Below are 128,685 nucleotides of genomic sequence, written 5' to 3'. Positions count from 1 at the left end.
GCGCGCAAAGTCAGCTCAATGAGAGTGTACTCAACCCCTTGTGTCTGCTGTGATGCCCTCAAGCGCCCATCCAACTCCGGGTAGGCCACCGCCAGGATCCTGAACATCAGGGGGGTCATGGTGCGACGGGCACCCCTCCCACGTTGGGAGGCCATCCCCAGCTGAGCCTCCGCCGTCTTCTTCCTCCAGCGGCAAATGACCTCCCATCTTTTCTGGCAGTGGGTGCTCCGTCTGTGGTAGACCCCCAGGGTCTGGACGTCCTTGGCGATGGCAAGCCAAATATTTTTCTTCTGGTGGTTGCTGACCTACATGAAATGTACAGGGGAAGAAGAGAAGTCATTACCAACTGCACCGTCAAAGTGATTGGCCCCCATCCCTACCCCTGCCATGTGGCACATGCACCCACCGTCTTTCATGCACGCAGAACTCTGCCCCCTTCCTTCTTACATCCAGCCCTCTCCACACAGGCATTGCCCATACAACATGCTCCCTGTGTACTTACCTGTTTGTCTGGAGGACCGTAGAGTAGCGTGTACTGGGGGAGGACCCCATCAACGAGCTTCTCCAACTCCTCCGATGTGAAGGCAGGGGCCCTTTCCCCAGACGCACGAGCCATTGTCTCTTCCAGACTGAGGTCACAGCAGCACTTGTAGTGTAGGTCCCCTCCTGTCGAAGATCAGGTATCGAGTGATTCAACAGATAGAAAATGGCGGTCACGTCCACGGCGGTGCGTACCATCACCGCCGGCGTACATCGTCATTGGCTCCTGGGACCCATAGGGTCCAATGTTAACCAATGCAGCATTGCTCCGCGGTCCAATGTTAACCAATGCAGCATTGCGCCGCGGTCTCCGACCGCCTCCCGCGCAGGTGTACAACGTCAGCGCAGTTACCTCACATCCCATTGTCCCACTTTAGAGGTCAGGCAGCCGCCATTTCATGTGCCCACATGGCCTAATTTCCAACTGCGTCACACATACCTAGGCCTAGTCTCAACACACATACAGGCCACCTTTTGTGTATGATTGGTGTTCTGTGTAAACTGTGGGTACGTACCTCTGAGTTGTTTGACTCTGTGGTCGCTGTTGTCCTTCATAGGCACCGTCCGCTGGGACATGTGAGGAGATGGCGGCATCCTCCGGTGTACCGACCGCTGGTGGACCTGTCGACAAAGGAGGAAAGACATTTGATAATCACCTACAGGTTTGACCGTGCCACAATCCAGGAACTGTGTACCCAGTTGGAGCCAGACCTGATGTCAGCAATCCGCCAACCCACAGGAATCCCCCCTCAAGTGCAGGTGCTATCAGTGCTCCATTTCCTTGCAAGTGGGTCATTTCAAATAACTGTGGCCATGGCATCAGGGATGTCCCAGCCTATGTTTTCCAACGTATTGTCCAGAGTGGTGTCTGCCCTGCTGAAACACATGCGGAGCTACATCGTTTTCCCTCAGGTGGAGGATTTGCCTACAGTGAAAGGTGACTTCTATGCCCTTGGACATATCCCCAACATCATAGGTGCCATTGATGGGACCCATGTTGCTTTGGTCCCCCCCCCACAGGAGTGAACAGGTGTACAGAAACCGGAAGAGTTATCATTCGATGAATGTACAGATGGTATGTTTGGCCGACCAATACATCTCCCATGTGAATTCCATGTTCCCTGGCTCAGTGCATGACGCCTACATCCTGTGGAATAGCAGCATCCCTTATGTGATGGGTCAACTCCAGAGGCACCGTATGTGGCTATTAGGTGAGCCCCTGGAAGCAAGACAGTGGGAATGGTTGTCTGGGGTTATCCCTACAGGTTAGTGTGTGTTTTATCAGTTGTCCCTCACCATTTGCAGGTGACTCTGGGTACCCCAACCTTTCATGGCTACTGACCCCAGTGAGGAATCCCAGGACCAGGGCAGAGGCACACTACAATGAGGCCCATGGGAGAACTAGGAGGGTGATCGAGCGGACCTTCGGCCTCCTGAAGGCCAGGTTCAGGTGCTTCCACATGACAGGTGGATCCCTATTCTACTCACCAAAGAAGGTGTGCCAGATCATCGTGGCCTGCTGTATGCTTCACAACTTGGCTTTGCGACGACAGGTGCCTTTTCTGCAGGAAGATGGTCCAGATGCCGGTGTTGTGGCAGCTGTGGAGCCTGTGGACAGTGATGAGGATGAAGCAGAAGAAGAAGACATGCAGAACAGGGACTCGGTGATCCAGCAATATTTCCAGTGAAACACAGGTGAGAATACATTCCTGCCTACTACATGTACTTTTATACTACTACCTCTCTACTGTCTGTCGTTTTCACCCAGTGTACCAGTGTATGGTCACTGAGTTGTCACTTTCCCTTACGGTTTCACAGATGTGGGTCCCAACGTGTGTCATCTGCTTAGATTCCTCATGGACTAGAGCTGTGTGACATAGGTATGTTGACATTACTATTTCAAGAAAATTTGGTCACTGTAATTGCAAATACACTATTTCGAAATCACAGACAGACTCCAGATCATTTTGTGCTTTGGGTGTGTTTATTTAAATGCAAAATATTGGAGGGGGAAGTTAAATGGTGAGGGGTGATGGCAGAGGAGTGTCCATGGCAGAGTCCAGTCTATTAGTCTCATAGGTGCATTGCCCATATCGGCATAGGAAGTGGAGCTGGGGCAGTTTAATTATGGACAGGGTGACAAAGTGGGACAGTGGGATGACAATCAGGGTGGTCTAATTTCTTGGCGGGGGTCTTGGCATCGTGCTCTGTCTTGTTCCTGGATCTCAGGGACCGTTTGCGGGGTGGTTCTCCCTCTGCAGGGGGTGGGGTGCTGGTGTGGTGGTCCTGTGGCGGGGCGTCCTGTCCACTAGCGCCGGCGGAGGTGGTGGGCAGTTCATCGTCCATGCTAGTGTCAGGGGCCCCTTGGAGTGCCACAGTGTCCCTCCTGGTATTAAGTAGTTCCTTCAGCACCCCTACGATGGTGCCCAGGGTGGAGCTGATGGTTCTGAGTTCCTCCCTGAAGCCGATATACTGTTCCTCCTGCATGCGCTGGGTCTCCGGAAACTTGGCCAGTACTGTTGCCATCGTCTCCTGGGAGTGGTTGTATGCTCCCATGATGGAGGAGAGGGCCTCGTGGAGAGTGGGTTCCCTTGGCCTGTCCGCCCCCTGTCTTACGGCAGCCCTCCCAGTTCCCCTGTGTTCCTGGGCCTCCGTTCCCTGGACCATGTGCCCACTGCCACTGCCCCCAGGTCCCTGTTGTTGCTGGGGTGGTGGGTTATCCTGGGTTCCCTGTAGTGGTGGACACACAGCTGATTGGCGTGTCCTGGGGACGGAGGTATGGGCCTGCTGGGTGGGTGCTGTGCTGGTGTTTCCAGAGGGGGGAAAGTCTGTGGTGGCCTGTGCCTGTGTGAGGGGAACCGACTGTCCCGAGGCCCCCGATGGTCCGTGCTGGTCATCTAGATCCAGTTGGACAGAGGTGCTGTCATCACTGTGGGCCTATTCTGTGGGTGGAGTGGACATGTCTGGACCCTCCTGTCTGGCGACGTTGGGTAGGGGTCCTGCAGGGGTGGAAAGGCATGATTATTGCATCTGTGTGTGGCATGGTGTGCAATGGGTGGGTGACCGTGTACCCCAGTGCTGGCATTCCTGTGTGGGAGCTTGTGTGATGATGGTTTAGGGGGGTGTATGGCTATGTGCAGTGTGCATGCTTTGGTGATGGGTGTCCATGCTTTGTTGTTGCATGCAGGGCTTGGTGTTGGGATGTGTGGTTTGTGATATTGGTACATTTGTGAGGAGTTGGAGTGATAGGGGTGGGGGCGAGGGTGGGGGTATGTGATAGCATGCAGGTAGGGTAGGGGATGTAATAGTTAAGATTTGACTTACCAGAGTCCATTCCTCCACCTATTCCTGCGAGGCCCTCAGGATGCAGAATCGCCAAGACCTGCTCCTCCCATGTTGTTAGTTGTGGGTGAGGAGGTGGGGGTCCGCCGCCAGTCCACTGAACCGCCAGGTGGTGTCTTGAGACCACGGAACGCACCTTCCCCCGTAGGTCGTTCCACCTTTTCCTGATGTCCTCCCAATTTCTTGGGTGTTGTCCCACTGCGTTGACCCTGTCCACTATTCTTCGCCATAGCTCCATCTTCCTTGCAATTGAGGTGTGCTGCACCTGTGCTCCAAATAGCTGTGGCTCTACCCGGACGAGTTCCTCCACCATGACCCTGAGCTCCTCCTCCGAGAACCTGGGGTATCTTTGCCGTGCCATGGGGTGGTGTAGGTGATGTGTAGGGTGGTGTGTGTGGTGATAAGTGTGGTGATATGTAGTGGTGTGTTCTGTGAGGTGCGTGGAAGTTGTGTGGGTGATGGTGTTATGTGCCTGTGGATGCTGTTGTACTTGTTGGTGGTGTCTCTCTTTGTGCTTCGTTCTCAATTTTTGTCGTAGGGGTTTGTGGGTGATGTGGGTGTGTGTTTTATATTGTATTGGGTGTGTGGGAGTGGTGTGTGTATGTGTATCAGGTGTGTGTATTTTGAATTGTCCAATGTGGCTGTGTTTTGTAAGAGTGTGTGTATTTTGAGCGCGGCGGTGTGTACTGCCAATCGAATACCGCGGTTGAAAGACCGCCGCTTGGATTCGTGTGTCGTGATAGTGTGGGCGTATATCTGTTGGTGTGACGGTGGAGGTTTTGTTTTCACCAGTTTATCACTGACCTTTGGTGTGGCAGACTTGTGTGGGTGTCTGAATTTTGGCGGGTTCCGAGATGTGGGTCATAATAGCTGTGGCGGAATTCCGCAGTCGCCGCGGTGTGTTGGCGGTCTTCTGCACGGCGGTAAGCAGCTTTTACCGCCAATGTTGTAATGACCGCCTAAGTGTCTATGTTTTGATCTGTAACTTTTTTTCTAACCGTGGCAGATTTTCGAAAGCAATATACTGTTACATCCACTGGACCCTTCTAGTTGCAGGGATATGTAGGGCTTGTAGGTGCACCAAGAACCTGAGATATCCAGAGCCAATAACTGAGCTGCAACTTGCAATGTTTTTTCATGGTGTACCAGGTATAGAGTAAAATATAAATAGTGTAAAGTATGTATCAATGAAACCCATGTATTTCCCAAATGGGCACAAGATATAGAGTTTAGAAGCAGGAGTTATTTGCACATCTCTGAATTTGTGGGTACCCATACTAGCATGTGAACTTGAGGGTATTTCTCAAAATGACTTCTTTCTTACACATTGTCTTACATTTGGAAGCTGCAAATGCAGAGAAATACAATTGATCATAACACTTGTTCTACTATTCTGTGTTCTCTTAAGTCTCCCAATAAAATGGTAGGTCACTTGTGTGGGTAGGCCAGGTTCCCACGACAGGAAACAGCCCAAAATGCAACATGGATACATCACATATTTCCACACAAAATGGTACAGTTTTTTGCAAAGTGGAAAGCTGTGGTTATTGGGTCTAACCTTAGCTGCCAGCAAGAGGAACCTAGCAAATCTATACATTTTTTACAACTAGATACCTAGGGTAATCCAGGGTGAGGTGACTTGTGTGGCTCTCACCAGGCTGTTTTACCTAGAATCCCTTGCAAACCTGAGACTTTGACTAAGAAAAACACATTTTCGTCACAATTCTGGGACAAAAAGTTCTGGAATTTGCACAGAGCCACAAACTTCTTTCCACTGAGCATTTTCCTATGTCTTCTGATGAAAATAGTATCTCACTTATGTGGGTAGGCCTAGTGCCCGTGACAGGAAATGGACCAAAACGCAACTTGGATACATCAATTTTTTTCTACACAAAGCTGACCTGTATACTGCAAGGTGGGTAGCTGTGGTGTTTGGGCCTTACATCAGCTGGCACCTAGGGAAACTTAGCAAACCTGTAAATTTTTTTAAACTAGACACGTAGGGAAATTTAGGGAGGGGTGACTTGTGGAGTTCCCTTCACATTTATTACCTAGAATCTCTTGCAAACCTCAAAATGTGTCTTGAAAACACATTTCCTCACATTTCTGTGATAGAACGTTCTGGAATCTGAGGGGAACCACACATTTCCTACCACTCAGCGTTTCCCTCGGTCTCCTGATTAAAATGATACCTCACTAGTGTGGGTGGGCCAGGGGCCTGTGACGAGGAAGGGCCAAAAACATGTATAGTTTGAGGGGGAACCAAATCGGGTTCAAAAGGATAGCTTTTTTAATACAGTTTTAGGGGAAGGCTGAGTGATAGGAAATCTGTAGTTTATTTCTGTTTCCAGAAGAATATGGCACAGTAATGTAAGGAAAATGTGGAATTTTGTCACATTTTGATTGAGGTTTGCAGGGCATTGTGGATAAGAAACTGGTGTGGGATTGATGCGAAGCACACCACCGTGGACTCCCCTAGATGTCTGCTTTTCAGAATTGTCTGAATCTGGTAGGTTTTTCCAGGTGGCAGTCTACCCAAGCCCAAAAAGTGGAGCTGTTCACCTTTGCAAGTGGGATGACACTAGGAGTTAGCCAAACTCTCCTGGCCTATTATGTAAAAACAACACCCAACAAAATCAGATATCCTCTTGCTCGCCATTGGGGTGAAATGCTTTAGTCCGCAGAGGAGCAGAAAGACTGTTTCCCCATTTTTGAGGGGCTAGGGCACGGCCATACCCATGTTGGGCAGGCCCCATCCCTACAAAAAAAGTAGTCCCTGGCGTCTAATGGGCTTTTTGCCCTACTGGGGCGGGGGGCAGATAGGGTAATTGCCCCCATCTGCCCCTCCCCGGGGGGCAGAAAGACTGTTTCACTTTTTTGGGTGGGGGACATGGACATGCCCATGTTAGGTAGCCCATCCGATAAAATGAAAATAAAATCCCTTGCATCCAGTGGCCTTTCTACCCCCCTCCCCCTGTTGTAGACGGGGGTTATTGCCTCCATCTGAGCCTCGGGGTGCAGGAAGACTGTTCCCATTTGTTTCTGGGTGGGGGGTGGGTGCATTGGCATGCCCATTGTAAGCAGCCCCTGTAGGAGGCTGGCCTGGTTTGTAGTGGGTACCAAAGGTACTTACATCTTATACCAGGTCCAGTTATCCCTTATTAGTGAACTGTAGTCAGTGTCTAGAAGCCAGGCTGTCTAGAGGTAACTGTAGGCAGAGCAGCCAAGGCTGAACTAGGAGATATGCAAAGCTCTTGCAATACCACTGTAGTCACATAGGCCCGTATTTATACTTTTTTAGCGCCGCATTTGCGCCGCTTTTTGACGCAAAAGCGGCGCAAACTTACAAAATACAATTGGATTACGTAAATTTGCGCCGCTTTTGCGTCAAAAAGCGGCACAAATGCGGCGCTAAAAAAGTATAAATACGGGCCATAGTACTTACACACATGAAAGAAAATACTTAGTGTTACAAAAATAAAGGTACTTTATTTTAGTCACACAATGCTAAAAATACTTTGGAGACTATACTCTCTTAGGAGGTAAGTTAATCACACAATATATACACTAGTAACCAGAAACAGTTAAGTACACAGTAGGAAAACCGAGCAAATAGTGAAAATAACAATAGGTTGCAATGGGCCTAGGGGGAACACAAACCATATACTAAAATAGTGGAGTGGAACGTCGGTTTCACACCTAGACACGTGTAGTGTGTAGAGGGGCGCAGGGAGTGTAAGAAAACACCAAAGGTAAGTAATGTACCCACCACGAAGCCCAGGAAAGCAGGAGTAAAACACACCAAGTTTCCTAAAACACACTAGAAGTCATGATAGAAGATAATGCAAGAACCAGAAGAGACGTCAAGACACCAACAATGGATTCCTGGACTTGAAGACCCGTGGAAGAAGGGGACCAAGTCCAAGAAGAACTGAAGAATCCAGGGAGAAAAGGAGCCCCGGCTAACTCGGATGAAGGTGCAAAAGAAGAACCATTGGTGAGAAGACAAAGTCAGTATTGCACCAAAGAAGACAGGTGTGGGTTCCTGGTTGGTGCAGAAGATGTCCAACACCGGACGTATGAATGCAGTCTGGTTTGCGTCGCTGGATTCCGCCAACAAGCCTTGGCTCACGCAAAACATGCAGTTGGTGGAAAATGGCGCTGCCCAGGACCAGGAGGGAACTGGTGGCCTCTACCCAGGAGGGGTAGACAGAGGGGGCTGTCAGCAAATCAGAGAGCCCTCAAGAGACCAAGCAGTATGCACAGGAGTTCCACAGCGTGGGGACAAAAGAGGTGCAAATGGAGGCCCATGCAGCACGACACAAAGGATTCGAACGACGCCGGAGAAACACTCAGGAAGCTGTGCATCGCAGGTTAGAGTGCTGAGGGACTAAGCTATGCTGTGCACAAAGAACTTCTTGGAAGGGTGCACACAAGCCTTGGCAACTGCAAGTCACGCGGGGCACTGGGGTACTGTCATGAGTCCACCAAATTTGGACAGCTGGACGTTGGGACTGTCCAAGTCAATTTAGTCCATGACCCGTGTCACTGGATCCACGCCTGTCGTCTGGAGAGGAGACCCAAGGCACTGGTCGTCACTGCAGAGAGGCGCCTATTGAATCAGGGAAGTGACTCTGTCACTCCACAGGAGATTCCTTCGGTTTCTTCTGGTGCAGGCTGATGGCAGGCAGTCCTCGGAGGATGCACGACCTGGAAACTGTTGCAGTTGCTGGCAGGAGCTGAAGATACAATGTTGCAGAGCTTGTCTTAGCTTCTTTGTTGCAGTTTTGTAGAGTTCTTGGAGCAGTCTGCGGTCCCTGGAGCAGTCAGCAGTTGATCCGTCGGTAGAAGATTAAGTAAAGGATGCAGACGATTCCTGCTAGAGTATTGCAATACGAATCTGAAGAAACATCCAGAGGAGAGACCCTAAATAGCCCTGAGAGGGGGATTGGTCATCCAACCAGGTAAGTACCTATCAGGAGGGGTCTCTGACGTCACCTGCTGGCACTGGCCACTCGGATGCTCCCAGAGTGCCCCACCACCTTGGATTCCAAGATGGCAAAGCCCAGGGACACTCTGGAGGAGCTCTGGGCACCACCTCTGGGGTGCTGATGGAAAGTGGAGTGGTCACTCCCTTTCCTTTGTTCAGTTTCAACCACAGCAGGACTGGGGGACCCTGAACTGGTGTAGACTGGATTATGCAAGGAGGGCACCATCTGTGCCCTTCAAAGCATTTCCAGAGGCTCTCGGAGGATACCCCTCCCATGCCTGTAACACCTGCTTCCAAAGGGAGAGGGTGTAGCACCCCTCTCCTAAAGGAAAATCATTGTTCTGCCTTACTGGGATTGAGCTGCTCAAGCCCCAGGAGGGTAGGAACCTGTCTGTGAGGTGGCAGCAGCTCCAGCTGCAGTGAAAACCCCAGAAGGCTGGGATGGCAGTACTGGGGGTTCACTGTGGAGCCCCCACAGTGCATGGAATTGTGAAACCAATACTGGAATCAGTATTGGGGTACAATTCCCAGTTGTTAGACACCTTACATGGCCATATTCGGAGTTACCATTGTGAAGCTGTGCATAGGTATTGCCTTATGTACAGTGCACACTTAAAATGGCATCCCCGTACTCACAAAGTCTGGGAAAATGGGCCTGGACAACGTGGGGGCATCTCTGCTAGTGCAGAGGTACTTTGCACCCAGTCTTCAGGGTCTGAATGCCTGACATATAGGTGACTTATAAGTGACCTGGTGCAGTGAAAATGGCTGTGGAAAACTGCATTCACTATTTCACATAGCCTGCAATGGCAGTCCTGTAGAAGCCTTTGTATGGGCTCCTTATGGGTGGCAAAAGAAATGCTGTAGCCCATAAGGATCCCCCTAACCCCAATGCCCTGGCTACCTATGTACCATATACTAGGGACTTATAAGGGGGGTCCAGTATGCCAATTTGGAGTGAAATACTGGGTTACCAGTACAAGTACAAATTTGGAACCAGAGAGAGCATGAGCACTGGAGTTTTGGTTAGCAGTACTCCAGTGACACAGTTAAGCATACTGACAAAAACAATGAAACAGACTGACAAGTCGGCCACAAACCATGAGCACTGGGGTCCTGACTAGCAGGATCCCAGTGACACAGTCAAAACTCACTGACAAACAGGCCAAGAATGGGGGTAAATATGCTATAAAGAGGCTACTTTCTCACAGAAAATAAAAAGAAATTACTCCCTGGGTTCTACCAGGCTCTCTGTCCCCTGCCTGAGCCCAGATCTGGCCTAATATCCCCCATCTGTCCCGCGGGGTGGGGGGGGGGGGGGGCAGAAAAGCTGTTCTTATTTGTGTCCTAGGGTGATGGGAGCTTTGGTATGCCCATAGTGGGCAGCCCCCACCCACATTTCCAAAAAAGAAATAAAAAAAATCCTTGTTTCTGTTTGGTTTTCTACCCCCCCCAACCGTCCCCCCCACTGGGGCAGATCATGGATAATAACCCCATCTGCCTCCCGGGAGGGGGGGGGGGGCAGAGACTGTTGTTAGTGTTTGGTGGGGGCATTGGCATGCCCATTTTGGGCAGCCCCCACCCTATGTAATATTAAAAAAATCACTGGTGTCTAGTGGGCGTTCTGGCCCCAGGGAGTGCAGAAATACAGAGTATGCGTTAAAAGGACGGTTAAAGCAAAAGCCTTTACCCAAGGGTCCGCTAACACGTTCCTTGTGTCTAGTGGATAGATTCCTGCTTGGGGAGTTTCTCCCCTTTCCAATGGTACCTTTCCTGTCTGCCTAGGCACTCGGGGGACTGAGATAGCCATCTGAGCACCGAGGCAGAGAAAGTGAAATGAGCCGATCGGCTCATTTCACTTTAGTTTTCAGTGAAATTACATCAGCGTGCCATGCGCGCTGCTCGTCATGTCACTGAAAACTAAAAACAGCCTCGGGAGATGGGAAAGCTTGCCGGCTGTTTTTACAAAAAAACTAATTCCTCTGCTGTAAGCTGATCTTTTTATGACACCTAACGATAACGTTACTTTAACATTTGTATTATTTAGTGAATTTCTAGGTTTAAAAAAAAAAAAAAAAAAAAAGATATCTTTTTAAGGCCTTGCTTCTAACCCCTCCTCCCGCAAGGCAGCTAATCCCACACTGCACATGGCTTTCGGCTGTGCAGAGCAGAGGGCCCGGGGGACATGGGCCACATGGCCAAGTTTTACATGGTGAATAGCTTCTGTATATGGAGCACCCGAAAACATTCTGAATCTGCTCACCACAAATGCCTTCTTTTCTAGCACAGTTTTAAAGCATAGGAGTAGAAGCACAGTGCCATCTATGCCGCTTTGAAAAATAACAAAAGCCTTTTGCCATTCCAGGCACCGTATTACAGCTCTTGATTGGTAAAATGCCATGACAGCCAACCTAAAATTAATAAATGCAGCCCCTGACACTTTTGCGCTTATTGGAGTGCATCAAAGAGGCGTAGCTTTATCCAGATTCCCTGATTCCTTTTTTCATAATTTATGTGGCACTCTAAGCCTGAAAGGATATTGTCATTACTTATACTAGGTGATCCCTGGTGTGTAGAGCTTAAATAATCCCTCATAGTGGCTTAAAATACCCTAAACAATTGGACTGAGCTGTTCCAATTGTGAGGAAGTTGTATTTTCCAGTGGATTGCACCTTTGCCACCTCCAGGTGGACCACATAGAATTTTAATGTGCTTGATACTTGTTGAGAAGTTGTATCTTCCAGTGTGTTGCACCTTCACCGCTTCTAGAGAGGCTTCACAGATTTTTAACATACCTGCTGGTTTTGAGAAGTTGTATCTTCCAATGGATTGTGGCTTCACAGTTTTCAAGTGGATGCACAGTTTATCTCATCTAGTGGTTCAGAGCTGTCCTTCCATCCTGGCTGTTCCCTGGTAAGACCTACAACTAATGGACTATGGATTTTGCAGTTGCAGGCATTACAGCACCAGTCCATACCAATGCTCACCTGCTTTTGTGGCGTAGCACATTTTGCCACATCTCTCGACACCTAAACAAACTTTAGTAGTTACCCAATGCACAGTAAAGTCCCTTTAAAACACCTTGCCTCTGCCCTCAGGTATGTGTGATCTCCAGCAAATGTTTAACCAACATCACTCTTTTGCGTGTTCTGCATTCTACATCAGCCAACCTGTTGACAATCTCTCATCCAAGGTCAGAGACTAAGGGTATAGCTTTTAGCTAACTCACAGCTAGGGCTTGGAAAGCTTTACGATCTCAGTTCCATCCCTATATGCCTCATTACAAATTTAAAACATTACTTTGAAAATGCATCTTTTTACATTGTAAGTACTCTCCTATTTTCTACAGTTCATGTAGCTCCTTTTATTTTATGGTGTTGTCTCAGAGCTGGACACTCATGAGGGCAACCTTTGTGCTGTATAAATATTTTTCATTAATTCAGTGAAGCCTTTCACCAGATGTAAGCTTATTCCAACCTTCTCACGTCCTTTACTACCTCCCAGAAAGATTTTATACTTCCTGTCCCCTTCTCACATGTCTAATTATCACCTCTCTTTTCCCCTTCCCACCTGCTATCATGCCTCATGCCCATTTTACCATTCCTCTTGACTTCTCCATGCAGAGTTCCTGTCCCCTCTTACCCTCCTTTCTGTTTGCCTTACCTTGGCCATACATGAACCTCTCCCATTAATCCTTCCACCATCTGCTGTTCCTATTGCCTAGCCCACACCCTACTGCCTGGCTTCCTCTTTACCCACTCTTCTCTGGTAAACTTCTACCAGCCATCCTCCTCCCTATGGATTTTTATTTTCTTCTATTCTCCATATTCACTGCAATCTCGTGGTTTCTCATCCAATGATCACATCAACCATGCTTTTCCCATATCCGCAGCTCCTGCCTAAAGACTCTGCCCCGCACCTTGAGGTGACTTATACCCTTATTCTTTCTAGCCATCTTCTTTACACTTTCCTAGCCTCACCAGCAAACTGCTCATGTATCAAATCTATCACTGCTTTTTGGCCCATCAGAAGATTTCTGCCTCTTAACACACCTCAAAATACACCTCATCTAATCTGGAAGGGAAGGTATTTGTGGTGCTCTCTGCTGCTTCCACTGGACACACATAGTCCTTCCACCTGCCCTGTAAACCTTATAAAATGTATACTTTACATACTTTGCAGTTCATATTGTATATCTACCATCATATTCTAACTCCTTCCAATTGCCTCTACCGTATTCACTAACTTGTTGTGATCTGTTTAAAAAATATATATTTTTATTGTTTTTTCCCAAAACACAGGGTTCACACTGTTATGCACACAAAAGCAAGGAGGATACATACATAAGAATCCACCACGTTTTGCATAATATCAATGAGTATGTCATCAAAACCTTCATGTCGCTTTTACGGCCACCACACCACTGAGTGAAAAACTTCTCTCCCGCCATAAGTTCCCATCCCCCAAGCTCTCCTGTGGGTCCCCCTCAACTCCTCCACCTCAACCTGTTTCCCAGTCTCCCCATATCTTCTTCCATTTCCTGGGGCCCCTGCCTTTGTATATAGCCTTCTCAGCTCTTACACCAATCCAGGTTGCGCTGCCAATCTAATATTCAATGGATGGCTGTGCCCCCCCATGCTCATGCAATATTGCGTTTGGCTACCCCAGATGCCATTCTTAGCCAGATTTCTTTGTATCTGGGCCAGGTGTGTCCTCTGATATTCCCAGGATAAGCCACTTAGGGTCCAAAGGAATGTCTAGTGCAGTGGTCCCGGACATCTTGCTAACTAAACTGGCCCAGTAGTCCCGTATCAGGGGGCATCCCCGAGTATGAGTATGTGCCTTCTTCATTGTAGCCCCTCAGACAGAGTGGGTTCCCGCCCTACCAATTTTATATAGCAAAGGACAAGAATAACACTGCTCTGCACTGGATTTTTTGCTGGACCAGTTGGACCCTGGGCCTAATGGCTATGTCCCTGGGGCTGCCGAGGGCCTGCCCCCACTCATCCTCTTCTAGGTGTCCCAGGTCGGCCTCCCATGTCTCCCTCAATTTACTCAGTAAGTGTGGGGAATTGTTGATTAATTTTCTGTAGGTCACTGAGATTCATTTCTTGGGAAACTTGTTGTGATCTTGTATCCTAGCACATTGAACATTTATTCCCCCCTCAACTTCTGCTTTCCAATATTCCTCATACCTTACCAGTCATCACACACTCTCTTACAACTTACTCCACCTTATCCTCCCAACAACTATGTTTTATTATCCCATGGTTAAGTTGCCTGTTTATCATGCAGAATGAATGATCTTGAACTGACTACAACCTAATTTCAGACTTAAACCTACAGTTCATCACCAACACCTGCTTAGGAGCATCCCTTATCCTGTAGGCAGAAATCCCCCTTGGAGATAAAATCCGTATTCAGAACCACAGGAGAAAGACCAGAGAACTATCAGTCATTTTCAAGGACTCCTTACAGACCACAAGTTTCCAGGACCTTGTTAGCACTGAGGGCCTGATTTAGAGATTGGCAGACAGGTACTCCATCTCAAGCGTGACAGATATGCCATCTACCTTGTTACAAGTGCATTAGGATATAACCAAGAGAGGTGGCTAGAAAGAGGAGTAAGGGTATTAGGCATGCCGAGGTGAGGGATCGAGTGATTAGGATATAATCCACTTGTAAAAAGGATGGGGTATCCGTCACATTTGAGATGGGGTATCTTGCAAACTCTAAATCAAGCCCTGAATATGAATCACATCTAGTCCACTACTCACTCTCTCCAACCTTTTCTTGTTCACGCTTGCTGATGTATCACCCACCACCATCACTAACAGAGCTTTTGAAGAAGCCTTTCTACATCCCATTACTCACCTCCCTGTAAACCACAACCTGGGACATCTTGTTCAACTAACCACAGTAACGGGAAATGTTCCCATCAACTTATCACCAACTTATTTCCTTTGCTGTCATCCTTCCTACAAGAACTTCCATCAAAACAAGTAACCAACAAGATCACCTATAGACAGTACAGCAAACTCAGTATCACAGTACTTGACTCTCCTCTTTCCACCATCTTTAAACCTATCCAAATAATAGAAGTGGAGCAACTCCAGAAACTGCATTCCAAAGCCTTCATCACGTTTGTTCCTCTCCAGACCCAATGTGCTGTATCTACTGATTAACTGTATGGTTCATCAAAGAGATAAAGATGGTGAAGACAGGAGTCACTGCACCACAATGCCAATGGATGAATTCAATAAGATGGTCCAGAAGCTCAAAAGAGTCAAAAATTCTTCCATCAAATGAATCAACAGATGTGTGATGAGAAGGAACTTTGTAGGCTCATTACAAAACCAGGAAAGCACCAATTCAAAGATACAACTCTCCAGAGCTTTCTGTGTTTGTCTGTTAACCTGCTCAAGATGTTAACAGACAAGCACGCTAGTATTTAAATTTTTAATGTCAGAAGAAAAAGTAAACTTCTCAAAACAAAAGCTATCATGGCAGTGGAGTCCCCATGCTTCAAAAGCAAAGAACTTGTCGGATCTTTGACCATGTTTTTTTTGTGTGTAATAAATGCTCCTTCTCCCAGTCAAAATTGATCAAGGCAAATTACCCAGCCAGCTCACTGTCATACCCCCTGCCATGTTCAAACCTTCAAGGACATCCTGCTTTCAATGACTACAAACACATCTTCGAGACTTTTTACCAACAATTGCAGCTTCCACTCAGTCTTCAAGCTTTCTTGCATCAGACTGCTCACTGACAAGAAAACTAATTTTTCAGGTTCAAGATAACGGGCCTCATTACGAGTCAGGATAGCTTTTGGACCACTGTATTATGAGTCATGTTGGCTTATGGAGCAAAGACCGCTGCAGTTTCAACTGCACCACCAGGCAGCACAGACCGCCGCAGTCACGAGGCAGCACAAATAGGCCTGCAGAGCCTGTGTTGCAGTTGGACACATTATGAGGTTGAACACCGCCAATGTGACAGTGGCGGTCCACCCACCATGTGTCAGAAGGTGAAAACGGACAGTATAAAGGGAGACACTCACCTGCAGACAGCCTTACACATCCTATGCCGCCATGTAACCCATCACGCAGATCGTAGCGCTGTTGTCCACATCATATGGGGGTCACCCCACGGGCACAAAGTACACGTCTCATCATGTACACAGTCCAAATCATTCATGAATACAGACACATTCACAGTCAGAAAATGGCCCCTTTGGGCAGCTCACTCACACTGCACAGCAACACTACTCAAAAACACAAGTCCGCACATCTCAGGCACAGGGATAGTGAAGGCTACACAGCATTGTTCCACGCATCACCAACAACCCACAAATATCACATCTACCAATACAACTCACACACTCACATTCCACACAGTCCAGGGACTGTCGGCACATACAACACACATGTGTATTGATATGGCATGGAACACAAACAACACTTCCAGTAAACAGCGCTGAAATGAACACACATCACAGCACAATGGAAGGACAGTGGCATGCACAATAGACAGACAGACACATAGACCAAGAGCACTATGCTAATAATACTTGCACAATAGGGATGGGGCCATCAGGAGCAATCAGGGAAGGAGGCTGCACTGGGACACATATCACTTTGCACAGGCCACTAAAACAACATGTGCACAGGAAATGGCCCTACATGCGTCTCAGGGACAAGCAGTACTGGACCCAAATGTCATGCCCATCTGCACGATGTGCAAGTGCAAGTCAACAAAGCACATACAACTCCAACTGCATGGGACATACCTCTACAGGAACTAGCTACAAGGTACACACAGCTAAATGAGCTAAATGGACACTTGCACAGTCAAATGTAAACAAAGCTAGCCCAACTGAACACACTCCATTTCTGCACAAACAAAACTCATGCTGACACTCATCAGATGAATACATAAGCCATATCACGGGGCAAGTCTAACACCATATATGCCCACATTAGACAACATAAGATTAAATACTTACCATAACAAACTGTGCACAATGCCATGACACCATCATTGCATTTATACCCTCATATCCATACACAGAACATATAGCCCACTCTTGGGGGGCACCAGCACTGTCCACAAAGTCAGATATTGCAAACAACGGTAAATGGAGCAGCAAGCAGGCTCAACCACACACAACTGTAGCCACACAACACAAGTCACTCAGGAACACCATGAAGGTAGAAACAGAATTGCAGGACAAATATATACCCAAAAAAACACAGCTTGGGTTTAGTAAACAATAAATATTTGAAGTCCAAAGGCTGGATGCTTCCTCACTCAGCTTTGCCCCGTCTCCTTCGCTTGCTGGTGCTGATGCTGCAAATACAAAGAGAAATAGGGTCATCGCATGTCCATGATCACACTTGAACAAAAGGCCTGATTAGTAAACATTACTGTGATGTCAAGTTGGCCCCAGCACAAAACTCCACCTAAGTGGCCCATATATGTGCCATACCATATGTGTGCATGCCATCTGAACTGTCAACAGTTGCCACAGGAAAGGCTGAGGTTGTGCAATCACAATGACCATTCAACCATCTGGAGACATCATCACCCTCAAACCTTGGCCCATCGAGCAGACCACAGTCACCTGTTGGCATACAAGAGTAGACCATTACAAAGTGCATTTCCACAGATCCCACACAAGGTCATGCAGACACCTCTTTGTCCAATATATGATGACTCAACAATGAGGACTGGTGATACAAAATCATGCCATGTTGATGAGAACAGTACAATATCCTGGAGAAGGTGGCAAGGAAATACCCATGTCACACTAAAAACATATCAACAATGTACACTTCCCCAAGTGATATTTGTCCCAGAAGAGTCAAGGAGGCAGTATTAAGGTTGCTCAGTTAGGCCACACATGCGGCATGGGAATGAATAATATATGTATCATGTGCAAGATGTTAGGGAAAGATGTCCCCAAAATACCCAACACAATGAATCAGCAAGCCCCATTAATGTCTGGCACCCCTTACAATGACATACTCTGAGTGCTTCAGTAGAAGCCATTAGTCCTTTGCATGCTGGAGAGACACAGAGATTTGCAAAGACTTGTAGAGGGCCCTTAACTTGTTTCCAATGGAAAGCTACATCACTGTCCCCATTTTGCTCATTCAAATCCAGATGTCTGTCTGTGGACGAATGCCTGGACCCAAACACATGTGATTTAAACATAACTGCAAGCCAATCCATGATGCATAAAAACAGACAGGTTACAAACCTTAAGCAATGCACATGTGTTGTGCACTTTTCCACAGGTGAGAGTATGTGTCAGCCAATAAACAATGTATGTGGCACAACATGAAATGTACCCCCATTGTAAATGTACTTTTCCACAAACAGTTTGCCATGCACATATCTGTGCGGGACTACAGACATCATCCCATCAACATAGGTGGACTATGCATGAAAGTGCAGCTTACAAGTGTTTTCTAAAGAGAAAGGGACACATGCTGACATGCAGGCACAAAGAATGTTGGCAACAGTGATGGCACATAAATCATGTCAGTGGACATTCCCCACTTAAAAAAGGGAAAGTAGTGACCTGCAACTGCATCCGAAGAAAAATGTAAGCCCTGCCACATGTATGTTGGACACCTTCACATTACAGACTGCAGAGAGGCACTAGCACCCATCATACGCTGAAGAAAACTAGCTTCTGGGAGGCAGATACCAACGTACACATTTACCCAGACACATGTCAGAGGACAGCGATCCATCACTTACTTACCTTTGGCCTGGAACACAGAGGAATAGTGGCCTGTTGCATAGAAATTACACCCACTACAACAACAAACAGTACATTATTGATCAATGTACACAGCCATATGTGGTCTCTGCAGAGCAAATGGTTTTTAGATTCCACCCAGTTGTGTCCTAGGTCCCTGGTGCAATAGGCAAGGCACATCAGTATACAACACATGACATCTCAACACAAACAATCTCTCATCTACTGTGTGACAAATGGCTCCTCCCTAATTGTTAGGGGGAGCTGTCAGAACCTCAGTCAATCACTTGGCAATGGGACAGGCAGGAATATGCCCTGTACTCACCCCCTTATGGCTGCTGTGCTGCCCTCAAATGCCCATCAAGCTCCAAATAGGCCACCCCCAGGATGCGGGCCATTGGGGGGAGGGCTCATGGTCCGATGGGCACCCTACCCATGTTGGGAAGACAGCCCCAGCTGGACCTCCGCGATCTTCCAGGCCCAGTATCTCTGGTCCTAACATGTTTTTCTGCAGTGGGCGTTCCGCCGGCTGTGGACCTCCAAGGTGCGCACCTTTTTGGTGATGGCTCTCCATATCCCCTTCTTTTGATGGCCATTGATGAATGCAAAAGACAAATCAAGAGATTACGATCACAAGTTTCATCACAAATGGTTGAGTCACATACATGTCAGTAACATCAAGCTAGAACTTTCCTATTTGTCAATACTCCCCAAGTGTGACACATACAAGTTAGGAGATAGTGGGCCATGACTATAGACATGCATTTCCAATCTGCAGACCAATCCACCACCTTGATCAGGCCCTACAATAACTAGGCAAGCTTACTGACATCATGTGTGACATGCTCTAGCAACCTGGCTGAGATGTGAGCCACTATGAGACACATCATACCTCTGTGGCTTCTGAAGGGTAAACTCCTTAGGCATGAATGGAACAACACGTTCACACTCTGTGAGAATGACTCTCTGCATACAGTCCCAACATGCTCCTGCCAGAGTACAAACTCAAACATCACACATAGGTAACAATGAAGGGACTGGCATGGTGGGTACAGAAAGTGACATCCCTGTCCATGTGTGGACTAACAAATGCATACTCATGCCACTTCAGGGGGTGGGGTTCTGTGGTATGTACTGTACCACAGAACACTCCTTTGGACATAAGGTTCCATCCTATACAGATGGCATCCAATAAACAAAGGTATGTTTGTACAGTTTCAGCTATGTGTCCAGACTACTGAGTCACATATTATGGCCTCCCAGGAATCAACACACTGCCTGTACTGTGGGACTGTCATTTATGGAATAAGCCTGTACAGGACAAATATGACCTGTGGGAAGGTGACAACAGGGCTGTGGAAGTAGGGGATATGTCATGAGTCAACAACACAAATTGACAATTATGCTAAGTGCACATATGGGCTATCTTAATGATTTACCTCTGTACCCATTCCTAATCTAATCAAAGGAATGAGGCATTCTGGGCAGGATTTTACACCAGCGCCTCATATTGCCCACATGACAGGACCTGCTGGGGTACAGGGAGTGGTCACCGTGCTACGGTTGCATAGCCACAGTGACTCCGCCCCAGCCTCGACTAGGACCCATACTGGGAGATACATTTGTCAGGCCCTGGTCTCTGCAGGCTGAGCAGACTGAACCTACATGACACTCCATTCCCATCACTTCCATGCATGCATGACAGTAATCATGTAGCCAACAGCAATTTGGCATGTGGTGTGTGTGGCAACCTGAAGGGCAAAGTGAGTCATGATATGCCTTCCAGACAACAGTTTAGCAAGGGCAGATGTGTTTAGGAATCTCTCTGGCACCATACACATTGCTCACATTACTCTCAACTGACTCATACAACATGCATACTCAGTTCATGCTGTCATGCACATACATGTTAACTCACATATACAACAATCATGAGGAAAGAAATGCCATTGGATGGCTGTAATGTCACCTCGTGTAGTTATGTGCATCCAACACAAGGTGGATCTAGGAACACAAAACCACACACCACAATGTGAATGAACTCAACATATGGCACTGGCCACCAATACCTGCATATTGAACATCCAAATGATGCCACTCAGACTGCACCTACAGGCACATGAGTAGTCAATCTGGCACACATGGGTACAATCTAGCCTGTGAGGAGGAAAAGGACGGTGAAGTACAGAGACAAATGTGCACATGAGGCACTTACCTGCTCCTCTGGTGCACCATAGAGCTGTCCATACAGGGCTAGGACCTCAGTCACTAGCATCTCCAGTTCCTCTGGAGAGAAACAGGGGCTCTATCACCTGCTGGACATGGCATGATTGCTCCCAGAGGCGGTACACAGCAGCTCTGTAGTGGAGGGCTTGCTGAAAGCAGTGTCTGGAGTCAAGTGAGGAAATCTGCGGTCACGTCTGCCGCATGCGTCGTAATCACCGCTGGCGGACACAGCCATTGGCCCGTGACTGCCACTGGCAACAACGTTAGCCTATGGCTGTGTCCAGCACAGTTGCAACCGCCTACTACATGACAAGTTTCGCCGGCTGTTGCGGGCGATTCCTAATGTCCAATGGAGTAGGTCAGTCAGCTGCCATTTTAGAGGCCTGAAATTCGGTATTGGGCTTCACAAACTGCATCACACCTCAGAAAATGTTGTTTTGACCTCACAAACATGCTAATCCTGTCTTGTCATGTATGTTCTACTAATCAAACACCATTGTAGTATGTTGCAGGGCACAGATGGCATTTTACCGTGGGGCACAATCCACCCTGTCAAAGGTCATTTTGGCGGTTGGACTAACCAGTCATATTTCGAGGGGCATTTGTGATGCACATCTTTGAGTTAGGTCCAGATACATGCTGTGTACATGTGTGGCAAACCATAGGTGTCACATGAGATCATTGTGTCCTTAGCAGCTGTGATGTGTACTGCTTGCCATGTCCATCCCTTCTCAAATGTCTTGTCAAATGTTATTGACATGGATCATGTATGTAGCTGGGGACACATATGACTAATGTCAAAACTAATTTCTTGTCATATATAGGTACCCAGGGAGAGGGAGGATGTGTCAATTACCTGTCTACCATCCACTGCCAGACCTACAGCCCATGGAAGAATGCAACATCATACTCCTATATCATCTTAATCGTCAAACAATAGTGGATTTATGCCGTCAGTTAGAGCCAGATCTGATGCCAGCTATTAGTTATCCAACCAGCATACCACCCATTGTACAAGTCATGTCAGTATTGCAGTTCTTAGACAGGGTCCTTCCAATGTACAGTGGCCCTTTCTGCTGGTATGTCTCAACCTATGTTCAGTCTGGCATTGAAGGATGTCCTCTCAGCAATGTTGAAACACATTGACAGCTACATCCAGTTTTCACGACGTGAGGATTTAGCCAACGTGAAGGCTGACTTTTATGGTTTTACATGCCTTCTACATGTGGATGGGAGGGGTCTTGATGGCACACATGTTGGCTTGGTCCCACCGCAATCCCAAAGAACAAGTATACCACAAAAGAAAGAACCTCTATTCCATCAACGTCTAAGTTGTATGCTTGGTAGACCTACACATTTCACAGGTCTGTTCCCATTATCCGGATTCAGTCCATAATTCCTTAATAATGCAGAACAGCACTATCCCCCAGCTAATGTCACGCCTGTACCCAGAGAGAGCCTCGCTAGTTGGTAAGTCACATCTGTCTTGTTTGTGTGTGTGCAATGTCTGGTGCCATAATTCTGATAAGAGGGACTCATTGTTGCACTTATGTCCCATTCCTTAACAGGAGACTCTGCATATCCAAACCGACCTTGGTTGTTGACGCCACTAAGGAATCCAACTACGCCAGGGGAAATCCACTTCAATGAGACCTATGGAAGAACAAGGCGAGTAGTGGAGCAGGCTTTTGGGCTCCTGAAGGCCAGATTTAGATGTCTGGACCGCACCGGTAGACCCTTCTTCTACTACCCAGAAAAGTGTGTCAGATCACTGTAGCCTGCTGCATGCTCCACAACATTGCCACACAGAGGAATATCCCATACATCCCAGAGGAGGGGGATCCTGCAGTGCCACCGGGTGAGCATCTTGAAATGCCAAGTGAGGATGACAGAGGTGAAGAGGAAGGAGCTGATTGATCTCATCAATAGCTACTTTTCATGAGTGTAAGTATGTCATGTGATGTAATGACTGTGACTGTATGAAGAACTGTATTTGTCAGAATGTGTTGAGAGGAGTGTTTTGGCAAAAACTGGGGAACAAATGCTGTGCAGTATTCAGCCAAAGGGCATTTGAAGGATTAGCCTTTGACATATTCCCACCTTGAGGTAGCTACAATGTCTGTGTCAGTCTCATTGCAATGTGCTTTCCTTTCCATATGCTTGTCATATGAATTGTGTAATAGGACTTTTTGCAAGCCTATACTGTCTTTATCCAGGTACCTTCTCCATGACATCATCATGTGGGCGTTTAAGGGTTGTGATATTAGCAGGTGTGTGATGCTGTTCTGATATAGGAAGTGGACATGGATTGTTCCAGGTAATGTAGGTCACAGATTTGGGGTGTATGATATCTGTGCCAATGCAGCTTGAACAGTGTTTGTGTGGAAGGTCTGAAGTGCACATTGTACTTTTTTATTGTGCTGTGTTGCGCTGGTTGCATCATGTGTGTGATCATGTGACCATGAACTATGGTGTCATCAAATGCAAGCAAGGCATTCACCCTTCACATTGACAAAACACTATTCTTGTATGACCTGTATGTAGCTGTAGATGTGTGTCATCATTGCAGGCCACAGTGCATGTGCCACAACACTGACATAGGTGTGTGTGTCATACCACCAGATGCAGATGCAGGGTCATTGTCTTTTGATGGGCCTGTGATCAGGGACTGTTGTACGGCCCTCTGTCTGTGCCTTGGTTTGTGTGAAGTTGGATTACATTGGTTTGGTATGTGATAGGACTTAAGCTGGTGGCACCATTCACTTTTCTATTAGCCTATTCTACAAGACAGTGTCTGACAAGGCCCTTCCTTCTGTGGTGTGAGGGGAGCTGTACCTTGGTATATCTGCCTTGACAAAATATGAGTCAGCCATTCTGGGCTCAGACAGTCCAGTCATATGGACAGTCAATATGCTGTACAGTGAAATAAAATGTTTGGTGTGACCAGACATTTGTAGCAACGTGTTTGTGTGTATTGGTAGTAATCCTTAGGAGGACACTGTACCTGTCACATATCCCTCCTTGCATTAGTATCTTGTGTCTTCCTCATTTACTTCACATGGTCTTACATCTTTACGTAGAAACATGTGGAACAAAAGCAAGCAGATAATGAGTTTGTAATAGATGGATTTACTGAAAATGTGTGCTTTAAAGTTGAATTGGTGCATGATTGAAAAGAACAGGGAAGGGTTCAGTCATGGTGGATGAAATCACTGGAGTATATGGCACACAATTGTCAGTCCAAAGTCCAGTTAATTCCTTCCGTAGGAAATGGAAGGTGGTTGAAGAACAGTTAACAGAGTGAATATGTGGCACACAAAGGAGTTCTTTTAGGAAGAGGTCACTAGCTGGCAGAAGTGGGTGTCTTGCCATATGTACCTCCTGGAGTCTTTGTTGGACATCCCTGCTAGCATGGGCGGTGATCTGCTGGTACAAAGGCAGGGATGTCTGTGACAGCTTCTTCCCCTGACAGGACCTCCCTTCCAGATACTGGCACCATTGAAGGGCCAGGTGTTGCTGCACCAAAGGAAGGGCAGATTGTTGTTGACAATCTCTGACAGGGTACTCTTAATGTCCCTCAACACCCCTGTGAGGGAGGCCATGTTAGTATTGTGGGCCTCCCATTGCTGAAGCATATCCCTATGGAGGTCCCTCTGCAGCTGCGTGATCTCCCAGAATTCTGCAAGTTCCAGGCCCTTCACACCTTGGGACTCCTGATAGACTCCCAAGATGTGGCTAAATGTCCTGGCCAGGAGCATCCCCAGTGGCCTCACCCCGCTAGCCCACAACATCCCTCCCACATACCCTACTGCAACGGGCCTGTGCCCTTGCCACAGGGGGCCCCCTACCACTGGTTCCAGGACCATCATTGTCCAAGGTGTTGTGCTGTGACTTAGGATCCTGGACTTGGGGGCACAAGATGATTTCCACTGTCCTAGGGACACAGGTTGGGGCGAATGGCTGCTTGTGATGTTGAGGCAACCGGGCTGGGAGGTGTTGATGTGGCCACAGTGAGACTTACAGTTGGGGTCTGAACATGTTGTCCAGATGGGCGTGAACCGTCCTCGACTTCCAGATGTCCAGGAGTGTCTTCTTCACAGAGGGCTTCCGCCACAGGGGTAGTGGCAGTCTCTTCTGTGGGCTCTGTGTGCCCAGTGGCACCTCGACCTGTTGATGTGAAAAATACAATGTTACTGGTAGTATTGTGACATCTACCTTCAAACGTTTACAGTGACATGTTGCAAAGCCCGTGTACATAGTTGATTTTCAGGTTATCCAATTGTGACAGGTACCCATGCTATTGTTTTTTTTAGTTGTATGTTTGTTGTATTGACCTGACATTTGTGAAGCATGGCAATTCCGTTTAAGTCAAGTAGCTGCTGAATTTTGCAGGTCATTAGCACTTGGGAGGATGGACAGAGATTTACATTTTGCCACCAGTACAGGCAAAACAGTGGTTGGGCTGGATGTGGATTTGACCATTTTGAGGCCTAGCTTATTGTTCTACAGGCAAACCCAGGACTTTGTTGTATATGTGACTGGAGTCATCATGTGGTTAGTGATTGCGAATGTGTCTGCTGCCAACATAATTCTGGTGATGCATCTTGAGTCCTTTGGGAACATTTTTGTTGTATTCTGGGTGAGTTGTCCTTCCTGCCCTCAATAGTTTCATCTTGGCTTAGCAGTTCAAGATGGAGCTAGGTGGCCAGACACATCTCTGAGTTTAGCATGATTTGTATATTGGTCCTCAATTGAGAGTTAGCAGGAAAAGGGTTTTGGACAAGTGACCACTGTTCTGCTATTTGGAGTCACTTGAGCAGGGCCTATTGTGCTTTTCAGTCAGGCCACTCCCCCTACTTCCAACACTTGGCAATTGGTAACCTCCCAGGTGACTAAACGTAATTTGAAAGTTCACTAACACAGATGTATTGGGGCAAGTGGACACAGGACTGGTGATTGGAGTTAGCAGAACAGGGCTTATTGGGCTTTGCAGTCAGGTCACTCCCTCTACTTCCCAACAGTTGACAAATGGTATCCTCCCAGGTGAGTAAACTTCAGTTGAGAGTTCACTAACATATGCATCAGGGCAAGTAGACACTGGGCTGGTGATTGGAGTTACAGTGACAGGTCCTCCTGGGAATTGCAGTCATGTTACTCCATGTACTACATCCAGTATACAAATGTTATCCTCCCACGTGAGTACACTTTAATTGAGAGTTAAGACACTAGAGTATTTGGAGGAGAGAACACCGGTCAGGTGTTTGGAGTTAGAGGAACAGTGACTTCTGGGAGTTGCAGTCCTGCCACTCTCACTACTCCCCAATACTTGACAAATGTTATTCCCCCCAGGTGAGTAAAATTCATTTTGGAATTGACAAACAGTGGTCTATGGAGAAGAGAACACTGTGCTGGTGTGAGCCTGGTGCGAACTGCAGTTCCCCCTAGTGAGTACACTTCAATTGAGTGTTCACCAACAGATATTTTTGGGCACGTGAACCCTGTGCTGGTTTTTGTATTTACAGAAACAGGTGCTGCTGTGAGTTGCAGTCATTGTCATTCACTCTAGTACACACACTATACAAATGGTATCCTCCCAGGTGAGTACGCTTCAATTGGGAGTTAATAAACAAGGGTATTCAGAGAAGAAAACATTGTGCTGGTGGTTTGATGAACAGTAACATTGCCTGGTAGGAGTTGTAGTCATGTCAGTCCCTGTACTACACACACCTTACAAATAGTATCCTCCCAGGTGGGTACACTTCAATTGGGAGTTCACAAACAAGGGTATTTGGAGAAGAGGACACTGGGCTGACTGGGTGGAGTAACAGTAACGATGCCTCTTGGCCTTAGCAGTCATGTCAGTCCCTGTACTACACACAGTATGCATATATTGTCCTCCCAGGTGAGTACACTACAATTGGGAGTTAACATACAAGGGTATTTGGAGAAGGAAACACTTTTCTGGTGGTGTGGGTAACAGTAACCTTGCCTGCTTGGAGTTGTAGTCATATCAGTCCCTTTATACACACACAATACACAGATGTTGTTCCCCCAGGTGAGTCTGTTTCAATTGTGAGATGCCAGACAGGGGTCTTTGGACAGGTGGACACTGCGCTGGTAGGTGAAGTGACAGTGAAGGTGGGAAAACATGAGCAGTGAGAAAGCATGACATGGCATTTTTGTGACATATTTTTGTATTGTGATCTACCAGGCTCCACTCCCCCAGGTATTCCTTTCAAGCCCTCCGGAAACAGGATGGCCAAGAGCTTTTCCAGTGATAGAGTTGTAAACGAGGCGTGGGAGTGCCACTGTCAGTGTTCTTGGCCTGCAGCTGGTGCCTCGAGACCAGGGAACTGATCTACCCCCGAGGTCATTCTACCTCTTCCTAGTGTCCTCCCTTGTGTGCAGAGTGGTGACTACAGCAATGACTCTGTCGACTATCCTGTCCCACATTCCATTTTCCTACTGAGAGGAGTGTGCTGGACTTGAGCTCCAATTGCGGCTTTACTTTTATGATTTCATCCACCATGACTGTTAACTCTTAATCTGTGAGAAACAAATGTGTGACAGTGACTTACTAAAGGGGGGTAGTGAAAAATGGTGGGCTAGACAGACGTGTGTGCTGGGTGTAAAAACAGGTAGTGAGAGAAAAGTGGTGTATAGTATCTGTGCTGTATGGTAATGAATTTGCTCTGGCTTCAGTGTTTGGTGTTGTAAATGCAGAGGATTGTGGTGTGTGATGGGGTGTGTTTATTGTGTCCTTTGCAGGTGTGTCCCCTGTGGCAATGTGTATCAGCTGTGTTGTTTGCAAATCTATCCAGTGTGCAGTTGTGTATTACTTTGGTGACCGCAGACCTCCATGGTTTGGACCTCCATGGGTGCCTGCCACTGCAACGTTGGGCGTGTAAAGCGGTCAGTGATTCGCCACTGTGCTGTTGGTGCTGCAGGTTGGCCCACCTATTTCCGGGTCTCTGCGCCACAGCTGGTCTGCCTTTTTTTGTTTGGCAGTCAGCAGTCTGGCATGTATAACTCATATTACGGCGGTCAGTAAGCCTGCCAACATGGTGGTCTTTTTGGGACTGCCAACATGGCAGTCTGGTGGTCCGACCACCAAACCCGTAATGAGGCCCATTGTCTGTACGTAATACCAGTTCATATCTAATAGCACTTAGTCTTGCACAGGAAGAGCAGGATATGGTAGGTCAGGGAATGTCCAATGCTAGTGACATTAATGTGCCAATGTGATAGACTCGCTTTGGAACAATTGAAGAAGGAGTTAGGCTTTTTAGGGATCTAGAGATATACCAATCCAGTAACTAAAGACAACATTTTGTTCTGCATTGCATGATTATTTTTCAAGGATGGATTATTTTTAATCAACAAGAATCTGCTAGGTAAAATACTTTAAGCTCAAATATTAAACGTATATCCTTCACTTTTTATGAGCAGACTGAGTTGGTTAAATACAACCATCAAACCCCAGAATCAAATAACAATCGATAATTGTTCCTTTCATTCTGAAAGATGAGACATTGGTTCAAGAGAGAAAAAAATAAATAAATCACATCTTAAAAATGGAAATGTGAACATGTAAAAGCTATCCTAATGTTGTTGGATGCGTTAAAGTAGTTGTGAGAGGAAAGCTGGTAGGCCTTTCTGCTTTCAAATAGGAAGGTCAACAACCTGAGAAAGTCAAGATATACTGCATTCAGAAAAAACTGACGAGAGCACGATACAAGCTGCATCTGTATCACAATGAGAAAGTGCTAAATATTCCCCTCACAATCAGAGTTTTAGATTGAGGATAAAAATAACACATTAAGCTGCAGCCGTACCACATGTGGCAGTAGGAAAATTAGAAGGTTATATGTGAAAAATGCATATGGTACATTGGTGGCAAACATAGGAAGAATACTTTATTGTACTGCTAAGTTCTATAAATCAGTGTGCAGTGGTGTACCTTTTGGATGGTTCATTAGAGGTTTACCATTTCCAAAATTGTGTGGAAAAGGATGAAAGCATGATGGATAGTGCAATACAGACTGAAGAGGCAATTGTTTCCATACATTTCAAAGCTCTTGAAACGCCATCATAATACAATGGTTTCTCCAACAGGTTTCATAAACCTTTTGTCAGATATATTTAAAGATATTATACAACTGAAGAAATGGTTAATTTTCAGACAACTTTCAAGACAATACAATGATTTTAATTCTGAAAGAATGATGAGATTTATAGGACTATTGTTCCAAGAAGACAAGTTCTCTGATAAACATGGATTACAGAATTGTAAGGATAGTTATATTCAAAGAAGCAAAATAAACTATTTCACATACAGCAATCACGATTCAGTGTAAAGAGATTCAGCAGAAAATATTTAAGGCAAATATCAAGATCACCAGAAAAGGTATCAAATCTTGCACACTGTCTGTTACTGTTAGGGACAAAGTGGTGCTTTCAATGACAGTTTCTACAAATGATCTATATCAAAGTGGATACAAATTGCAAAAGGTGCAAAACAAGGCCGTCTGTCTTCTTGTCTACCATTTCCATTTGCATCACAACTTTTATAGACTGCCAGTAGGCTGAAGGTGGAGATTTCTTGAATTAAAGTCATTGATCAGGAAATGATGTTCATGATGTATGTTGATAACATGATTCTGATACCGGGCGGTGTATTTAACTTCTGTTAGAAATGAAATTCAACACAAAGGTAACAAGAATTTGAATATACAATGATACGCATACTAAAAAAAGGAACTTGCAGATAGTAATACACTGTAACAAGAGTGTAAAAATAAGATGTATATGGCATAAGAATGTAACTCTGATCAGAAATGTGGAATTGTTTAAAAAACAGAATAGAAAATACCATTAAAGTTACTTAAAACAAAAACATGATTCTGATGCTAATTGACCCAGAAATGGCTTTAACACAATTGACATGACAGACAATTTAGAGTCAGCTCAATTTAGAGAAATTGACATTTCTAATTAAGCTAAATGGTGGCAAATTGAGGATGTCACTCCTTATCGGCAATATATTCATAAATCACTGCACATATTTAATTCCCTTTTGCAAATCATAATTTGTGAAATGTTTAGGAATTAAAATGCTGATGGAATTACAGAAGACCAATACTTTGAACTTGGGCTCTGTATTGAACAAGACTGACAAACACTTTAAAAAATGGGTTACATTGAACTTTTATTATTTGGGGTAAAGCACAAGTATCCTCCCTAAATATGATCATGTCTTTCAAAACATACCACTGTCGTGTCCTGCTCTAGATTTTAACAGACAAGCACATCATTATTTAGATTTTTAATGTCAGAAAAAAAGTAAACTCAAAACAAAAGCTATATTTAGAACTAAAATAAACTGTTGTGTCTTTTCACTGAGTCTGTCTAGGTGCTTTCATGCAGTAACATATCACAAGTCAAATACGCTTACTGGAAACAGAGAAAAACAACTGGGTCTGTTAGTCAAGATGTGTGTGGCAAAACTGTGTATACAATATTTCTGTTAACGTTTTAACAATTTGTGTTTCGCTTTTCTCTTTTTTGCTTTCAAATCTTCAAGTCAGTTTAACTGAAAGCTTCTAAAGAGTAGACATTTAGGGCCATATTTATACTTTTTGACGCAAAACTGCGCTAACGCAGTTTTGCGTCAAAAAAATTAGCGCCGGCTAACGCCATTCTGAAGCGCCATGCGGGCGCCGTATTTATTCAATGACGTTAGCCGGCGTTAGCCGCTGGCGCTGCCTGGTGTGCGTGAAAAAAAACGACGTACACCAGGCAGCGCCGGCGTAGGGGGATATGGAGCTTGGGCGCAAAAAAATGGGGCAAGTCAGGCTGAGGCAAATTTTTCGCCTCAACCCGATTTGCGCCATTTTTTCCGACTCCCAACCCCCATTGAAATGACTCCTGTCTTAGCAAAGACAGGAGTCATGCCCCCTTGCCCAATGGCCATGCCCAGGGGACTTCTGTCCCCTGGGCATGGTCACTGGGCATATTGGCATGTAGGGGGGCACAAATCAGGCCCCCCTATGCCACAAAAAAATAAAAAATAAAAACTTACCTGCACTTACCTTAATGTCCCTGGGATGGGTCCCTCCAGCCTTGGGTGTCCTCCTGGGGTGGGCAAGGGTGACAGGGGAGGTCCCTGGGGGCATGGGAGGGCACCTCTGGGCTCCTTCCGAGCCCACAGGTCCCTTAACGCTTGCCCTGACCAGGCGCTAAAAAACGACGCAAAAGCCGCTGGACGTCATTTTTTTTGACCCGCCCACTCCCGGGCGTGAATTTTGCCCGGGAGTGTAAATACGGCGCACATGCCTCGGAGTCATTTTTTTAGACGGGAACGCCTACCTTGCATATCATTAATGCAAAGTAGGTGTCCACGCTAAAAAATGACGCAAACTCCATGGACTTTGGCGCTAGACGCGTCTAACGCCAAAGTATAAATATGGAGTTAGTTTTGCGTCGGAATTGCGTAAAAAAAAACGACGCAATTCCAGCGCAAACAGAGTATAAATATGCCCCTTAGTGCTAGACTTGCCAGCAATTTTATCATTGTGTCGTAATCAACCTTCTTTGTGTGTCTTGAGGTGTGCTGCTATTAATAAGAATTGGTTGATTGTTAAAATACCTACGTATTAACTTCCTAATTTACATTTAATAGTATTTTGATTAAATTGAATCAATATTCTTTGGTTCTAGAACTAGTACTTAACACCCTTGCTTTTTTATTTTCTCTTTCTTTTCATTCATTACATAAAATGTGAAATGTTTTTTTTACCTTTAGGTAGTTACGTTTACCATGTTGGATCTTTGACTATATTTTTCTATATGTGTGTGGTACAGCACTCAATAATGTGTGTTTGAAAAAAAATTGGGTAATTTAATTTTATTATTATGGTTGGTCTATTTGATCCTTTTTATATTTTAAACAAATACCTTATTCATTATTATGGTTTTAATAAAGCTTTTTTTAACACAATTAAAGAACATTGTGTAAAACATTTAAGGGGAAAAGCTGATACAAAATTGGAATCCTCCTAAAAAAACAAACATGGAATGGTGGTTAAAATAGTTTGTTTTGAAGGTATCAGACCAGATTACTATATTTGTCCCTTAAAGTTAAGTATATAGAAACAACTAAAAGGGTGTTTGACTACATGTGAGTGCAACAGGAGCCCTAATAGGGGCTGGGAGTCTCTCTCTAAAAGTCTGCTTTTTAAGGAAATAAAATAGTGTATTGTGTAGTGCTTAAGATACTTCCAAAAATGTTTCTTACCATGATGGAAAAGATAGAATTAACTATATTGAAATACTTTACAGAGGATGCACTCTTTTCAAAGTTATCCTGGTTAAGATCAGTTTAGATATAACAAATTGTGGTCCAGATTTTAAGCATAGATTAGTTTAGCAGCTGATTATATTGAACATGTATTGATAACCCCACAATATGATCAAATAACAGTCAGTGGTTAACGACTACTGGAAATGTGAGGAACTGGAATGTAATTTGTTATATGCTGTTACAGCATTTGTTACATGCTATGCGGTTGGCTAGTAGTGCAAATACGTTTTTCATAAGATCAGTATGTTATTGAGAATTACCTTGAAAACAATGAAGACCGACATTCTATTCTGTTAGTTACCCATAAATGAATTAAATCTATATGTAAGAGAGGTAATTGTTAGTTGGGGGGTGTTGATGGTAGTCCAACACAAGTAATAAACTCCCAAAACTGTTAAGTGCAAGCAAAGGTTAAACGAATTTAATCTTGAGCTGAACCTCAGGTAGCTATGGCACAGAGCACACAGGCTTAATTTTGTGAAAATATGTAAACCATTTAGAAGTATCGAAAGAGTTAAAAAGGTGAAAACACAACACTATAGAAATCATACTCCAATTTATAAAAACAGGGCAAAATGTAATAAACAAAATAACACCAAAATAACAACTATTCCAATAAGAGAACCCAGAGATATTAATTTTTAAAGATATGAGGTATACAGCACCAAGAAAAAGTAAAGCCCCATTTAGTAGTCACTGTTAGTGGATGGCAGGGATCTAGGTATGGTTTCATCTTTACCGTGATACAGAACAAGTCACATAAGGCAAGCAGGTTCTCCACAGTAAAAAATGTAACATAGGACTTGGGGCCAGATGTACAACCCAGAGTTTTGAGACTCGCAATTTGCGACTCATTTGCGAGTTGCAAATTGAGAGTCGCAAAACCATATGTACAACAGCGTACTTTACACTGTTTGCGATTCCCAATGGGGTCTCAAATTACCTACCTCATTAATATTCATGAGGTAGGTCGCAATTTGCAACTCCATTGGGATTGGCTGCACTCACAGGGATGGTGGCCTGCTGGGGACAGCAGACCACCATGTCTGTGACTGCTTTTAAATAAAGCAGTTAAAAAAAAAAATACAGCCTGTTTTCCTTAAAGGAAAACGGGATGCATTTCAAAAACAAAAATTACAAGTTTTCTTTTAATTTTTTCGGAGCAGGCAGTGGTCCGTGGAACCACTGCCTGCTCGAAAAAAATATTTCCGCTACCATTCACAAAGGGGAAGGAGTCCCATGTGGACCCCTTCCCGTTTGCGAATGCGATAGCACCAATTTGAAATTGGTGCTAACTCCGATTGTTTTGTGACCCCATTTACGGCCACAAAACAATCCTACATCACACTGCGACTTGCAATTAAGAAGGGAACGCACCTTCCTAATTGCAACTCATAAACCTATTTTGCAATTCGGTAAATAGATTACCGAATCGCAAAATAGGGTCTTTACATACCAAAATGCTGTTTTCTTGACGCAAAAGACTCTGTGAATCGGGCCATTTGCAACAAGAAAAAAAGCTATGTAAATGTGGCCCTTAGTCTTTGAATCTGAAGTCGAAATCTGCACATGGGACAAAGTTGCAGTCTATGCCTGAGGAAGTCCTTTTGAAGCCAGATAGTCATCGGACGAGGTTTCCCTGATGTTGGCTATGGTGGGAAAAGCTTAGAGCAGGAATAGTTAAAATTTTACCCCCAAGGAAGTCCTTTCATCTGCCAGATTCTTTTTGCAACTTGGTGAGGTCAAAATTTCTACATTCAAACTTAGGGCCTGATTTAGATCTTGGCAGTCGCACCACCAAGCCACGTTGATGGTGGACCTGAAAAGACCATGAAGCCAACTGTGTTCCACCCACCGTATTTAGATGTTACAGCTCTGCAAATGGATTGACTGGTGACCTACTGCTAATGGAGGGAGACGGCGTTGGGACTCTATGGACTTCATACAATGGCAGGGGTTATGGAAGAGAGACAAGTGACACACACACACACACATTGTACCTTAGCCATATGTGTGCCCTTCCACCACACACACACAATAACACATTGCCATTCCAACACAAAACAACCCATACATGCCGAAAACACATAGGCCCTCATTCGGACCTCCGCCCGCCAAAGTCCCGCTGTCAAAATACCATACCGCGGTCGCGGTCCCCTGGGCCGAAAGGCCGCCCGCCAGCCCAGGGGAAAACGACCTTCCCACCATGAAGCCGGCTCGTAATCGAGCCGGCGGAGTGGGAAGGTGCGACGGGTGCTACTGCACCCGTCGTGTATTTCACTGTCTGCCATGCAGACAGTGAAATACTAGCGGGGCCCTCTTACGGGGGCCCCTGCAGTGCCCATGCCATTGGCATGGGCACTGCAGGGGCCCCCAGGGGCCCCGCGACACCCCCTACCGCCATCCTGTTCCTGGCGGGCGAACCGCCAGGAACAGGATGGCGGTAGGGGGTGTCAGAATCCCCCATGGCGGCGCAGCGAGCTGCGCCGCCATGGGGGATTCAAATGGGCAACGGAAAACCGGCGGGAGACCGCCGGTTTTCCATTTCTGACCGCGGCCAAAGCACTGCGGTCAGAATGCCCAAGGGAGCACCGCCGGCCTGTCGGCGGTGCTCCCGCCCCCGTTGGCCCTGGCGGTGCAACACCGCCAGGGTCATAATGAGGGCCATATTGACATACATCCATGACACAGCATACACACACTATAGACGCTGCACCCACAAATGACACAACCAATAAAACTACAAAATCAGCTACACAAACACACACTCACAAGCACATGTATACACAACATGACAACATCCACCACACAACAACACTCACCTGAATGTGTCACACAGCAACATAACCTATACAACAACACCCACCCCATATGCAGGTGACACACATACAGGCACAACCACACCAGCCACTCCAGCTCCCTCAACCAGCCAGTCCAGCTCCCTCCACCTCAACCAGCCACTCTACACACACATACACGTACTGACTCACATACACAACAGATAACACAAACCTGCCAGTACAGGTTTCTCTGCAATGCGTACACATGGGCAGCATTGTCCAGTGTGAGTGTACCGTCATTGTGGTGCCAGAATTTATTTGGCAATGAATAATGGTACCACAATGCCAGTTGTGTATGTGTGCGATATGTGTGTTGTGGCCGTGTGTCCCATGTGTAATACAATTTCCACTCTGACATATGCATGTCTCAATAATTTAAAAAAATGACTGTGACCTGTACATGCCTGCAGTAGTCCAGACCTCCTGTGCAGTGCCCACCCAACTTATCCTGGCAATGTGGCGTCCCTACCTTTGAGTCTGGCAAGAGGGGGTTGTGTTTTCTCTGTGGGTTGGTGGCAGCAAGGACGGCAAGTGTTGACAAGTCATGTCCAGTTGAAGACGGGGTCGAATTGGAGAAAAAGGTGAGCTTTCACCCTCTTCCCCCCCCCCCAATCTGCCAACTCAAACATGGAGGTTGAACTGCCACTGTTTTCATGGCGGTAAGGCACATACAAATCTGCATGGTGAGAAAGGTGTCTGGGGTCCCGCTGTCATTACTTTTACCTATGGAGCCAATGATGCAGGCAGTGTTTCTTGCCAGAAACCGCAGTTCAAATGTGGGCTTTCGTCTATGGGACCGACAACATTTAAATATGTCTGGCCAACCGTCGTGGGGGGGGACGGGTTTACAGTCAAAAAGTCTGTGGCTGGACCGTTACCACCAAGATCTAAATCAGGCCCTTAGTCTCTTTATTTTGGAGCTCAGAATCTACTAGGAAAGAAGGCTGCTTACTATATCCAACAATGAGTTCCACAAGGCTGAATCCTTCTCGCAGAGTGTCTTCTTAAACAGATATGTTGCTGGGGACAAGCTCCAAGTGAGAAGCCCCTTATTCCCAGGGAAGTTCTGCCTTAGGTGAGTTGGCATGGGTGGTCAGATACCATCCTCCAACAGCTGGAAGTCAGAGTTTTTCTACTTTGCAACTTTTCAGAGATAGTAAAAGAACCCTAGTTAGACACAGTTAAGCGTCCCAGGACCTCAGGGCCAGCATGTAGGTGTCAGGGCTCATCCAGCACAACCCACCAGCAGGGTCCAGTCTAGGCCCAGCTGCAACTGGTCAGGTGGGCACTTCTGGAAAAGGCCTCTTGCAGCTTCATCTGTCCCTTTAACCACACAGGAAGCCAGCCAACTGCCCCTTGGAGTCCACTACTTTGTCCTGGGTACACGTAAGAGCAGGACTAGTCCTTCAGGTCTCCTCACAGATCTTGAAGGCAATGTAGTCCTCCTTCTGTTCTTTGTTGGGTCCAGAAAGTATTCTGAGGATGGTATTTTGGGGTATCACATTTCTGGTTAGCACTAGACAGTGGGTGGACATGAATCATGGCCCTTCCCTAACCAATAGTATAAATGTTTCTTGGGGTAACCTTACCTACTTTTGCAGCAGTTCCTGTTTGCCTTACTGTAAACAATCCCATAGTGCACCTTACTCCCAAAATCCAGTATAAGGAACCCTTTTCTCCTTTTGGCAGAGCCTGAGTTTTCATCTCAAAACGTGGCCAGGGAAATAAGCACCCCTCTCCTCTATGGTCATACTAAACCCTGTCTGTGGGTAGCTCCCCTCCCACTGAGTTTCCAGCCAGCCTGGCTAGGGGAACAAAGGCTTGCCTTCAATAGCCCCCTACTTCTCATATGTATTGGTGAAAGGATAGGTTATTTTACTAGTTAGTGCAGATCCTGGATCCACCTCAACTGGTCTTCATGCTAGGAGAAGAAAATACCTCCCCACACCCAGGCCATTTTCTATGCTCTGGTAGTAGATTTCAGACCTCATTAAGGTCATGCACCGGCAGGGCAGCTGCTGGCGAGTTAATGCAAACTAACCTCCTGGAGCTTCAGGCAGGGAAAAGATAACATCCTCAACATCCCTCGCCGCGACCACATCACAGCTCACCTCTGAGACCTACACTGGCTTCCCATCAACAAGAGGATCACTTTCAAGCTCACGGTCCACACTCACAAAGCTCTCCACAACGCAGGCCCTGCCTACCTCAACGAGTGACTTACCTTCCACGCTCTGACCCGCCAGCTTCAATATGCCAACCTCAGCCTCACCACCGTCCCTCACATCCGTTGGACCACAGCCGGCTGCAGATCCTTTTTCAACCTCGCCGCCAAGATGTGGAACTCCCTCCCGGTTCACCTACGACAGACCCAGGACCTCCTGATCGTCAGGAAACGCCTCAAGACCTGGCTCAGACGCGGCGTCTCTTTCTGTCCTCGCAGATGGAACGCGCTACCGATACTCGGAGCGCCGTTCCCGTGTTTTTTGACTACACATTCTGGGAAGCATATATTTCGCTCCCGGTCGCGCTACACTTACCTGTAGCCTTTTTTTTTCTTTTTTTTGTTGCTGGTGGGTTTGTCTGGTCTTGTTACCTGCCTCTGTCCAGGTTGTGTCCATCTTGTGTTCTTCGTGTTTTTGTCCCAGCATGCTCTGTTTTTCTTTTATACTACTTTCTTTTTCCTATACTGGTCTATGGGCTCTTCCCAATTCAAGATGGTGTTCTTTCCTTTTCCTGTGATGTCACTTCCCTTTTCTCAGTATATAAGTCAGTCAGGTTTGTTCCACCTTGCGTTGCAAACACTTCCTTCTGGTTGTGCTGTTCGCTCCTGTTCTTTGTTCCTGCTTTTTGCCTTGGGAGATTTTTGCCTGTTCTTTGTTCCTGCTTTTTGCCTTGGGAGATTTTTGCCTGTTCTTTGTTCCAGCTTTTTGCCTTGGGAGATTTTTGCCTATTTTTGTTTCCTGTTGTTTAGTCCTGTTTTTTCTTATTTTTCTTCAGGAGTTCCTGTTTGAGGTTTTTTTCCCCAGTGTTGGGGTTTTTTCCCTCTGGGACTCCTTCTGGAGGGTACGGTCTGCTTTGGCGTAGCCTGTCAAGCGGCACTGTGGGTACTAGAAGGGGTCGCCCTTATCTGGGAGTATCCAGAACCTATAGAAGACTTGGTGTATTCGACAACCCGGTATCCAGAGGTGAGAAGTCCAGCGCCGTACGTAACAGATTGCAACACCAAAAGACTCCGCGTTGCGAGATCGCCATGGAAGATCCACAGGGAGAGGCATCAGAAAATGCTCATGTCATGTTGCAGACTGTCCAACAACAAGACCAAGAGTTACAACAGTTACGGGCAGAGAACACTGCGTTACGACAGGTCTTGTATTCCCGATCAATGGACATACCACCCGTATCTGCCACTACTCCTCGATATTCTGGAGATCCTCTAAAGATGAAGGAATTTTTGGACGCCCTGACGGTTTTCTTTGCCTTTGGTCCAATCCAGTTTCTTCGGATAAAGCTAAGGTGGGCTATCTGATCAGCGCCTTGTCTGGCCGGCGCTTGCTTGGGCGACTCCTCTGGTTTCTGCAGAAGACCCAGTCCTGGCTAACTATTCCGCTTTCCTGACTCTTTTCAAACAAATGTTTGAGAGACCTGGGGTAGAAGCAGCAGCTGAAAAGGCTTTATGTGACATTCAGCAGGGTAATCAGTATGTTCTGCAGTGTATAGCCTGCTTCAAACAGCTGGCAGCTGAAACCTCCTGGGTGGAACGCACCTTCATAACCCTTTTCCGCCAAGGCCTGCGTGAAGAAATTAAAGATGAGCTTGTACATTCTTCTCCAGCTGGTTCTTTGAAGGAATTAATGGATCAATCTATGAACATCAAATATAGACTTCGAGAGCGCAAGGTGGAGAGACGTAGAATGTGAGCTCCATACCAGTCTGGTACCTTTCGTGCTAGCAGTCGGTGAACAGAAGATATTCCATCCAAAGCCCCTCCAACTCCCCCTGAAAAACCCATGCAGATAGATCTGGTTCGTGGGCCATTGACAGAGTTAGAAAGGGAGGAACGACGACAAAAGGGACTTTGTCTGTACTGTGGTAAGGCTGGCCACCTGATCCGAAGTTGTCCGGTACGTCTCTCAAGACCTGCGGGAAACGCCAGCTCCCGTCCCCTGTAAGGAGGAAGGAGACGGGAGGAACTGAAGTACCATCAATATGTTCCTCCAAAGAAAGCATGTCCACCCTGTTTATCCTCTCGGTCAAGTTACAAAGTTCACAAGATCAAGAAGAACACCTTCTGGCTCTCCTTGATTGTGGAGCCAGTGGACTCTATCTGGATGAGACCTGGGCTACGAGTAGAGGAATTCCCCGCATTCTTAAAGAGACTCCTGAGCAGGTTCACACGGTGGATGGCTCTCCGTTAACCTCAGGACCTGTGGTGGCCTCAACTCCTACTCTTTGTTTGACATTTGGGGGGCATCAAGAACATGTTGCCTTTGACCTCATAGCCTCACCAAATCACATCATGATTTTGGGAATACCCTGGTTAGCCCGACACAACCCCTATATCAATTGGGAAACAAGAACTATATCCCTAACTTCTTCATTTTGTTAACAGAATTGTTACTCCACTACTTCTGTTTGGACTCCCAAAAGGTCCTGTCAGTCAACTAAGGATAACACTAACTCTATCAATATGATCCAGGGAGTTCCAGATTGTTATCAGGAGTATATCAGGATTTTTCAGAAACCTAGTAATCCTATTTTGCCGCCTCATCGCAGTTATGACTGTGCTATTCCTTCAATTCCTGATGGAGTCGTCCCCTTTGGTCGAATGTATTCTCTGACAGACCAAGAAAAGACGCTGCTAGAGGAATATTTAGACGATAACTTACACAACGGTTTGATTGCTCCTTCCACGTCCCCGGCTGGGGCTCTTCTCTTCTTCGTCTCAAAGAGGACCAAGGATCTGCGTCCTTGTGTTGACTTTCGTGAACTCAACAGAATAACGATTAAGGATCGATATCCGCTGCCTTTAATCAGAGATATATTGGATGCCATTCAAGGAGGCAAGATATTTACCAAATTAGACTTACGGGGTGCCTATCATCTCCTTCGGATCAAGGAAGGAGATGAATGGAAGACAGCTTTCCGTACCCCTTTTGGGCACTATGAGTACCGTGTTATGCCTTTTGGACTGACCAACGCCCCTTCTGTTTTTCAATGATTTATGGATTCGGTGTTCTCTGATGTACTCAACCAATATGTAGTCATTTATTTGGATGATATCTTGATATATTCCTGTGATCCTGAGCAACATATAAATCATGTCCTGCAAGTCCTGGAAAGACTCAAGAAAAACCAATTGTTTTGTAAACCCGAGAAGTATGAATTCCATAAATCTGAAGTAAAGTATTTGGGGTTCTGTATTAATCAACACGGAATATCCATGGATCCTGACAAGGTCAGTGCCATATTAGATTGGCCTTCTCCAACGTCCATTAAGGAAACTCAATGTTTCCTTGGGTTATCAAACTTTTATCGTCAGTTTATTCAGAACTTTGCCCACCTACAAAGTTTCATAACACAAACAATTAAGAAAGAGGACCTGAAGAAGGGTTTCGTTTGGACCAACGATGCTGAACGTGCATTTCAAGAATTGAAAACAGCCTTTACCCAAGCACCCGTGTTGCGTCATCCTGACAATACCAAGAAATTTATTGTTGTGACTGATGCCTCAGACAGAGCTATTGGGGCAGTTCTGTTACAAAAACAAGACAACGATGGACTGGAACATCCTATCTTTTATCTGTCTCATATCCTATCAGAGGCTGAACGCAATTATTCTGTACTGGAACGAGAACTACTCGTGCTCAAAGTAGCTTGTAAAGAATGGAGGCATTTCTTGATGGGTTCCAGAGATCCTTTTGAAGCCAGGACTGATCATCGTAATCTCCAATGTCTTCGGAGTTTTCAGTGTCGCAATAGTCATCAGGCTCAATGGGCTTTCTTCTTTAGTCAGTACAATTTTGTGATCACGTACATACCTAGTTCCCAGAATTTAGTGGCAGATGCCTTACCCTGCAGATATCCTGACATAGCCCAGAACTCCTCTCCACCTCTTAATGAGTCTAGCAGAATCATCGGAGCTACTCAATCTTTTCAAGAACGCGCTAAATCCGAGTACCAGTTTCTGTCTGCTTCAGAATGGGATAGAGTGACTCCTTTTTTGCAGAAGAAGGACAACTACTTCTATCATCAACATGCTCTTTTTCTACCTACCAAGAAAATGCAGACAGAAACTCTACAAATGTGCCATGATTCTCCTATAGCCGGTCATCGAGGTATCAAGAAGACCCAGGAGCTGCTTCAGCGATCTTTTTGGTGGCCTTCGCTTAAGACAGACACTGAAACCTATGTGTCAGCATGCCCAGTCTGTGCTCAGACTAAGACACCACAAACTAAGGTGGCAGGTTTATTAAGACTTTTACCGGTTCCTTCCGTTCCTTGGTGTACTCTATGCACGGATTTCATATGCTCTCTACCTACCTCCTCTGGTAACCAAGTAATCATGGTGACCGTAGATTCATTCACCAAGATGGCCCATTTCTCAGCCTTGAAGAAATTACCGATGTCCCCAGAAATGAGTCGCATTTTTCTGCGGGATATTTTTTGCCTCCATGGTCTTCCGCAAGAGGACATTTCAGACAGAGGGCCTCAATATGTATCACGTTTCTGGAGGGCCTTTTGTGCCTTATTTAACATTGAGATTTCTTTATCCTCTGGTTTCCATCGACAAACTAATGGGCAAACTGAAAGAGTGAATCAAGAACTTCAGCAGTATCTGAGATGTTACTGCAATGCCACACAAAGCAACTGGTCGGAGTATCTTGCTCTTGCCGAGTTCTCCTATAACAACACAATACATAGTGCAACCAAGACCACACCCTTTTATTGTATCTATGGATTTCATCCGAGGACTTTCACTACTGTTTTCCGAACATCCTCTTCTGTACCTGCTGTCACTTCTTTTTCACGACAGATCCGTAGAATCCAGGGCCTACTTCACACAACTCTCCTAGCTTCGAAACAAGCAATGAAACGAAAGGCGGATCGTTATCGACAAGCCGCACCTTTGTATCAAGTGGGCCACAAGGTGTGGCTTTCTTCCAGATTCCTACCTTCCCGGTTTTCCACCAATAAGTTCAAGCCACATTTTTATGGACCTTTTCGGATTTCGCAAGTCCTGAATCCTGTAGTTGTGTGTCTCTGCTTCCCTCATACCTGGAGGGTTCATCCTGTTTTCCATGTGTCCCAGTTAAAACTCTTTGTTCCTGATCCATACCATCGCCAGTTCCAGCATCCGCCTCATCTTTCTGTTAACGGACAGCCGGAGTATGAAGTCCAGGAAATCTGTGACTCCAGAACTTTTCGACGCAAACTACAGTTTTTGGTCCATTGGAAAGGATACCCTCTCAGTGACTGTTCTTGGGAGGATGCTTCCTCCGTCCATGCTCCCCGTTTGGTCCGCCTGTTTTTTGACTGTCATCCTGACAAACCTGGTGCCTCGGGGAGGGGACCTACTGTAACGCCGTGCTCAGACGCGGCGTCTCTTTCAGTCCTCGCGGATGAAACGCGCTACCGATACTCGGAGCGCCGTTCCCCGCGTTTTTTGACTACACATTCTGGGAAGCATATGTTTCGCTCCCCGTCACGCTACACTTACCTGTAGCCTTTTTTTTACTTCTTTTTGTTGTTGGTGGGTTTGTCTGGTCTTGTTACCTGTCTCTGTCCATGTTGTGTTCATCTTGTGTTCTTCGTGTTTTTGTCCCAGCATGCTCTGTTTTTCTTTTATACTACTTTCTTTTTCCTATACTGGTCTATGGGCTCTTCCCAATTCAAGATGGTGTTCTTTCCTTTTCCTGTGATGTCACTTCCCTTTCTCAGTATATAAGTCAGTCAGTCTTGTTCCACCTTGCGTTTCAAACACTTCCTTCTGGTTGTGCTGTTTGCTCCTGTTCTTTGTTCCTGCTTTTTGCCTTGGGAGATTTTTGCCTGTTCTTTGTTCCTACCTTTTGCCTTGGGAGATTTTTGCCTGTTCTTTGTTCCTGCTTTTTGCCTTGGGAGATTTTTGCCTATTTTTGTTTCCTGTTGTTTAGTTCTGTTTTTTCTTGTTTTTCTTCAGGAGTTCCTGTTTGAGTTTTTTTCCCCAGTGTTGGTTTTTTTTTCCCTCTGGGACTCCTTCTGGAGGGTACGGTCTGCTTTGGCGTAGCCTGTCAAGCGGCACCGTGGCTACTAGAAGGGGTCGCCCTTATCTGGGAGTATCCAGAACCTGTAGAAGACTTGGTGTATTCGACAACCCGGTATCCAGAGGTGAGAAGTCCAGCGCAGTACGTAACAACACCTATAGTTAGACCATCAGAAGGATTTCTGAGCTAACAGCGACATCACATTCCCCATATTCACTTTCAAGGACAGATTGTAGATTGGGGTGTGCAGAAATTAAGCTTCTGCACTTCTACTGTTGTATCTGCTTCAGTTCTCCCACCAGGCTCTCCTATGAGGGCTATTTTCCTGTGGTGCGCTGGCAAGGTGTTTTACTAGGAGTTATGTTTGATTGTTAGGATCAAGCACAAGCACAGACACTGGCAGCGATAGGTCTACAGAGAAGACAGCAAACCTGTTTTGGAACTCCAAGGGTGAGTGAACTTGCTGTGGCAAATTGGAGCATTATTTGGGAGGGTGACTACCCACCCTCAAAGGAATAATCACTAATCACAACCCTTATCATGGTGAACCTTCAAAGTCACAAAATTAACCTGAGCTCAAGACGCTAGTAGTTATGGCACAGAGCAGACAGGCTTAACTTATGGCAATGTGTAAAGTATTTATGCAGTAACCAAAACAGTAATAAACTTGAAATGCAACACAATAAAAATTCCAAACTGAATAAACAAAATAACACCAAATGACAAAAATCCAATAAGGGGAAACAGAGATGGGAGCCGTGCTAGCTGCCAAGCTGAACAGTCTCACCTAATGGAGCGCTCCTCTTGGCCATGGGCAATCCTGCAAATTCTGGGGGTTACGCAATCCATCCGAGTAAGGAAGAAACCACCTGTTCACCCTGACATCTCCCCTGGAGATTCCCAGGTGTTGAGGCGCATGGCTTAAAGACAGAAGGCCTAAGACCTTTTCGCAAGCTGGCCTGGGAGTGCGCAGCGGGAGCAGCAGTAAAGATACCGGGCCTGGGCGATGACTCAATGTCTGGGGGCTTGCTTGTGCATCCCAGACCTGGGGCTGCCACAAGGCTTGATGAGTAGTGCAACGCTCCATGGACAGAAATGGACTGCTGAATGCGGCCTGATCACCCCGGGCCTTACTGGTCGGGCTTTGGCAGACAGGGCCAGCTTACTGACTCCCTGACGCTGCAGGGGCAGGAGGGAGGAGCAGTTCAGCAGCCTGAACTTGGATTGCTGTTTCCTAATGGAAGGTCACTTACAGCCACCCTAAGGGACCCCAGGGCACCCTATTAATGAGAATCAGATAAGCTGCAAGGCATGGAACACTAAACATCTCTCCCATGCCCTGATATAACAGAGCAATCCTCTTACGGAGAACACCTGGGCCACTGTGAGTATATGTACATTATTTATCAGCCCTACACAAGCGAGTACCATAACTCACCCCACCTTCTACATTACCGTACCAGGGATCAACGCCACGGACATGACACGCTTAGGGGCATCTGGGCACAGGCAGTGGGGAACTCTCATCCCATCGTTATAGAGGGGAGGATTGAGCAACCACCAATGCCTCTTGCCACTAACATTGGTTTCAGCATGGGGAGATTCTAATGCAAAAAAGATGACACGCTGGCTGGTACTCCCCCCCTCGGAGGGTATTACCTTCTCTGTAGGCAGATGAGCTAGATACCATATTGGCTGCTATAACCTCCAGTAGGGATGCCCAGTAAATCAAAATAATCTGGAAATAGACATGGGCCTTCTGCGAGACAATCACTGCAAGGTGGCTGACCGCCTCCAGGTGGTGGAGGCAGACATGGGGGCCCTGGGTACTGTGTCCTGAGCCCACACAGCTGAATTGGAGTGCCTAATGAGCAAAGGTCAAAATCTGGAGACACCCATTGAAGACCAGGAGGGTCGAGGCCGGTGAAACAATAAACTACTGATAGGTAAGCCAGAATATGTTAAGGGGTTTTCTATGCTTACTTACCTGGAAGATTGGTTGCAGGAGGTGGTTGCGCCTGAAGGCTTTTTCAAACTCTACACCCTATAGGGGGGCATATGATGCCCTCAAAGCCTTCTTCACCTGGAGCCCCACCTCGGCCTCTAATAGCTTTCAAGACCGGGATTATATACTTTGGCACACACCATATAAGGTCTGGATTTTCAGTGACAGTGCAGCACCAGCGGGCCTCCTTCCTGGCGGCAAAAAATAGATTGCAAAAGCTTGGGATCAGCTATGCCTTGCTGTTCTCTGCCAAGCTTTGAATTCATCTGGATGAGGGCTTCTAGATTCTTCACCCCACTGGAGGTGGTCGGCAATGGCTGGCTCCATATGACTCATGGAGTCATGCACTCCCTGTCCCCTCAGCAGAGGGACAGTGTACACGCTGGGAGTCCAGCTGAATGAAACAAGGCGGGGTGCAGCCCACTCAGCAGCAGACACAGTAGGGAAGGTGAAGATCCATGGCAGCAGTGACAACATTGACTCATGCAGAGGATGGCTGTGTAGGGCATCCCAGCTCAGATGATGATGTTCAGTCCAGTGTAGGCAGTACTTCGGTATCCAATGACAGTGTCCTGATGTCCATGGTCATACCGCACACAGCAGACAAACTTATTTGACTGCACAGATCGTGAGTACCATATGCCTGGTCTGTGCTCCCATTCTGGCATGTGATTTCTGGCTCTGTCATGATAATGTTACTCCAGGCCATAAAGTGGTTTTGCTATGTTCCTGTTTAGCCCAGGGCTGGGACTTTAATACAGTTTGTAGGTACATCTATTCCCCCCAATGGTGCCTCAGGAGAGCGGTGGGGAGCCGAATTCTGCAGGAACACCAAGTTATATCACAAATAAGAGTTTGGGCAAGGTGCTACAGCGCTATCATCTTGGATGGGCACAGTTGGGGTTTGTTTGCATATGGTTTGTTTTCTTTTCTCATCATCTTTAGCACCTGCTATAAAGTTAGATGTAACGGGTTGCTGGATCTGAGACAGACAATTGGGTCCTGGGATGAGACACGAGGGGGATGTAATACAGGATAATGGCTACTCCACACTCTACCTTTTAAATTCTCACATGAAATGCGTGCAGTCTGAGCTCCCCTAGCAAAAGGTATAAAATCTAGTCCTACATCCAAAGACATAAGGTTTAGGTCTCCCGGCTAAAGGAAACACACCTTGCTCGGGCAGAGGGTGTAGCCTTGCAAAAACGGTGTCATGGTAGTGTACTTTACAAACTACTCTGTCTTTGTCCGAGGGGTGCTCATTTGTGTTCTACATGGAGTACCCTTTTTACCACAATTAGAGGTGATTGACACGAAGTGGCGAATCATAAAGATAGTGGGCAAATTAAAGGTGAAAAATGTGGCAATAGTGAACCTTTATGTTCCCAATACTGACCAACAGTTTTTTCTGAAATCATTGTACCCTCACTTCCCAGCGCTCCTGCTTTACCCATTGATAGTTTTCATTGATAACTGTATAACTGATACAGACCTAGATGTGTCTCATCCTCCACTGCTATCCTTGCCAGTACATGCAACGTCTAGGACATTTGAGTTATGGCAGTGGGAGTGGGGGTCTCACAGATGTGTGGAGAACACACCACCTCCAGAGTAGGGAATATTCATATTATTCAGGGATGCATGATCCTTTTCATTCAAATAGATGCACTACTTTGCTGTAACACACTTAGGGGCATATTTAAGAGCCTTATAGCCATTCTAACACCACATTAGTGTCATTTTTTACACTAATTTGGCATAAGAAGGCTAAAAACACCATGCTATATTTACAAAGTGGCCAAATGCATGCATTGCGCCACTTTGTAACCCTTTGCGCTACTTCATGCCTGCGCCAGGCATAATGTATGCAAAGGGGGCGTTCTCGCTTTAGAAAAAATGGGGCAACGGAATCTAACAGATTTCTTTGGGTAATTTTTTATGGCACTTTAAACACCTGCACAGAGCAGGCGTTAAAAGGAGGCTTTCATTGGTTACAATGTGCCTCTGGATGCTTTGCAGGAATCACGTCAACATTTTTTACACTAATCCTGCAAAGCACTGAAACTCTGATGTTAGTCCCCTAACTACCGCCATGGTGAACGTATTTTAAATGCAACACACACATGGTGGCATTAGGGGGTGCGCTAAGGGGCCCCTTAAATATGCCCCTTAGTCTCAAGGTGATCAGCACAGATTACCTGGCTAACACACACTCAAACCACAACCCATTCCTACTGATGCTTAGCTAAAAATTCCCTCGACCTCCAATTCAGACTTGGAAATTAAACAAGGACACCTTGGAGGGCCCAGTGTTCTGGTACTCCTTGGCAACATTAGTATATAATTAATTCTCAGACAATGAGGGGAATACAGCTTCAGAACAGATCGAAGGGGAGGCATACAAAGTAGTGGTTAGGGGGCACTGTATTTCTACACAAGAGTTACTTGATGCTTTGGACAAAGAGAATCCCCACGACCCCATGTGCAACTCCCAGGGGCCAAGAAGAACCTATCGGAGATGTTGGAAAGGCTAAGATGTTATGACTGTCTATACTGCAACAAATTACGCAAGGCAAAACTGATCACTTACTAGCTTGGCTTGCCAACCCCTCCTGGGACCACACGCAAATACTATCCATTGCCACTACTTCTAGAGATGGTGTACACCCAAACTGACATTTTCTCTGCACTTTCTTGGCACTTTCGAGATTACTACGGTAGACTCTACAGTGCCTCTCCCAATACTGACCCGCAGGCTATGCACAGGTATGTGTTCAACATTTGGACCTCTAGGGTGTGCAGCGAAGTGGAGGTGGTGCTGAGAGGGGATATCAAAGTCCAAGAGGTGGATCATTATGATAGATGAGACTGCAATACACTCCATTTTTTTCTTGTTAGTTTTGAGTCACATACATTCAACCTTCTTCACTAAACTTTCACACTATACTTATTGATTATTGGCCACATTTACAATGTTTCCTCAAATTACCTGATGTGAATGGCTAATAGCCCTCTAAAATATAATGGTTATTCATACTATCACGGTGAAAATTACAACATAGCGGTCTTATTTGTCATCTACAATATCTTAAGGTGGTCATCTCACCTACTGACTATTTTTCATATTAGATTAAATTTCAGGTAGATCATTTTATAAATGAAAACATGTGATTTATTCTGATTAAAGGAGGATGAATAAATACAGCCTATAATCTTATTCAAGATACATTCTATGAACTAATGCTATTATATCACTTTGGGCATTTTATATGGGACAAATTCAATCTCTCTTTCAGGCAACAACTTTTTGACAAAATTTGATGTCCTCTTTTTATTTTTATGACTTTATCAACATTGATCTACTAAAAAAAAAAAAATCACCAATATCATTAACGGACTGAGGTTTTAGTTTTATTATCTTTCTAATATGAAATCTCACACATTTAATTTGTGTCAATGATCAGGCAACTACAAACAAGGTTTACTTGCTTCCTCTCCGACTGCTGTTTACATGTTCAAATTTCGACAAATAAGACAACTATCATATAGCAAGGCTTTAATGTCAAATCCTACTAATAATACTCCTTTGAACCCAATAGCAAGTTCTCCAGGTATCTTCACACCACCAATAGATATCTTACTCAAAGAGTTACTAAACATTAAAAACTAAGAGGAGAAGTAAACCAATTCCAATCTTGTATGCAAAGATGGAAGGTCGGTTAACGGAAATTGAATCTCCAATTGACAAAATACCTGATACTGGTCAAGACATTTGGTATTTACAACAAAAACTGATCAATTTAGAAGATCGTAGTAGATGAAATAACATTAGAATTATAGGGATTTCCGAACAACTAGAAAAAGACAATATCTTACCACTTTTGACCAACATAATTCCTACAGTAATGAACATCAACTTCACACCTCAACTCAAATTCCAGCGTGCCCATCAGGTACATTCACAAATATCAAACTGTACTACACAACCTTGCTATATCTTAGCCGGTTGTTTAAGACATCAACATGCCCCCCAAATAATTAATGAAGCTAGGAACCATGGACATTATAATACATATGAATACATCACAAATTATAATTATATTACTGAAGATTTTTCAGCACCCACAAACCTCAAACTGAAGCAATTCCTAGCACTCCACCCTAGACTGAAAAAGAGAGAAAATATGGTATTTTTGAACCATCGATTATGATTGTAACTTTTCAAGGAAAAAACAAAGAACATTTAGACCCTCATGACTTAAAATCATTTCTGAACGATTAAATGAAAACGATTCAGAAATGGAACATAAATCTTCTCCCCTCCACCTGCACAGGCCCTGGCAACTACTACTACCACAGACTCAGATGATCGAGGAAGATGGGAAACTGTTCACCAAAACTGGTCTCATGGTGGAAAATTAAAGGCATGTAAGAATTACCAACCTAGAGATAAATCTGTTTTTTATAAAATAATGGATTTTATTGGTTGGTATGGTTGATTGTGAAATGTCGAATGTACCTTCTTTATTCAACTTTTTATAATGCCCATTTTATTTATATATATCTATAAATGTATTGTTTTTCTTTCTAAATAAGTTTTTGGTGTGGCTTGGAATACCTATTAATTCTTCTATTTATTGGAACCATTACCCTCACTTCTCCCCCAATCTGTGATGTCTGACACTCACTCCCTCAGTTTAAAGTTGTTTTTAAAGTGTACATTGTTGTCTTATCAATTTGTGTTGGTCAAGTTCTTTTATTAGCTTTAAAACATTTATTAATCATACCTCTGATTGGCTACTTTTCTTCTGTTTTTTTTTCTCTTCTATTCCTCTTTTCCTGTAATCAGATTACAGCATATCACTAGAATTTGTTTTCTACATACATTTCCTTCATAATCCTATATGGACTACATCTTAATATTTGTCATACTTACGATTTTATGTCTCTACTATTAATGTTCGTTCTTCCTTTCTCTTTCTTCCTTTACTCTCTTCTATTTTTATGGTTGTATTATTAACTTAATCTCAGTTCTCTGTTTTTTATTTGCATTATGTCATCTTCTCATACAAAGCCACTAAACATTGTATATTTGAATGTTCATTGTCTTTCACATTTCAATAAGAGGAAAACTATTCTTACTTATCTTGGTAAAAATAAGCCTGATATTGTGTTTTTACAAGAAACTCATTTTACTGCAATAGAAAGCGACAAGTTGAAGAGAGATTAAGTTTTACATGTTATACATGCATACATTGCTCCCAATTAGTCACCTACTGATACCACCCCCACACAAAAGTGTGGTGTTGCTGTTTTTTAGTAAAAATCTAGCATATAAGATCATACAAACCTGGAAAGATTCAGAAGGGAGAAACACTCTTGCAAAAATTTGTATATGTAACACTTTTCTGATTGTTGGATCAATTTCGGCCCCTACTGATTCTAAAATGGCTTATATTTCTCAATTTAGTAGATTATTATCTTCTTTTGGACCTACTGGTATTTTATTAGGAGGGTGGGATGTAACTATTGACCCATTTGTAGCTAGATCAGGGGAACCTGACACCCACCACACCAATGACGTATGTTCTACACAATTTCATTAAAGACTATGTACTTCAAGGACCATGTTGAACTTTTTTTTTAAAGTTAATGAAAATGTGGTTAATAGTGCAGGTACACTATGGGGTGCAGGCAAAGCTGTTATAAAAGGTTTGATTATGAACAATTTGGCACTGCTTAAAAAACAGTTAAATGATACTAGGTTAATTCTTAAGAAACAAATTTCTACTCTCACAGATAATTATTCTCAAACGGAATCTCTGGATGTATTGAGGAAGTTACTTTCTGTAAAATTCAAACTCAATAATTTATACACAACATGCTGAAAAAAAACATTCTATTCGCCAATGTCATTATGAAAGAGAGGAAAAGGTGGGAGGCTCTTAGCTTATCAACTACATCAACAAGAATCATCCAGAGTAATTCCTGCTATCAAAATCTCTAATGGAGACCTTCTTACTTACCCTTCTAAAATATTACCACACTTTCAAAATTAATATGAATCACTTAATACCTCTTTAAATTGTTTAGATACTAGAGAAGAAAACGCTTCCAAAATGGACACAAAAGCAGAGAGAAAGCCTAGAGGGTGAAATTAAAACAGATGAAATAATTAAGGCTATTGATTATTCTGCAACTGGTAAGGCTCCTGGTTTTCCCACTGAATTTTACAAAATTACTAAAACACATATGGTCCCAATTTTAAGATCTGTTGTTAATGAAGCATCACAACTGGGACATTTACTATCTGACTTTCTACGAGTTCGGATCTCAGTAATTCCCAAACCTGGTAAAGATCCCTTAGAATGCTCTAGTTATAGACCCATTTCATTGATAAATTCTGATGTTAAAATACTAGCAAATGTTTTAGCTATTCGGCTCAATTTGGTTATTCCCTCTCTCATCCACCCTTCTCAGGTTGGATTCATTCCAGTTTGTTCTTCCACTAATGATCTTCATACAATTTTACACTTATTACAATATAGGAGAGAAGGTTCTATTATCATTGGATGTGGAAAAAGCCTTTGATAGAGTGGAATGGGTATATTTGTCTCGAACCATGGAAAGAATGGGCTTTGGAAAAGACTTTCTCACTTTAACGAAAGGCATGTATCGTTCACCTAATGCCTCTATGACGTGTAATAGTTTTGCTTCTCCATACTTTAATATTTATCGTGGCACAAGGCAGGGAAGCCCATTGTCTCCATTATTATTTCTTATTACTTTGGAACCATTAGCCATTCCTATAAGATAGAATACAAACATAGAAGGAATTACATCCTCTCCTGGTGAAATTAAAGCCTTTTCCTGTGCAGATGATATCCTTTTGACTCTTTCCCATCCAAATCTTCAGCTAATTCTTTGATTTCTCTCCTGAATAATTTCCCATCCTTCTCGAGTTATAAAATTAATTGGTCTAAATGTGAAGCTCTATCAATGATTAACACGACTACTGTTGCCTCTATCAGTTATCTTCCTTTTAAATGATCTTGCTTTTAACTAAATTATCTTGGGATATTTCTTAATCCTGGTCTAAAAAAACATGATTATGGACAATTTAAATCCTATCATTGATCAAGTAAAAAGAGACTTTTAGTGCTGGTCCCTCTTAAACTTGTCACTCTGGGGAAGAATACAAATGATAAAAATGAACACAATACCTACATTTAATTACATCTTCAGCATGATTTATTTGCCTGCAACCAGAACATTTTTAAGACAATGCCCTCTACAATATCTTGTTTTATTTGGGGGTGATAATAGACCTCGTCTAAGTGGTTCAAAGTTACACTCCTCTTCATTGAAAGGTGGTCTGCGTCTCCCACATCTAGAGCTTTATTGGATAGCACAACAGTTTACTCTGTCTAAATGCTGTCAACATATCGGAATATTCCACTCTGGATTAAACTTGAGCAATTCTTACTTAAAACCAATATCCCACTTGCTGTTTACTATACTAAAAGTCCTCATTTTATGAAGTTCTCTAGTCCCATTATTTATTCTTCTTAGCCTGGGGGAAAGCACATAATAGTGCGAAATCTCACCTTCGATTACACTCTTGGGCTCCTATGTGAAATAATGCTGATTAAGTTTCTGGAGAAATAATTTATTTATCATACTTGGATTAAACATAAAATAAATACAATTTCAGATGTTTACACAACAAAATTATTTTAAATCCTTTGAAAATTTGCAAGATGAGTTTAATCTCCCAAAGTCACAAGTCACTAATTTTACTCAATTAACTTTTGCTCTTAACTCTATTCTGACTGAATCCGGTATATACTCTACATACATTTTTACTGACACATCCAATAATTTGAGGTCCTGGAGGTCCTCCCAAATGACTATGCATTTTTCAAACAAAGAATGGGTCATACTATTGGAACTTTTTAATAAAGGTCTTAGAGATTCATGTCTCAAATTCAATTACTTTTAAATATTACATTGATTGCACTGGTCTCCTGCATAACTTCACACAGCTAAACTTAGTCCAGACTCTAAGGCCCTCATTATGACTTCGGCGGTCTTTTCCTAAGACTGCTGAAGCCACTGGCGCCAGAAGACCACCATATAACGAGTACTGAAGGATTTCCGCCACAATTTGGGTGCTAATCCTAAGTAGTCGTGCTGGCGGTCGGAGGCACAGAGGTGGTTCCATCGCCGTCACCACTACGCCAAAAGGACTCCACCCGCCGTATTACAAGCCGTAATACGGCATGGCTGTGTCCTGATGGCGGGCCGCTGCCGGTGGTGGAAGCGCCTGTTCCCTGGCGGACGACCTCCTTGCCGGACAAGGTACGTACATCGTCAGACAGGAGAGGTGGATGGGAGACTGGTGGCTGTTGTATGTGCCTGTGTGAGTGGGTGTTGTCTGCTTGTGTGAATGTAAGTGTGTATGCATGTGTGTATGCTTGTGTGTATGGGTGTTTGAATGCGTGTATGGTTGGTGAAGTGAGTGCGTGTTGGAATGTTTGTGTGAATGCGTGTATGTATGCGTGTGAGTGAATGAGTGTATGTATGAGTGTGTGTGAATGAGTGTATGCATGCGCGTGACTGAATGAGTGTAAGTATTCATGTGAATGAACAAGTGTATGTATTCGTGTTTAAATGAGTGTATGTAAGCGTGTGAGTGAATGAGTGTATTATGCGTGTGAGTGAATGAGTATATGTATGAGTGTGTGTGAATGAGTGTATGTATGCGTATGAGCAAATTAGTGTATGTATGCGTGTGAGTGAATGCGTGTATGTAAGTGTTGGTGAATGAGTGTATGCAGGGTGCGTGTATGTGTGCGCGTATGCGGGGAGGGTCGGGAGGGAGGTGCTGTTTTGGAATGGGGGTTGGAGGGTGCTGTTAGGGAAGGAGGGGTGTGGGGATATTGTAATTGCAGAAGGAGTTGGGGGAGTCGTCTGCAGGCGATAGGAAAGGAATTGCAGCGTAAACCATGGCAGAAAGGCATTTTTAGAAATGTAAGGCATGTTTACCCTTTATAGTGTTTTGTTGTCGATATTTTTCTTTTTGGAAATATTTGTTTGAATTATCATTACAAATTATTGTAATATGTTATTATATTCTTGATTTGGTTAATTATTGTATGCATGTGGAAATTATCTCCTAGGTAATTGTTATTTCCTTTCTCTTCTTTCTTCTATATCCATTTTATGATTATTTACTATATTCTTTTTGTACACTTAGGCCCATATTTATACTTTTTTAACGCCGCATTTGCAACATTTTTTGACGCAAAATCGGTGCAAACTTACAAAATACAATTGTATTTTGTAAGTTTGCGCCGATTTTGCGTAAAAAAAAAGACGCAAATGCAGCGCTAAAAAGTATAAATATGGGCTTTAAAGTTTTGTATTGCATACATATCGTTATAATAATTATGGCTGTTATATTTTTTTATACTTGAAAAATTTAATTAAGAATTAGCATGAAAAAGGGAACCACATACTTTCCGTTACCTAGGAGTGAGGATCTATCGATCTACCCTACAAGTGATTGAGGTTAACATACGGCGGACTATAGCCTCACTGCTTCCCACAATAGCATTTTGGCCTACATTTCCTCTGTCAGTTATAGGTAAGACAGCGCTGGTGAAAATGGTAATATTGCTGCATCTGCTGTACTTCTTCTCCACACTCCCTATACGAATACACTGCGCCATATTCTGGGAAATATACAATCTGGTTTTGACATTACTATGGGATACAAAGCGCAGTAGGATATCCCTGGCAAAACTCTGCCTGCCACCGACTGCGGGAGGTCTGGCGGGTCCCAGATTTTAAGCTATATTATTTGGCCACCAAACCGACCTCGGCTATCAACGGGCATTACATGAGGGTGTCCCCACCCAAGTGGAGTGGTGTCCCTTAATGCTTCAACCTTTCACAAAGACAGGCTCTACTACTGCCCACATACTAGAGGACACCCATGAATATATCTGGTCCAGAGCACTACAGAGCACATGGCTGGGGCGGCATTATACTTGTGGCCGCTCTTTGTCGGCCTAGACTATCCTTCACCCAGGGGGTGACTGGAAAGTGATGAGAGACTGGGGAGAGGCTGGACTTGAAATGATAGGTGACTTGTTTGAGAATGGCACTTTAATGTCTCTCCAACACCTTATTGATAACTTTGAGATTCACCTCCATCATTTCCTCCCGAATGAGCCACAGTTCAAGCACATTGGTGCCAGGGGGATAGAATCATTGACTCACGATGCACTTCAGATCATTTGTACCAGGACAGGCAGGGTCAAAGCCATCACCCAACTTTATAATGCATACTCACGGCAGTCCACTGTGGATTTGGGCACCTTGTGATATGGCAGGGCTGACAGGGGACTCCGAATCTCTGAGAAGGATTAGAGTATTTTAGGACGTGCCCCACGCACCTCAAGAAATGCTAGATTTAAACTTATACAATACAATTGCTTACACAGATCATGTATCATGCCAAACTCATAAACCTAATGTTCCCTACTGCGCAAACAGCATACCCTAGCTGCACGGAGGTCGGGTTGACTTTTATCACATGGTCTGCGCTAGCTCCTCCTTATCCTACTATTGGGAAACAATTCTCAGATACATTGCGATGTCCAGAGACTGACACATCCTGAAAACACCTCCATATTGTCTACTGCAACTCTTCCCTGGGCCTAGAACGAGAGCTATCCCAACTTGGTTCATTGATCTAGGCTGGCCTGCCGCCAAAAAGAGATTTCATGGAAAGACCCCCAGGGCCCTGATGTCAAGCACTGGCACCCCAAATTATTAAAATCTTCGGACTGTGAGGAAGTGGCCCTAGTGCAGGCGGGGCATCATGGCCTTCGAGTGCTGGAATATGTGCAGGACTGGCGCGCCATGCTGCAGGGTCACCCTCAGATGGATGATTTGGGTAGGATTCTCTCCCCCCAGTAGAGCGAGGATAATAGCGAGGATTGAGTGAACCACCCTTCGCATGACATGGTCTCCCGCTACTGCCTCCCCTTATGCTAACTAAAGCTTAATACCACACCAGCATCCCCATGCCCTCATGATAATTTCAGTAACTAAGCATGGCGTGTCAGGCTGGCTTCAACAGGAGGTATGTTCCTTAACAGTTTTGATACACATTGGCCTTGGCTGTCACTGCTCGATCTGATTGGTGTTGGTTGGCCCCGTTATTAGCTTCCAGGATTTTTTTTCCTTCTGCTGTTCATAACTGATATTGAATTAGCATTATTCATGTTGTCTGGGATTTTATTCCCAACCCAGATGATTGTAACTTTCTTTTTTGTATTGCATTCCCACAGCCATTGTAAATGTGAAATATGGACAATTGTACTGATGCTGGGTTGAACAGTATTGTAAACTTGAAAATCAATAAAGTGCATTTACAACTACACGGGAACTCCAGACCCTCAGAGGAGGCACTTAGTGACTCACAGGGTGTCAGTCACAGAGAAAACAACAGAGTCAAGTCCAGATTCCTTTGCCACTGGTCAAGTTGGCAGTTGCAGGAAAAGGTCTCTTGTAGCTTATGACCCTTGGAATCCACTTCTTTGTCCTGGCGATAAGAAAGAGTAGGCCCAGTCCCTCAGGGCTCTTCTCAGGTGCAGACAGCAGATGTAGTCCTCTTCTTATCTTCCACAGGTCCAGGAGTGTTCCAGAAGGGGTGCCTGGAGATGTTTCATTTATGTCTGGCATGAGCTAGTGGGTGAGAATGACTCATGGGCACGCTCTAATCAATGGGTTTAAGATCTTAGTGCCAACCCTACCCATGTTGGGCATTTCAATATGGTCACACTAAACTTGGGCTCTGAGGGTTGGGGGTGTTTGTGGGTGATTATACTATGTTAACCCTAGTGTCCACCCACATCTTACAATAAAGTACAGTTTTGGGAAGTCACCGTACCCCAAATAAACCCAGGGGCCCTTATTACGAGTGTAGCGGTCTCAAGACCGCCACATTTGCGATGGCGGTCGGACCGCCGCAGACAGGGCGGTCCGACTGCCTTATTATGACTGTGGCAGATGTGCCACGGTTTGACCGCCGGCATCGCCAGTTTGCCACTTGTCTACAGCCTGGCTGTCTTGGCGCTCAAAATCCGCCAGCCTTTGCATGGCGGTCTCACTGCCATGCAAAGGCTGGCGGAAAAGGGGCATTGGGGGCCCCATGAGGGCCCCGGTATTGCCCATGCACTTGGCATGGGCATTGCAGGGGCCACATGGACAGCCCCGTCGCACATTTCACTGCCCGAATTATGGGCAGTGAAATGCACGACGGGTGCTCTTGCACCCGACGCACCACAACATTGCCACCGGCTCGATTACGAACATGCGTCAATGTTGTGGTGAGTTTCCCGCTGGGCCAGCGGGCGGAAACGCTGTTTTCACCTGCAGGCCTAGCAGAAAACTCCTAATAGGGTGGGCAAAGGACCTCCATTACTGGCGGTCTTTTGCCTGCAGCGGCTTCGGCGGTCCTGTGAAAGGACCGCCAAAGTCGTAATGAGACCCAGGGTCAGAAGCCTGGTAGAACAAAGGAGGGATTTCCAGCAACCAGGCAGTGGACGCACAAGAATTGTGTTGGCATCCTGTTTTCCTATATTTAAACTCCCATAAGATCTGTCAAGCAGGATTTGACACTCCAGCAGGATTTCTGACTGTAACGTCAAAATGAGGCCCACTCTGATTGGAGCCTAGCTGGCTAGGGAGGTAAGGGAATGGCCCTTCCCAGGTGTCAGCTTACAGTTGCCTGTAAGAGAGTAGACCTCTTTAAATTGCACCCCAAGTGTTATATGTAACACAACTAGTGAAGCATAATGTAGATTTTCCTAGTAATTTATGACGGAAAGTCTTAATTTTATTAAAGACACGGAGGCGAGTATTATGCTTCTCGATCTTGCTTTATTTTAAATAGCAGTAGTCAAGAAAACTACATTTCCCATGAGGCTGAAGGAAGAGGCAGCCAATGGGAAAGAAAAACGTATCGGCATTGGTACCAATAGGAACACTTGAACACGGTATAAACATTACACTTGACTGCAACCAGCCCTCTTTCTTGATGCGAGAAGGCTAGTCTGTGTGAGAAAATAACGGAATAATAGAAACAATTATGGCAACCGCCAAAATGAGAGAGCAAAGTTCTTGACAAACGTTCATCCAAGATTTGAGGAGCGGGAAAAACCAGGAAGATGAGTGGAGCTTGTGATGATCCTGAGGCAGAAGGTTGATCCAACCTGGTGATGTTTGAGGCTTGTTCCGGTGATCAGGAAGGGTTCTGAGGTTGATTTGTTGTTGCTGTGGGAGGGAAGAATCGACAGAATTAGAGAATCTAAGGTGGGATAATACTCGCCTCCGTGTCTTTAATAAAACTTTCCGTCATAAATTACTAGGAAAATCTACATTTTATGGCAAGACCGGAGGCTCTTATTATGCTTTTTAAAGCATGTTAATTATTATAGAAGTTGCTGTATGAATTGGTTTACAATAAAAAGTTCTGAAAACATAATCATTAGACCAGTCAGCCGATCTCAGAATGTCCTCGAGTCTGGAACCTACCCAAAATGCTTTGGAGGCCATGGCACCCCTGGAGGAGTGAGCGCCGAATACAGATGTGTCTATGCCTGCTAGGGTCATGACCCAACGTACCCATCTGGCTAGAGTAGCGGATGATACGGGTTTATGGGGTTTGCGGAAAGAAATGAGGAGTTGGGATGAGGATGTTCTGAGGTTGGCTGTGCGGTCTTCGTATACTTTGAGACACTGTCCTACACATAATTTAGGTTGGTTGGGGAAATAAGGGTAAAACACTGAGCGTATATTTGTTTTGGTACGTTTGTTAATAGTAAATAAAACACTTGTGGGGGAAAAATGTCGGGATGAGATATCTAATGCTTTGACATCTGATAGATGTTTAATGGAGACTAAACAAAGTAACATTGTTAGTTTGGCTGAAAGCATTTTCAGAGAAAGATCTGCATTGTCCTGCCAGGAAATAAATAAGTTTAAGACAACATTGACATCCCATAGTTTGGAGTATTTGGGTAACGGAGGAAAAGAAAATGTTACTCCCTTATGAAGGCGGCATATCAAGGGATGTTCTCCAATCGGTTTTCCGTAAATGTGAGAGTGTTGAAGGGAAATAGCTGATCTATAAAGGTTAATTATCCTGTAAGACCTACCTGTGCCAGCTTGCGCAGCAAGGAAATTTATAATATAATTTAGATCGGTTGAAAAGGGATCGATATTCCTTCCCAGACACCAGCTTGACCAAAGAGACCAAGCGGAGTTGTATGCCTTTCTAGTACCGGGAGCCCATGCGTTGTTAATGAAGTCTGAAGCTTCTGTCGAAATTGGGATGGGAGGTTGGGGATACCTGAAACCTTCCAGGCCAATAGGGAGAGAGTATTGTTGAGGTTGAGAGGATGAGGAAAGCCGGTTGGATTCCGAAGGAGGGAAGGGGAAAACTGGAAGGAGAACTGGAAAATCGATAGTTAGTTCGAGGAGAGGGGGAAACCACACTTGTGATTGCCAAAATGGAGCTATTAGGATTAGAGAGGCTTTTTGGCACCTGACCTGGGCGAGCACTCTGGTAATCATTAGGAATGGGGGAAAGGCGTAATTGAGCGTGGATGACCAGTCCTGGAGGAAAGCGTCGGATGCAAGTGCCGAAGGATCCGGACGCCAACTGAAAAACAGAGGGAATTGTGTATTTAGGCGGGACACAAATAGGTCTATTTTGAAGGGACCCCATTTGTAAAGGAGAGATTGGAAGACTGAGGGGTGAAGTTTCCAGTCGCTGGAATCTCTGAGGTAACGAGAGTGCCAGTCTGCGACATCGTTGAGGGAACCGGGGAGATATTCTGCTAACAGGGAAATTTTGTTGTGGAGACAATATTCCCAGAGACTTTTTGCCAGATCTGCTAGGGGTTTTGATCTGGTGCCCCCTAAGTGGTTTATGTAGCGGACAGCTGACACATTGTACATACGGAGGAGGATGGTACACTGGACTTGTTTTTTGCGAGGCTTTTGATTGCAAAGGAGCCCGCAAGCATCTCTAAATAGTTGATATGCAATTTGGACTCCTCTGAAGACCAGAAACCTCCAGTCGAGATTGCGCCACATTGTGCGCCCCAGCCCGTCAGACTTGCATCTGATTCTAACACAAGATCTGGGGCTGACAGAAATATAGTCTTGCCGTTCCAGGCATCTAAATGGTCTATCCACCATTGAAGCTCTAGACGGGACTCGTGGTCGAGATTGATGGACTCTGAATAGGAGAGACCTCTTCTGAGATGTCGGATATTTAGCCTTTGGAGAGCCCGATAATGAAGGGGGCCGGGAAAGATGGCTTGTATTGAGGAGGCGAGGAGGCCTACAACTCTGGCTAGGGATCTGAGAGAGATCTGAGAACTCCGGAGTAGTTTCAGGATCTCTGATTTCGTGGATTTTACCTTTTGTTGTGGGAGTTGGAGGACAGCTTTGGAGGAATCGATTATGAAACCCAGAAACTCTATCCTTTTTGAAGGGATAGATATAGATTGTTCTTTGTTGACGAGAAAGCCCAATTGGGATAAGAGGGAGCAAGTTATTTGTAAGTGACGTTGCAGGGAGAGACGGTCCTGGTGCATTAGCAGTATGTCGTCTAGGTAAATAAGCAATCTGACTCCCAGGGACCTGAGGTGGGTCGTGATTGGTTTCATTATTTTTGTGAAGCACCAAGGTGCAGAAGAGAGGCCGAACAGAAGGGAGGAGAAATGGTAAGTTAGTCCCTGCCATTGGAATTGGAGGAATTTTCTGTGAGACACATGTATAGGAACGGATAAGTATGCGTCTTGAAGATCTAGACGGACCATGTAGTCTTGAGGGAGAAGGATATCTCTTAAATGAATAATGGTTTCCATTTTTAAATGTCTGTATACGACAAATCGATTGAAATTTCTTAAGTTGATGACTGGTCTCGGTTTTTTGTTTTACTTTTGGACTAGGAAGAGGGTACTGAGGAAACCGGAAGGATCCGGGCGGGAAATCTGAATGGCTTGTTTGAGAAGAAGTGACTGGATTTCTGATGAGATTAGGGACGACATTTCTGAGGAGAAGAAGAGGGGGGAGGAAGGGATCGTTGATGTGGGACTGAGTAGAGTTCTATGGTGTAACCTTGAACTGTGTTGAGTATCCATGGATCCGAAGTGATACTTTTCAATTTTTCTATAAAATGACGCAGGCGGCCGCCTACAGGAGGTAGACCATAATTGGGGCTTACCTTGTTGGTAATTGAATCTGGCGCCGCGATGTCCACGACCACGGTAGCCTCTGCCGCGTTGGGGATAGAATTGAGGTTTGTAGGATTGTGAATCGTAATTGGAGTTGTAGGTATTGTAGGCATTGAAGGAGCCTCTAGATCCTTGTGATCGGGCGGAACGGCCGGTAAAGCGGCTCCTGCCTGTACCGGCCTTGCCAAAAACCCGTTGGTGAAACACTTTTTTGATTGATTGTTGTGCCTTGTCTGTAGAGGCAAAAGTGGAAACAAACTTTCCTAAGTCTTTTATGAATGAATCCCCGAAGAGGAGGCCATCTGCTTTGATACCAGGGTCAATGAAAGCTAGATTGGCCAATTTAGGATCTAATTTGAGTACAAGACCTTTCCGTCTTTCATGGATAATGGCCGCATTGGCATTGCCTAAGAGGCAAAAGGCTCTTTGGATCCACAAAGATAACTCCGCAGGATCAATGTCCATATTTTCTGATTTGGCTGATTCCGCCATGTCGAAGATTCTGGCCAAAGGACCGACCAGGTCCAAGAATTTGTCCTGGCAGTTGCACCAGGCTTTATCGACGCCTTTACGGGGGTCTTTGCCAAATTTAGAAAAGAAGGTAAGGAGGTATTGATCAATAGACGGGGTAGAGGTAATATTAGAAGAAAGGGAAGGTCTAGGGCATTCTGATCTTAGTTTGGACCTAGTGGGTTTGTCTAGGGGAAGTCTCAGTCTGGAGGAGATATAATCAGACACATGAGAGGAGGGTAACCATTCGGTAGAGTTGGGATGGTGAAGGAAAGAAGGATTGAACATGGGGTTACCGTCTGGGTCCAGAATTTGTTTGGCTGTAAAGGGGTTTGTGGTCGAATCAAATTTTGTTTTCTTGGGGGGGGGGAGGATTGAGACTGGGAGCCCCAGATATCTGGGTCGTCATCTGGGTCGTCTAAGTCACCCATGTCGTCATCTGTGTCTGAGATATGGGAAATAATAATTTTTTGTGGCGTAGCAGATATATGTTTAGTCTTTTCAGAGCATTTTAATTTGGGTTTCCCCTCCTTGGAAGGAGGCCTTGGAGGAGACTTGTCCTCAATCTGGGGTGAAGAAGCTTCACCAGTCAAGCTAGCGCCATCTGGGGTGACTGTGTTAGGGGTTGTTTGTGAAGACAAATCCTTAATTTTTCTTTTTCTGCATTCCCCCGCAGAATGGGCCAGTAAGGATTTGGAAACCATATCCTGTAAAGAGGATTGAAGGTTTTTTGTGATTTTTCCCATTGAATTATTAATGGCTTTTGCCACAGAATCACTGATAAAATTATTGAGGTCTTGGTTAAAAGATTCATCTTCATTATTAGAATTATCAGTCATATTGTCTAAAACTGGGAGGGAAAGGGTTAAGGAGAAGATGTGGAGGGCAAGGCCTGGGAGAACACGCCCACGGGGGCGTTACTGGTGTAAGGAGATCAGTCGGATGCTTGGAGTCGGGCAGAGGAGCTGGTTTCAAGGCGTCCGGAAAAAGCGAGGTATTTTTGCCTACGCGCGGTCGTCTGGAGAGAGGCAAAGGCTCTTGTGAGGGGAAAAAATGGCCGTTGGAACGTTCGCGTTCCTTGAAAGGCCGGCGCGAGGGGGGGGGGGGGGTGGGGGGAACAGATAAGTCAGAGAGGAGCGAGTCTTCGCAATGAAAACTCAGCCGCGCGGCAGCGGAGCAACGTTAAAGTAATAGTTTGTGCAAATAAAACCATTTAAGTAAACGCGTGCAGATAAGTAAAAGTGAAGAAATTTTGGAACACTTATCTTGACTGCGAGCAGCAAGAAAGAGGGCTGGTCGCAGTCAAGTGTAATGTTTATACCGTGTTCAAGTGTTCCTATTGGTACCAATGCCGATACGTTTTTCTTTCCCATTGGCTGCCTCTTCCTTCAGCCTCATGGGAAATGTAGTTTTCTTGACTGCTGCTATTTAAAATAAAGCAAGATCGAGAAGCATAATAAGAGCCTCCGGTCTTGCCAAAAAAATTGACACTGTAATGTCAAAAAAAGATACTTAGAGCCCCACTCTGCAAAGTCTGTCAAGTTCTGAGAGGTCACCTCTGCCCATTTATGCCAGCCTATTGTATGCTCCAGGGAAGCATTTCACAACTATTCACACATATGCAAACGATAATTACTGGCTGGCAGAAGTGGAAGAGCAAATCTAAATGGACTGCCAGAGACATTAGGGAAAAAAGGTAACTTTCTAAAAGTGCCTCTTCCAGAATATTTATCAAAAACCTGGCTTCACCATTTAATTGGATTTTTAATAACTATTGAAACAAAAGATAGTTAATTGCCTCCTCAGTGGCAGCACATCTCTTTTCCTGTTATTTCCGCCATGCGGATTATTCCTGTAGTGAGGTCAGGTCGGAATGGTGCCCTCGCTGGTGGCCATCTTAGGATCAGGCACTAGATGCAGGCAATAGATGCAGGCAGAAATTTCTAATACTTCCATGAATTTATTTGAAGATGACATATGCAAGAGATGTATTATGATCCTTTTAATGAAGTAAGTCAAATGTTACATAATCTTACTCTTAGCCCAAAATGGCTAAACATTTTACTTCTAGAGTGATGTCACATCCTGTTATCTGCTATATAAGGGCTACATTTTCAAGTCCAGTTGCGTCAGAATTGTTTCTGTACTACGGCTCATCACTGGACCTCATGGAGCCTGTGTTCTCTCCAGTTCCTCTGTTCTATATTCCTTATCACTTCTCTGTTTGGCCTGGACAGACTAAAGAGTTTTTCTGGATTCCAGTGTCTACCTTCTTACTGATTTATTTCTGGAGCATTGCTAGACTTCCTGTTGCACCCTGGCATCTGGCACTTTATCTGATGATAAGAGGCCTTGTCTTCAAACCAAGAAGACACTACAAGTGTTGCCCAAAAGACCCAGGCTTGACAGGGTGATTTAAAAATAGTTAAAAAGAAGGTTTTGACCTGTGAAAAAGGGTTATTTTGACAGATCAACTTTGTAGTTTAAAACTGCACCAGCCAGGCTACAAATGGTACACCGGCAGTCATGTTTGCACTGTCGCTATAGTGGGTGGCACAATCGATGCTGCAGTCCATTAGTGACATCTAATATGCAGGTCCTGGCTACACTTAGTACCATACACTAGGGACTTACAAGTAAGTTAAATATACCAATTAGAAATATGCCAATACGACCATGTCTAAAGGAAAAGCACAGGTACTTTATCACTGGTTAGCAGGGGTAAAACGCACACAGTTCTACAGACAGCACAAATATGGGGCCCAGCAAAAAGGCAAACATGTGTGGTGACCCCGAAAAAAGCAAACATTTCAGACATCCACCTACTATCAGAGCTGGGTATGTATCTAAGTGCAGAGTGCAAAGGACACACCAAAGAATCAGGGGGCGACAGACTTCTTTGGAGAAGGTCAGGTTGTGGTGAAGGTGGTGGGGAGCGGGGTACCTGAAAAAACATGTTGGTTCTAGTAGCAAAAAGTGAGAACAGGTTTCAAGGGTTATTTCTACTCACTGTGACAACTGGCCCACAAAAAGAAGCCAGGGCATGCAAACTTCCCTAGTGAATAAAGTAGCAAGGTGCCCTAGGGAAGCAGGGAGACTAAAAACCACATGAATGTAGCAATGGTTAAGGAGTTCCAAGAAGCTAGGAACTCTATCAAAGGGACGATGCTGTTTCTTGCAGGGACACTTGAAATATCACATCACACAACAGGATAAGAATGCATTGTAGGGAACAATGAGCTACATTTACTGAACTGTGATCACAATTCACAACCACTAAAATGTTTTGTGACCCAACCTATGTACTAATGTGTCGGTTCCAAAAATAACAATTTGGAGGAGGTCTTAGAAAGACCTGCTAAATGACTATTCATTAGGCATATTAGGACTTCCTCCAATTGGCTGCAAAGACAGGGCTAGAAGCCTGCAAGGTGTCTATATTTATGGGAAGAAAAATTATATAACTCTCCCCCTGAGCAAATAAAAACACTAAAGGCGCCATGAAATATAGGGAGGCAATGATACCATAAAGTGCTCCGGAGGTACCTTTTATGCATTGCCTTCAACTCCGTACAACCGTCAACAGGCATCTCACAAGATGCCAGTTACACAATGGACAATAACTACCTCACAGTGCAGTGGAGACAATGGAGAAAGAGCTTCAACAGTTAAGGTGGATGCCCATTTCTGTGACTCCACTCAGCACCTCTCACAAGCAGTACTCATAGGAGACATTTGAGCAAAGTATTTTGGACAGGTCCATTGCCCCTAGACGTGGGTGCACTCAAAGGTCTAGGTGGAAATGTAAGAGAAGGTAGCAAAACCATTCCCCTCAAACGTGTAGCATGGTATGTAATTTGGGCAGAAGTTAGATTCCAAATTGGGATGCAGGGGATATGGTGGAAGAGAGGCATGTTGCAGAAGAAGTGGAGGCAATAAGGGGCAAATGAGCGAGAGAAAGGGGCAAGTGGCAAGGCTCAATGGAGTGGGAGTAAAGTAAGACGTGAAGCAAAGGGCAGAGAAAGGGAATGGACATAACGGGAACGAGGTGAGCTGCTGGTGGAGAAAGGAGAGGTGGCGGTATAGGGAAAGGATGAGACAAACAAAAAACGAAAATTGCTTATAACGAGCACGGGAAGGGAAATAAATTACGGGCAGTCCACGTAAATTAAAGCCTAGTAGTTCAAGTACGAAGAAATTGAGGGGGGGGTGAGCAAGCCCAGAAGAGCGGCTCCTGCTTCGCCGGAGGGGAGGAGCTCTTCATGTCTCACTGATTGAGCGTGAGGGTGACGCTTCCGATGGACGGAGGCACTTCCTGTTTGCTATCAGTGCGCGTGCTCATTGTGAAAGTCTGTGGCCACCTCCGACAAATTGAAGATTAACAGGGGTGATTCTGAGCCGCCCGAACAGACTGAAGAGCCGTCGGTGCTCTGCGAAGTTGGGAGGCACTGTATGGCTGGTCCCTGCCCCTGGGGGTGGGCATCGCTACACTGAGGGACCGGCAACACGAGCCGCGCACTGAGAGTCTGTCAACAATATTCTTAAAGGGGGCGTTGCACTAGGGGTCTGCGCAGGTGACGGGGCTGCACCGAGGTCCCTACACACTGGGAGAAGTAGTGCTCTGCACCTAGGGTCTCTGGGGGTAGGGTGGGGGCGTTTAGTACCTTGGAGGCAGCGCTCTGCGGTTTCTGTTCTCTGCACAGTCTCGGCTGCGCGACCCACCGCCTAGACTGGTATGTGAGTTTCTTTCTTTCTCTCTTTCGTTCTGTTTTTGTGCTACGTAATACAGAAGCGATATCCGAACAATTATGCTTTCAAAAAATAGCGGATTTGACTTTTTTTGCACGTTTGACCATGCCCGCTAAGCAGTGCTGTGTACAAACCTGTTAATTTGCAATTTTATAATGCATTTATGTTTTACTTTGCCATAGCAATATGTACAAGTAATGGCGAAATAAGTTATTTTAATAACATTTCTTTGAGTTTCTTTACGTACTTATAGTAAGAGAAGGCACTGATGTACTGTTGTGCAGCGCAGATACCTTGTGAAGACCTTCAAGTCTGGGCACGGTGTGTCGTTGCAGAGAATCACACACCTAACACCTGACAGAGGATGCTTGCAGGGATGCACGGACCACTACTGACTGACCAAATATTTTCTATACTCAAGCATAGCCTGTTATTGACAGGCAGACATATCTTGCTTCTGAGAAATGGGCATAGACTACTCTTGATAGACATACACAAGTTGCTGCTGACAGGCTGGCACAGGGTCGGTGATGAAAGACATAGACTACTGTCAGGGTCGGACTGACACAGAAAATAGACCCTGGCACTAAACTTATTAGCGAATTGGAAAGCTAAAAACCCGTGGCATGTTCGCAAATTGGGGCAGGTTTGCACTTGCAGAGACACGCTGTATATGTGTTTTGCAAGGCGTGGGAGACTGTGGATTTGAGTTTGTTGCAGGCGATGTTTGTTTTAATATCAGAGAAACCCACAGCAGACGATAAAACAGGCCCACAGACAACCAAAAAACTGTCCCATAGACTACGTATCAGAACAGTCCTTAATGCACTGCCTGATTGCCCTTTGGGCCAGTCCAACCCGTACTGCTGTCGACTGAATTACACGAAAGCTGCTGACTGCAGGCACCCTTGAAATGAGAGAACTCCGCTGCTTACAGCCAGATACAGACTGCTGTTGCTGGCAGACAAGCATAGATTGCTACTGACAGTTTTTGGGAAGTTGCTGCTGACACGATTATTGTTTGCAGCTTTCATGCAGACATAGAATGCTGCTGTCAGTAGGCATTGCTGCTTGCTGATGGGTAAGTATAGACAGAGCTGTTACTAATTATATACCACCGTAAGTAGGCATTGTTAAAAAGCAGGCATATGCTGCTGACCGACATAGACTGCTACTGATACTAACACACACTGCTTTTGAGTGACATGCGTAGGCTGGTGCCGGCAGTTTCATCATGATACTGACTGCAGTTGGCAGACTGGTGAGAAGACACGAGCATAATGTTGCTAGCCAGGATAGATTGTTGCTGACAGAGAGACTAATGCATCTGGGAGATATATATCGACTGCTGCTGATTGGCAAATATCTACCTCTTGTGATAGACTAGATAATGAATGTGGCAGGAATGGATTACTCTGACACCCATAGACTTCCGCTAGACTGACACTAAGACAGGCAGCTGCTGACAGACGTGATACTCTCACAGACTTGTGCTGCCATAACAATATCAACAGCTTCCGATAGACTGATGTGGACATACAGGTCTGGCCTCCCACTGACATACAGATACTGACATAAGCTGACAGAGTGATACACACAGCTGCTGACAGACAAGCCTAGATAGCCGCTGATGGACTGAGGCTGACCGAGCTTCCTACGTAGCTGTTGCACTTTAAGTACGTTTTTGCTATGTGCCTGTGTTTGAATTGTCCAAGTCTCCTATTTCATGGTTTCACACTTTATCACAAGCACACAGAACACCATGCAGTGCTTAGGTAACCAGGCGACTTTTCCCGTTTTCCATCAGGTACCTGTAAATGTGCGTGTGTGTTGTTGTTTTTTCATGGAAATTATAAAACTACAAGTAGGAGAATCCAGTGGAAAAAAAATACTACTTGCTCACACAAGGCGTAGGACAATTTCAAGTGTCTGAAGTTGCCCATTGTCAAACACTCACCCCCAGTCATAGATCTGGGTTTAATCCATCGTTCTTTTGCTCACCATGCCACCCCAGTTTGGACACAGCCATATGCAAATCAGTCTTGACCCTGTTCCTCATGGGAACAGTCCAGACCGAACTGCCAAGCCAGGTCCTCACTGGACCGGAAACAAGCATCCTGGGACCGGTTTCGGGGTTTCACCCCTCATCAGCCAGGCTAGCTTGAATCCAGTGGCATGGGAAGCACGGGACCCACGTCTGGGCATACCCTTCCCACTTAACAATGCTGAACATTGTCAAACACTCACCCCCAGTCATAGATCTGGGTTTAATCCATCGTTCTTTTGCTCACCATGCCACCCCAGTTTGGACCCAGCCATATGCAAATCAGTCTTGACCCTGTTCCTCATGGGAACAGTCCAGACCGAACTGCCAAGCCAGGTCCTCACTGGACCGGAAACAAGCATCCTGGGACCGGTTTCGGGGTTTCACCCCTCATCAGCCAGGCTAGCTTGAATCCAGTGGCATGGGAAGCACGGGACCCACGTCTGGGCATACCCTTCCCACTTAGGGCGACAAAGCGGAATGCTGAACATTGTCAAACACTCACCCCCAGTCATAGATCTGGGTTTAATCCATTGTTCTTTTGCTCACCATGCCACCCCAGTTTGGACCCAGCCATATGCAAATCAGTCTTGACCCTGTTCCTCATGGGAACAGTCCAGACCGAACTGCCAAGCCAGGTCCTCACTGGACCGGAAACAAGCATCCTGGGACCGGTTTCGGGGTTTCACCCCTCATCAGCCAGGCTAGCTTGAATCCAGTGGCATGGGAAGCACGGGACCCACGTCTGGGCATACCCTTCCCACTTAGGGCGACAAAGCAAAAACAACAAGTGATGGACGGAATGCTGAACATTGTCAAACACTCACCCCCAGTCATAGATCTGGGTTTAATCCATCGTTCTTTTGCTCACCATGCCACCCCAGTTTGGACCCAGCCATATGCAAATCAGTCTTGACCCTGTTCCTCATGGGAACAGTCCAGACCGAACTGCCAAGCCAGGTCCTCACTGGACCGGAAACAAGCATCCTGGGACCGGTTTCGGGGTTTCACCCCTCATCAGCCAGGCTAGCTTGAATCCAGTGGCATGGGGAAGCACGGGACCCACGTCTGGGCATACCCTTCCCACTTAGGGCGACAAAGCAAAAACAACAAGTGATGGACGGAATGCTGAACATTGTCAAACACTCACCCCCAGTCATAGATCTGGGTTTAATCCATCGTTCTTTTGCTCACCATGCCACCCCAGTTTGGACCCAGCCATATGCAAATCAGTCTTGACCCTGTTCCTCATGGGAACAGTCCAGACCGAACTGCCAAGCCAGGTCCTCACTGGACCGGAAACAAGCATCCTGGGACCGGTTTCGGGGTTTCACCCCTCATCAGCCAGGCTAGCTTGAATCCAGTGGCATGGGAAGCACGGGACCCACGTCTGGGCATACCCTTCCCACTTAGGGCAACAAAGCAAAAACAACAAGTGATGGACGGAATGCTGAACATTGTCAAACACTCACCCCCAGTCATAGATCTGGGTTTAATCCATCGTTCTTTTGCTTACCATGCCACCCCAGTTTGGACCCAGCCATATGCAAATCAGTCTTGACCCTGTTCCTCATGGGAACAGTCCAGACCGAACTGCCAAGCCAGGTCCTCACTGGACCGGAAAAACAACAAGTGATGGACGGAATGCTGAACATTGTCAAACACTCACCCCCAGTCATAGATCTGGGTTTAATCCATCGTTCTTTTGCTCACCATGCCACCCCAGTTTGGACCCAGCCATATGCAAATCAGTCTTGACCCTGTTCCTCATGGGAACAGTCCAGACCGAACTGCCAAGCCAGGTCCTCACTGGACCGGAAACAAGCATCCTGGGACCGGTTTCGGGGTTTCACCCCTCATCAGCCAGGCTAGCTTGAATCCAGTGGCATGGGAAGCACGGGACCCACGTCTGGGCATACCCTTCCCACTTAGGGCGACAAAGCAAAAACAACAAGTGATGGACGGAATGCTGAACATTGTCAAACACTCACCCCCAGTCATAGATCTGGGTTTAATCCATCGTTCTTTTGCTCACCATGCCACACCAGTTTGGACCCAGCCATATGCAAATCAGTCTTGACCCTGTTCCTCATGGGAACAGTCCAGACCGAACTGCCATGTCACCAGCCCTCCATCTTCTTGTGGCTTAGACACTTGTGTGTCTTTGGAATAGTGCACCCTAGTTGTTTGAAGTACAGAAGCATTCTGGTATTTTACAACTCATGTATCATCTTGCGAGTAGCTCACCAAGCCACTCTTTTCTTACACTGTGGTGATAGGAGTTTTGCTGTTCACTGGTTAGCAATGGAGAAATGCTAGAGTCAGAACATAAAGTGTAAGACACGGTGATTCAATACCCGAAATTAGACAAATCTGCAAACGTTTATAAACTTTGCATCTGACAATCCTGAGAAAATCATAGTGCTCATTACAGGTGCTGTTTCAAATACATACAATCTCAATATATTCCATTGAGCCTTTAACATTTTAGTTATTTATGTTGTCCAAAAAACCTTGTTATTTAAAATATATTTAATATGTACTTTATTTTCATTTCCCAAGTATTTAAGTGTTTATAGGCTGAAAATGTCAGACATGCACGCTACAGTCTTCTGCGTTATAAAATATGCAAACACACAAAAAGTAATAAGAGGAATGCTTACAAGTAGCCTAACCACTGGCAATAGTAGCATTCCAACCCATCATACTCACCCACCATACTACTCTAGAATCTCCACTCCTCACAGGAACAGTCCATTCTGAACTGCAAGGTGGGGCCCCTCCAGAAGGGATAACAACTAACCCCATACCAGCTTTGGCATTAGGCCTCATCAATTATTTTGGCATTTTTTGTCACTCCTTTGGTGTAGTCTTCCATTACAATTGTGGCCATTGCTTTTGATACTTCCTTAATGGCAGATGTGTCACAGCTTTTGTCCCTGCCAAGGTGGCAGCGGCAGACCCTTCTGTGGATAAGGTAGGTGATTGCTGCTGTTGTCTGGGCTCTTATGACCCTTATATAGCTGCAACAAGGTTTCCATGTAGTACAGGCATGTCAGACTGTTTCTGGCTATCTCAGCACAGATTCCTGACACCGCAACAGATGTCTGTACGCACACCATGTGACTTGCCCCCCCTTCTCCTTTCTGACTTAAGTGGTGTCCTCCACTGGACCACAAATAGGTAAAGCATCAATAGACAGAGGACAAACCAGACCACATTGAGACACATTTATTTTAGGAGACATGAGCTAAGCTCGCCACACACCTTTTCTGGGGACGCATTCAAGCTCCAGGTAGCAACAGCACTTTAAAGCTCTATTCCATTTACTTGGGAAAAAAATGTATTTTTTTTCAGTTTCTTTTTCTTCTTTATTTCCTCTCTAGAGGCAAACTTGCAAGAAGCTAATAAATATACTATACAATATCTCTCTCTCTCTATATATGCTGAACATTGTCAAACACTCACCCCCAGTCATAGATCTGGGTTTAATCCATCGTTCCTTTGCTCACCATGCCACCCCAGTTTGGACCCAGCCATATGCAAATCAGTCATGACCCTGTTCCTCATGGGAACAGTCCAGCCCAAACTGCCAAGCCATCCATCATCCTTTTGTGTTGCTAACTACTGTTTTATTCCACTTTGTTTTTTTTATCTATTCCTGTGATGGACTACTTTTGACATTTCTTTGTTGCTGCCTTTTCACTGCGGGTGTTTTAGGCTGGTAGCTGCCTGCGTTTTATTGCAGCATTCCATTTCTTCCACCTCCTCTCTTGTGGCTGATATTTGTTTTTGCTTTATTCCAGTGCTGTCCTTGTTTACCTCTGGCTCCTAAAATACGCTTATTTTACAAAAGAAACACTCACTGCTCACGAAAGCCACAATATGCCCTTTCTGGTAGAATGTAGTTAAACCTAGAAGCAATGATGTGAAACTTGCAGAGCCTAGCATCTATATAATTTCTCTCTCCAGGGTCCCTCTCTGCCAGCCCTCATGACTAATGCACACAGGGCATTGCTTATCTCCTTTATCTGGGCAATAAATCTTCTCCGGCTGCTCCGCTATTGTTAACTTTGAAATGCGAGGCAAGAAAGCATGCAAGACTTTTTATTCTGTTAACATAAAAAGAAAATACTTTTCCAGCCTTATTTTCCAATTCTGTTCAGACGTTTACACAGCTCGAGGCAGTGTAGTCATCCTCTCGTCTGTTCTCAAGGTCTTGTGATTTCTGATGTCAGTAGCCGCCACTGACTACCTAAACATGACAGAAAAAGACAAAATTTTGAGGCATGGTTGACCAATTCATGTGGCAAGAAAAGTCTAGCTCTGAATTTACAATGCCAATAGCTCTAACTAAACGCAAGACCTATTGCATTGCAAATGCTTGTTTCACATTTCAGGACCGATATCACATAGTTCCCTGCTCTAAGGATGGCAGGATATGCACACTCAGTTAAATAAACTTAGATGACTTCCTTTGATAAATATTTGGGCACTAGTCACTGACTATCTTTAGACACTTATCTACAAAGTTCTGTGCCCCCTAAATGTGGTTGTAAGAGGAAGACTTTTGCATGAATCACATAATCACATTTACTGTGCAGATAACTATCTTATGACTGCTCAGTGACAGAGTTGCCTCAGTAATTTACCATCAGTGACCTAACGACCCCCTTCTGTAATACTGAGAGAAATCTGTAAGATCCACCCACTGACACATATCTGTTCCAGTCTTTCTTTCAACATCTCCGTCAGACTGCCTTATAGACCCACATGTATGAGATAGCACATGCAGTGTGACACATCTACTGTGCTACCCCTTTGTCGCCAATGTGATAAGGATGAGTTCTATGTACTAGTTTATGTAATTTTGAAAGTCCAACATAAACTGAGCTACATTTCTTTACTTTCAAAATACCAACAGCCTTGAGTAAGCTATAAGCTTTCAGGACAGTGCAGGGCGAAACACATTTTGCCTGGAACCTTAAAACAAATGTAAAGAAAGAAATCCGAAAAACATGTTAAACCCCAAGAGCACTAAAATACGAGTTTTACCACTATGTGAATAAATTACAGGGCTGCAGAAGCACTGCAAGCAGAATAAAAGATTTTTAAAAAAAAACTGTTAAACTATTGTTTCTCTTCCCTAGAAATCTATGGACACGCAATATACATAGAATACTTATCTAGACACCGGACTGTTTACACTCATTCTTTCCATTTAATCACATGATAAGCGTGGCAAGCCTAGAATACTGCCCACTGAATGGCCCATGGACAGACTAACTAGGAGCAGTTTATCAGAGTATGGCAGACTGGTATTGGTACAAACTGTGACTTAACAGCTTCCAGGGACATAGATACAGCCGCTACACAATTAGACGGGAGAGGACTGTTTATGGTAGATTTCCAGGCCTGACAGATTAGTAGTCAAACTGAAGCATACAAAAAACAGTGGAGGGAATGCTTTAATTAATCAATGCCACCTCAGTTTGGACCCAGTCCTGTGCGCACTATCACTGGAACCAAGCTGTACCCAAATGATGAGCCCACAAGAAGTGGAAAACCGGTCCTGGGTTGCTTGTGTTCCGGTTCAGGGAGGATCTGGCTTGGTAGTTCAGGCTGGGCTGTTCCCATTGGAGCAGGGTCAAGGCTGATCTGCATATAGCTAGGTTCAAACTGAGGTGGCATGATGTGCAAAATAACAATGGATTGGAATTCAGTCTGAGTCATTACCAGAGGCTGAGAGTAACCCCATAGCTGCTGCCCCCCCCAAGCACTGAGCCCTTTTTTGGCCATTAGGGGTAGTTTGCGCTTAAGGCTCCATGACTTTTTTCCACATAAGGTATCCACAGCAAATTTGGGTGCTTTTGTCCAACATCATGGGGATTATAAAGGTACCCAGGGTTTGTGGATTCCCTTGGAAGGGTCCAAGCAAATATGCAAAATATAGCAAAAATGAGAGTTTTTTTGAGAAAAATAGGGGAACATTGTTCCAGATAAGTGTCTGTTTTTTGTTTTACCTAAAAAGAGCACCCACAAATAATTTGTTGTACTAAAGTCACCATCTTCCGAGCTTTCAAGAACATGAGAAGCTGAATCCAAAAACCTAATTCTGTACCACTGTTTTGGCATTTTTCTAAGAGGTAGCCTTTTCCCTATTTTTGGGTGCTCTCAACCTACTTTCACGTTTTATTGGAAAGCAGTGTAAAACACTTTGGTGATCCAGAAATGCTAGTGATTTCTGAAAAGTAAACACAATTCCGAATTCAGCAAGGGGTCAAATGTGTAGGTCCCTTAAGGTTTTCCCCAAGAAAAATAACTGTTGAAATAAAGAAATATTGAAAAACAGTAAGAAAAAACAGGCATTTGTGACAATATTTTCATCTGTAACCTTTTGTCACGATGGCTGATTGACAAAAGCAATATACCATTACCTCCGCTAGATCGTTCTGGTTGCAGGGATATTTAGGGGTTGTAGGTTCTCCGAGAACCCAAGGTAACCCAGAGCTAACAACTGAAAAATGGGTATCTAGGAAACTTATGTGTTTCTAAAAGGGGCACAAGATATAGAGTTTAGGAGCAGTGTTTATTTCTACATCTCTGAATTTGTGGGTACCCGTACTAGCATATAATGTGGAATGTATTTTTCAAAATGTCATCTTTCTTATACATTGGCTTACATTTGAAAGGCACAAATGCAGGATAATCCAATTCGTAATTACAAATGTTCTATTATTCTATGCTCCTACAAGTCTCCTGATAAAAATGGTATCTCACTTGTGTCCATGACAGGAAACAGCCCAAAACTCAACTTGTACACATCACATTTTTCCACAGAAAACTGACAATTTTTTCCAATGTGGGTTGCTCTAGGTTTTGGACCCTAGCACAGCCGGCACCAGGAAAACCTAGCCAACCTGTGCATTTTTCAAAACTAGACACCTCGGGGTACCCATGGTGGGCTGACTTGCGTGGCTCTCATCACATTGTTTTACCCAGAGTCCATTGCAAACCTCAAACTTTGACCAAAAAAAACACATTTTTACTAATTTTTTTCGATGGAAAGGTCTGGAATCTGAGCGGTGCCGCAAACTTCCTCTCAGCATGCATTTCCCAAGATCTCCCAATATAAATAGTACTTCTATTGTGTGGGTGGACCAATTGCTCGTGACAGGAAACCTCCCAAGATGCAACATCGACGCAGCACATTTTTCCACCAAAAAATGACCCCTTTTTTCCAATGTGGGTAGATCGAGATGTTGGACCCAGGCTCAGCTGACACTTAGAGAAACCTAGCCTACCTGTACATTTTAGAAAGCTAGACACCTAGGGAAGCCTGGTGGGTTGGCTTGCATTACTTTCACTAGTGTTTGACCCAGAATACCTTGCAAACCTTAAATATAGCTTAAAAATCTATTTATTTTCACATTTCTGTGATGGAAAGTTCTGGAATATGTGGGGAGCCATGAACTTCCTTCTACCTTGAATTCCCCCATATCTCCCGATAAATATGGTACCTCTCTTGTGTGGTTAGACCAAGTGCCCATGACAGGAAGGGGCCCTAAACTCAACATGGATGCATAATTTTTGCACCGAAAAATGACCCTTTTTTCCAATGCGAGTAGCTCGGGATTTTGGACCCTATCTCAGCACTTGGGGAAACCCAGCCAACCTGTACATTTTTTTAAACTAGACTTCTAGGGGTGTCCATGGTGGACTGACTTGTGTGGGGCCCACCACATTTTTTTACCCAGAATCCCCTGCAAACCTCAAACTTTGACTAAAAAAACATATTTTCTTCACATTTCTGTGATTGAAAGTTATGGTATCTGTGGAGAGCCACAAACTTCCTTCCACCCGGCATTCCCAGAGGTCTCCTTATGAAAATGGCACCTCACTTGTCTGGATAGACCTAGTGCTTGCAACAGGAAACGGCCCTTGTTGTCTAGTTTTCAGAAATGTGCAGGTTTGCCTAGCTACCAGCTGTGCTAAGGCCCAAAATCCAGTTACCCATAATGACAAAAAGAAAAGCAAAAATATAAGTAAGGGCCATCTAAATGTGGTACTAGTTTGTTAAAGTTATTTCATCACTTACACTGGTTGGTTTTAGCACCTCCAGAAATGATGGCTTCAAGCTCAAATAATCGAAGTATCTAAATATTGAAACCAGAGCCATAAAGCCACGTCAGCCGCTTTATGGTCCACACTCAAGACTTTCACCCTGCTTGCCATGGGCCCAATCCAACAGATAACTGCACTCACATCAAATTGCTGCCATCATCCAAGGGCTCATGACATTCATACACCACAGGATGGAATAAGTTTGACTATATTTTACCACCAGTCAAGTAACCACCTCCTTCTTTCTGAACATTACTGAACTTATGCCTACTGAACCTTTACTAAAGGCTCCCATGACAGCCACATGAGCCTCAGGAAGTAATAACTTTTATGCGCCTTTAGCACACTCACTGTGCTAAATCCAACTCCTTCCAGTTTGTGAATGCAAGTTGGTGGTGACCGAGTATGCCCCCCAGGCGTCATTCCTTGAACTGAATGAGCATATGTACCTTTGAAACAAAGGCAAACATGCTGGGAATTGTTTTGAAGTTCCCTAAAGAGAACGTCATGAACTATGAAAAACAGAAGGCCATAAGAACATAGCATATGTCCCATCTACCATCATGTGCAGTGCTTTGGCTGTAATATACTTATCATACAGCAAACTAAACACCAACTAAGTGACGGAGGATGAACATGGCAAGCAGGTCTAGTCCATATCTGACATAGTAATACAGTATCAGGAATCCGCAGGTGAAGATGATTTTCCTGGAGACTGATCGCAGCTCTCCTAGGTAACTACCACACATGTATTTTAAAAAAAAAGTGATATATGTATATATATATATATATATCTATCCATTCGCACTACTGATCCCCTATTGAAGACAACGGCTGTGTGGTAGCCGAAACATGTTGTGTGCCAGTAAAATAATGGAAAGCAGGAAATTGGTGTGAAGGCTGTATTATTCTTCAATCTGGGGATTAATAGTGCGACTGGATGTGAAGCGCTTGCGAAGGCGCGCTGTGCACCCACGACCTCAGGCGGGAGCAGCTTGTTTTGCAATGAGGGTGGCGGTGGCCATTAGGTTGTTATAGTTAAGACCATGTTTCCATAGAAAAATCGTTTTTTTTACTTGCCTATTTTTTTGGCACCGTTTGACGAATCTTCACAAAACGGTCCCAAAAAAGTGTGCTGGTGATTCTTGTTCCACACAGAAAGTTTCAGGGTGATCCGTCAAGCGAGGACTGAGGTAAAGGGGGGGTCAAAAAGTTGTGTTTCCCATGTTAATTCTCATATGCATTTGAACATGACTACCGCCCGAACCACAGAATGCAATTAAACCACATTTGGTAGAAAGCTAGCTTTTGGTACGCAGATAGTGCTTTAGCTTATATGGTGTAAATCCATTCAGTAGTTTTTTTAGGGAAACTAAAGGCAGAATAAATTTGTATATCTAGGGCCGCGTATCCTTCGCAATGTATTCGCGAACAGTGACAAGCTTGTGCAGTGAAATGCACAGATCTGATAGGCTGTCAACACTTCAACCAGGAAGTGTTGGCAGCCATCTTGGGACTCGGCATCAGCTGAGTACCAACTAAAAACACAAAAAAAAGGAAAAATGGTTAGGGTAAGTACACCCTGATCCCTTAGCTCTGGTGTCGGGGTCCCAGAGGGACCCCGCCAGGGCAAAAAACACTTTTTTTGTTAAAGTTTTTACAGCGAATTCGTGAAGTCATCGCAATTTCACGCTAAAGTAAAAAAAAAAAAAAAAAAAACAAGTGTGATCTCCCGCACTATTTATTAAAGCCCACAGGCTCGGGACCACCACCACCCTGGGACTTCTGTAAAACAATGATGGGGGTCAGTTTCGGACTCCCAAAGCCCGGGGACCACCACCTCCCCAGGGCAGTGCTCATTGGAGGGGGGATGAGGCCCCCCAGAGGGAGCCATTGATGGCCCTTGGGACCGCCACCCTCCAGGGTCGGCTCCTGCTAAGTCCTGGAGTGCCCACCCCGGGACATAGCTGTTTGCTCTCTGACATCAAGAGGTATAAAACAGCTCTGCTGTCAGAAAGCAGAGTTTTCGTCTGTTTTCCGTGCATACAAATATGCGTGCAGGGAAACAGATGAAACCATTGCGCCCACAAGCAAAGAGCTGCTATTTAAAGCAGCTCCCTGCATTTGGGAGCAATGCCAGCTCCCGAAGGATGCGGGTAGCTGGCTAGGACCATAGGGGCCTTGAGACTCCTCCCACGGTCCTATCACACTGTCTCTCACTTCCACTCCATAATGGGATGGAAGAGAGAGCGAGAGAGATTGTCATAACAATGGTCTCTCCATTCAACTACTTCAAAGAATAAGACTAGCAAGATGTTTGGGCGAATGTTATAGTTGCGTTTGAATACAGAGCAAAACAGAGCTACTTTCTAGTCTAATGATCAAGGTCTTGTGCTATCACTCAGTAGGCTGAACCTTCAAATCCTAGCATGGCTTGGCAATGTGTTTGTTTATTTACAAGCGTTTTCACTGTTAAATCTTCATAGTGATGGAACATTCACATTTCTTTCCAATCGCATGTGTGGGTTGACTGTCATAGGTATGTCTGGAAGCATCACAGTAAGCAGTCACCTATGGCCTAAAGGTTAAGGTCACAGACCCTTACAGTGAAAGTTGAGGGTTCTACTCCAGGTGTGCCCATGGTCATATTCCTTCTTTATTTTCTTTTAAACTTCAAAAGTATAAGGTTCACACTGAAAGGTGATCTCACTCTTTTTAATTGACAAATACATTTTCTTTTCAATTTGTCCAGAAGTATCTCATTCTAAGTATATAATTCATGAAAGCCTAAAAACTCTCTTTCTCCCACTCACACGCCCACTCAGACCCTTACGCACCCACTTACAGCCCCACACAGACACTGACGCACCAAATCACTGACCCAATATGACACTGATGCACCCACTCACAGCCCCAGTAAGTCACTGATGCACCCACTCTCACACCCAGACAGATACTCTTACAGGCACACTCACACCCAGATGCACCCTGTCACACGTATTCTGACACCCAGAGAGACAGGCCACGGCCAACTCCAGCCACGCACAGCCAAGGCTGTGCGCAATGTGGGGTCCGGTGGTAGGCGGGTTGGCCACATCATCTGGCTGCAGGCCAGGCCCTGCAGCCAATCCCCACTGCGCACTGCCAAAGGCTATGTGCGGCGTAGGTTTGGGTAGTTATAGGGGATGGCTGCAGGGCCTGGCCTGTGGCCAGGCCATGCGGCCAGCCCCTGCTGTGCACAGCCAGAGGCCATGCGCACCATGAGATTGGGCTGTTATAGGGATTGTCAGCAGGGCCTGGCCATAGGCCAGGCCCTGCTGCCAACCTCTGCCACGCACAGCGCACAACGATGGTTGGGTTAAATTACAGTAATGAAAATGACTTACGTAAAAAAACAATAGAAATTCGCTGAAAAGACCAAAGGTTGCAGGGACGTTATAGTTAGGAAATAGAATTAAAAAAAATAGCAATTCACTGACATAAGCTAAGGTTGCAGGGACATTCTAGTTAGGAAATAGAATTTAAAAAATAGCAATTCACTGACATAAGCTAAGGTTGCAGGGACATTCTAGTTAGGAAATAGAATTTAAAAAACCATAGAAATTCACTGACAAAGCAGGTTACAGGGACGTTCTAGTTGGGACATTATAGTTAGGCTCACATTTGAAACGTACAAAACCATATAAATTCACGTTATAGTTGGAGTTATCTCAAGTACCTATAACTTGTGCCCTTGCCATGCACTAATTACCCCACAAATTACAGCACTCATGACACCTTTGATAACATAATTGATTATATCCATGTAATATGTGCAGTAAAAGTTTTGATGAAAAAACTGTGCATGGCGAGGGTTCGAGTTATAGTTACCTTAGGACACGAGGTATAGTTACTTGCGAAAACTCTAACAGGTGAATTTCTATGGTTTTCTATGTTTAAAATGTGAGCCTAACTGTAATGTCCATGTAACCTTTGGTTTTTAATTTCTATGGTTTTTTATTATATTTCCTAACTATAACGTTCCTGTAACCTTTGTTTTTATTCCATTGTGTGTGTGTGTATATATATATATATATATATATCACTTTTTTTTAATAGATGTATAGTTTCCCTGGATGGCTGATTGCGGCCCCCAGGGAAAGCATGCATCAATAATAAAAGAAATGAACCCCCACTGGCCCCTGTGTATCGGAGGGCTGTTCCCCGTGGCCTGGAGGGGGGTGAGAGAGACGCGGAAGCAACTCCAAGTCTCCCCCAGGGGGAAAAAACAGAATCCTCTGGGGCTTTACTCCTGAGGATTCTTTGAACCCCTTTCTGGTGACGACCAATGGCTGTCAGATGCACCAGGGAGGGAGTGCATGCGATGGCCTTTGGCCATCAGACACACCCAAAGGGTTAATTCAAGCATTCCATCCATCACTTTTTTTATACTGTAGATTGGTCATCAAAGGCACTCATAGCCTACTGCTCATGGCAAAGATTACGTCAACATTGAATAGACATTTCAAGGATATCTGAGGGCTCGTTTGGCATTTACTCTGCTTCCCTTTTTCATACTTCTTTTCCAGTAGAACACAACGTGGTTTGCAACTGAGCATGAATGCACAGTGTCCATCCAACTAGAGACAACCAATTTCCAATGCCAGGGCACTGTTGTGCCTTCCCTTTGCAGCCCTGCCATTGCTGAACAAACAGTGAATGTTCTCTTTAACCAGAGAATAAAATCCTGCTAATTTATTTCCATTATTAAATAAAACATTATACAGATATCCATTTCTGGAGCAAACCAACAAACACCTTTTTTAATTACAAAGCAGAACATCTGGTTATTCCCTCACTACCCAGTAAAGATTACACGTTTCTCTTCACCACATACCTCTCTAAAAGTAACACGCATTGGCCAAACCATTAACTCTGGCTTTAAACTGAAAGTGCCTGAATGCTTCCACCCATATAGTCATCCATTCATCTGTACTTTCACTAATTAAGTCAACATAGATGCACTGGGTGCCCATCCTTGCACAAATGCTCACATACATCCCCCCATTGACTTATTTTTGTGTGTGCTCGCTCACTCACTCACTCACTCACAGTACTGACTGAATATTGATAAGTTAATTTCCAGCCAGACCTATCGGTGTTGCTGATAGTTTGGGGTGTGAGAGCTTTTGACAATCTGACTGTTATTCTATGACACTGCTGAAAACGATGTGTGTCTTCTTGTTTGTGAGTGGTTGAGATCGCTGTTGGTAGTGCGTGTCTGCTAGTCTTTGATGGATCTGAAAGTGCTCCATCCCAGTAAACCTTAAAGTAAGCAGCTTTTTTCTTACGTTGCCGACTTTGCGAAAGTGAAGTAGGAAGACTAGTGTGTTGTGGTATTTGTCGTCTTGCTGCCAGTACTTACATTAAAATAAGCATTAACACAGCAAGTATTCAAGATGGTAATAACAGTACGATCTGCTCCAATTCAGTGAAGCGTTATCGTAATTAGTATGTTCAAAAGGAATAGGTCTGAGCGTTGAGCACTTCACTCATTTGGTCAATAGCCACTGGGGCGATGAGTGATTTTGATCTGGTGTCATTTTGGAAGTCTCCTAAAACAGTTCCTGGATTCAGTTGATGCTTCTCGATTTTGTCAGTTTGACATGACCCTAACAAGTTTCAGTCTTGCTGCAACAGCTTATTCTTTTGTTGGCGAGCTGGACAGGTGGCTTTTGTGACATTTACTGTATTGACGGAGGCCATTGTAATCTGTTGATGCCACAAGCTCAGACGAGGTTATGCCTCAAGTATCTTTTCAAGCTTTTTGACGTAAGACGTAATAAGCGCACTGAGTCACCTTCTAATACTTTTAGTTTCAATGGAAACAGCATATATTTCAGGCCTATTTGCACACTTTCCATCTGATCTCTAGAAAGGAGATGTATTTTTGATGTACAGCTGGTTTAGTAGTCTGTATAAATGAGTATCTTATTGGTTTTGGTTGTCTGTGGGTCATCTTATCTAGCTCCGTACAGGATTCTGTAGTTTAGCAGATGTGCTGTTATAGGTCTGAGAGAGGCACCAGGTGTCTTTGAAAGAACTGGCTCCATTGGGAAGGCTTTAGGCAATGAGAGACCAAGACTGTGCTTAGCCACTCATCTAGGAAGATTTCCGTACTAGGCCCCTCTGGGAACTCTACTATATGGACATTGTTGTAGCCCTGAGTCTTCCACTGTACACTATACACCAAAACACAAATGGAGTGATCCAATGGGGAAGGCAGCTGGGAACACAATGACAAACTAAAACAACAACTCTAAAATAATGAAGGCGATATGTTGCCCGTTGACCTGTATTAAAAAAGAGACTCGGTTTAACCTCTTTTTTTTGTACAGATTTCCAGAATTTCCCTAAACCACTTTAGATTCTAACATACTGTGATTGGGACTTGTCTCCCCCTTGAGTTCAACTTTACTTTAAAATCTTGCCAACTCTTCTTTAAGTTCCTTCTTCAGGATTTGGCCGGTATCTAAAGAAAGTATGTACTTTACATCATTAGCTGGCTTGACCCATATATCGTTCGACTATCAGAATCATTAATTACTGTGAAGTTGAAACCCTTACCTATCTTTTTGGCATCTTGCACCTTTGAAAATGATTGTGCTAATTTTTAAACTCCAAACCTGATGAGACAAAGAAGAGCATTGTCCAAATTCCCAGATTAAATTTACAGTGTGGATAGGAAAGATCTTGATACACTCATTATAGGGATATGGTAATCAGTTTTCACAGTCTCTTAAACGTCTCTCACTAAGCATCTGGCCCTGTTGTACTTACAAATGCATGTTTGATAACAAAATTGGGAAATTCGCAATTCATTTCAACAATTCTTAAAATTCACATTTCAAGAAAACAAATATTACAAAAACCCTCAGTTCTTCAAAACTGGTTCTCAGCAAAATCTCTTGTAAAATAAGTATGGTCAGCAGTTTTCTAAAATGGTCTTTAGCTCTTATAAGGCAGATCCCATCCACACCTTGGACGTGGACTCATTAAACAACGAACAATCCCTTACTGGAATGATAAACGAAACTGGTGAAGTCAAAATCAAAGTTTGTTGACTGCTTAGTTGTGGGATGGATTCTTGATCAAGCATCCCATTTACTCTTGGATCTTCTGCTTGACTCATGGTGGAGAGGTGGCTGCGCAGCTCCTTGCCTCTTCAAGCTTCTAGATGCAGAGTATTGAGAAACCCACTTTAGACCCTATTTACCATGGCTACAGTTCACCCTCGTCCAATGCCCCAAGTCTGTGTGGAGAGTCTATGATGGATGTATTATTTACCCTTCCAGTCCGTGTAAGATTTCACTTTTTAACATACTAATACTTAACAACTTAGGGCTTGTTAGGCCTGCGATAGGGGTGACCTACATCCATAAACAAGCATTGGCAAAGGCGATGGGTTCCGCCTTTGTTTTTTCTTTTTATCAAACTGTATTCTAAAATATTAGAAACATGTTATAATAATATTTGATAAACCATTAATAGTTTATCAAATTCAAAACAATCATTATTATAAAAAAAAATCTAATTGGCATGAGGGCATGCAGTGACGAAGAAAGGAGACCGCGAAGAAAGAAGAGAGAAGATGGCATGCGGTAAAGAAGACAGCGAAGAGAGAAGAAGGCATTCGGTTAAGACGAAAGAAGACAGAAGGCGGCATGCGCTAAAGAAGAAAGAATACAGAAGGTGGCATGCAGTAAAGAAGACAGCGAAGAAAGAAAGAAGGCAGAAGACAGCAGGCGGTAAAGAAGAAAGACAGCGAAGAAAGAAGATATCATGTGGTAAAGAAAGACCTCGAAGAAAGAAGACGGCACGTGGTAAAGAAAACCGCAAAGAAGGAAGACAGAAGACGGCATGCGGTAGAGAAGAAAGAAGACAGTGAAGAAAGAAGACAGAAGACGGCAGTGAAGAAAGAAAATAGAAGACGGCATGCGGTACAGAAGAAAGACAACAGGGAAGAAAGAAGACAGTAGACGAAAGCAAAGAAAGAAGACAGAAGATGGCAGCAAAGAAATAATACAGAACACGGCAGCGAAGAAAGAAGATGTCGTCAAAGTAAGAAGACGGCATGCAGAAAGAAAAAAGAAAACGGCAACGAAGAAAGAAGACAGAAAAGACAGCAGTGAAGAAAGTAAACGTTGGCGAAGAAAGAAGACGGCATGCAGAACGAAACAAGCAGTTGCAATGCAGTAGGTTTCGCATTTGCTTAAGTTAGAGCTATTGGTGATGTAAATGCATAACTGGATTTTTTTGCCACATAAACTGGTGAGCCCTGCAGCATAATTTGGTCCTCCCTGCCACATAATTCCAGTGGCCCTGCACTTCCATTTACCTTCTTCCTCTATCTGCAGCATTAAATGCAGCCCACAGTAGTAGATTACAACATGTTGAGAGACAGCACATGCGCGCTACCTAGGCTCAACCTAAAAAGGATTAATGAATTACTTAAAGTGCATAGTTCTTTGTGAAAGTGCAAAAGGGCGAGAAATGTATATACAGGAAAGGGGAAATGAGAGGAAAATATATGGAAACCACAGTGAAAAAGGAAAGGAGTGTAGGAGAGAATGTGAAAACTGACTGAGAAAGAAAATATGAACTGATATTCATCAAAGAAAAAAAGACAATGCTTGAGGACTAAAAGGTCTGATAATGTTAGCAATAAAAAGTAGAACGACAAGATAAGAAAGATGGAAGATATGAAAGAGAACGTTAAGGGGGACACAGATATTAGCAGAATGAGAGAAATCCATATAAAGAGTGAAGGCAGGGCAAGAAAGAGGGTTGATAAATAAACAAGAGTGTTTCAGAGAGGCAGAAAGAGGGATAGATGAAGGAATAAGAGGGCAGAGGAAGAAGACAGGGGAAAAAGATAAAAGCAGAGCGTATGTAAGCGAGGATAAAATGGAGAGAGATTGAGGAAGACGAGAGCGACAGAAGACAGAGCGGTAGGAAGACAGGAGGAGAGAAGATGAAACAAGGAAGAGAAAGAGTGATAGGAATTAGAGGAAGCAGAAGAAAATAAGAGACAGGACGATGAAGGAAAGAGAGAAATGGAGAGCGCAAGAGAGAGAATCACAACAAGGGAGGGAGAGAAGAGCAGACGAGAGATGGACGAGCGTTGAGAGCGAGTGTAACAAGAAAAATGAACTTGCGAGTGCCATATAAATCATTTGTGTAATTACCCATACCCACAGATATGTATGAGCTGTAAGAATGTCATTTATATCTCTTGCATAGGAGGGCTGAGCAAAATCCTGCCTGATAATCATAGTTTCTGTTAAAAGCTAGTGAAACTAACAGTGGGACACAGAAAGCCACCGACGACACGGCAGAACACAAACTACAGGAATCACCAGCCAATGGCGAGTCAGAGAACCTGGGCCACTAATCTATCACAACCTGCCCAAACATGAAACACTGTGTCTGGCTGGACAGGAGCGTGACACATCAAATAAAGAAATCCATGGTTACATAGAACTTTTAAACATCTGCTTCATGCCGCACATGTATGCAAAATTTTCATACAGCCCCTTACTGCTAGAGCTTAACCTGTCTCTAAGAGCTGCCAATGCTTGCACGAAAAGGAACTTGAGCATAATGAGATAAACTAGCTTGTCCAAGATCACACAATGTGATCAATGAGGAAAGTGACTCTAAGGACTGATGTCACCTCTAATGTCCTACAGCCAACCAAATAGTCAGCACATGGCTTGTACTTCCCTTACAGGAATAACAAAATGAGGATCTTGCATTGCCCAGTAAAGGTCTTCAGGCACCAGGTCAAATGAGTTGTTGAAAATGAACAAATGAAATTTTTGCCACCTAAGAGCAACAACTACTTAATATTCACAGACTGGCTTCTAACGGTATTGATTTGTTGCGTTTATGAAATACTTGAGATGGAAATTAACTCCAAACTGGATAATCTACAGCAAAAGTATCAAGGTCTACAAATAACAGAAGTAACCCTCTCAAAACTAATCCTCCATAGAGAACGCACAATCAAAACAAAAAGCCTCCAAGGCATCTATCTCATATGCTACCTCAGCATGAATTTACATCGGGTGCTTTAATATTTGTAATAAGATCCTGTGTTTATGCAGCACTGGCTACTGCAGCTTTACAGGTTCTTGGTGCTGATAAGTAGAAAGATATTTTAAAAGCTACCTGCCTGATTCCTTCATAGAGCAAAAGTGCAGCATGTCTTTCTTTTGGTTGACACAGTCGCTAAGTTGCTGCTACTGCCGGCTGAACGCTGATGCTCATTGGATGGCAGGGAGCCTGCGTACCATTCTTTTCTCGATGCACTGTTTGCAGGACTCACTTCTGGAGATTGCCAAAGCCCCAATGGCGTCATGTTTGGTGACAGCCCTAAAGAGTTTGGTAAAATAAACAAGCCCTGAAGCGCCGAAACTACAGCTGGACGCGATTATTAAACAGCAATCCAAAAACACGAGCCTTGATGTCCAAAATATGTCCAGAAGTAAACAATAAAAATACAATTCAAATTAACCGACACAAAAGTACGGCCCTTTGTAGCCTGGTGCCTCGGCAAACACAAGCCCTGCAGAGCCTCAGCTACAAGCTGACACAACAGCAGTGCAAAACACAACAATTCTAGGCACGCAGATGCGGGGAGCGCAGTACAGTGTGGGCCAACCCTCCTTAACATGAAATGCCTTCTAGGCCATTGGGGAAGTAGTTGCCGGTACAACGTTCTTGCCGTTGGGCCGGAATACCGATCAGTTGTGAAACATGAAGCGCGGCATCTGTGAAGCGGGCGCTGTTGGACGAAAACGGCACAATAACAACAAGCTAAGACATAATTGAGGGGTAAAAGGCTGCTTTAATAGAACAGGTCTGGTAACCATAAAACAACCTTGACATAAAGCCTAACAAAACTAAATTATGTCCTCACTAATACATAAAACTCCACCTAACCCTACCCCTACCCTCTAATTAAATCCATTGCCCTTTCCCAGATCAACCTTCTCCAAAATCCAGTACTCCTGTGCCCTGGTTGTCCCCTTCCTGTTGTTCCCCTTGGCCCTCCATCCCTTTGGTCCTTCTCAATATCCTTGCCCTCTGCTTATGGTGTTTCCGTACCCACTCCCAACCACTGAAATGTCTCTCATCTTAGCCAATACCAGACCATTCTACCAGCAACAATGACAAACTCATAACCACCGACCTGCCCTATTAAAACTCAATAAAAACAATGCAAACTTCCCCATACAAAAATTGGGAATTAAAACGTGACTAAAACATTATCCCAAATAACCAGAAATTCATTCTAATAAAAATAAAACATAAACAACATCAATTAAGGGAGGGTGGGGGTCAGAAATGGCCTAAAATAAAACTGCCTCCCAGGGGAGTGACCCATGTCTAACGGGTCGCTCCCCATCTGTAAACAATAAAAAAATTAAAAATCCCTGGTGCCTAGTGGTTTCGGCCTAATTAAAATAGGCCGATCTGCCCCCAAGGCTCATGAAGGGAAAGTTTTGAAGGTGTTGCATTTATTTTTGCTCCATTGTCCAAAACCGAAAAAGTTTTTAGAGGTCAGGAGATTTGTTAAAAGCAACTGCTTCTCCAGATTGTCCACTTCACTACTGGTTAGTATTTTCGTACTCTTTTTTTTACCAACAGGAGCCTTCTGGGAATTGACCAAATTAACCACTGTTTTGGTTATCCACATTAAAAACCACTTGCCTGTTTGCCAAAAAGTTACCCCACAAAACCAGAGCACCAACCAAAGTAAAAAACTCCAGAAACGCAATGCTGTGGTGTGGTTTTTTCTAAGCATCTGGCCAGGTCTCATCTGCCCAATGACCATCCCAGAAAACACTAAAATCATGGGCACCCGCAGCATCGGAAAAAGTTTTAACTTGCCAAGACCATTTGTCATCAACCGTCAACATGGTCACACCATTGAAACTTCTCAGGAAAGAAATCCTCATTCTCAAGTCGGCCTTGATACCTGCCTTAAGCCGAATTCTGTGGTGCGGTAAAGCAGTACCTTTAACTGAAAAACCAAGACTCATACAAAAAGCTCTCCCAACTCTCAACACATGGGATGCAAAGTTCAAATGCGTCAATAAGGCTTGCACCTGCTGTAACTCAAGCTTATCCTTGGAAACTCCCTCCTCCAACAGAGAAATCAACTTCTGCACCTTCTCCTTTGGCAATCCAACTTCCAAATTATCTGAATCCAATTCAGTACCCAAAAAGGTAATACCTGTAGCAGGGCCTTCAGTCTTACCCGTAGCCAATGACACTCTCATCTCCCTCATACACTCCTGAAACTCCTTTAAACCCTTTGTACATACATTGGATCCCGGCGCACCTACCAAGAAAAAATCATCTAAGTAGTGTGTCTTCTGATGAAGAAACCACTGCAAGAAACCACTAAAAGTTTCAAACAATGAACAAGAAACAGAACAGCCCATTGGCAACATTCTATCTACAAATCTCTGATCTTCAAATTGAGAACCCAGCAATGATAATCCTCAAGATGTACTGGCAACAGTCTAAAAGCAGACTGAATGTCTAGCTTTGCCATTAAAGCATTCTTTCCACACGCCCTTACCGACTTGATTGCCTCATCCACTGATGTGTAATGAACTATAGAGTCTTCCTGTGCAATGAAATTGTTAGCTGGCCACAGTAGATGATGAGTCAATCTAGACTCTTCTTGTTGCTTTCGAGGCACAACTCCCAGGGGTGAAATGGTCAAATGATGAATCAGCCAGAAATCAAATGGACCCACTATTCTACCTGCCTTCAATTCATTCACCAATTTCTTCCTAACCACTTTGAGCTTCTCAATTGCAGATTTCAAATTCTTTGTCCATCTAGGCACTCTCGGACCTTGATAACTTAACTTGAAACCCTCAAGAAAACCCCAGTGCAATAGGTTAGCCTCATGCTTTGGATAAAACTGTAACCAATAAAACACAATATCCAACTTAATAGGAGTAGGGCCCTTTTCCCACCTCCTGCTGCATCTGACCCATTCCCCTGTCTCCACCTCTACCTCTATTTGCCTGCCAACCCCACTGTATCCCTCCGAAACACTGCACCAAGGGATGTTTGCCTCCACAATAGGAACAATTGTGCCTGAACTTGCACTAGAGTCACGTACATGACCCTCTGTTGAAGGACCAACAAGATCCATTCTGTGGGAATTGACCTCTAGTGAAACTACCCACCCCTAATTGGGTGGGACGCCGTTGGAAGGGTTTATAAGGAACCGGAAGCCCACTAGCTGTATGTAACACTGGGGCATTCTGCAACCATTGCATCCAGAGCTCATTATCAATATCTCCCCACTCATTATCTAGAAACAGCGCCACCCGAGCTCTAAATTCTTCATCATATCTAAACCATCCAACACCACCATAATCCATTTGAGCCCTCCTGACCACATCCATATATTTGAAGAGAGAAACACATCACTCTGGATGCTTCTCACAATAAACGTTAGCAAAAATTTTAAATGTCAATGTCCAATTTTCAATAGTAGTGGGAACTTTCGGCCTACAAGCTAGTTCCCATTCCTCCTCCTTTGACCCCTCCTTAGCCTCCACTTCTCTATGTAATAATTTAAAAACGTCCACAAGCTCACCTTTACAATTGTTTTCCATCATAGCCTGGGTTAGGTGCCCCCTCAAAGGCATTGACAACCCCATCTACAGCACCTTTTTATTTTTCACACTACTCCCACTTGACTCCCCCCATACCTACCTTGTTCCGCCTTGGAAGCCTCCCCGCCACCCGCCTCTAACTTACTCTCATTGCCTCCGACTTTTTTGCCCACTGCCAAATTGTCATCCTCTTTTTCCTTCACCCCTTCATCATTGGCATCATCCTCACCACTCAAAATCCCAGACTTCTTGATGCCGGTGCACCCATGCTATTACCCACTGCTACAGAGACCAAACAAACTACCTTTGCGCTTAAACCTACCTGCCACACTCCGGCCCCCACTTGTTTCTCACCTTTTCGAATGGCTCTCCTAGCAGATACCTGGCTGTCCTTCTCACCTTTCCCATCGTGCAGGACTGTTGTGGAGGCCGAATCCTGAAACACACCAAAACTCCTTTCTTTGTTAACGTACCTTCCCCCTTTGCTTGCTGCACCTCCTTCCCCACCATCTGCCCCCCAGCCTCACAAATTTCTCCTTCCTCCATCTCTTGGTCATCATCATAATCTACAAGATTGTTGTGTAGAGTAAGCCTCGAATCCAATAAAACAGCACTCTGGCTGGTCGATAGTATCTCATCACCGTGCCAGTGTCCTGAATCCACAGATTCACCAGGCCTCTCCCTCGTAGTCGCGTAGCTCACTCCGGATACCACCCTCTTTTCTGCCCGGTGCCCCAAAGGTGCTCAGACTTTTAGTGAGGTCTCTGCTCTCACCTTCTTTCCATGGCCTCCTTTTGCATGGCCGTTCCCCTGGAGCCGTGAAGCCCCAAGGCGATGTCACGTCCCAGAAAACTATTAGCGGCCCTAGGCTTTGACTTCCTATGCAACTCCTACTAAACAAACTATGACCATCCACCTGTACTTGCTGCACCCTAATCAGACTGTCCTCACCTACGTCAAAATGAAGAACCACCTGTTGTTCTGAACCAAAAACAAATTTTGTTGGCACCATACTGTCATTATCGACATGCCATCTCTGCAACTTATTGACCACTGGACTCACCCATCTGTGTACAATCTGTAAATCAGGGTGAGAAAGCACAGTACCATGATGTTGCTGCTGTGGCCCTAAACCCATCGCCTTCTCATTCACTCTCTGAGCACTCATGTCCTCATCCGAGTCCGATATAACTATCTGCACAACAAATTTGATAAGGTTGCCATCTTGAATGCGCTCCCAAGGGCCTGTCCTCTAGAGAGTCAGGCATTCCAAATGCCTGCCCTGACTCGCCCAACAAGTCCTTCATCTATCTCAATGCCTGCATTATAGCGTGCATGGGCGTCTATATAGTTAGCCCCCAAGCAGCTCACTCTCCTCACCGCATTCTTTCCAAGCACACCCGACCTCTGCAGCCAACCCTTTGCCTACCTGACATTCCTGTGCGGTGCGGAAAATGCAGTCCCCCACACGATACGACATGCTTGCGCGCAGCAAGAATTCTATATTCAAAAACACCTTCATCATAAAGGCAATGCTCAGGTAAGGAACGCATGCGCTGACCGCATGCACTTTTTTGCCTATATTTTCTAATGCTGCGTGCAGGTGAAGCACATGACATCACCGCAGCCACAACGCCATCGGAGGAAGCCCTCTCAGGTGGTTTCAGGCCTACCCAAGCCTGTTCCAAAACCCCAGCCTGCAACAAATCCTCCCTACCTTCCTCAAAATTAACCTTTAATGCCTCAACAACTTTATTACTCTGAGCCATTGTTTAAGAGAAACTCTACACTGAAAGTGAAACTCACAAAATGAAACCGAAACTATTCAGGCCTAGCTCACTACAAAAGCTCAGAAAAACTTGCCCTGACTCCTTGGGGTGTGACAACGACCATAAAAGGCCACTCACACCCTGCCCTTACTATATATGGCCTCCCCGTGGCCCTTCCCTATCCACGCCGTAACCAGTCAACGCATCCTATGTGGTGGATTGCATCACTGATGCCCGATACACCATGGGGGAGTCTGGGCAAGTCCTCGCCCCTCCCAAGGCCCCAATGCTGATAAAAGAAATAAAACTTTGTTTACACAGGCAAACACACGCTAAATGCTGTTTGAAACATGAAGTGTGGCATCTGTGAGCCGGACGCCGTGCTGATGCACCAACCAAGGAAAACCAAAATAAAAAATAGTGTGCACGAAAGAACATAAATAAAAATAAAAAAAACAATTCCACATGTAACACGGACAGTCTCCTGGGAGTGTCCGAAACGCCAAAAGGCGGGACTACTTAAGCATTTTAACCAAACAAAAGCAGCCATTTAGGAAGGGTAAAACAGAAATCACTGAAAATTATGGGGAGGTGCTTTAAAACCACATTTTAGATCCAGCATGTCTCGAAAGAGACAGTGCATGCACTGCCTAGGTGAGACCTAAAAAGAAATACCTTCAGCCGTAGCCAGAGGAAGGACACTGGCCAGTGTCGAATGGGAAGTGGCTGGAAGGAGTACTTGGTCCAGAGGCAACTTGACGGCAAGATCAGCAAAGAAGACAACGGGGGCGATGTGCAGACGACATGCTGACCAATGAAAAGCACGTAAATCAGAGCAGCGTTGGTGTAAGGCAATGGTACGTTCAGGTTAGTAAGGGGCTGGTTCTAATTGCCTTTTACGTTTTTTTTAATAGATTTTGCAAGCGCGCTTGGAAGCAAAACCTAAAAACGGCAGAGCTCTGATGACTTCCTGAGTTTCAAGACTCTCCATGCACTAGGTTTTTATGTGACACCAAAGTGTCTGTATTTATGTAGGTGTTTCCCTTTCACTTGAGATCTGTGGGTCTGGTACACAGAGATCTTTCCAGGTCTAAGCTTTACTTCCACCTGACGCAGCCATGTTTGTATATGTACACTGTGGGGCTTCACTAACGAATATGGGCATAAAATCCATAATATGTGAGCGTGTTCCAGGTGTGAATATGTTTTGCAGGCATGTGAGGACACCTCCAATTTCAATTGGATTCACAAAAGTGAATATACCTGTGAAAGTGAGGAGCGTCCACTGGCATGCAGAATGGGCCTACTTGTCAATAAACACCATACCTATCTAAGTGTTTGACTTACACCTGAGTTATCCAGACGAAAATGCGTCAAAGGGCACCAACCATGCAGTTTTGCAAGATCTAGATGTATGAGGGAGCCTAGTGTTCGCAAAAACAAAGAGTAAAGGAGGAAAGAAATGGAGAGGAAATAATATAAGGGTTGTTGCATTTCCTAGCCCTTATTGTTTACAGGTTTCCTTCCTATGGCTCAGGAAACGTACTTTTCAATATGCTCTTTATTTTCTGGGTCCTGTTTTCTTTTTTTCTATTTTGTTTTTGCAGTTTTAATTATTGGTTTGGAATTTCTTTTTTTTTATTTCCCCATTGCCTTTTGTGCTGTTTAATATTTCATTTTCCTGTTCTTGCTTTAGCCAATGATTACTTAAATATGACAGTGTCACCAAGTCTTCACTGTGGGATAGTGCCTACACTGCTCACAGTCTGGCCCTATATAGAAACATAGGGAAAGGGAGCGTGACCTTTTTTTAAAAATTTTATTTTATTGGAAATGCTGTCATGGGCACTTGTCCTGATTACGCACTGTAATGGTATTCAACTTAACGATCTCAAAAGGATGAAAGGCCATTCCACCTTGTGATTTGCACGTCAAACGCAGTTGTTGGCATCAAGCGTTTAAGTGACTGGGCCATTTTGCAGAAATAGGCCAGCACTTGAATTGGCAAACAGATTATGCACCACAGTGTACCAATTGTTGCCACTTACAGTAGGTAGTCGAGCGATGGGATTTTAAACACTACCAGCCCGGACAGGTCACTGTTGATAAAATCTGAAGGGTGCAGAGAACAAACTGTTAATTGCCGCCTTACTGGAGTAATATGTTACATATGGGTTTTGTGTTGGATTGAAAAGTTTCCATTTCACTGCATTAGAGTGTCGCGCTTGAGCCCCAAGTAATCTGCCTGTGTTTTAGGTAAGTAATACGCACTGAGGGATTTTGAGCCTTAGGAGCCCAGTTACGTTTTGCCATAAATTTAATTAAGTAATTGTTGAAAGGAAGCCAGTTCTTCTGGCCTTTTAACGGAGGAAGGCGCATTATTGTTGTCCTCTTTGGTTGTCTGTTCTTTTGACGACACTATTTTGGACTTCTTGGCACTTGTACAAAAATATCAGAGAAGTTAAATGAGTGAAACGTCTATCAATCGCTCATCAAAGGTCTAACTGCCTTTGCTGGTGTTACTTGAGGGACGAGCTTAGGTCTCTCCACTATCTATTGACATAGCTTCTGTCAAATAAACATGGAAATTCAGTGTGGCCCCAGGGGAAGCGGTTACGGCAGAAACTGAGATTGTGTTGATAAATGGAAAAGGAGGGAAATACGAGTGTCTGAAAGTGGACATAGTGTGATTGCATATGTAAAAATAGGTTTCACCTATGCGAGACCTATTCACGTTGTCAGTGTCTTTTAGAGATGCTACACAGCAACACGAGCTGCTGTGTACCATAGTTCAAAGTCCAATAAGGAAAGCGTTATGGCGGGGCCAGCATTGACCACACCATTGTGCTTTGTTTGTATTTACTTTACGCCATGTTGTACAGCAGCTCTTGCTCCTGTGTAACATGTTTAAATGAGGGAGCCACCACAAAGCGTTCCTGGGAGGGGCAGGCCGAGGGGTGGGTGACAAGAGGGCCAGAAGGTGCACAGTGAGAGCGGGGAGTACGGCCCACAGGCATGCAGTGCGATGGAGGTGTGGCAGGGAGGTTTGGGCAAACAGGTGCAAAAAGAAAGTCAGAAAACTCATAACTAGTGGGCTTCAGCGGACATATGCACTCACAGAGAGTACATTCGGTAAAGTAAACAAAAGAGTATCTTGGGGAAGAATGTGGTTAGAGGAAGGACACTGACCACCGGAAAAAGTAGTTTGTTTAAGCACCAGGGCATGGACAAAGACTCCAGGCCTAGAGCAGGAAGCCGAGGCCTAGAGGAGCGCTGACCTATCAGGAGCAAGGAAAGGAGACCCACGTGGGAGTCAGCCAATGTTAAGTAAAGAGCTGCTGACCAACAGGATGCAAGTAAATGAAACCCTCAAGGGAGACAGCTAATCGTAAGTAAATGACACAGAGCCAGCCAGCGGTAAGTAGCGGTAAAGTAATGGGCGAGCTCTGAACACCCTTTAAGATATTCGCAAGCATGCGGTATGCAGGCGAAACCTAGGGCGGTTTGGGCTTTGTCATTACTTTAAATGGCAAAGAAGAGGTACCAGTTTTAAACTGCCCTTTCAGTCTGCAGTGGTAGACTGAGAGCCATGTCTTACCTTGTACTTATGGGGGCACAACTAGTGCTGCAGTCTATGAGAGACTACATGTACTAGGTACCCGGTACCATTTAGTAGGGACTTACAAGTAAGCCGGCTTTACCAACTGGGGCCAAGCCAATTAAACATACATCATTTTAAGGGTCAAAGCACATGCACAGAGTCCTGTTTTCCAGGCCTCAGGGCATTCAAGAGCCATAACATGATCACCTAGCAGTTAAAATGGAGAAAAAAGTGGGGGGTAAACCTGCAAAAATCCTATTTCATTACAGGGCCCCTGAGTAGACTGTCTTCCTGTTTGGTGGCTATGCTTTTGTTAGTGAGTGGGTTCTAGTTTGTCAGGCATTCGTCTTTGGTGGAATGGTGGAAGTGGTTAGTCCGGTGAGGGCTGATGGGTTGGGCTAGGGATTGAATTTGCTATAGATCTTGGAGATTTTGTCATGGAACACGTCAGAGAGGCCATTGCAGAGTTCTTGAGAAGAAGTGATAGTGTTAGTTGCAGCTGCTGGTTAGGAGAATTAGTTTATGATGAAGAATAGTTCTATGCTGCTGTTGGAGCTAGTTTCTATTCCCAGTGCCATGGACCCTTTCTTTGTTTTTCTCAGCTGGTGGAGGTAGCATCTGAGTGTTTCCTTATAGGTGGTTATTGTGGTTGTCTTGTGCCTGGTTCTCCATTTCCTCTCCATTTGCTTGCAGAAGCGCTTGCATTCACTGAGGTTGTTTGTGTACCACCTGGCTTACTTATTGGCTCTTCTTTGTTTGGTGTTCTTGATCCAGGTCAGAGTGTTTGCGTAGTCTGTGATCCAACTGTTACATTTTCTTATGTCGCTGTCTAGATTGGTGGTGGTTGGTCGGTTGGTATGGAGGGTGTTGAGGTAGTCTGTTTCCGTCACTTTCTTCCAGCTGCGTATAGGGGTGCATTGGGTCTTTCCGGTGGGGTAGGTTATGGTGTTGAGATGTGGAAGAGCACAATGGAGTGGTCTGTCTATGCAAGTGGGGGTGGTGTGGCTAAAGTCCACCTTGTCACTAGAGGAGAAGATAGGATCCAGAGTGTATCGAGTGTTGTGTGTAGGACCCTGAACAAGCTGGGAGAGTTCGATGTTCTGCAGGCTTTCGAGCAGATTTGTGGATTTTGGTAAATTGAGATCATCCACTTTGAAGTTGAGGTCTCCTAGGAGACTGAAGCTTTTGGAGCTGATTGAGTGGGGGGCAATAAGGTCGATGATGACGTTGCTGAAGCTGGTCTGAGGTTTGGAGGGGGGTCTGTATGTAAGGTTTCCTTTGACTCTGGTTCTTTCATATGTCTGCAGCTTGGAGTGCATGTGTTCCATGAAGGGGGTGTCGGGGTCCATGAGTGTGGCGCACTTGGTGGTGTTTATTTGATGATTGCTAGTTCTCAGCCGGGCTTGTAGAGTCTGTCATGATGTGAAGTCTTGTATGCTGTCGGAAAGGCTGTGGCGATGTCAGGAGTTGATGCTGTGTTAAGCTAGATTTCGGTGAGGAAGAGGAGGTCCCGTGTGTGGGTGCCGATGAGGCACGGTAAGGAGTTGGAGTGCAAGGGAAGGACAGAGACGGTGGTTGGAGCAGCAGAAAGGTCACAGGACGGAGCAGAGTAAAAGAGAAAGGTGAGAGGAGCGTGGAATGGAGATAAAGTAAAAGTGGAGAAAAAGGTAAGAAGTGGAGTCAAATGGAGCAAAAAGGCACAGGGTAGGATGGAGTATAAGGTAGAGACAAATTGAGAAGAGGCATAGGGTGGAACGGAGCAAAAAGTAGAACCAAATTAAGAAAAAGATAAGAAAACAGAGTCAAAAGAAGGAAGAAGGCACAGGACGGAATATAGTAAAAAGTAATGACAAAATGGAGAGAAGATGAAAGCAAAATTAGATGGTAGGAGGGGTGTTTAGAGTCAGAAGAGGCACGAGGAAGCCCTGCAGAAGGAGCAAACAGAAAAGTAGGCAGAAGCAGCGGGAACCAGCAGGAGGAGCAGCAGCGATGGCAATGACAGGGGGCGAGCATCCGGTCAGTGGACCTGCCCGGGAAGGTGCGAGCTGGGGCTCTGTTTGCCTCTGGGTTACACCAGAAGAGCCTCTTCTGCTGAATTTGGCATAGGGTCTGCATTAACAATTTCTCTATTAGTTATGATCGATGATATGGTTTAATCGACTGGCGAACACATCTGCTGCCCAATCAGATGCTAAATATAAAAACAAGTGCCGATCCACAGCCCTTCTCTGCTTACTGCTTTTTAATATTTCTGTGACCCTATTAGTTTCGGCTACTAGCCAAAGTTCACACTAGCCAGACCTAAAAAGGGAGGTTTCATTGCAAACAGAAATAACACTCCATTACATTCCTACCAGTGTTTGTCAAAGAGAGGTAGACCCTTGGCAGAAACCCACAGAAGAAACATTCTTATAGAATTACACTAAAAGAACTACTTAACATAATTAATGGGTACCCTGAAATTGGGGTGTAGACTAGCCCTTTCAACTAACGAGCCCCACTATCAGAATGGCTTCTAACAAAAGCCATAGTAACCTCGATCTAGGTTGGCTGATGAAGAGGACATCGCATGAGCCAGAGGGTTCTCCATAATACACACCTTGTATTTCATTACAGTGGAAAATACACGCATGGTTGTGCACATACTCATCTTTTACTCACAAAATTATATCTGCTCTTGTAAAATAAGTATTCCAATGAATAAGTCTAATGCCAAATGTCTGAGAGGACAGATCACAGTGAGTGGGAACTAAATTCAATTTAATCCACTGTCCACCTTGTATTTTTTGCACTGATAAGTTTGCACAATTGTCTTTGCATCTTAATGCCATAAATAGGTGATATTAATCACCTTAGTCAGTTGGGTGGCCCACAGTAGCAGGCCCGAGTGTGTGCATATTGAGAGAAAGGGAAATTAGCTGCAAATTATGTCTGACAACTGGTCAGCGATAAGGCTATGGTTACAGGTCTCGCCCAATGTAGACAAATAAATGTGCACACTATCCGTCTGAGGTAACCTCAGTGGACAGGCACAACCAAGTATTCCAAAGGGAAATGGAGTATCAAACATATAGGGCAAGGTTCTCAAAGGAAACATTTAGTGATCTTAATTAATTAGTTACTCGAAAGAACATTCATCAGTTAAACATCAAATGCTAATAGGTTTGACCTTAGCTAATTGGTGCAGTTAAATTATTTTTTATTGCAAGCATGCACCTCAAAAATAAAACATCTCACCGCTTAAGTGTGGCAAGGATATGCTTGCAATATAGATTTTAAACTTAAGAAATGAACGGATGTTGCTGTTTTACTAGTGGTGTATTTTTTTTTTTGTTCGAAATATTTTATTGGCATTTTTAATAAAGAGGAACAATACAGAGCTGGAACCAAAAAGGAAAGAGGAGGAAACATGGGTGCAATTTTCGAGACATGTAAGTAGATAAAACACAGAGGAGCCAAGCCTCCAGAAATCTGCTCGCCCACTCGCTATGGTGAGTGATATTGTATCTGGTCGAGATATTTTTAGGACCTCTTGGTCCTTTCTGGCAAGTGAACTTGAGCTTGAAAGGAACAGGTGTTCTTTTATTCTGAAAATGAATGAGCAATAAAGATGCCTTCAAATCTTATTTTATTTTGACACATTTACTGTGTATTTAAGGACGGAGGTCAAATATCAGTTTGTCTTTTTACTAAGTGGTGCTTATCTTATCCTGAAAAATGGTGTTTACTTTTTTTCTCTTACTATAGTTAGAGGATTTTGTAAAGTGAGCTTTCTGATAATTATTGTGGAAAAAAGGCTCCAGCTTTACAAAGGGCCTTTCGCTGCGCAGCAACACATCATCGCATATTTAGTAACTTTTGAACTGTTTGAACTAGAAACATTTTTTGGGTTAAAATCTGCAGATTATGCAGAAGATAATGGATTATGTGGGAAATGCGGCAAATCTATAATTATGCGTAAATTGGCACAACCGCATAATTCTATTGGCCCTAAGAGGCAAGTCAGGGATCATGTGTATCCTACATGTGGTTAGATTTTTGTTAACTAGGGAGCAAGATCTTTTGTACAGCAGACATGCTGCACTAACATATTTGAAGGTGCTATCATAAGTGATAATAAAGAAAATGATGGCTCAGTGAATTCAAATATTTTCATTGGATTACATAATTTGAAACCAGTTTAGGGGTAAAGAGCAGTACAGTTAGGTCAAGCAGATTATTTGAGTCACTAGACCTGCATATCTGGTAACATTTTTATGATTTTTCGAGCCCTGGGAGTGTAATCACGAGGTCCAGCAGAGAATTTAGTGATTAAAACTGTACAAAATAATTATTATGTCAATCTGGAAAGTTGGTTTGTAGAAAAGTATATCATGGCAGAATAAAAATTGTGTAAGATCAGGAGTGATTGATGTGTGTGGATGGTCCCTGTGAGGTGCCCCTAAATAGTGTATATGTAACATGCCAGTCATTATAAATGTAGGCCAAGTCAGGGATTAAAGACGGGGAGGAATAGAGGAGGGAAAGGGGGTCATGAAAGGGAGTCATGCGAGACAATAGAGAAGTTATTACACTTTAGATATAATCAAAGATTGAGGTTGAATGGTAAGTGGGTGTTGGAAAAGGTGGGTTTCCCATTATGAGGATAGATTGCGGATGAAGAGATCTAGCATCTCCCATTTACATTGGGACGTTATATGGTGACGTTTGAGGGATTGAAGCATACGTGTGCTCCTTAGGTAGGTAATGCAGGTAATGCATGCCCACCAGTAATGGTTTGATACACTGTTGCTAGATTTCCAGCTAACCAATATCACTTTGATGGCAATAGTGAGTAGAAGATCAAGAAGAGTAAGGTTCGAATCAGGAAGATCAATTAGAGGATCTGCAAAGTGAGGGCCCAGAATGATAAGTGGGAAAGATAGTGGGATGGTGGTTTTAACATTTTTGGTAATTGGGAGGAAATGTCTCACCAGTAGGAAGACAGATGTGGGCAAGAGAAGAACATATATTTTTCATCACCAGGTGACAAGTCGCATGCCTTGCATGTGTCAGTCTTTGATCTTTAGTCTGAACAATTTGGCGGGGTTCCAGTAGAGGAAATGCACGGCAAAAAAATTTGGTTTGGGTTATTGAGGGAATTAGTTTATTGTTTCAGTAGGTTTGATCTGATTTTCGACCAGGTTTCAACACTAGGAGGAGCAAGCTTGTGATGGGGGAAGTGAAGAGACCATTTGTGTGGTAGTGGGGACTGGTGTGGGTTCTTAGTGGTAGTAAGTAATTTGTAAAATCTAACAGCTTTTTGACCATCCAAGAATATCAGTTGTAGTTTTCATAGTAGAGATTGATTGTGGAGCGGACTTAGCTTGGATATTTTGGCTTTGGTTTGTAATAAATCATAAAAGTCTGTGTTTGAGAGATCATACTTGTGTAGAAAGGCAAAAGAGAGTGGGTGGATGTTCACATAAAGATCTGATTTTTTTTTTTTTTTTTTTTTTTAAGATGCCTTTAGTTGCCCGTATTGGACCAATGTTTAATGAGTTAGGGGTTTGTAGTTTTTTTATTGTTTCATAATGACGTGAGGAAGGATTTGTGTATATATTAGTCACTACTGCTGTGACCGAGGTTCATATGGAAGATTTAGGGCTGGATTTAGAGTTTGGCAGATGGGTTACTCTATCACAAACGTGATCGATATACCGTCCACTGTATTACGATGTCCATAGGACATAATGGAAACTTAATACGGTGGACGGGATATCCGTCATGTTTGTGACGGAGTAACCCAAGCCGCCAAACTCTAAATCATGCCCATAGTGTAAATATTGGTCTAGATTGGTTGTAAGGGTTGTATGTCATCATCATGGTGGTCAGTAAATGGAAAGGATACCAGATTGAGGATTCCACACCAAGCCCTATGGGTTTCTAAATTTCACCTGCACGTGCGTACTTGCAAAATCTTTTGTTGATTAAAAAAAAAAACTTTAAAAGGGAGTTAGAAAATGCCCCTTACTTACCTGAACATACCATTGGCTTGGTCCAACGTTGGTCCAAATAACTTGCTTCTGATTGGCCAACACGTCATCTGTTTCACTTCCTGCTGTCTTCTTTGCCAATCATGCTGAATTGTTGCCTCTGGACCAAGTTCTCCTTCCGGTCACTTGCCACTAGCCAGTACCCTTCCTCTGGCTACAACACTGAAGGTACTTTTTTTTTCTTTCTGCATGCCGTCTTCTTTCTCTGCTGACGTTTTCTTTCTTCGCTGCCGTCTTCTCTGTCTTCTTTCTTTGCTGCCGTCTTCTTTCTTCTTTGCCGCATGTCATCTTCTCTGTCTTCTTTCTTTGCTGCCGTCTTCTTTCTTCTTTGCCACATGTCATCTTCTCTGTCTTCTTTCTTTGCTGCCCTTCTTTCTTTTTCGCCCCATGCCATCTTCTCCGTCTTCTTTCTTCACTGTCCTTCTTTCTTCTTCACCACGTGCCATCTTTTCTTTCTTCTTTCATCGCTGCCATCTTCTCTCTTCTTCGCGCATGCCGTCTTCTCTGTCTTCTTTCTTTGCTGCCCTTCTTTCTTCTTCGCCCCATGTCATCTTCTCTGTCTTCTTTCTTCACTGCCGTTCTTTCTTCTTCACCACATGCCATCTTCTCTGTCTTCTTTCATCGTTGCCGTCTTCTTTCTTCTTCGCCGCATGCCGTCTTCTCTGTCTTCTTTCTTCACTGCAGTCTTCTCCGTCTTCTTTCTTTGTTGCAGTCTTCTTTCTTCTTTGCCACCATCTCTGACTTCTTTCTTCTTTGCTCTCTTCTTTCTTCTTCGCCGCATACCATCTTCTGTCTTCTTTCTTCTCTGCTGTCTTCCTTTTTCTTCACAGCATGCCGCCTTCTCTTCTTTCTTTGTTGCTGTCTTCTTTGTTCTTCATTGCATGCCGTCTTCTTTCTTTGCTGCCGTGTTCTTTCTTTTTCACATGCCATCTTCTCCGTCTTCTTTCTTCGCTGCCATCTCCTCCTTCGCATGCCATCTTCTCTGTTTTCTTTCTTGCTGCCTTCTTCTCTGTCTTCTTTCTTTGTTATAATAATGTTTGTTTTAAATTTGATAAACCGTTAATAGTTGTTGTGATGTATGTTGAATTAATAAACAACATCATAAACAACTATTAACAACTTATCAAATTTAAAAGCATTATTATAACATTTTTCTAATATTTTCTAACCCAGTTAGATAAAAAGAAAAGACAAAGGTGAAACCTATTTCCTTTTTTAATGAGTTAGTTTCAAACCACTGTGAATCCTGGGCCACTGAGTATGAAGTTTGGTAGGTAACCCAATTTGGGAAAACGCAACCTCCTAGTTTAGGGGGTGTTCTCAGATTTTTAAGACTAGTTCTGGGCTTTTTATTCTCCCAAATAAAGTTTGAGAAAACCTTATCAATCTTGAAAAGGAAATCTGGGGATAGACGAACAGGGAGCATGCTAGATAGGAAATTAATCAATGGTGATAACTTCATCTTGATGGTTTAGAATCTATCCTACCAAGCGATATGTTCAGTTGACTATGTAGACATTAGGTCCCTTATTTTATTCAGGGTTTTGTTTTCATTGAAAGATTCAGAAAGATCCTTGCAAAACCATATCCCAAGATATTTGATTCTAGAATTCCATTGAAGTTGGAGGAGCCATCCATAGAGGGGTTGAAGTGAACATTCAGGAGAAGGATATCAGTTTTGTCTCTGTTCACGAAGTATCCACAGAAATAAGAGAAGCAGTCAGTACTATTTAGTATCCAATTGATGGCATAATCTGGGGGTCTGTAAATATCAATATGTCATCTGTATATGCAGCTGTTTTATATGGGACATCGTTGAATGAGATGCCTGGGTATCTGATGATTCATTCAGCATTAGTAGTAGAGGGTCAATGGCAAGTAGGAATAATAAAGGCGATAAAGGGCAGCCTTGTCAAATTCCCTGTTGTAATATAAAGGATTGGGATAGAGCCCCATTGGCTCTAATTCTACCTGAGGGATTTTAGTATAAGGCCATGGTCATAGTGATGAAATCTTCCCCTAAGTTGTGTCTCGAGAGAATGGCTTCAAGATATGGTCATGAGACTATATTGAAGGCCTTCTCCACGGCTAAGGCACTATCCGCTGTTGGGGGGGTGGGTGTGAGCGGACTGGAGGCTTTCTCAATGACATGAGAGAAGAGGTGAATATTATCGTTGTCCAGGCGTCGTTTGATGAAAAACCGGATTGGGCAGGATGAACTAGTTTGGGAATTGGAGGGGAAGGCGGTTTGCAAGGATTTTTGCATATATCTTTGCTTTCATGTTTATGAAAGATATAGGCCTAAGTTTCTTAGGGTCAAAGTGGGCCTTCCCGTCCTTGAGCATGACCACAATGGTGGCTTCAGAGGTGGTTCCTGATACAGAGCTGAAGTTGCAAAGTGAAAGAGGGCCAAGTCTGATGTGTCAATGATTGTAGGTGCAAAGATTTTATAGAATTCAGTTGGAAAACCATCCAGTCCTGGTGCTTTACCAGATAGAATATTTTTATTGGTGCAGTTGGTCTCTTCTCTGGTAACTGGTCTGGGAAGTGATATTTGTTCACTGTTAGGGATTTGTTTAATTGGTAAGGTGTGTAGGAATTCGAAACTGGTTTTTCTGGGAGTATTGACAGAGGGGGTGTATAGTTTAGTGTAAAAACGCTGGATTAACCCAAGTATCGCTTGTGTTGAAGTTTTCAGCTTATCTTGTTCATCTTTAATCGTCTGGATAAGTTTAGAATTGCATCTGAACTTTAGGTGGGCCACCAAGGATTTTCCAGCTTTGTTCAAGTAGCATAAATGTTTGCTCTTTTGGGCATTTACCCATAAGTGTGTGTGTTTACAGATTACAGAGTTCATATTTAAGACGTTTTAGTAAAGTCATGTTAACAGGATCATTAGTTTTCCTATTACCCAGTTCTTTATCTTTTATTTCTGATGTTAATTGCTCTAGGGAGGACTTAATTAGTTTGTTTTTCTGAGAAATTTCGCTTATAATTTGGCCTCTACAGTAACATTTCAAAGAGACCCAGAGAACTATTGGGTAAGATGTAGAATCATTATTTATTTGAAAGAATTGGGCTAGCTCATTACGGAACTCCTTGACCATGTTTGAGTCATCCAAGATCTCCAAGTTCATATGCCTGGCCTTTGCTTTCGGAGGGGTAGGAAGGAGTTATTGAGATAGCTGCATGATCTGAAATGTGATGGGTTCTATGGAGGTTGAACAGGCATGTTAAAGAGAGGGGTCAACTAAGAGATGGTTCTTTCTTGAAAAGGTGTTGTGTAGGGAAGAGAAAAATGTAAGTTCATTGCCAGTGGTGTTGTGGAGTCTCCAGACATCTGTTAGTTTATGGGCTGTACAAAGGGCATATAGTGCCTTGTCGGATCTCAGGGTTCTGTATCAGAAGGCAGATTGTCTATGCAAAGGAGGGTCCATTGGGGGGTTGAAGTGGCCACCAAAAATAATCCTTGCATTCGGAGCAGGGAGGTTGTCCCAAAATGTGGGGTCGTCTATGGTGGGAGCATATATGTTCACTGCATATAATTCCATATTGGTATTCTATAGTCTCGTTATTAGCCATCTGCCATTATTATTTGGTTCTGATGGGATAACTGAGAGGTCAGAGTTCTTGGAGATTTAAGGAGAACAGGCAATGTCTGATATCTGCCTCGTGCGCAGGGAAAGGGTTTCCTTATATCCAATGTTGGATTCTTGTAGAACGACCAAGTTGCTCCCAAGGGATGTGCAGTAGTCAGAACGTTTTCTACGCTTTACGGGTGGTTGAGTCCTTTGGCAGTAAGGGAAACCACTTAAAATATAGTTGTATTTTGGTCATCCATAGATATACTGAAGATCCACAGTGAGCTTGGTATAATGCATGATGGTATGAGTGGCCATTATTTCAGTTCAGTACAGTCGGTGAGGGTTTATGGCAATCACATGACTCAGGGTAGGGGCGAAACAAGTAGATTATAAGTAGTGTTTAGAAAAGAGTGAGTGGTCGTGGGGGAACCAGTTGTTCCCCAGTAGGGGGAGAAAGTCTAAACAAAACAAGGGGTGGAGTGTAGGACAGTGGGTATCACTTACAAGAGACAACTATTAGAACAGTAAGCAGGGCATGGGCCTGCTGCATCAATGACTGATTGGTAGAAGATGTACAAAACCCTGACGGGCGATAAATGTATACCTAGAGCATATGACAACTTAATACAACTCAATACAGTAAACTTGTCTAGATGAGTAACTTTGGCAACTGTAAGCAGGTACATGTAGTCATAACAGACAATGGGAGTCATTAAGAGTTTAGTGGGCTGTAAAGGCTGCCTGCCAGACTCCCGCGATCAGGTTGCCGCCAGTGCGGCCACCATCCCGCAGGCCCCATTAGGAGCTCCCTGCTGGATCAGTGGCCAGAAACAGTGTTTCCGCCCATTGGCCCAGTGGGGAACAGCCCACAACATTGACGCTGGCTCATAACTGAGCTGGGGGCAATGTCGTGGTGCACTTTTCACTGTCTGCAATTGAAAAGCCCGATGGGGCTGTCCATAGGGGCCCCTGCAAAGTGCATGGGCAGTGCAGAAGCCCCCATGGGACCGCCTGCACCCCGTCCGCCATGTAAAAGCTGGCAGAGAGGGGGGTCTTAATCCCCAAGGTGGCGCTGCATTCAGCTCCGCCCTGGTGGATTGGGACCACCAGCACCGCCAGTCCCTCCAGTGGAGGGAAACTGGCAGTACTGGCAGTCCGACCTGGGCCCAACTGCCACGGTCATAATGTTGTGGTCTGACCGCCGCAAAATCGGTCAGACCGCCGCTTTAGCGGCGGTCAGACCGAAACCGCGGCGGGTTGTAATTAGGGCCAATATATTGAAACATCATAAAGGACTTGTGACGGGCTGTGTGCGCCCCACCCGCACATGAACCGGACTTGTGCACGCGCTGCCATTCCTACTTCCCCGCCTTCCTGCTTTTCCTCCCCGTGATTCGTTGGTTCCATTCCAGCCGTGGGAAGCCGGGAGGTCAAAAGAAGTAGCATCAGTATCATCGGGGGCCGTGCCAGGAAGAGAAGAAGATGACCTGAAGGAAACGGAGAGCGAGCGAGGACGAGAAGACGACGACCGGGAGGACGTGGAGTGCAAGATAGGAGGCTGTGCAGCAGACGATCGTGAGGTTGAGGGAAGCCTGTGGTCCGGAGTGAGAATTCTAACCCAGCGACGGGAACCAAACGCCACGGACGGAATCCATAGCACTGTGAAAACCCGGGGAAACGAAGCGCTATCGCCCGCCACGCTTCTGGAGAAGCGTGGCAATACCAGGTGCGTGAGAACAGAATCCTAAGGAGCGGGAGGGCAACGAGGAGAGAAAAAAGGGTTGAAAGGGGAGGAGAAAGGGGGGCGTTTGCTGGGCCACTAACGCACTGAATAGATAAGCACTAAGGCACGGAGCAGCACTGAAAGGAGAGCACGGGGAGTCATGAAACGTATAGAAAAGATAGCATGTTGGTTTGGCTAAAGTAGGAGAAGAACAAGGGAAAAGACTACAGTAGGAAGAGACACTTCCAGGAAAAAAAATCCACGAATAGAGGAGACTAGAGGAAGGTAGAATAGAACAAAGACGACTACGACAGACAAGAGAGAAGAAGAAATACGAGGAAACAGTTCAGGAGGAACGAAGGAGAGAAAACCGAGGTCTGAAAAGCAAGAGGGAAACAGGACAGGGAAGACAGGGGAAGAGATAGACGTGAGGAAGATTACAAGGAACATAATATCAAAACACTTACCAGTATATATTTCTGTCTCTCCGCATGCGTTTCCCGGGGATCCTGTGTGACAAAGGGGACCAAAGAGAAGACTGAGAAGAGCAATCCACAGCATCCTAAAAAGCTAGAAAAAAGAAAACAGGAGAACAACCAGAGCCAAAAGAAGAGAACAAACAGAGAGACTCCATCCTATTATCAATCAATAAAAATCATATATAACTCATCGACAACCGACTCCCGAGTATTCCCTATACGCCTAGTTCGTCACAGGACTATAAAGCATTAATGTACGGGCATATTATGAGGAATCAAAGTATTATCGAACATTATAACACACTATAGAGAATCGCATATAACACACTAAATTGATTTGTAGAGTTTAGAATGCAATTGTAGGATACCTTGTAGACTGCACTGTAGAATGCAAAAGCTGAGGACATTAAACTTGAGGGTCAAAGTATTGTATAGGCATTGTCTAGGCACATTATAAGGACACATTATATAGGTACATTATAAGGAATTATAAAAGATTATTGTGCGTATACCTTATGCGGAACCATAAAGCGTTATGAAACATTATAAGGCACATTATGAGACATTACAGGGCACTATAGAGTATCCTATATAACGCATAAAAACACAGTGTAAAGCAGGTGTCTTCAAACTGGGAGGTAGGTTCCATAGGGGGGCCACGAAGGATCCTGGGGGGTGCCAAGGTCTGGCCAAAAGAAGCATTATGCTGATAAGAGGGCTCTGTTTTAAGCTGAAAAAATGATATGCACCAAACTGCTTTGCAATGGGATATCTAACATATTTTGTCATTTATATCCAAGCAAGTAGTATATGTCAAAAGGGAAGGGACTCCAAATACTCTTCAAAACTTCACGACACCCCCAATAATCAAACTGTGGATACTTTTACATATTAATAAGGTCTGCCTGACCAGAATAGTATTACGATTTCATAAATTTTACTGCTTTTTTAAAACAGCAACTGCCTGGAATCTTTAAATAAGTCTAGACATATTTAAACATTGGCAATTTAATAGAATACTTGTAAAAAATTTGGAGGGAGGGGCGATTATTTTTTTTTTCCACTGGGTGGGTGGGGGGCAACATTAAAATCTTTGAAGACCACTGAGGTAGAGTGCATGACTTCAGGGTCAAAATACTATATGAAAATCTAGGTATCTGGACAGTTATGCATTGTATAATGGTTTCAACTGTGACCCCTCGGGGAGTCTTTCATGTGAGTTTCCACACCGTTGCCTAGAAAAACTCCTAAGTTGTTGAGGTCTGAGAACACGAGTCTTGCCATGATAGTTGATCTTGAATCTCGGTGGACCTATAAAACAATGTTGGATTGCTCTGGTGATCAGTTGTTTCTTAAGAGCAAGAAAGCCTTCCTTTTGACGACCGTATCCCTGGCATAATCTTGGGATATGTTGATTCTTGCACCCTGCCAAGAGTTTTTTTTTCATATTTGACAAAATAAGTTGTGCATGTTGGTAGCGCACGGGTCAAAAAATTAGTGCCGGTGGAGGCAGACATGTTTTTAGGTTTATAGGAGGGCATGTTCGATTTCAAAACTCTTGTTAAATGTGACTCCCTATGTCGCCCTTATTTCATGTTTCAAAGAAGGCGATCGTAGAAGGGGCTCTGTTATCTGCTCCTTTTGGTAGTCCAAAAACATTTGAGGTTCCCCCTCCTGATGTAATCTTCGAATTTGGTGATTTCTCGTTTGAGAGTAGAGAGAGCATTGTCATTCTTAGTAGACGCTTGGATTGCGCTGTGAGGTGATTTTCCGTCATGCTTATTCGGCTTTCAACACTGTCAAATGTAGTTCCTTGAGGTGCCTTCTGATTGCAGCTACCTGTGTTTGCTATATATATCAGTGTTGGTTTGTGTCCATTGAGCAATGTTGTGGGTGTCCTTCAGCTTTTTAAGAATCTTTTCCAGAGTGGACTGGCTCTCAGGTTTGTCTTTAATAGGTGACACAGGGTTCAAGGCTTCATGTTTAGACCTTTCTTTTCAGTCCACTTCTGCTTTCCTTATTTTTGAGGGTTTTATGATGACTCTGGTCTGTCATGTTTGCAGCCTGTCAAAATTGCTTTTGAGACAGCAAATAAGAGCAGTATTGAGGCAGTGATAGTGCTGGATAGTTAACAAGTTAGTTAATCAATGAATTAGTTAGCTAGGTATGTGACTGTGAGCAACAAAGAGTGTAGTGATAGTGCCGGTTAGTTAACAAGTTTGTTAATCAGTTTGTTAGTTAACTAGATACATGATTTTGAGCGACAAGGGGGTGTAGGCTTTCCACGTTGACAGGCGGTTGCGCCGTTCCAGTTGATTATACAAAATGAATGATTGTGCCAAGCTGCCTGGCAGTGGAAATATGAAGGATCTGTTGTGACACCGCAACACAGTGCATATTTTATTAGCTGTACCCCTTCAGTGCGACGTAGATATAGGTCACGCCACCTAGTACATAGTGGATGATTGCTTATTAGATCACATCACATCACATCAGTTCACATAAACATCACGTATCTATCATATATTCATCACCTATCCATCCAACACATATTCATCAAGGTGTTGATAAGAGATTGTTAGTCGAAAATGTATTAGTGTATTGCGGTAAAGACACTCTAAACAGTGTGTTCTCTCATTATTGAGCGCATTGTACCTGTGTGTGGCTAAATGTTTTTACTGGTTTGCAAGCATTTGTGTTGCTCTCGACAGCAGGCCTGGTGGTTTGTACTATTCTTGTATGCACATCAAACGGATAAAGTATTTGGGCCAGTTAATGCAGGCACGGTGTTGATTGTTGACTATTGAGTCCGAGGCCTAGGGGGCGCGTGAGTTGTACACTGGGCCATCACAGACCGCTTGGAAGGAGAGAGTTGTGGCGTGCAGGGCAGCACTAGCAAAGTTCAGCAGATCACAGTCAAAGATCACAGTCTCACTGCGGTGGAAGCCCTTGTTAAATTTAGAGTATTTTAGGCCAGTGGATGCTTTCTAAGTACTGAGTCTGAGGCCTAGGGGACACAAGGGCTGCTCCAGGCCGACAGGAGCAGGACAGAGCGTGCCGCACTAGTGAAGATCAATGATTCAAGGTCTCACCGCAATGAAGGGCCACGTGGTGGACACAGTATATTACCAGTGGGTTTGCACCGATGCTAATGGAGCCGCTGTAACTGCTGGAGTATTCTTGTGCGGCTGTGCATTTACATGCTTTGCGTTCCTTCTCCAGGTGAAGGGATGGGCGCCGCCATATTGTTTCAGTGCGGATATCTGCTTGATTACTGACGGGTCGGTCCCCCAGGATCTCAGAACCTGAGGGCATCCTAAAAAAACAAAAGAGATGGAAAATAAATGAGCATCTAACTGGGCACCCTAGATGTAAGCAAAATAAATTGGTTGTATTTATATTTCATATGAAAATAAAAGAAATAAAAAAGTAAACTTTGGACCACCTTTTTTTATTCAATAAAAATGAACTATTTTGAGGCCGATTGAATAATGTGTGTAGGCCTTTTGCAGTCAATCAAATTAAAGAAAGCCAGTGAGAAATGTGGGCTCAGCTATTACCCTTATGCTGTGGAGGGTAGAAGCAAAATGTGACTTTAACACCCCAATGGATAAAGCCTGCTAACAATTATGTATGAATATATTTAAAAAAGCCAATAGACAGCCTAGACAGCTAAAGTTGTCTCAAAGAACAGACCTAAAAAGGGGGCCCATGCAATCCTAGTGTATGGGAAATTGGAAATTATATTATTGTTTGCTTACGGTTATCCTATGACGCTAATAATATTTGGAGAGGTGGAATTATGCCATTGAGTATATACAAAACATAAAACTTTCAAAGAAGGGCACAGTAACGAGTGCGTGAAAAGGGTGAAGAGAAACAGAGACAAATATCATAAAGTATCACAATAATTGAGTTATTCTGCAACATTTATACATAGGTACAGAATTAATTCCAATTTTACTGTTAGTTTTCTATGCATATGTCGTATACTGTTCCATTTGCTGAGTTGCTTACTTTCATAGTTACAAATTTATAAAGATCGCTAAATTAGTTTATGTACCTGCCACTGAACCTAGAATGCAGACAACACTAATTAAAGCCTGCATTCTGACTCACTGAGCTAATTGCAGCACTGCATGTAGGGAGGTATTGGTTATTTCATATCATCTGTTGCTACTGTGTATCTTACCCTACTGTCAGTCTCGTACATTCAGGCAAACAACTCCACAAGTTAGAGGTCCATTAAAGTAGGGCGTTTTATGTGTTTTACAGAGCATTGTTTAATTCTGCACTATTTACTTTAAGGGATGTGTTTAAAGTAAATTTTGGTGTTGTCATGCTTGCAGAGGGAGCTGTGAGAATGGAGCCTAGTAATGAAAGTGACTGTCAGATGTTGGAAACTATACAGGAGGATAAAGAACAGCTAAACTGTTCACAGAGAACTGAAAGTTATTTCAGTGTAAAGGAAGAACCACAGTCTCAAGAAATTCAGCCACAACACCCACCAGAACCCACTAGTTGCACTCGGTGAGTTATCCGATATGTGTCCGGGACTATGATGATTCAACTTTATTTAAATTTGCTTGCACATTGTGTTGTGTATACTGAGTTAGTGTCCTGTGTATAATGATGACTCCAGTCTGGATAAAATTGTAAGCCTTTATTATTCAGCCCCACACACCATAATACATCCTCCCTCTGCCTTTGCCACCATCAACTGGCCAGTAGAATGCTACTACCTCATACATTCTATAACAGAATTATGACCTCGCTCCAGTGCCATTTAAAAACATACAATACCATTTAAAGACATAATAACTAATATCACTAAACTGGGTGTAAAAACACAATATTTAGTATCCAAAACAATAAATCTTAAATGTTGCTTTGATTCTCAGAATATCATATTCCTACTTAGTGCAATATATACAATATCTTCCTGGGTTGTATGTCACAATATTGTTAGCAGAAATATTATCTTCTCCCATATGGCGTAGATTTTCTATTATTAACTCCAGTGGGTCGATATTTTTGTAAACTATTTTTGTAACACAATATGTTTGGCAGACAATATTTTGGTTACGATATTCTGGTGGTATACAGATTTTTCTTAGCAGACTGGATAGCTCAGTTGGTTATGCTTTTGGTGTGAGCAACCATGAAAGGAAGAATTTAGAGTCCTTTACTTTCTGTAATGCAAGGATTTCATGCCTTACGTCAGTGTGTAGTAAGCAGTGAATGCCAAGCTGTTTTAGCTTCAGTTAAAGTATAGATCCAGATACTTTTGGACGTTGAAATAAAAAGCTAATTGGAATTACTTATGTGAATACCAATACTTATAGGCAGATTTTAAATATCGGATATATCATATTCATGGTTTTGTTATAGCTCAAAATCATATATCAAGTAACGATATTCGCGAAGCACATTCTTGTGGCACATCACTGCTGAAGCCTTCAATTGGGATATATCAAGTCACTGTGGGTGAAAGCTTGAGCAGACTGCTTTGGATGGGGTACAGCTAGTGTTTTTCTAGTGGGCACATCGGTCTGATTATAGGGAGTAAGAATTCTATACCCTGTTTAAGGGGTGGGTTACCTCTGACCCCTCTGTGAAGGCAGTCCTAGGGTTCATTCATATCCAGCTCTGTATTTAAAGATTTGCTCTATCCAGGTGTGTGGGGTGGAGCTGCCCAAAAACGCAAATTAATGACCTTGGCGCAGACTGTGTAGAGAAATATGCCTTGTTAGATTTAGGGGCAATCTAGCATATTCATTTCTGAGAGGAAAAAGGTTCTGCTATTCCTTCGTCAAGCTGTGCCTTAGCGGTAAGACATACAACTTAAAAAGATTTTAGTCAAAGGTTTTTGTTTCAAACACACTAACTGCAATCAGCTTTTGCAATTCAACTTCTTTTTTGCAGGGTAATTTCTGATACAGAAGAAAGCATTTGCAGTTCCCTTGAAAGTACGTCGCAGAAAGGAAAGTTGCCTGGTTTGCAAAAGAAATGCAGAACGAAATATTACAAGTCAAAATTTGATGTGACCTGGATCCAGACTGGTCCGTTTAAAGGTACCTCTTGATTCAATAAACCATGCTTTACTCCACACAACAAATGGTGGTTGCCCCTCTTTTTTAAAGGTGTTACATTTTCCAATTTCCAAAGCTTTAGCTTCACCTTATATAATCAACAGAAAAGTGGCCTTAAGAAGCATTACTGATATGGTCTTTGGCCAAACCAAATGTTGATTACTTTGAGTACAGATTTTAATTTTTCAGAAATGTTGTGCTTCTGCTGAAAAGGTGTTTTGGTTGCACTTTATGCCCGGTGAGAAAGCTTATGCTCAACATGGCTGGACCTGGATGGTTATATGGAAAAGTTTTTATCAAGGATACTGGCCTGATCTGTTTACAATGCAGTTATGACAAAGGCAGTAGGTATAACTTAATTATTGTAGAAAACCTATATAAAGCATAGTAGTGTAGATTGCCATTACACTATTTTGAAAATTATAGAGGTGCATTGTTACAGGGAGTATCACAGAATGCCATAGTAGGCAAAGATTTTGGTGTTGGTTACTCCCAGTGACAAACTCTAAGGGATAACAAAGGTGAACTTGCACTTCAATCCTTGTTATGCCATTGTATGAAGACTTGTATATTGTTTTGCAAACTGTACACATTTACTTTTTTTACTGTATACTGCTAATTGCCTTCTGGGAAAGCTTAATGCAGAATATTGTAAGACTTACTTGATTATAGCGACAAGCCAGAAATAAAGGTTATAGGCTAGATCAGTTCAATAGAAAATGATATGTCAGGGGCCATACATCCATCCGTTTTAATTATGAATATTTAAAACAAACACAGTAGGTATGACTAATTTATTGTGAAAATAGTATGTTAAAGCCTGTGGGCCTTAATGGTGAATTGTTACTCCATTGAGATAAAGCCTATAGGAAGGGACTGCAGTATTTGGATTATCTCAGATTTTTGTAGTAAGTGAGGGGATGTCGTACTTGTTTCCGCTTCTGACAAGCAGTTGAGTTGAAAAGTTTGTGTGATAACCCATTTTATGCCCCTTTCATAGAGGTTGTATATTGTGGTGCCAACTGTAATTTTTTTCATACATATTTGTGACAGTATGACTGTGCGCCTGATGTTTCCCAGTTTATGTGAAGTACAGCATGCCTTAGTTGGTTATGTGACAAGCCAGGGATGAAGACAAAAGGCTTGATTGGTTCATGGAAAACTTATGTCAGACACCATTCTTCTATTTATTTTTATGAAAAGTTATGACTAAGTGGTAAGCCTGACTTACGTTTTGTGACAAACATATATTAAAGTCAACAGGCATTTAAGGAGGATTGTTATTAAACTGTGTTAAAAGGCTGTAGACTGGAATTTTGTTAACATTTAATCTCACAGAATAATTTAGTAAGAAATGGTTTGGTGTATGTTACCTCATCTGAAAGACCCTAGAAGGAGATGTGCGCAGTGATAATCCCTGTTAGACCTCTTACGAGTGGTTGTACATTGTTTTGACAGCTGTAATTTGACAAGTATTTGTAATTTCGCCTACTGTTTGCCTGCAGCCTCCCTTGCAAGAAAGTCCATGCTCCATGTAGTGGGCCTGAGTTAATCATGATGACAAGCATATACTAAAGGTTACAGGCCTCATTGGTTAATTTGGGAAAGTAATCTCACATACTAAACACACAGTAAATAAGAATTGGGCTATTCTTCTTTACTGTGTGTTTAGTAATTGATGGGGAGGACAGAAGAATAGGTCTGAAGGACCTCTCGCCCCTCTGGTTTTTACAGACATCAGATGCCATAGCATAGATGTGCTTATTATTAAACGTTATGACAAAGGCAGTAGGACTTGATTGTTTCTGTGAATAGCAACAAACCCCCTCATTTTGTTAATTCCTAAACAAAATACTTTATGTTTACAGCTTTGAATCCATACATAAATGATATTTATATATCAATATATATAAGTTGTTTAGAATTTATATACGTATATATAAATTCTAAACAACTAATAAACCATTAAAAAAAAAAAAGGACACATTTACCTTAAAATTGGTTGTTCAGACAATCGTTATTCAGGCAAAATCGTTGTTTAGACAGTAGTTGTTAAGTACTTTGTTGTGGAGACTTTTTAGTTGTTTAGCAGTAGTGGTTTAGGCTATCCTTGTTCAGGACCTAGTTGTTCCGTCACATATTCGCCTCAGAGACCACATGTGTACATCACAATGAACAGGCGCACCGGTACGGAGGTATTAAAAGATTGTCAGTACCAAGACGCTCATCTCTACAGAGGCTCCGCCGCCTTAGTGGGGTCAGGAATCTTACCCTTGCTGTAAATGGAAGAAACACTGAATTCAAGGGATCTCTTTATGGTCACATATAAATGAGATGCCTCACGAAGAAGTGTTGTAGAGAACCCCGCACACCTAGAGCGTGAACAGCATCTAAAAGCTTTGCATGAGCGGCTCCTGACCACATGTCCTTCATACACCAGAAGACTAACAAGCATTTGCAATGCAACGGGTCTCGCGTTTGCTCATGTTAGAGCTGATAGCATTGTAAACTCCTAACCCAACTTTTCACCCATCAGCAAAAGTGCATTTATGTAGGTACCCGAAAAAGTGCAATTAACTATGTAAAGCGCTCGACTTCTGCCAAGCAAAATCGCGCTAGTAAATTAGAGAAAAAGTAGTCCACGAGCCGGACAGAAAACAGCGAGCCTTGCATGTTTTCTGTACTTGGTCGATGTGCTCGAGGAGGACTAGCCACCGGAAAAGGCATGACCTATGCATGCCTTTGACTAATGAAAACAAGCAGATTTTATTAGGCAGGCCCAGGAACCAATGAAAAACACTGACGTAACCTCGACAGGGCTCGGAGCCCTTTTCTAAACACGAAAGCGTCTCGCTGCGATACGCATGCGCGAGCGCATGCAACGCAGGCTCGACCCTAAAAAGGAAAACTCTGTTTGAGGACATGTTGTCCCACAAGTTGTAGGTTTTTTTTTTTTAGGTCTCTTGTGCTTCAGTATTGTGCTCTGTGAAGGACACGGACTCAAGATGTGCAGGAGGGGAGGAAGAGGGAGGGCTCTGCGGGCGATGTAGATCTTTTTAATGCTGGAACGACTAGGGAGGGATATCCACCCCACAAGCAGGGTTCACACCTGGGGAGACCCGCAACAGAGCACAACACACCCAAACTTTCATGGGGATTACTACACAGTTGTGGGATATAAAAGGCCTCAATTCTCGCAATAAACGCCACAGATTAGGGAAATATTGATCAGACCAAAGATACGATGTGGTGGCACTCCAGGAGACACATCTTAAAGGAGGGAACAGACATAGGCTAAGGCATAAATCCTACTCTATAGCGTATAAATCCTCAGCAACCACAAAATATATTGAGATGGCACTATTTTTTCACTCCTCTGTAGGTTTTTCCCCAGATGATTTTAAATCGGACAAAGACGGTAGACTTCTCATGGTGAAGGGTCCTCCTGCAGGGCGAATGTACACTTTTGCTCTAATCTATGTACCTAATGTTAACCAAGCCCCCTTTGTTGAGATAATCCCTCTCGCTATTAGGAGGATTTGCTGAAGGAGAGATTATCCTACTAGGAGACTTTAACCTTACTTGAGATCTAGACATGGACAGCTCCCATTCCCATGGGGTGCTTCTCCAAATGGCTAAAGCTTGAACTACAAAAAGCAGAGCTCATAGATGCTTGGCAGGCACTACATCCCACCACTAAAAATTATTCCTTTTTTCTCATAGGCAGCGTACCTACTTGAAAATAGACTATGGTTCGTTCAGCCACTCACTTAAACCAGCAATACTCAGGGCTTTCTTCCACTCAATCACTATCTCTGATCATGCCCCCTACAGTTGACCTTGGATTGGAGCCCTCCCTTTTTAAGCTTTGCCGCTGGTTCTTCCCTTCACCCCTAACAAGAAATCACCTTCTTAGAGATGAACTCCGTAAAGATATCAGGGACTTCTTTAAATTGAATCCCTCCCAGGACACTAGTCCCGCTATCACCTGGGGCCCATTCATAGCGTACATTAGAGAGAAATGCTTTATGCTCATTTTGACACTTAACCTCTCTTTTGTTTGCTGCTTATTAACATTCGATGGAGAACTTAGTAAGGCCGAGCAAGCACACATCAGCATCCAAAACTTTTATTACAGTGGAGGTGTAGGAAACTGGCCCCTTGTTTGCAGAACCCTCACTTTTTGCCTGATATCTGATGCTAACTTGACTGTGTGTGTTCTGGGATCCTGCTAACCAGGCACCAACACCTGTGTTCTTTCCGGAAACGTTTACCATTGTTCCACAATTGGCACACCCCTGGTACACAAATAAGTCCCTTGTAAAAGGTACCAGTGGTACCAAGGGCCCTGTGACCAGGGAGGGTCCCTAAGGGCTGAAGCATACATTGTGTCACCCTTAGGGACCCCCCACTAAACCCAGCATACTGCCAATGCAGCTTGTGTATTGGTGGGGAGAAAAAGACAAAGTCGACATAGCACCCTTCTTAGGGTGCCATGCCCACAAACCACTGCCTATGGCATAGGTAAGTTACCCCTATAGCAGGCCTCACAACCCCAAGGCAGGGTGCACTATACAACAGGTGAGGGCATATCTGCATGAGCAATATGCCCCTACAGTGTCTAAGCCCATTCTTAGACATTGTAAGTACAGTGTGGCCATACTGAGTACATGGGCTGGGAGGTTGTCATTATGAGCTCCACAGCTCCATGATGTCTTCACTAAAGTCTGGGAGGTTTGATATCAAACTTCTCAGCACAATAAACCCACACTGATGCCAGTGTTGGATTTATTGAAAAGTGCACCCAGAGGGCATCTTAGAGATGTCCTTGGTATTTTACCCAATCCTTTAGTGCAGGACTGACCACTGGGTGGAGGTACTTCACACTTCCCCCCCCCCCCCCTTTTGCAAGAACTGTACCACTTGGTGGTGAGCCTCAAAGGCTCAGGCCTCCTGTTACAATGCCCCAGGGCACTCCAGCTAGTGGAGATGCCCACCCCCTTGGACAAAGCCCCACTTTTGGTGGCAAGTCCGACAGGAAACTTAAGAAAAACAAGGAGGAGTGACCACTCCACCCGAGACCACCCTTAAGGTGTCCAGAGCTGAAGTGACCCTCTCTTTGCAGAATCCTCAATCTTGATTTGGGGCACATGGACCAATACGGTTAGGTCCGTTTCCCCCTCCCCAAAAGGGAGTGGACACCAGAAGGGTGTAGTCACCCTCAGGGACAGTAGCCATTGGTTACTGCCCCATGACCCCTGTAACACCCATAAATCCAGGATTTAAGGGTCTCCCTGAACCCAGATCACCAGATTGGCGACCTCAAGAAGACGACAAGAAGAAAGAAGGACTGCTAAGCTGACTGTAGGAAAGTGCCCTCTTTTTGGCATGGTTACCCCCACATTTTGCCTGATGTCAGTATGTTTTGACTGTGTTCACTGGGCTCCTGCTAACCAGGACCCCAATGACTGTGCTCTCTCTCCCTCTATATTTGGTTGCTTGGGACTTCACACACCCCACATTTGGCACACTGATGCCCTCATATAAGTCCCTAGTATATGGTACCCAGGGCATTGGGGGCACTAGGGGTTCCCCATTGGCTGCAGCATCTATTATGTCACCTATGGGAGCCCATGTAAAATGTGTCTGCAGGCCTGCCATTGTAGCCTGCGTGAAAAGGTGCATGCACCCTTTCACTTCGGGTCACTGCACCAGGCCACTGTAAATCACTCCTATGGTAGGCCCTCCTAGCCCAGAGGGCAGGGTGCAGGTTCCTGTGTGTGTGAGGGCACCCCTGCATGAGCAGTGGTGCCCCTACGAACTCCAGCTCCATTTTCCTGGACTTCATAAGTGCGGGGAAGCCATTTTTACCTATAAAGTGGACCTGTGTTAGGCTACATAATGGTAACTCCGAACCTGGGCATGTTTGGTATCAAATGTCGGAATCATACCCCAGCACTCTTGCCAGTATGGTTGTATAATTCCATGCACTCTGGGGCCTCCGTAGAGGACCCCTGGGCATGTTTAGTATCAAATGTCGGAATCACACCCCAATACTGTTGCCAGTAGTGGTTGTATGATTTCGTGCACTCTAGGGCCTCCTTAGAGAACTCCCAGCTTTGTTCCTACTAGTTTGCAGGGTTTTGCCGGGCAGCCTGCGCTGCTGCCATCCTACAGATAGGTTTCTGCCCTCCTGCTGCTTGACCAGCTCAAGCCCAGGAAGGCAGAACAAAGGATTTCCTTTGGGAGAGGGAGGCAACACCCGCTCCCTTTGGAAATAGGTGTTACTTGGCTTGGGAGGGTTAGCCTCCCCAAGGCACTGGTATGCTTTGAAGGGCACATTTAGTGCCCTCCTTGCATAAATCGGTTTGTACCAGTCCAGGGACCTCCAGTCTCTGCACTGGCACGAGATTGGACAGTGGAAAGGGTAGTAACCACTCCACTGTCCATCACAACCCTGGGGTGGTGCCCATAGCTCCTCCAGGTGGCCACTTGATTCTGCCATCTTGAATCCAAGTTGTGCAGAGGCCTCTGGAAGCATCTGAGTGACCAGGACAGGCCCAGGGTGGTGCCCAGAGCTCCTCCAGGTGGTCACTTTATTCTGCCATCTTGAATCCAAAATGGGCAGAGGCTTCTGGGTGCATCTGAGTGGAGAGGACAGGCAGGTGATATCACAGCCCTCTCCTGTTAGGTGGTCACCCTGCTTGGTGACTAATCCCCCTTCCTGGGCTATTTAGGGTCTCCCTCTTGGATGGTTCCTCAGATTTGACGTGCATAATTCCAGCAGGACTACACTGTATCGTTGTCTGCAACTTCTGGAACTGCAATTGGACCCTCCAGGAACCGACAATCTGCAACTACAGTGACGACTCTGCTCTGCAACATTGTTTCTCCAGCTCCTTCCAGCAAATGGATCCTGCATCCCGGGACTCCCCTCTGTGGGCTGAGTCCCCCTGGACCTTGCTGGTCCCAGACAGCTTTGCATTTCTTCTTCCACGACATTTGCCTTTTGCCAAGGCTTGTTGGTGTTTTTTCCACACCACTGACCGACTACAATCTTTCCTCCGGCATGAGACGTCAACTGCATCACTTCAGGAACTCTTCAGCTACTCCAGTACTGCACTGCTGACCGTCCACAGTCGACTTGGTCCTGCATCTACAGACGGGTGAGTAGTGGCTCCTGCTACAACCGGACACTCCAATGTGAACTGGACTTGGTCCCCTTCCTTTAAAAGTCTTCCTCTTTCAAGATCCACCTTTGGTTTCTTGCAGTCTTGTCTTTGTCTTGCAAAATCCTTTTCTGAAGTCATTTTGGTGGTTTGGGGAGAAGCAGGTTCTTTTTGGGATTCCTAGTTCCTCCAGCTCCCCTCTACCGATTCCACTTCCTAGGGTGGAGGCCCGACTTTTGCACCTGGTATAAGGTGATAACACCATAGGTGCTCACCACACATCAGGCCAGCTTCCTACACTGACCCCCAGCAGAGATGACTGAAAACACCAACTGATTTGGCCTCAACCCTACCGGTCTGTCTCCAGCTTCTGAAGCCCTGCTACAAAAAGACGATGCATCCTGCAGGACCAGCAACCTCTTAAAAGCCCCAAGAGGACTGCCTGCACCCCAGAAGACCAAGATCTCCCTTGGACATTGGCCCTGACCAGAAAAAACTCCAGCAAAGGACCCCAGAACTGCCCCAGATCCGCGAGTCCTGCTCACTCTGCACCAAAAGCTCACGGCCCGTGTCCAGCCGACTAGAGCTGGTCCCAAGGCGATTCTGACCTAGTGTCCACCCTGGGTTGACCCCTCCTATGCCCAAAGGTACCCCTGCACCCGCAGCCTCCTGGCCTTGGGGGATCCGACCTCCGGTCCAGCGACGTTCAGCAGGCGGCCCTGCTCCTTGTCCAGCCTGTGTTTTTTTTTTTTTTAATCAACCCCTTGACCTAGCCTGCAGCATCTTTGTGACCCCCGGGGTCCCTCTATTGAAAAGCATTGGGAGCCTGACGCTAAGTTTTCAGCCTGCACCAGGCCGCCCCTGTGCCGCTCAGGGTGTGTGTTTGGTGCCAACCTGTGCCCCACCCCCTGTGCTCACCTAGACCCCCCCCCCCCCAGGTCTACCCGCCAAAGACATGAGTACTTACTTTCTAGCAGATCTGATTCCGAGTGCCCCCAGTATCCATAGGAACCCATTATAAATCCTGCATCATCTTTGACCTCTGCACCCAGCCGGCCCCGTGTTGCTGGTGGTGGGTGTTTGGTGCTAATTTGAACCCCAACCTATGGACATCCTAACCACCAGAGACTGGAACTGTAAGTCTTGTACTTACCTTCAAAAACTATATTTTCTTCCCCCCTTTGAAAATTGCAGTGTCAACATTTAAAACAGATATTTGCTATTTTCTTGAAAACCATTTAACTTGCCAAATTGAAACAAAGTGGTATGGATACATATGTTGGATACTTACTTCCAAATGTACTTACCTGCAAACTGAATCTTGTGGTTCTTGAAATAAAGTAACAAAATATATTTTTGCTATATAAAAACAGTTGTCCTGGAGTTAGTCATTGAGTGTTTGCTTCATTTATTGGCTGTGGGTGTACATCAAACGCTTCACACTATCCTCTGATAAGCCTAACTGCTCAGCCACACTACCATGAATGGGAGCGTTAGTATTTTCTGCTTTAGCCTCTGTTAAGCCTCTGGGGAACCCCTGGAAACTGTACACACTATGTCTCATTTTTATATAGTATATACAGAGCCAGCTTCCTACAGGAGGGTCACAACACTCAGAGGTAAATCAAATGTGATCTATAGCAACAGGGCTGAACATAACCCTTTTACGACGTAAACAATCCTCCTATGAACATTGAAATAAGGTGGGACTTCGACTGGCGAGAGAACTCGGAATTAAATGGGAGAGGGAATATATAAGGGATATAATGACAGATAGAGGTGACATAGCAACCTCTGATGTGAAAAAACTTGCGTCTTCAGCAAATTCTATGCATGACTATACACAACTATATTCTGCAGATGAAAACAAGCGGATTTTAAAAGGCAAGCCCACAAACCAATGTAAATGACTGACGTGACATGGGCGTGGTTGGAAGCCCAAAGAGAGATAACAGAATGGGACAGAGCGCTTTGCGCTCGCCCCAAAAAAAGGGGCTTGCACAATGGCATACCAGACTTTGGCAGGTGATAACCATGGAAAGTATGGCTGACATCTTTATTGCAACTATAACAATTTTGAATTTATTTGGGGCCCCTTAGTGCTATATCTATATACAGATCTCCCTCTCTATACATCCTCCTCTCGCATAAGAGCGCTCCGCCTCTTTTAATTTTAAATGGGGTGCGGAGACGGAATAGCTGATCCAGGGATGGCCTTGGGAGTCCTGATCCTTCCACTACATAGCTTCACGGATACTAACAATTTGTTTTTCTTTTTCATTTTTTCATTTTTTTGTTCTGGATTTCAGGGTGGGTTTCAGTGTTCTTTACATTACACACAATTTGAGGAATTGGTGATGATACTCCTGATATATAAAGGAGAGATTCCCCCAACGACTGACAAAGGGTTATATTACTAGATACACACTAATAAGGGGGGATTTGAGCTGTCTGTTATCTCGGATGTTGATGTATGGAAAATACAAAAATAATTTTGACAATAAAAAAAATGCAATATCTTGGGAGGAGTATGGAGAAACTCTTTCCTGGTCTCATCTCCTGATGATAAAATTCTGTCTACTCACATCTTTTCCTTGTGCATTTTTACACCTTTTGTCATATAATACATATGTTGTCCATAGTGTATCATTGTTTTACCCTTGGAAGACTGCCCACCTTAGATCAGTACAGAAGAGACACACTAAAAAACGATACCGTTCAAAGATGGCTGCCCAGTGATACGTTTACTAAACAGTCAATTTTAAATGGTATTGTGCATAGTGTATTGTTTTTACTTTTCCGAGGTGGCCAACACGTTGCTTTGAAATACTGCAGGAACAACAATAGTCTATGTACAAGACGATCACCTGTTGATGTTTAATTTTATTTTCACATTTCAACTACATGACCACCAAGTTTAGATGGCAACGTTTTATTTTTCTACATTTAGTCTTACATTAATCTTGCATACACTTGTTGAGTTTGTGTGTTTGTTTTATTGCAGATGGATAAGCAGGTGAATGCAAAAATTAGACAGTGGGCATATGAATGGACGTTTCGAAGCAAGGATGAGTGACCAAGTGCATATCGGATAACTTCTTGAGTGCCTATACTAATCAGTGGCTGAAGAGGCACTTTCAGTTATTAGAAAGACCTATTAACCCCTCTTCTTTAAATATTTGGATGTTAACAAGTGCCCTTGTGTGTTTGCAATGGAAATAGAAGCGAAAAATAAAAAACCCTCATGTATAAAATTTGCTGCCACTTTACTTAAAGGTTGCCAAATACAAAAAAAAAATCTAAATTTGCAAATTCTTTTTATCTCTTAGGGATCATTGTTCCCGTCAAGAATGATTCCAGCTGCTTCCGTTGTTTGATTTGTGAAAAGAATGTATCCTGTTCTCATCAAGGTATATTTGATGTGAAACGGCATGTTTCAGGTAAAGCACACAGAACTTTCGAAGAAAGGAAGTTAAAAAACAAGGCAAGCGCTGGGCCTTTAGCAGAGCAAGAGTCCACTGAAGAGTGGCTTGTGAGACAAGCCGAAAGAAAATTTACCAAGTTTTTTGCTGAACACACAGTACCTTTTCTAGCAGCTGATCACTTGGTTCATCTCATATGGGAAAGTTTTCCTGACTCGAAGTTTGCCCAGTCCTTCACTTGCGATAAAACGCGAGCAGCCAGCATATTGAATGAAGCAATTGTACCAGAATTGTTGTCTAATTTAGCAGATGAAATGAGGGCATCTGTGTTCAGTCTTTACATTGATGGAAGCAGTTATCAAGACCCTGAGCAAAAATCATTTCCATTGACTGTACGTATTTTTGACTCTAAACAGGGCAGAGTATGCTGTAAATTTCTGGACATGTGCATAAGGAAGAATGACACAATCGAAGGTATATTTTCTGCTGTTTGCAATGTAATGCATAAACATTCCATTCCTTGGGAAAATTGTATTGGGTTTGGGCTTGACAACACCTCATTTAATATAGGGAACCTAAACCCTATAAAAACTATTGCGCACAGTTGGAATGCCAGCATATATTTCATGACATGCCCATGTCAGGTGGCAGACAATGGTGCTTTGCAAGCCTCATCTGCTTTCTGCACCTTCCTAAAAGATTTTGACGCTGAGGATTTACTTATTGATTTATACTTCTGGTTTGAACGTGCATCGGAAATAACAAACTTGTGTGGTCGGTTTGGTAAGTTTGCAGACTCTGATTACCGTGAGACGCTGAAGGAAATTTCTGTCCGTTGGCTTGGAATGCTTACCTGTTTGGATCAACTGATTCTTCACTTTGACTCCCTCCATTCTTATTTTTTGTCCTCACCTGATGTTGCTGGAGCCAGCGGGAGCAGACTGCAGAGGTTGGTTCATTGGTTCAAGAACCCTATGACGGAAATCTATTGCCTGTTTCTTCAGTCAGCATTACCAGCATTTGTGAATTTCAACCTCTTGCTGCAGAGAGAAGACCCGGTCATTCATCTGTTGCATGATGCAATTGTGGATCTTCTGGCATTGCTATTAAGTAGAGCTTATCTGGGACAGGTTGTCCACTCATTCATGAAAAACCCAGAAGCCAGCCTTCCAGATCTGAACTCCTGTGATTACCATATCCCCGATTCGAGTCTCTACTTAGGCATCGGTGTACGTGGAAAGCTGAAGAGCATGCTTGAAATGGGGATTATTGAACCACAAACACAATCTAAATTCTTTGAAGCTGTGCGCTCTTTTCACCAGGCAGCAGTAAAATGGGCATTAGAAGTGCTCCCAGTTCATGATGAGGTGCTCAAACATGCTAGAGTCTTCAACTTTTTTGAAAAACATAAATATGGTTTTGAAAGTGTGCTCTTCATGGTTGAGCGGTTTAAAACTTCTCTAAAATTTACAAAAAAAGATCTGGCCTTCCTTAAGCAAGAGTTTACCACTTATCAAGTTATTGAATTTGCAGACGTTCCAGCAAAAACCTGGGAAGATGCTGCCATTAAAGTGAACTGTGCTAGTGGAGAGATTGATGCATATAGAATAGATGTTATCTGGTTTCATCTTGAGCGGGATTTCATCTTTCGAAGCTCACACAGGAGCAAGCTTTTCCTACTTTCTAAAATTGCAAGGCTTCTTTTTACTTTACCTGACAGTAATACAGATGAGGAACGTGTGTTCTCAAGTATAGTGAAGAATAAAACAAAGTCCAATACAAGTTTGTGTGATGATAGGACTTCATTGTCTATGCTGATATTCCAAACAAATAGGCCACGTAGTGAACCTAATCAACACTGTGTCATGCCGAAGGGGAGGAAGCCAAAGCATTCTACGGCAGAGTCAAGCCAGAATTAAGTAATGTGTTTGCCTTAAATCCAACAGCTCAAACAAGAGCAAGGGAATAAAATGTTTATAGTTTAAATATTTAATGAAATTATTGAAATATACATGGAGTCAAGCAATGATTCATAGATTGCTTGCTTGTTTTAGATACACATTTGATTGTAGCAATCTGAATAGTCCTATTAACTCCTTAGAGAAAAAGCTGGCTCACATCTTCCTTGTCTCACAAAAAGCCTGAGCCAGGCAGACTTGAGCCTAACATCAAGTGTCCCTTGGACAGCCGGTTACAAAAGAGAAAAAAAAAGTTAATAAACAAAACAATGTTGTCACTCTCATTTTTGTATGTTTGTGTAGCGGTTTGGTTGTGTTGGAAATTATACAACTTGCCCATAATTGCTTTTATGATATTAAGATGAAAAGCATTTAAAAGTGCTTACATTTACACAGTTGTTATCCACCTGCTGGTTTCCCCATATCCACTCCCCAGCACTGTAGGAAATGACCATCTTTTACGTAATGTTGGTTTATTTATCTGGGTTTATTGGGGCACAGTGGCTGCTTCAGACTGGATTTTGGTATTAGATGCAAGAGCGCACTAGGATTACCGTAGTACACTCCCCACATACACCTCCATCCCTCAGAGCCCAAGTTTAGTGTGGCTAAAGACATTTGCCATCTTGAAAAATGCCCAAAATAGAAAGGTTTGGAGCCCCGTTGGTTAGGGCGTGTCCTGGAGTCATTCCCACTCACTAGCTCGTGCCAAGAATAAAGGTAGATTTTTTAGGCACCCACTTCAGAACACTGCTGGACCTGAGGAAGAACGTAAGAGGACTGGACCTGCTGTATGTGACCTGAAAGGAGCCATGCAGGACTGGATTTGCTGCCTCTTGTTCTCTGGATAAAGTAGTGGACTCCACAGGTAAGGGTTATAAGGCTGGCCTCCTCTCCAAACTACAGAGATACAACAAGCTATGAGGCCTTCTCTGCAATGGCCCAGCTGACCTTGACTGGACCCTGCTGTTGCCTGACACCCTGCAAGTCTCTTAGTTGCCTCCCTCAATGTCAATGCAGTCTTTACAAGTTTAGTCTTGAGGTGGATTGGGACTTAAAAGACTAAGTCAGAGGGTAAACTTTCTGACAAGGATAAACCTGGTTGGTATTTCCAATCCACGCTCCACTGCGGTCTGCCACAAATTACACCTAGGTCACTGTCTGCTGTGACCATTGACTATCATAGGCATTTTATGCTTCTTGGCGCTATTCCTACTTAAAATCATATTTCCGGTTCCCCTTATTTGATTTTTGACATTTTGGTGTAATTTTGCTCATTACATTTTACTCAAGTTTTCTAATTCAGTTTGGGATTTTTATTGTTTTGCATTTTGACTTTATTGTTGTCTTGGTACTGCATAATTCCTTTGCACTTTGCTCTAAGTTAACCCTGCCTGATCTATGCTATAGCTGCCAGAGGGTTGAGCCCAGGTGAATTTAGTGACTTTAAGGGTTCACCCTTCTCATAGTTGATGAAAGTGACATAGAGGAGGGAGTTACAGTCCATTAACTGCTGAATGAAGAAGTGCAATGTTGCAATCTGGTCTGTGCAGGATCTATCTTTGCTGAAGCAAGCTTGCTGGTCTCACAGCTGAGCGTCGACTTGTTCCTCCATTCTGTTCAGGATGACTCTGTTGAATACTTTGCCTGGGGCTGATAGCAAAGGTATCCCTCTGTAGTTAATGCAGTTATTCCGGTCACCTTTCTGGGGCATCTTGATGCGTTATCCCTGCTTCCAGTCTCATGGCACCTTTTCCTCTTCCTAGATCCTCCTCTATGTCAATTTTATCGACTACGAGAAGGCATTCCACACTATGGACTACTTCCAATTTCCAATATCCACTCACACCTAGTCCTCGCCTCCCTCCCTCCCTCCCTCCTGCCCTATAAACATTATAAACCTCATAACTTCCACATTCTGAAACTCCTGTTGTGGTTCTACCCTTGCATTTCAATTCAATCCCACAGTCACTGATATATCCCCTAACATATCAATATCCTACTTCACACTTTGGGGGGCGTGGCCAAGATGGCGGCCGGAGCGGACGCTTGAGAAAAGAGCTCCGCTCGCGGCCCTCCTTCTTGCCGAATAT

General features: G+C 44.3%; 1 protein-coding gene across 2 annotated transcripts; it reads left to right on the top strand.

Annotated features, from left to right (window-relative positions):
- The first annotated feature begins 66,449 nt into the window (after window positions 1-66,449).
- LOC138284896 (uncharacterized) lies at window positions 66,450-126,876 on the top strand. 2 transcript variants are annotated; one of them, XM_069224149.1, is made up of 4 exons: window positions 66,450-66,885; window positions 112,301-112,481; window positions 113,877-114,025; window positions 124,542-126,876. In XM_069224149.1, the coding sequence occupies exons 2-4, from the start codon at window positions 112,315-112,317 to the stop codon at window positions 126,551-126,553; spliced, it is 2,328 nt and encodes a 775-aa protein (XP_069080250.1). In that variant the 5' UTR covers window positions 66,450-66,885; window positions 112,301-112,314; the 3' UTR covers window positions 126,554-126,876. The 2 variants fall into 2 exon arrangements, with proteins under 2 accessions (XP_069080250.1, XP_069080251.1); XM_069224150.1 differs by lacking the exon at window positions 66,450-66,885 and adding an exon at window positions 92,847-93,386.
- The last annotated feature ends 1,809 nt before the right edge of the window (window positions 126,877-128,685 follow it).

The sequence above is a fragment of the Pleurodeles waltl genome, chromosome 3_1 (assembly GCF_031143425.1).
Source record: "Pleurodeles waltl isolate 20211129_DDA chromosome 3_1, aPleWal1.hap1.20221129, whole genome shotgun sequence".
Lineage (NCBI taxonomy): Eukaryota > Metazoa > Chordata > Amphibia > Caudata > Salamandridae > Pleurodeles > Pleurodeles waltl.
The sequence above is the reverse complement of the archived record's forward strand: the minus strand, read 5'-3'. Positions and strand labels throughout refer to the sequence as shown.

Bases quoted from the DNA above. Each gene is read 5' to 3' on its own strand.
- LOC138284896 (XM_069224149.1), top strand. From the start codon at position 112,315: ATGGAGCCTAGTAATGAAAGTGACTGTCAGATGTTGGAAACTATACAG. The intron at 112,482-113,876 runs GTGAGTTATCCG...TCTTTTTTGCAG, and splicing joins GAACCCACTAGTTGCACTCG to GGTAATTTCTGATACAGAAG. The intron at 114,026-124,541 runs GTACCTCTTGAT...TTTATCTCTTAG, and splicing joins CCAGACTGGTCCGTTTAAAG to GGATCATTGTTCCCGTCAAG.